This window comes from Callospermophilus lateralis, chromosome 16 (assembly GCF_048772815.1).
Source record: "Callospermophilus lateralis isolate mCalLat2 chromosome 16, mCalLat2.hap1, whole genome shotgun sequence".
In the NCBI taxonomy this organism is placed as follows: Eukaryota; Metazoa; Chordata; class Mammalia; order Rodentia; family Sciuridae; genus Callospermophilus; species Callospermophilus lateralis.
This window is the reverse complement of record NC_135320.1, coordinates 41,513,507-41,657,685: the sequence shown is the minus strand read 5'-3', so window position 1 is coordinate 41,657,685 and position 144,179 is coordinate 41,513,507.

Below are 144,179 nucleotides of genomic sequence, written 5' to 3'. Positions count from 1 at the left end.
TAAATCCCAAGTACTATAAACAGACAGACACACACACAGTTTTGATTTTTTAATTTTGTGCAAAAAATACAATTACACTGAATATTTGACCTAGCAAACTCTTTCGGTTGCCACAGACATCCTTCCAGTTCAACAGATATTTGATATTCTCATTTGTCACACCACCTACTATTCAAGCACAAAAGCTAGAAAACTGAAAAAAATATTTTGTTCTCCTTTTCTCTGCCCCTACGTTTGATTCAATCACCAGATTTTAACTACTTATTTAATCAAATCATCTATATTCTTTGTATTCAGTGTACATTTGTAGTCCACAAGAGGAGATATTTTTAAGCCAAAATAGTGGATTTCAGAAGTCCAATGAACATTATCCAGTTTCTTTTTAGGTCCTTGGGATTGAGAGAAAAAAATGAGAGAGAAAACTCTAATGTCTGTGTGTGTGTTTGTGTGTGTGTAACCAAAGTATGGGATTACAATATCCTAAATTGAAGAATAAAGATAAAGAAAGTAAGATTCAGGCAATAGTATGAACATTTTAGTTTCTAAAAGACGAGATAACTACATGACACGCAAGTAGAGATGTATGATACAGAGTGAAATACAGAAGCTTAAACATCAAAGAAAAAGAGAACTATGGTTTAGAGAAACAGTCACAAGATTTTCACTGTAATAATCAGGATTAAAAAAGTCTCCTAAGGGGGATGGGGTTGTGGCTCAGCGGTAGAGCCCTCGCCTAGCATGTGCTAGGCGCTGGGTTTGCACTGGGTTCAATCCTCAGCAACACATAAAAATAAATAAAATAAAGGTATTGTGTCCAACTACAACTAAAAACGTATTTTTAAAAAAGGCTCCTAAGATAGTGTAAGATGAAAAGAAGGCATTTTATAATGCAATTCCTATCTTTTTTCCTGCATAGGGTGCCATTACTGAAGAGATGCATAGGAGATCAGAAGGAGGAAGGAGAACTGAAGAGAAACAACTCAAAGATAGCACTAAACCATCACTCAGACTCAGAGTGTCAGCTGCCTGTGGTTGTCAGGCTTATTAACTTACAAGAGGAGGAGCTCCTGCAAAAATTCTGGAAGTGTGGTACTCTTGTATTTTATTCCCAGTTCTGCAGTTGGTGCTGCCTCAGTGTCATAAAGACACAAGGGTTATGTTACTGAAAAAGAGCTTTACATGAAGGAGATGACAACTTCAGCATTATTGGATGGTTTCCATGTGGAGACATGGAATCTTTGTTGCCTAGTCATCTCACTTTTCAAGAGAAGTTGGAAATAAAGATTTTTATGCCAAATTATTTTATACCAGGGATTGAACCAAGGGCACTTAACCACTGAGCCATTTCCCCCTTTTTCATAATTTATTCAAAGACAGAGTCTCACCGAGTTTCTCAGGGTCTTGCTGCTCTAGCCTTCTGAACTGCTGGGATTACAGGTGTGTGCCACCATGACTGGCCCCTACTTAAAAATTTTTAACAATGCTTAAGATGAAAAAATATATATCTATAGTTTAGTTTCAGTCTGGTAATAATGGGGTTTCTGTATTATTTTATAAAAGCAAGGTAGAAACATATGAGTGAAATAAAAGTAATTCCAATTATGGGCAATAATTGTCTTAATGCATTTTTGAAACTTTAAAATTCATGTAAACAGCAATGTAGCTAAAAGATGGCCAGACTGGGCTTCAGAAAACCTATGCTTTCATCCTTATTATATTACTTAATATATGAATATCTGCCATTTATCATATATTTGATGAGAATAAAATAAGAAACAGAAAATATTTAAGAATTCATAATATAATAAAATAATTATGACATTATGATTAAACTGTATTAGTAATTATGGCTTATTTGGAATTACAGACTTCAAGTAACATTGTAATTCATATTAATGCATATTTGAATTGTATATGGGCTATGTAGAAATATGCAGTAATAATTCATATCATCCTTTCCACCTTCCACCCTAACCACCACTCCAACGTGGTCCTTCTCACTCTGTTTCTCCATTTAATAAAGTCAGAAAAACATTCTGAGGAGGAAGGGTGGTTATGATCTCACAGGTAAGTTAAGTTCTTCCAAAATACATTAATTTACACTAACATGTTTAGTTCTGGTTAAGATAAATTACATATATGATTAATCACACAACTGAAGATGATTTCTAGAAGATATATAGAACCGTATTTCCTGAATTATAGTTAGTCACCTTCCAACCCAAATCCCCAAATCATAGAAGATTTCTGTATGACTTCAATGTCATATTTAGTAAGCTAGAACTTGAGGGGAAATATTCTAAAGCTTCACAAGAATTGGGGTAAAAAAGAAACTTCAAAGAGAAAATGTAATCATCTGAAAAAGTGTGATAAAGTATGCTCATTGGAATTGAAATGGTCCTTGGTTAAAAAGTTTAAGAAAGTAAATTAAAATGCCAAGCACAACGGATAACTTTAGCAATAAAGAACATTTCACTCTCATTCACACTGTAAAAGGAAAAGAGTTCAGTCCAATTAAATATTCATGAAACAAAAGATCAAGGCTTTAAGTCTTAGATCAAGTTCAGGACTGGGCATGAACTAATGATCCAATAGTTTATATGAATATTAAACATTTAGTAGAAGAATAACTCAGAACTTTGGAACAGATTCCATTTTAATTTAATTGACTGAAAGTTAATTTCACCAATTCTGAGTAAAAAACTGATTGGCAGCTATATCCAAAAACCACATACATATTGAGAATTAGTCAACTGATGTGTTGCCCTGAGTTTCAGACCTGATTGTAACCAGTTTGTAGAAGCACTGATTGTTTTTATTATATTAAGCTCAAGTGGTTCTTTCTCAAAACTTTTACCATCTCATATTTATGAATGTTAAGTATAAGTTAATAGGCTAAGATATTCATGAAAATTTAGTGACCATTCTTTATCTCAAAGGGTGTCACGGATGTATTATTTTTAGCCTGAGTTGTTGGTGAGGAAGACAATGCATATGTTCATCATTTAAAATGAAAGCTCCTTCCTGCAGCCTTCCTGGAAACGGGAGTAAGCAATTTCATTTCAAAAGATTAATAGAATAGAAATGCACCCAAACAAGCTTTGGCCAATTTGACATCCTCTCTTTAAAAATCCAGGAAAAAAGTGAGTTTAATCCAGCCACAGGCAGAATGTTTCTTGAGTATATAAACTGGTGAAATATGCAGGAAGCCTGGTAGGCTGTGGAGAGGTCCAGCGAAAATAATCATCAGCTCTTCACGCCAAGAAGTAACAAGCACTGCAGTTAAGATAAAGTTCCAGACTCCAAATCCATCCTCAGCACAGAGGCCTGTGGCCATACATCCCTGGAGAATGCGCCTTGTCCATCACTACAATCAGTTCAACCACAACAGTATATCCAGTTATTTATTTTCAAGTTGTTGATGTTTTAGAAAGCAAAGGCAGATGAAGCTGCTACTAAAAAGCCTAAGGGATCTGGTATTTCTTTCGAGGAAAATGACCTGGAATCATTTTTTTTTTTTTTTTTTTTTTTTGCAAAACTACTAATAAAAAAGCTCTGAACACCATTATGCCGGCTGAACCAAAATAAATATTTTCAAGTACATAACACAGTAATATGATAAAATGCACTTAAAATTGGAGGAAAAAAACAAATTACAGGAGGCTAAATACAATGTAATTTACTATTAGATGAGTTTAGATGAGTTTATTTTCATTTGCTTAGCAAAGTCTTTATTCACAAAATCTGGAGCTTTTACAGAATTAAAAAATGGAATTTGAAATTAGACCATAAGCTTTTACTGAAAATTCTTAGAAATGAATCACTGAGGTAACAATTCATGTATCCTCTTAAAGATTGCACGGAGCATATTTTAACATTTACTTAGCTTATTTTTCACACTACGAGCAACTGGAGTGTGAGCTTTGAATGTGATTTTTTTTTTTGTACACACCCTGCATTTTAATTAGTGCCACATAATGGGTGTTCAACAAATGTTTCTTGGTTATTTTAATAAATAACTTTTTAGATCAAGGGGTCTCAACTTTGAGTCAATATAAGACTTTCACCAAATCTATGAACCTCTAAAATTGTACATAAAATGCATGTAGTTGATGTATGAAAATTCATTCAATTCCTGAGGATAAAATGCCCATATTTCATCAGATATTTAAAGGGTACCATGACCTTACTCTCATAAATGGTTGTCTCTTTTCTTTAAAAAATATAAAGACATAATTTCTTAAGGCAGTGAGATATAATAGAAAAGCTTAATACTTGCCAAAATCCCTCAAGGACCTCATACTTTGAAGTGATTTGTTAGAAACTTTTCTCTTAAATTAAAAAAGAAGACAATGATATTGATTATGACCATTTGTTTCAAATTGTACTGAGGTCTTATTCAGTGCAATTGCATGAAGTTAAAAAAAAGCAATAATAAGAAGCATACAGATTGGAAAGAATTGTAAATAAGAGTTATTATGTCTATGTTACAGGATCGCCTATATAAAAACAGAATAATTGTAATAATTATATAGACAATTACTAGAATTTATGAGTTCAGCCAAACAAGGAAAATTTCAATGAACTGAGGTCAAAGGAGAACACATAATTTAAGAGTCTCTTCACAAATATAAATCATTATGAACCCTGGAAGAAATCAAGCACTGGAAAAAATATATATATTAATATATGAAAAAATGTAAAACTATATAAAAAGCACAAAGAACAGATATTAAATAGAGATTTTATAAAATTAGTACTAAATAAATGGGAATTTTAAAACCCATGTAGTTTCTTTTAATAAGGCACAAATCAAACTCTAATAGTAATATTTAATATAACTGTAGTGATTATATGAAATGAATGATTCATTTGACAACTGACCTCATTTTTAAAAGGCAGTGTCTAATAAAGAAGAGATATTTTCAATATATGCAACTGGTAAAATTAGAATATGTTACAAGTATTTATGAATCAATAATATTCAATAACTATGTAGGAACTCAATACATGGTGGTAGTGGAAACAGACATAGGAGGAAGAATAGAAAACCTTATAGTAATTATAAGTTTTACACCATCATTATTATGGTTATTTTGAAGATCAAGTGTGAGAGTCTTAAGAGCTATTGCTCAATCACAAAACTTGCCAAAACTAGAGCACCTGATTTTTTTTTTTTTAAAGAGAGAGTGTGAGAGAGAGAGAGAGAATTTTTTAACATTTATTTATTTATTTATTTTTAGTTTTCGGCGGACACAACATCTTTGTTTGTATGTGGTGCTGAGGATCGAACCCGGGCCACATGCATGCCAGGCGAGCACGCTACCGCTTGAGCCACATCCCCAGCCCAAGCACCTGATTTTTTAAAATTCCAAATCATTTTTGTTCTATTATTACAATACTTATTCCATTGATTCCAAATTACTACCAAAGTAAGTGCTTTTCTAAGCAATAATAATAATAAGATTTGACCACATGTGAATAAGGGAAAACACATATTTGCAGCATATTGCAAGGGGAATGAGCATAGAAAAAGACGGCTTATCAGAAATGTAGCAGAGCAAGCAGTGGCTAGTCATTATAGACAAGGTAAAGCAAACCACAAATTAAAAGTCTGGGACAATTTATCATTTTAATAAACCTTATCTGTTAATTTCATGATTGATAGCCATAAATAATAAAGATTTAAAAAATTGAGCAGTAGGCATTTTCATTGTATTTCTTAGCACTAAGATTAATGATGTATGTAACACTATAAACTCTGAAAGTATTTGGAATTTTTCAAAGTATAAATATGACATAAAAAATGCATGTTTGTTGAGATTTTGTGTCTTGAATTGAAAAATATTTTACAAGTTATTGAGTCTATGAATTAAAGACTTACTATGACTATAAGTTTTCATATATTTTTAACAATTTGGAAATTTTATCTTTTTAGATGAACCTTTTTGTGAATATTAACAATTTTTGTTTATGTCTATTTACCACATATCAATTTACTTGTAGTAGAGAACATTTATTGTTTGGGGTTTTTTTATTCAAATTTTAAAATTTCTAATATTTTTAAATATAACCATTGAAATAGTATTTAGTTGGGATTTATACTTTTATGCAGTCTATTTTTGGTTTTATATGGGATATTTATTTCTTTTTATATAATTTAATTACTTATATATGTGAGTCTATATTGAATACCTTTTTTTTCCCACTTTCCATTTATTTCTTATTTTCTAAGTTTTATTTTGATTTTTTCATCTCTACTTTCTTACTTTTTGGTTGTCTTTTTAAATAGGTAACTTATTTATGTTCTATTTCACCCTACTACATTATAATATATATTCTCTATTTTTCTCCCAGAATTACTCTGGAAATTACAACCCACACACATGACTTATTAATGTCAGAATGAATCAATACATTTATTTTCTTCTTGAACAATACATAGATCTCAATTAATACTACTCCCCCAATTGTATGTCATTGTTGTTGTTTTCCTTAATGCTCACATTATTATTTTATTTTTGTAAGGGTGATCTAAACTTACTACATATATGACCACTTTTCTAATTCGTTCCTTCCCACGATCTCTGTTTCCCTAGAGAATATCACTTCACTTCCCCCTGTGGCACATCTTTTAGATTTTCTTTTGAGGATTTTCTGATAGGAAGATTTCTTTTTTATGATTTTGTCCATTTAAAAGTGTCTTTGCTTTATCTTCATTACTGACATCTACTTTAATGTAATGTTCAATTCTGGCTTGCACTTTATTTTCACTCAGCACAGTGTGGATGTCATTTCACTGTCCGATGTTGCTGTCCTTGGTCCTGAGAAGTTGCAAATGTGACTTGCTACTGTTAATTCTGTGAACTTGTTTCTACTTTATTTCCAAAGAATCTCCAAGAATCATTTATTCCAATGCCAATTAAGCTCGCTTTTGTCTTTCTTTTCCAGAACTTCAGTGAAACATATGCTGGACTTTCTTATGATGCTATTTCATGGCTTTCTGATATCGAAGTTAAGGGTTCCTTTGCTTCCTACTTCTGTTTTGTATCCTGGATAATTTCTTCTATTCAATCTTGCACTTCACTAATGTTCTCCTTGTTTTTCATCTAACTAGCTGTTAAATACATCTATTAACTCTTTAAATTTTGTTTTTATTTGTTTTATCTTTCCTTAGGAAAAAAACACAATATCTTTCCTTTGATACTGTTTTAAATGTTTGGTCCCTGAAAATATTTTTAAGCTTGTAATCTTTGGAACATATAAGTACTGTAATTTAATAATATGTGCTTAACAGCTCCAGGATTTAGTCTCTGAAGATCATTTCTTCTTTATGGTGTTCTGTTCTTTGGTTTGGTTTCGTTTTGATTCTTATTCCTGGTAAACTGCTCTTTTGTTTTTTACATTGATTTATGGGAGTTTTTAACATATATTAACAGGGCTTCTTGCATTAAAGATTCTACCACTCAAGATTCTACCACTTTGAATGGAACTAATGTTACAAGGTATTTTGTAATGCACAGGTGATGTGACTTGCCCTAGGAATCATCAATAGCAAGCTTGTGATTGCAGTTTCTTATGGAATTCCTCCTTTTTTCACTCAGTGAAAAGATACTGTTCTCCTAGCATTGAGTATAGCTGGTTTCCCCTTGGTTAACACATGCATAGAAGTTACAGTCCTTCTTACTCCATAGATGGTTTCCAAAGCATTCTCTCTTTCAGCCAGGGAAGAGAAGTCCCCTTTGTTCATCTTCCCTTTCCTGACTAAAGGTTGAAAACTTAAACTCAGATTCTCCAAGTTTGACAAAAGCCCCTAAGGGAAAAAAAAAACAATTTATTTTCTTAGTACAATATTCTGAGTTTCCACTTTCATTTAGAATTTTATCTGATGATGCCATAGTAGCTTGTGAATTTTTCATTGTTTTAAGGATAATTGAAAGATATATAGTTATCCATAATTTTAAACAGTTTTCAGATGGGAAGTGTCAATTCCCTAAGCAACAGCATCTACTGTAACTGCTAGGTGAGGTTGCCATACTTTCAGAATTGGTCAGCAGTAGACAAGCCCAGAGATATATAGACAGTGTATTACTTACACAATTGCAGGCAGAATTAGCCTCATGTGCACATTGGTTACTCTGGTTTTACCAAGTCTCATGGAGACAATGCAGAGTTTGGCCAAGGTGAATACTATACACATGGAGATTTACTAAAGCCTAAGATTCTCAAAATTAAGAAACTTCCACTGTTTTAAAAGGACTAGTAAACCTGCCATACCTTTACCCCAAGGGGATGCATTATGTTTATAATCCTCCTCAGGAAAAAAAAAAATATCTGTCTCTACCTTCTAAGGCTGTCAGTAACTCAAGCATAATTGCAAAAAATAATTGTCAGTGCCCTTTGACCAGAAGACATAAAGACATAAAAGAATCACTTCACAAAAGAAATTAGGTTTCAGTATTTAGCCTGCCATATTAATGAGAGTAAAATCATCTTGTTGAACTGTAATTTTCTATACATAAAGAAAATATGTGATGATACATGTAAGTCTAAATACTAAACAAGAAACACTCATGTATTTACCATCAACCTACATTCTGAAGAGAATGAATATATATGTCTATATATATGATATATGTGTGTTTGTGTGTGTATGTACAGTCTGATAAAAGATAAACATTTGAATTTAAATTGATCAAGAATCATAGCAATCATTCATTAAGTCAAAAAATTTTAAGTTTCTACATTGTGCCGCAGTCTGGCTGGGCACAAAAATCACGAGCCACTCAAACAGGAACAAATTTTATTTTTGAAACTCCCGCCAATGCCCTGAAGGCTCCCGGGAAATATGCCGACCCACACACGCGGCATTCTACTAGACCCCCAAAGGAAATCCCTCCTCCGGAATTCCCTCCTACCGCACTTCCCCAACCAATGGGAACTCTCCAGGAGTCCCGTAGCAGGCTGAGGTAAACAGCAGGGGTCTAATATCCCTTTGAATGCAGATCTTAACATAATCATATCATCTCGATGGCTTGCTGGCGTCACCTTTCAACCAAAAATGCCATGCATCATTACTACTTGGCTATGGCTCTTAGCATCTCCCCCTTCTGTTTAAGCAACAAGCAATGTGGCTTAGGGACCGTGCCTGTCAGGTTGTCCAATTCAACATATGGTGCTTACCCATCATCGGATGAGCTGACCTCTAAGCGTCAGCCTCCTGTCTTAGGTTGTTACCACTGCAATTGGTTCATACCCGTCACTGACTACCGGTTCAGCATACAGCCATACTTGTGGATAGGCCTATGCACCAGTGGATGAGGTTCTTTGCCTCACCTCACCAAGCCAATTGACGGCTCCTTTGGAAAAATTGTATCACTGGTGACACCATCAGCAAAGATACGCCAGCACTACCACAATTCGCTGCACCAACAGTGAACTGCATACAAGTGATACATAGTCCAGGCAAGTTTTGCAAGTAGTTCAAAGCAGAGGAATCTATCAATATGTCTATTACCTCCCAAAGTAAATCGACTCCATGATTGAGCATTACTTGTTGAGTTATTATTCATTGATGCATCAGTTATACAGTTTGTTGTGATAACTATCGAAGAAGCTGTAGTTTGGTTTCATCTATGTCTTCACCGGCACTGGGATGAAGATAGGAATTCTGGCAATGATGGCTTAAAAAAAAAAAAATATGTAACATTCCAACAGGTACTAAGAAAACAATTTTCTGACCAATTTACATTATCCTGAACAGAATTATTAAATATAATAAAAAGGAAAGGTGAAAGTAAACAAACAGATCGGTTAACCTCCTATTTGTTCACATATTAAAACAATCCTCAACAGCTGTTTACCCAATTTAAATTAAACCATTAAAATCACGTGAATAATAAAAAAAAATTGGATCCATTTTTTCATGAGCGCTCCTCATATATGATATATGGACATACGCACATAGAGACATACAACACAAAACAGAAGTGTGCACACAAACAAACAACACATAAGACAATAGTAAAGGCCTTGTAGCTTTACAGAGGTGAAATCTCCATTGCAATGTTTAAAAACTCCAGTCAAAAAATAAAACTGATCAGAAAAACATTAACCTAGGTCTGTATAAACTCAAAAAATAAAATAGAACTTTATGATGTGGGAAAAGGCAATAATAAAATAGATATTGAAAAAAGCATCCTGGTTAATCACTGTCGCAGATGTAAGAATAGCCAAGTTGGAGCTCTGGATATCAGCTGTTATGGATTTGAGCCAAATCATCTTCTTTTTGGTCTGTAGAAATCACTTTGGTTAGTCTCTCTGGAATCCAAATCGGCTGCTGTTCTCCCTGTGGAAACACACAAACAGAACCCCAACTCCAGACAATCACTGGGTCAGGACCTTTCCATTGTCCCGTTAGAATATCCTTCCAAAGTACCTTAGGCTTATGTACATTTTTTGGATACATATGTCTTTCCGCAGCACTAAGTTCTGATGAATCCAAATTTAAAATGTTTAGAGTAAAAAGGGTTATTTTAAGTTTATCTTTGGGGGATATATACCCCTTTCCAATTCCCTCTTTTTGCTTTAATAAGTACATTTTAATAGTTTGATGAGCTCTTTCAACTATGCCTTGTCCATGTGGATTGTATGGAATTCCTGTTATGTGAGTAATGCCAAATGATGAGCAAAATTGTTTAAAAGAGTTAGAGGTATAGCCAGGACCATTATCTGTTTTTAACTGTTTTGGAACACCCACAGTGGCAAAATTTTGTAAGCAATGAGCTATAAAATCTTTAGTTTTTTCTCTGGCATGAAGGGAGCCCATCAAAAATCCGGAAGAAGTATCAACTGTAACATGCAAATATTTTAATTTTCCAAATTCTGGCAAGTGTGTGACGTCCATCTGCCAAATATGGTTAGGTATCAATCCTCTAGGATTGACTCCAAGATTAACTTGTGGTAAAAATGTCACACAATTTTGACATTGTTTTATTATATGTCTGGCTTGTTCCTTAGTTATTTTAAAATGCTTTTGTAAAGTATTAGCATTGACATGGAACCTTTTATGAAAATTTATAACTTCTTCTATTATGGAGAAAATATGTATGTCATGTGTAGATTTATCTGCTAATTCATTGCCCAAACTAAGGACTCCAGGCAATCCTGTATATGCCCTGATATGTCCTATAAAGAATGGATCTTTTCTGTCCCAGATTAGACTTTGTATAGTAGAAAACAAAGAGAAAACAGTAGAAGAAGGGGAAATCCTACCAGCATCTTCAAGGGATACTATAGCATTAACTACATACTGACTATCAGAAAATAAATTAAATACAGAATCTTTAAACATCACAAAAGCTTGTAATACTGCATTAAGCTCTACCTTTTGAGCTGATTGTTTGGGTACTAAAAATGTAAAAGTTTGATCAGGGGTAACTACTGCTGATGTACCATTATTTGACCCATCAGTTAATGTATTTGGAGCATTCATGATAGGGTTTTTTTTTTTTTTTTTTTGTCATTTTTGGAAAAACTACAGGATGCTTAGACCAAAAGGACAAGAAAGGATTAGATGGTAAGTGATTATCAAATGAAACATTAGATTTACACATGATTATTGCCCAAGTATTTAACTCATTAGCTCACTAATCAATTTGAACCATAGTATATGGAGTAATAATTTTATTGGGAGAAATCCCAAACACTCCCTTTGTTGCTCTTATTCCTTTGAGTATTAATTTTCCTACAGCCTCAGGATACCTAGTAAGAATAGTGTTAGGAGAATAAGATAAATGTATCCACAATAATGGACCTTCTTGCCAAAATACCCCTGTAGGAATATTTTTGTTGGTAGTACAATAAATAATAAAGGCAAACTTATATCAATTCTAACTGGCTGGATTACTTTGTTAACATAAATTTGACACATAGTTGGATTATTAGCCATCCCTTGAGGGAGTACTTTCCATTCATATCTCTGATCAGGACTTTCATGATTTAGTGCAGGGATAGTAAATGCAAAATGTGGACTATCCTCAGGATGAATTGGAATTGAAAAAAAACAAACTTTAATATCTATAGCTAAAACATACCAGGTTTTTGGCAAAGCAGACAATTGGGGAATCCCTGATTGAGCAGGTCCCATAATAACCATCTCATTATTAATGACTCTTAAATCTTGCAATAATCTCCATTTACCAGATTTCTTTTTAATGACAAAAATGGGAGTATTATGGGGAGATACGGAAGGTTGTCTCTCTGCTAATTGTTGTTTGACCAGGTCATGGACTACTTGTATCTTTTCTTTAGTCAGGGGCCACTGAGGAACCCATACTGGTCTTTCTGATTTCCAAGTAATTTTGATTGTCTCAGTGGCCCTTTCTGAAAACCCAATCCATGTCTATTTATTCCTTGATCTATTTGAATTGGTGCTTTTATACCTTGTTCTTGTTCTCTTAATCTTTTTTTTTTCCTAAAGCCTTGTCTAGCCCTAGTAGTGGGTGAGTTAGGATTGATGTTATTTGTTAACGTCAAACCTAATTGATCTAGGACAACATTGTGCTAAATTATATGATAAAACAATGAGAAAATAACTCACCATTAAATATGTACATAAGAAAAAAGATATTCAAATGTTCTCTTACTTACTCAAGCAGGTGAGGTTAAATAAAATAACCTGAAAAATCTTGAAAACATAAAGTCCAAATCATTTAAAGATCTATATTCAGAAAAAAATAATAGAACTTTTTTTAGATTCCAATAATTCATATTTACTTAAATAATTGAAATGCTATAGTTGTAAGTTTTAAATTTTTACCATAACCACTTTAAATCCCTAAGATGATTATGTGTTTGATACATATATGATTATAGACACCAATTACAGGCCTTTGCATACAAATTTCAGGTCTAATTCAATAAGACAATCATTTTGATTTGCTTTACTAAAGTAATAGCTCTGATCAAGATTTTTGCTCATCTGATATTCCATAAACCCTTAGTACATTACATTATTTTTAATGTCTCAAGAGCTGTAGCATGTCATGAATCAGACGAAAGGCTAGACAGAATTTGTGAACATTACCCTGAAACTGGTTTCCAGACCACACTTCCTTCTTTATAGTACAAAGAGAAAAAGAGCCAAGGAGCAGTACTATGCATTTGTCCTTTGTAAATTAATGCCCAAACTACTAGGCAGGTAAATTAAAATATGTGGAGAGCAATGTAATGTGAGTTGGAGAATTCATCTCTATGTCATAATTTCATGTCACATAGAAAGGACATATTGGAAGTTTGTTTCACTATATCACACTTCGGCTAGTTCTTTTATTTATAGTCACATTTTACACTTTGCTGTGTACTTAGAAGGCTCTGAGTGGCTCTCAAAGATATAAGTAGCACAAAATACAAAATGATTTTAAAATAGATGAAAATTTGGGGCAAGGAAAAATGTGGCAGTGCACACAAGATGAGAAAAAGATGTTTACTATGAAATTTCAGAAAGAACACTACTATACACTAAACTATATCCACAGCTCAAGTGCAACAATGACCTTCACAGAGAAGTTTCTAGTACTATCTCTCAGTATAAGATAATGGCAACTCACCAAACAACGATTCAATAACAGGCAATTGAATGAGAAGCCACTATGATCCAGGTACATACAACTCTAAAGTTTCTTGACCCATAATTATAGTATCTAGTGAAATGGGTGAATCAATTATACTAAAGAAGCATAAGTTGTCTTCAATATGATTTTTATAACTATTGAGCAACTCTCAGTTCCTGATCTTACTCCCTTGTGAGCATCTGCAATACAATGGTATTTTCTGTTGTGTACACTGCCACATATATGAACAACCTGGGAGTCTAGAGATTTCTTCAGCAAAACTGAAATTTAACAAGTGCATCCCAGTTCAACAGACAGACAGACTAGATTGCTTGCAGGAAATTTATTTTCCACCAGCACCACCAACAGAACATTCAATAATTTTAACTATTTGTACTGTGTTTGGGCTTCCACTGCTGAGAGTCCGAATGTGCCATGAATGGCATGTAGACCTTACCAAAATTCTTTTTAGGATGCTCTAGGCTTGAAATCTGATGGGGGGTTGCGGGGAGGTAAAGACAGAGTTCAATAGAGACAGAACCAATGTACTTGACTTTATTACTCTAGGCATTAGACTTTCTTTCTTTGAATGTTTTCCCTTTTATAGAAATAATATATTAAGATCTATAATTTACAGAGATAAATAAAATTAACAAATAACATAAGAATATGCTACTAAGACTGTTTTCTGGAGCGTATCTTGGATGGATAAATTTCCAAATGTAGAAACTATAAATGGAGAATCAAAATAACTTAAACTACATTTTTATCATTAAATATTAGAAAAGAATACAATCTACAATGCACTAAGCTAGGAAAATATTTACTGTCACCACAATGGTAGGTCTAGGAATTTATCTTCATACAAATATACTTGTAGCTATTGCCACAAAAATTTCTCCATAACAAACCATTCTAAAAGTCGGTTACTTGAAACAAAAAGAATTTACTTCTATTCATTTATGTTTTGGCTGAGGGAAGACCGGTCTAGGCTGAGCTTATCTGCAGCTCTGTAGATCTAAACCAGTCTTACTGATGCATCCAAGAGACTACTTTCTCATAACTAGACTGGGCTTCACTGCAGAGGTTTGGCTCTGCTCCACATATGTCACACTTCTCCTGGATGCAGAGTACTAACCTGTGCATGTTACCTTCATGGAGATTGCAAAGGTTCCAGAGAGCACGCAGAAACATGCAAGGCTTCCAAAGGCCCAGGCTTGGAATTAGAACACAGTAACTTCTGCCCCTAGGTAGAAACCGACCAAAGCAAGTCAAACTGAAAATCAAAGAGGAGAAAATTCACTGTACTTGTGAAGTAAGTAGAAGAGAGTTAATAATTTAATAGTAAACTAATCAAATATAGTGAACTATGTAAAACACTTGGAAATTTCTATTCATAATAAATACTTGAGATATCCATCAATAGGGAACATATTGGGTAAAAATGTTTTCTTATAATGAGCAAACTATATAGTCACGAGAAAAAGTGTTAACTTGTTATATTCTTATTACAAACACATGATAAAATTATCTTAAATAGAGTAAAGGGAAAGCATGAGCAGTGTTATGAAATAGTGTTATAATAACAAGTCTTTATACCCTATATCTGTGAAAGACTGTGGAAGGAACCTCCTCTAGGAAAAAAAAAAGTAAATGATCCAGTGTGATCCCCTGTATGTATACCAAATGTTCATTGTTGTTATTGTCACTTTTGTTTTTGTTTCATAGCTGACTTATTTTCTCCAGTATACTCTTAGCAGAGATACACCTGATTTTTAGAGAGTGCATAAAGTATCAAAACTGAAATTTATTAGGCCTGGCTTCTTTGAAAGTATTGCATAATCTCTAATAACTACAGGAGCATAAAATTAGGACAATAAAATACTTCTCCTAGGTGAGGCATCTATATACATCTGTTAAAGAAGAAAGGATGGAGAGTCACACTGGGTATTCGAACATCTTGCTTAACCTAAGTGCCTCAACTGTTGAATAATGACTAGGAAAGTTTGATCTTTAGTGAGATTTCTAATTTGTATACATTTGACTTAGCAATTAGATCTTTTGTATTATCTCCAGTGTGTGCAGTGTTTTATCAACTATAAAGAATTTTCAAAGAGAAGCATAAATCAAATGATGAATAGGAATGTAAAATACTAATTATAGGTAATCAGATGCTTAAAGATACTCAAATGCATTAATGAATAAATTCTAATATCAGAATTCAACTTCTACTTAATGCTTGAGCATAGCTAAAGGGCCTTTAAGAATTAGAATTAATCTTAAATAAAAAATTAAATTGATAGTTTAAAAACATATAGTCTAGCACACTGAGACTTCAAAAATAATAAATAAAATTAAAGCAGATATAATGAAGAAGAAAAAATGTAAACTAAATGGGAAAGAAGGAATCATAATGCAAATACTGATCTTTGTTTTTAATTAGATTGCACAATGAACAGCATGATGTAAAACAAAAAAAAAACTGACAGGATTTGAATTGTGTTTGTTATATTTATTCTCCCCTACTGTGATATATTGGCAAGTGCTAGTATCATAACCAAGTGTTAATTAATAAATCATAATTCTCACTGTGGGATGCATTTCTTAGCACATACACTAATTCCCAAGAAAAATATAGAAAATGTAAGACCTTTTCGAATCTGTAAGCTGAAACCTCTAATTAAGTCTTGCTAAAAGTTCCACAACTCGGAGGCCTCCACAAATCTCTGCACATAGGTTAGAGGCATGCAAATGTCTTAGTGAAAAATTCTTACCTCCACCACAGGTGGTCTGAACATTAATAAACATCCAACTGAGAATAGACATCTGTCTTTTAAACTGTCAAAACTGAATGACAAGTTCATTCCTCTCCTTACTTCTGGTAACTTGAGCACAGAGCCCTTACCCAGCACAGCAATATAACAGCATGGTCATTGTTTTCCATATTTTAAGTATTCACTGGAGAATTCAGTCCTGGGGTATATGCAATCCAGTCCCAGCCAAAAGTTCAGTGGACCATATTAGCAAACATGAATTACTACTGCATTTCTTCATCATATTCCAAGATCAATGAGAAACATTTCTTCTTCAACACTTTACAGAAAGAATGCCATTGTCTTCAGAATATTTTCTCAGATTATATTCATTGTTATTTATTGTATCGATAAAAAAGCTCATCTAATCAATTGCTTAGTCTGAGAATTCTCTATTCACATGCTTTCTGTCATGTACATCCTTTTGTTGAATACAAGATTTTTTGATCTACAGGTAAATCAATCAAGACCATATAACTTTTGTGCTTAGATCCTCTAAACTATGGAATTATGCAATTAATCAACTTACCTTGCGGGCTTATTAAATGATCCAGAGACCACCTCCTTTTTCCCCCACAGTTAGAATATACAATTTCCACTTCAAATCTTTTCCTAAATCAGTGGAAAGTCAAATATAGAAAGCATTGCTTTGTTTATATTTGAAAACAGGATGTCTTTGCTTTGAATACACAAGGAGACTATTTGGCTCAAGAGATCTGGCTCAGAAATGCATTATCTTCCTATGGTTACCAGTGGTAGCAAGAAGGATGCAGTTGAGGAAGGCCTTGAAGCCCATAACCACATTTTCCTTACTCCCTAACAATTCAGGATGAATGTAGAATTTATTTATAAAAATAATGAATATGCAAATATATCTTTAAAGCTAACTAAATTATACAAATTTAAAGAATATTTTCTTTTTTTTTTTTTTAACAGGTGAACAGAGCAGTTTAATGACTTTTCAGCTATTTTAAAACAGTTCCTGGAATCTTTGCAGTAATTTACATGGTATCAACTTTTAAACAGATATAATTGTTATTTGACTTGCCTTCTTTTTCTTTTTTTTTTTTTTTTTATTCAAAACATTACAAAGATTTCAGAATCACATCGGTTACACATCCACATTTTTACATAATACCATAATAGTAACTGTTGTATTCTGCTACCTTTCCTATCCTCTACTATCCCCCCTCCCCTCCCCTCCCATCTTCTCTCTCTACCCCATCTACTGTAATTCATTTCTCTTCTTATTATTTTCCCATTCCCCTCACAAACTCTTATATGTAATTTTGTATAACAATGAGGGTCTCCTTCCATTTCCAAGCAATTTCCCTTTTCTCTCCCTTTCCCTCCCACTTCATGACTCTGCTTAATGTTAATCTTTTCCTCCTGCTCTTCCTCCCTGCTCTGTTCTTGGTTGCTCTCATTATATCAAAGAAGACATTTGGCATTTGTTTTTTAGGGATTGGCTAGCTTCACTTAGCATAATCTGCTCTAGTGCCATCCATTTCCCTGCAAATTCCATGATTTTGTCATTTCTTAGTGCTGCGTAGTACTCCATTGTGTATAAATGCCAGATTTTTTTTATCCATTCATCTATTGAGGGACATCGGGGTTGGTTCCACAGTCTAGCTATTGTGAATTGTGCTGCTATGAACATCGATGTGGCAGTATCCCTGTAGTACGCTCTTTTGAGGTCTTCAGGGAATAGTCCGAGAAGGGCAATAGCTGGGTCAAATGGTGGTTCCATTCCCAGCTTTCCCAGGAATCTCCATACTGCTTTCCATATTGGCCTCACCATTTTGCAGTCCCACCAGCAATGTATAAGAGTACCCTTTTCCCCACATCCTCGCCAGCACTTGTTATTGTTCGACTTCATAATGGCTGCCAATCTTACTGGAGTGAGATGGTATCTTAGGGTGGTTTTGATTTGCATTTCTCTGACTGCTAGAGATGGTGAGCATTTTTTCATGTACTTGTTGATTGATTGTATGTCCTCCTCTGAGAAGTGTCTGTTCAGGTCTTTGGCCCATTTGTTGATTGGGTTATTTGTTTTCTTATTGTTTAATTTTTTGAGTTCTTTGTATACTCTGGATATTAATATTAATATTTTCTATTTCCAAATGTTGTGGTTAGGTCTGGAATATGTCCCAAAGCTCGTGTATAGAATACTTTGTCCCCAATGTAGCCATGTCCAGAGATGGGGCTTCGAAGAAGTGATTGAATCATGAGGAGAGGATTCTGACCCCATCAACAGGGTAATTCATTTGATGGATTAATAATGTGAATGAACATCTGGGAGGAGATGGAAACTGTAAACAGGTGGACCATGGGGAGAGGACATAGGTTACTAGGGGCATGTCCTTGGGGACTAGATCTGTTCTCTGTCTCTTTCCTCCCCCTTTCTCCTTCCTGGCTGCCATGAGTTGAGTAGCTTTCCTCTACCACAATCTTTCAACAAGATACTCTACCTCACCTCAGGCCGAGAGCAATGGAGCTAGACAATAACCGACTGAAATCTCTGGAACTATGAGCCCAAATAAACCTTTCCTCCTTTAAGTAGTTTTTGTCAGGTATTTTGGTCATAGCAGTGAAAAGCTGACTAACACACCAGCTGAGGTAAAGAAGCAACTCTAGCCTAGTCCCTAAGACCTCATTGACAAATTTTGAAGATGCCACTGAAGAATGGTTCCAACATCATGCTTTTTGCTAATACTTTCTATGAAACCCTATTTCATGGATCTGAAAATGCCAGGTACCATTTTTTCTGCCAATACCCATGAATTTAAGAGAGCAATAAAGTAAGTTTCTTACAAGAAAAACGTGTTGCTAGTTTTATAAAATTATAGACTTACAACTGTTTAAAAACAAGCCAGGTGCTTAGGTAAATGATGAACAGTAAGGAACATCCTATATTTTAATGCCTACCTGTGGAATCTGAAAGTCACTGCAGCCAAAGTATTTGAAATCAAATATGTTCTAAAACAAAGAAAGTACTAGAAGCAAGATAGTACAAAACAGAAGGAAAAGCTATTATTACATTTTATTTACTCATTGGTTCTTCAAAAATATTTTTACAATTTTGTCTGAATTTTATGTGCAGATTATCAGTTAGAAATTTTCAGTGAAAGAAAATACTTGAACAAACTGAGATTCTGTGCTCAGTTGATTTTGATATTCCTATATGATCAAATCTGCACAATGAAGGATTTTAACAAGTAGGTGGTAAAAAGCAGCAAGAAAAGGGGCATATGGGAAAAGGGCAAGAATAACTAATAGCAGAGCAACATGATTGGGTAAAAATATCCAACTGCAGAAATGTTTTGGATTCAAGGAAGTGATATACGACTCTATATGGTAATTTCTTATGTAATTTCCTATGTTAAAAAAACATTTTAAGGCATAGTATTTATTTTAATGATATTTTAATGATGTTATTCAGCTTTTTCTATTTTCTACAATTATATATCCAAAGGAAAAAAAATCATGTGTTTTCATTACATAAAAACATAAGAAAGGGGGCTGGGGATGGGGCTGAAGCGGTAGCGCAATCGCCTGGCATGCACCGGGCCCTGATTCGATCCTCAGCACCACATAAAAATAAAGATGTTGTGTCCACCGAAAACTAAAAAATAAATATTAAAAAATTCTCTCTCTTTAAAAAAAAAACTTAAGAAAGTATTTTCTATCAATATATTCATAGTCAGCCAAACTTGTTCTTAACTAATGATATCTGAGCATTGTTAAATTATACGCACATGCACGCGCGCGCATGCACACACACACACACACACACACACACTAAAGGGGAAAATTGCAAGAGGTATTTTTACAACTGAGAAAAACATGAAAACAAAAGAAATTCTTTATAAGACTATTGGAGAATATACCAAATTAAAACATGTCTATGACCCGGACAAAGGAATACCCAAATTCTAGTTGAAGCAAATCACTTAAGCTCAGAAAATTCCTTTTACTACCTCAAGAGAGAGGAAAAACAACCATCAAAGTCATAAATAGATTTGTATGTATTTTTTTTTTGCAAATAGCATTTAAGAAAACTTCATCAGAATCATTTTTCTGAGTTTATTATTTCAACAAGAAGAAATGCTTCCACAGGCTTTTGTTATTAAAGAATGTGCTTATAGTATGATAATTTATGTCTAGTTCATTAAGCAGGTGTTCTAGGCAAGATAATATAGGGGAAATGGCAAATATGACACACTGTTTTCCATTAACCCCTCTGGCACTGACAGTCTGAAGCTCCCCTTCTGAAGGCTAATCCATTTTGCTTAATGCTTAGCATTTTCACATTCTAGCTCTGGGTGCCTGAAAGGTTTTATGTTTGAAGTACAAGAAAAGCATGTGACAATTTTAAGCACCTAGTTAGTTATCCCTTATGAAAATCAGTTGATAAAACCCCAAGCATCAGAAGCAGAAAGAATTTGTGGAGTGTGTATGTACCAAATCAGGAAACTTTATTCTCTGTTATAATAATGATGCTTAAATACACTGTTCTTAAATTGATGGAATTACACACACACACAAGCACACACACACATAACTGTTATTATATTGTATGTATATATATATATATATGTGTGTGTGTGTGTGTGTGTGTGTGTGTGTGCGCGCGCGCAATTTCACCTGTTAAAAGTTTCCCTAAACCACCATTTATAATTAATTTAAAAGACTGTTATTTAGGAAAGGTAGGATTTTTTAAAAAGTAATAAATATGACATTTACTAATGTAAACCAAGAGTTATAAGATCACAAACTGCCTCCCTTCTCTGATCAAATTTAATTCACCTACTTGCTTTATTGACTTGGATTTGAATGGCTTTGAACATTATATATAAGTTTCAGTTGGCCACAGTTCCCACCAGTCCTGCTATAATGATTACTAATCTGTTATCCTCTTTCATTTGATACCCACAGTCATTTGATCTAGAGAATTCTGTTTAAATATCTCTCTCCCTGAATTAGGGTCCAGTTACTTTCTAATATTTAAAACTACTCTGGTATTTGGTAAAGGAGCAAAGGCAAGATAATGGCAGAAAAAAATAGTCATTTCAACAAATGGCACTGGAGCAAATGGATATCCACATCATCTACTCCTAAAAAGAGAATGAATGAATGAATGAATCTGGACATTGAACTTACATCCTTCACAAAAAGTCATGATCCATGAAAGAAAGAATTGACAGACTATACTTAATTAAAATTAAAAATTTATCCTTTGCAAATGATACCACTAGGCAATGAGAAAATAAACCACAAACTGAAAAACACTTACAAAAGACATATCTCCAAAGGATTATTCAAAAACTATTGTCCAATATATACATAGACCTCATAAAAAGAATAACCTGATCTCAAAAGGCACCAAAAAGTTTAGCAGTTGCCTCAAAAAATAAGTATAACAATGACAAGCCTAAGAAAGTCTACCTGTTAGAATAGTCAAAATCCAGAATACTGTCAAGACCCCAAGTTCAGGTGGATGCAGAGCAACAGGGATCCTCATTGTTTTAGTCAAGATTTATCAATGCTGGAACTTAAAGACCTGAAAAAGAACAATTTTATAAGAAGAAAAGTTTATTTGGGAGCTCACAGTTTCAGAGATCTCAGTCCATAGACAGTGGGCTACCTACCACGGGGCTCAAGATGAGGCAGAATAACATGGCGGAAGAGTGTGGTAGAGGAAAGTAGCTCACATCATGATCAGAAAGCAGAGGGAGAGAGAGAGAGAGACTCCGCTGGCAGGTACAAAATACATACCCTAAAGCGGCTCCCCCAATGCCACCTCCTCCAGCCACACCTCACCCACCTTCAGCATCCATACAGTTAATCCAGTCAGGGGATAAATTCACTGAATGGGGTAAGGCCTGCATAATCAGATCATTTGTCCTCTAAACCTTCTTTCATTGTCCCCATAAGTTTTTGGAGGACACCTCACATCCAAACCATAACTCTCATTCATTGTGAGTGGAACAAAATCAGACAAAATGTGTGTGTTACCTCTTGGAAAAACAGGTTGGTGAATTCTTATAAAACAAAGCCTACTCTTTCTTTATGATCAAACAATTGAACTATGTATTATTTATCTATATGAGTTTAAAACGTATGTCTACACAAAAAATATGGCACTTGAAATTTTATTGGAGTTTTACTCACAATTACTAACTCTTAGAAAAAAAAAACAAGACATCCTTCAGTGGGTAAATGGAGTGCTAAACTTTAGTATACTCAGATAATTGAATATTATTCAGTAGTAAAAAGAAATAATATATCAGGATATGAAAAGACATGAAGAAAAAAATGTATAGTTGTAATTAAAAATGCAAACCTGCACAAGCTATGTGCCATGATTTCAACTATGTGACATTATGGAAAAGATAAAATTGTAAAGATGGCAAAAAAAATCAGAAGTTAGGGAAGATGGAGGAATAAAAGTTGAAGTCCAGGGAACTTTTAGGATCTGAAAACTACTCCAAATGATACTATAATTATGGCATATGTCATCACACATATATCAAAGTCCTCAGTATATACAACAAAAAGGGTAAACCATGAGTTTTGGATGATAATTATGTGTTAACACTGGTTCGTCAATTGTGACAAATTACCACTCTGGTGAGGAATTTTTATGTACAGAGCTATAGTAACAAAATGGCATGGTATTGTCATCAAAACAGACATGAAGACTAATGGTACAGAATAGAAGACACAGATAAAAACCCACATAAATACAGTTATCTCATCCTAGACAAAGGTGCTATACACATACATTAGAGAAAAGATAGCCTCTTCAACAAATGATGCTGGGAAAACTGGAAATCCATTTGCTTTAAATAAAAAACATGAAATTAGACCCCTGTCTCTCACTCCACACACACAAAAATATCAATTCAAAGTGGCTCAAGGGTCTAGGCATTACACCAACTCTCCATCATGTCAGCTGAAGAACCTAATTCCTCTACAATATGCCTGAAGTGCAAGAAGTAAAATCAAGAATCAATAAATAGGAAGGTATCAAACTAAAAAGCTTCTTCACAGCAAAAGAAACAATCAAAAACATGAAGAGAGAGGCTACAGAAGGGGTAAAAAATCTTTGCCACCTACACAGATAGATCATTAATCTTCAGGATATATAAAGAAAGTTTAACACCAAAAAACAAATAACCCAATCAATAAATGGGCAAAGGAACTGAACAGATATTTCACAGAAGAAGAAATATGATCAGTCAACAAATACATGAAAAAATGTTCAACATCTCTAGCAATTAGAGAAATGCAAATTAAAACTACACTGAGATTTCATTTCACTCTGGTCAGAATGGCAGTTATCAAGAATACGCATGACAATAAACGTTGGTGAGGATGTGGGTGAAAAGGTACACTCATACATTACTGGTGGGACTGCACATTGGTGCAACTACTCTGGAAAGCAGTATGGAGATTCCTCAGAAAACTTGGAATGAAAGCTAAACCTGGTCTCAAAGGCCACAGAAAGACATAAGGGTTTCACCCCAGAAAATGTGCCAAATGTTACTGATAGGTCAAATGAAATGAAGTATGAAGTATGAAGACTGACCAATAAAAGACGTGGGTGGTCCATATCATATAGTAGGAAGTTTAAATATGGGGAAATGACTTACAGCTGCCTAGTGTATGTATAGTAAGTGGTAAATAAAATTGGCAATTTTTATACACAGGCTTTGTCTTTATGCTGGAATCGAAAGGTAGACTTTAGAGTGAGAGACAGAAACTGCTTGAAAATGGTGGGATAAGGTTATACATCCCGTTTCCCATAGCCCCTGATTCAGGTAGATCTATTCACTAGAAAACGGACTAGCTCACTTTCTAAATCCCACCAAAACTCGTTATGGTGATGACAGAACATTATTTCTCTGACCTTTATTCTCAAGTTCACCCATCCTTCTACTCGCTCTAAAAATTATCTATGTAAAATCATAAAACTCAGAAAACACCTGCCAAGATATTAGAAGGAAACTCTTAGTAGCCTAATACATATTTAAAGGAGCTTTCTAGGAATCGTTTCTAATCGCAGTTAAAAGTCTACACTCTGAAGTCAACCTGCCCGGATGTGAAGCCCAGGTCCATCATTTATTAAGTATGTGAAATTAACGCTCTTGTGAAATAGGAAGTAATATTAATAATAGCAGTACTTATAGTGTTGTGAGGATTAAATGAGTTCAAATGTCTAATACATGGGTATATAAATCTACTTGTTCATATAAGTGGGTAAGCTTGAAAATCATCTGCAAAGACAGGTAAAAGTACACATGTCCAAGTCCCATCTAAATATTCTATGTTACAAACAGCTGGGGAGGGGCTCTAAATACTTGTTAGCAAAACAAATGTGCTGGTGGCTAGCGTTCTCTGGGAATTGCTTATGTATTCTCCACACAGGAAGCTTATTGCAGGTGCTTAGTAAGATAGATAATACTTGCAGCAGTGTCTGTTGTAATTATAAATTTTCATTTTCCACTTAAGATTGGGTAGAAGGGAGATACAAATACATAACTGGGCTGGGATGTGGTTCAGTGTTACAGCCTTGCTAGTATGTGTGAGGCTTGGGTTCAATACACACACACACACACACACACACACACACAAACCCACAGCTACTGTAGACTATAGAAGCACTTCTGAGAAGAGTATTGGAGCACTCTTATTGGGTAGAGAATAAAATGTGTCCATGAAAACACAGAATTCACCGTATAAATAACAATAGTCTGTCAAATTGAGCCAAAGGGAAAAATAATGTAGCTTGGGAAAGAACATGATAAAAGAGTATAAAAGAAAGCACACTTGAAACACCAAGTGGAGGGAAAATTTTGAAAATAAGCAAAAATCCTCAAAAAAAAATCAAAAAGATTAAATAAAATATTGCACATCTAAAAGGAATTCTATATGACTGTTAAAATTCTACATCAGTATATTTAGATCGGCATATTAGTAAAATGAAGTCATACAAATAATCTTTTATAAGTTTATAATAGTTGATTATCACACACATAACTAATTATTATACAAAAAAGAGAATACAACGATAAATCAAAGAAAATGAATGAAGTTACTATTCCAGAGCTCAAAAATAAGCAGTTGAAGTTAAGCTACTTAATGCTTATATTCATACAAGCTTGAACATGCATGTTTCTTTTATATATGTATGCATATTCTTGCACTATCTCCTGTGCTAGTACCACGGCATCCTTATTGATAAAGATAAAGTCAGACACCTAAATACTTCTGAAAAAGCCATCAGTCCCCACGTTCTGCCCATTCTTTCCTCCTTCTTTCCTAACTACTCTAGGCAGGCTTACTCTACTTGATTAAATTCTCAAAAGAGACATGATTTTTCTTCCTTCAGGACTGGAGACTGTCCCTCCAGGGCCTTTCCCAGTTCTCTTCATTTTCCTGAATAATTCTTACTGATTTCAGGCTGTAATATTTTTAATTCAATGTTTTTCAGATTAGAAACACAGATAATAATGGGAATAGCACTTCTAATACTTAAAAAATAGACAGGATTTAAATTGTATTTTCCTAGAAACCCTAAAGAGTAGAATAGACACTTCTGTGATATTATATGATTAAAAATATCATAACTCCAAACATCAGGTAAGAAAGAGAAGATAAATATATAAGAGTACTCAATGTGTCCTATATGCTTTATAGAAAAAAATCTGGATAATTATTAAATAAATCACAGATATACATTTACCCTATTTTATAAATGAGAAAACTATGAGTCAGAAAGATAGTAAAGATTCCAGAAGTCAAAGTGAATTCCAACCTAGAGCTCATTGAAATCAAACCATGTACATTTTCCTCCACCACTTGAGCAACTCAGCAATTTACAGTCCACAAATAACTTTAACACAAGGAAGAATGTGATTGTCATACAATAAAAGCAGACCCACAGTGTGGTAGGAGTGCTTTGAAAGCAGTAGCTTTCAGTAGAATTCCATCTGGTTTTGAAAAACAATGTTAGGAACTCATGAAAGAGGATTCAAAAAGCTTTCCCAGGGGAGGTGGTATTTGAGTTGGACCCAGATCTTGTAATGATTCAGAAAGAACTTAGAAGTGAATCATCATAGCAAAAACCAGAAAGGATCGCATTAGGAACACAAGCTATGAAGGTCCCTTTTCATACTTAAATAGTTTGCACATCCTGCCCAATCCTCCTATACAACATTTCCAACTGTCACAGATGGTGGTAACTCTGGGGATATTTCAGGTGAGGCAACTGACTAAATCCTTACAGGCTGTGACATATCACATTCTTATTGAGCGCATGGGTCTAAAGGAACCTGAAGAAGTGCATTTGGGAAATGTAGTATGGAGTAACTGTCCTTCTACTGAGAACAGAAAGCAACACTTCAATGAAATAGTATCATGAATGATAATGCTGAGGTATGTGAAAGGTCAAGACCTTCTTTAACAGGATGAACTGCCACATTTTGAGACAGATTACAAAGATGAGTTAAGGAGTACACCTTTTTTATTTTGAATTAAAATTTCACCAAATCTTGTTATCCAAAATATACCAGTTACATATGCTCTTTCTAGGGTTTTTTTTTTAAAAAAGGATCACCAATAAACATTCAAAAGCTAGTGTGTGAAACAGGTAGCAAATTTAAGTAGAAGAAGAATATAAAGTATATTATCCTTCCAAAATATTTTTTCAGGCATGTTCAAAATTTTTGATTTATAAAATGATATATAAATGTAACATTTTTCAGATCCTTATTTGAATAATAAATGAAAGTCTTAAATTTCCTTGAAGTGTGTATAACTGTACACTTATTAGAAATGTGCAGATTTAAATTTTTCACATATGGTTAATTCTAACATATTGTGTACTTTTTCCACATTCACATCCTTAAGTTAAAAAAAGCATATATTTAAAATCGCTTAATTATTATATGTCTCTTTTTCACTTTGATTTGGCAGAAAGCTATTTGGATTTTAATTTTTAATTGATACATAAAAATATAAAAATTGCACATTTTTGGTGTACCATGAGGTATTTTGATACATGTATATACTGTGTAATGTTTTAATCGGGGTAAATATATCTACTCAAACATTTATCATTTTTTTGTGGTAAAAACTTTCAAGAGCCTTTCGAAGTACACAGTATGCAGTCCCCCTCCTGTGCAACAGAATGCTACAGCTTCTTGCTCCAGTTCCATTTAAACTTAGCACCCTCTGATCAGCCCATCCTCAACTCTCCCCAGCCACGTAACCACCTTTCTACTCTCAGCTTCTGTGAGATCACTTTTATTACTTACCACATACAAATGAGATCATGCAGTACTTATATTTCTATGCCTGAATTATTCCACTTAATGATTTGCAGTTCCATCCATGTTACAAATGACAGGATTTCATTGTTTTTATGGCCAAATAACATTCCATAGTGTATATGTACCACATTTTTTTCCATTATCAGTTGATGGACACTTGGGTTGCTTCCATTTCTTAGCTATTGTGAATAGTGCTGCAATTATTATATATCTTTATTAAATATTTTATTCAATTGGGTTGGACAGAAATGACAATGACTGAGTCAGCATGTCCTCTTTCACTCTTTGCTTTGCAATTTAAACCTTCAAACTTAATAGAAAAGAAGCATGGGACATCCTTTAGTTTCCATGAGCAAAACTGGAATGGCTGTCAATAAAGTAGCACTACCGTAAAATCAGTGCATCTTTCTAAAGGAGTGCCACATTGCTTCTTCTATGATACTTTGTTAAATGTAAACTGATGTTGCTCCAAGAGTGACTGAAGTTTATAGGTCTTTCTATTAAGAGATTATCTGATTCTGAGTTAGTCAATAATGTAAACTCCTAAGTTCTCTGCTTAGAGCATCTGTACTAACTACTGCTTTTTCAGAAAATGAACTTTCCCAGGATGATCACGTGGCTGGCTCCTCTTCATCATTAGTCCTTTGTTTGAAGATTTCTCCTGAGAGAAGCTTCTCCTAGCCACCACATGCAGAATACTCCCCTCAACAACAGCAAGAACAAGAACAACACCCCCGCCACACACACACACCTGCTATTCTCTACTATATTAGCATCTTTTATTAAATGAAGGTTCTCCCTATGTGATTTGAGAATGCCTGGGGAGCTAGTAGATTTCTTCAGGAGCACTATCATTCAAAATTATATTCATAATACTGAGACTTTTTGTCTTTTAAATTCTCATTGTCTCATGAGTGTACAAAGTTTGAAAATTCATATGGTTTCAGATTTCACATACCAACTAACCTTGAAGTTACGGGGTTTTTTTTAATTATAAGAAATGATTGATATAGTATGTTCAGAATATTATATTATATTATACTTGGTCTAAAACTTTTAGATGTTACATGTATACATGTATACACATGTAACACTTAAAATGTGTACACTTTGTTATTCATAATATAATCATTTGTATGTATTTATAAATACCTAGGAATTTAAAGTTCTTGGAAGTATATAGATACTACATTGTGAATTTTAAATGAATTCATATAAGAGGATGAAACATGTGAAATTGCCAATATTAGGCTCCATTTGACTTCCCCAAATTTTCAAAGTTATTATGATTAAACAGCAAGACAAAAGCTTATATTAAGTAGAAGTTCAAAGTTTACCTTTTCATATGATGAGCATGTTCATTATGATAGAAAGTATTGTTGCTTTCTTTTATTTTTTCTCCCTAAGAATTTAACCCTGCACAGGTAGTACAAACCAACATCTGCCATAAGAACCTAAAAACAATGCTGATGGTAAATCAGCAATCTTTTTTCAGTCAATGGGGACAGGTGCACCAGGAATATCAGGCAAGTTAGTTCCATCAGCTCAGAAAATGGATTGATCCCAAAGGCAATGAAAGGGAGACTTGACCATCTGCAGGTCTCAAGAAGACAAATAAATCAGATTCAGATGTCTGCAGCAACTCTGGATATGATCAGAATGTCCCCTAATCCTTTATATCATGGAACAATGGCATGTTCGATATTGCTGCCAACTGGCACAGACTGTTTCACCTGGCAGTCAGTCAACATAAATAAGATGTTTTGTTGCTAGTGTTTTTCTCCCTAAATGCCTTGATGTTTTTATTTTAGTAAAAAAATAAAATACAAGGAAAGGTTAAAGGACACAATATACACATTGCTAGAAACACTGGGAAAGTGTTACCTTTAAACCAGCATATGTTATTTTTAGATAATTTCAACAAAGTGGTAATGGGAGAAATGTCTTATTTTTAATTTTTCTTTCCATGGGGAAGAGGTTCCCAGGCTGTACCAATCCTGGTCTGTCTCATTCCCTCTCTCACTTGTCTCATACTATGAGTTTGAAAGTAGAATTCCCTTTGAGTAGAACAAATCTTTCTTCTGATCTTCCTGGAAGTGAGGTTCCTGTAAATAACATGTTGCTATCTGCTCCTCTGAGCTACAGATTTCAAAGAACCTATCTAGAGTGGGTGAGAAGAGACCTGCCCAGGTCACCCTGGTATATTCCTAAGGCTGCTATTTCTTGGGTTCACTGTTGCCCAAACTACAAACCACATGCCCCTGACGATCCATTAGAAGTTAAGGTGACATCTTGGTTTCCAGATGCCTTTTCATCTTCTGCTTAAATGGTTCAAGATGTCAGTAGAGATGAAGATTATTAGGGGCCTTCAAATGCTTCAATTTGGGGCATATTCAACTTCACTGAAAATAAATACACATTTACAAATCAATTTTTTGAGTGTTGCCATCTCCCATACCTCTACAGTTTGGGAATTAAACAAATTGCTGGAAATCAGCTCCCAGTCCAGCCCAGTACCCTGGGAAGAAGATAAGGGAATCATTGGTTTGTAAATTTAATATACTGACTTGTTTTCTCCTTTCTAATGAATAAACTAGATTTATCTTCTTCACTTGAGACTAAACAAAAACCAGAGCTTTTAACACCAGTGCAATTCTGAGGAATTCTACAAGTGAAGGTGGGAAAAGCCTGTGCCCACGTTTGCTAGGACCAGTAAACCCCAGTGTGATAATGGAGCTCAGCCAGTGAGAGCTACAGTCCAGACTGCAGTTAGAAAAACACGAACCTTCCCTCTACTTCATTTTGCTATTGTGAGAAGACAGTTATGAAAAGTAACTTTGTTCAAATTTAATAGCACTCTATTTTTACATAAGATAGATGATCATAATAGCCAATGACACTTTTTAAAGGAAATGCTGCTGGAAAAATTACCAGGCGAAGCAGGCCTAAACAGCTGCATCTGTTGGAATGGGTCTTTGCAGCTGCACAAAACACAGGATAAATGACAAGCAATTCTTCTCACTCATTCTCCTATTACTTCTTGATCTTCAGACTCATATTTCATACTTCAATGTCATATTTTTTTTCTTAATGAGCTTTGGGGGGTGGAGAAAATTTTACTAAAGATGATAAAAATAAAGTGGACTCTGTGTCATGGTTGTGAATGAGAGAGAAGAGTCACCAAGTTCCAACCCCAGGTTAAAGCAGTATTTTCAAGTATTTTACAGAGGTCCTCATGTGACCTCTGAAGGGTGAATAACAGCTCCTAGATTTCATAACCAAGAAATGAATTGAGAGGCCACAACGGACACTGTCAAATCAATAATGTCACGTTTACAAAAATAGTACCTGCTGAATTTGGAGTTCCTGATTTTCAAAAATTGAGCAATGAAACCCACTATAATCAAGAGAACCCGCCTCAAAATCCAGTGACAATCCTGCCACAACCACATAAACCCTCAGAGCTCAAGAATTATCTTGTGTAAAATCCATGAGAGTTGCTCAAATTTAAAGTTTCTTTTAACTGTAAGATTTTCTGTGTTCATTATCTGTGTTTATTGTAAGAGAAACAGATGGAGAAGAGGCACTTTTGCTGAGGGAAATGTGAACGAAAACAAAAAGTCAGTACTAATGATATCAAAACAATTTATAGAAGGAAATCTAGTTATTGTACTTTCATTCCATGCTTTTTTTTTAAGCAATTATACTATAAGTTCCTGATTCTAAAACTTTTATTTTCATTGCCCTCATTTAACTATGCCAGTTATAGAAGATGAATATTTTTAAAAAATTGTATTTGTTTCTTCCTGTATTAGACAAGCCCTACATGTTCTTTGCTTTAAATAAAATACTCACAGAAGGAAAAAATGATCTCTAGTCCTGACACCCATACCTAACCATAGTTAATATTTTCTATATAGGACTACATAAGTGAAATCTGAAATAAGCTTTCTGATATTGGCTTATTGAGTAGTACTAAAGAATCTTGAGAATGAGTCCTTGTATAGAATTGTTCATATTCGCAGTGGTCAAATTGAAATTGACCATGATAATTAAAAAAAGAAAATCACTTCTAAACAAGAAGCTGTGCTGATCCAAGAATCCATACTGGAGAAACTGGTATAGTGGGGAAAGAAGAAAATAAACTTTTATACTACAATTTTCTGAGCAGAATGGACTAAGAAATTGAGTGCCCCAATTAAGAGAGATCCACTTATTCATTACCCCTGTTAAATAGCATGCCTGCTTAATTGGAATAATCAGCAAGGCAGAGACTTAGTTGAGTGCATTTGAATGACTCCTAATAATAGTTAACTGGCATGCCCATCTCATTTAAATGGAACACCTGGTGTTCTCTCTCAGCGTTTTTCCCCAGGAGTTGGCTCTATGATATTTACTCACAGGAACATCTATGGGGCAAAGCTTTTATTGTTTTCTCACTGCTATACCATGGGGATTGCTAAAAAAATTTTATCAAGGTTTTAGTTTCCTTCCTGGCACCTTTATCAAGTAATTGACACTGAAAATCCAGACTAGTATTCTGAGGTTAACGACACACTTAGAGCTTCACTAAAAAGTATAGTCTTAAAGAGAGTACCTTCAGTTTTATGAAGTACCTATTTTGCAGTCTTACAATTATACATTTGATGTCACATTTAGCTATTATGGCAAAATTTCATTGATAAGAATGACAACAAAACACAAAATGTCAACCTCAAATGAGTTTAGTTCAAATTATCCAATTAAATTTTAACTGCTAGAAAACAAATTCTCTTCTAAGTCTACTTCTTTAGGCAAATAACCATTAAGACTACTGTTCTAGTGAGGATAAACAGTGTAGAACTTCTATACAATTCAAATCTTGCAAGGTAAAATTTTTAAAATATTTTTAATCTCAGTACCATGACCTGAAAAGATCTTTATATATTCCTGATTGAAGAATAAAATATATGAAAGCTTATTATCTCATGGCCAAATACATGCACCAGTAGCCCTCTATCAATTTTTAGTATCCTACCAATAGTTTCTTGGCAGGAGGTGAACTAATGTAGACTATTGGCCTTTCCTCCTAAATGCAACCCTACGGAAGTGACAGAATCAACAAAGAAATTGTTGGATCTAAAAAACTAATAGACAATTTTTTAGAAAAGTTATATTTATGTCCCTTTATCGAAGGGAAAAGGTAGTTCAGAAGTGGAGAGTCCGACGGAGAAGACCTACTGATGTTCTCTGTACATTGCCTTGGACTGCTCATTGCTTTGTGTGCTAACACTAATGATCCATAGACAGGCACAATGGGGTAATATCAGAGTAGTTATCAAACACATTGTCTTATATCAAACCAAAATGGCCAGGTACTTCTCCCCTGCCTCAGTCAGTTACCAGATGTGGATTTCCCTGAAAATATCATGGAGGCATACCTGTACTTTTATCTCTTTTGTTTTGTTTTGAGACAGGGTCCACCTAAGAGCATCCTCAAACTTGCAATCATCCTGCCTCAGCCTCCCAAGTCACAGGTATACGCCACCATGCCTGACTTCTCTTATTCTTTCATTAAAAGTGTTCATTTAGCCTGTGTTACACCAAGCAGTGTCATGGAGTGATCAGGTAGTGTTCATCAGGTCATGAATTAGTTACTTCCTTGTTGCTAAAAACCAATTGTCAATCTTCAGTCTTTTTTTTTCCATCCAACCAAATGGGAGTACTTGAGTTAGTTGTCGACTTTCTCATTCTTGATTCTTCATTTCACCTTTAGTTCATCACCCACTATTCCTTCTCTTTCTACTGCAGTTACTCTTTCTCAGCCTCCTTTGCATTTTCCTCTAAACTTTGCCATGCTCCAGCTCTCACACTCAGCCTTCCATTTTGTTCGTATGTATAGCACTCTGGTGACTGTTCTGTCTTATGCCTTTAAATAAAGGCTCCCTCCCATCAGTTCAGGCTCACATATCTATCTAGCCACTATCTCTCCTTGACTATTTAATATGCATTCTGACCTTCAAACATCCAAAACCAAGCTCTTGGTTTTATTCCTCTCAAACTCCACACATCTCTGTTTTTCCTCTTCTTTCCTGTCTCAGGTCTCAGTAACACCACTCACCCTAAAACTCAGGAAAGAAAATTTTGAGCGATTTTCTGTTGTCCCTAAACCATCATCAAATCTCATCAGCCAGCACAGACCAATCCATCAATAAATTTTGTGGTAATCATTTTCAAAAGAAATCCAGAAACCACCAGTTTCTCATTAATTCTTCTGCTCCCACCATTGTTCAAGCCAGCACCCATTCTCACTGGAGCTATTCCAATAATCCTTAATGACTCTCTCTTCTCCTGCCTTTGTTCAAGTCTCATATTTTATTCTCAATACAAAAAGAATTCTCCATCTGTTTTAAATGCTTTGATTTATTTAATGATTTTTTTTTTTGATACTGAGGATTGAACCCAGGGATTTGTGAATGCTAGGCAAGTTCTCTACCACTGAGCTGCATACCACACCCTCAAATGATATTTATAAATGTTTTGAATAAAATTTAGCAATCCCATGTCTCATAATTATTCACAAGCACATACATCTCCCATACACAAATGTGTGTTTACGTATGTATACATATCTGTGGGGGGTTATTATTGAAATATAAAGAAAAAATAAACAATCACATGAGTGCATATGTGTACACACACACAAATATGGTTTATCAATTGCAAATATGGGCGAGGGGGCAGGCTATAATTATTAGCACACAATGACCAAATGACTTCCCCAGTACTTCTCGCACATAGTTATCAAGGCTCCCTTGTTATGATACATTCATGTGACAGCCACATTTATCGTAAGGTAATTCCTCAAAGAATTAAAGCAAGACTTAAAAACTTAAATAAAAAATGCTAGATCTCTAGATCTAAGCATCTCTAGATCTGATGTTTAGATTTCCACCATAGAGATTTTGAATGTCTGTGACATGTACTCACTCAGTTTTGCTATGTATGGGACTTGAAATGCATGTGACAAGAACTACTACTCAATGAGGCCATAGTATTAGTGGGAGTATCTGAAATCGTATTATTCATTCACAAAGAAAACTCTTGTAAACTTCATTTGTTTATGTAAAATGTAAAATGACATGGAAATGAAAGCCCAGTATAAGAGTGGTTCTAGGAGTGAAAAGTATTTGATAAGGCCCAAAACGACAATAATCCTAAGCCAAAAAATAGTAGCACCATGAAAAAATTACATATTGTATTAGTAGTCACATATTTGGGTTTTGAGAAGCCCTCAACATGTATTCCTTCATGTCAAAATCTGTTGATGACCTGCTCATAAAGGAAGGACAGAGGATTTGAGGCATAGATTTTCAAGAATTAGATTCCTTTTTACCAATCACGAGCTGTATGAATGTTGAAATTACACAAATTTCTTCAGTATCAACTTCATTTTATTTGTAAAATAGTTAAATAGCTTATTTTTAGAATTTTATTAATATTAAAAAGGTAATATCTTTAAAGGAGATAATATCAATAATGTTATTACATCATCTATCTATTCCCCTAATCCTTTGCAAAATTGCAATCTTTTCTTGATCATACTGCAATCAAAATTTTCTTTAATGAAATTTTAAAATATGTTCAGCTCTATAAAAAAACTCTTACTTTATTTTATTATTCCAAATATCTTCCTAGATTTCAATTAATAAGTCTGATTAACATTTTCAAGATATCTTTCTGTTATTCTTTCAGTAATAAGTCTTAGAGAAAACCAGTAGAATGTTATGTAAGGAAAAAAAAAACCCTAAAATCTGCATCAAAATTCAGAAGAGCTAATATTATATTTTGAAAGCCTCAGAAATGAGGACTTTTTTGCAAAGTATTATTGAGAAAGTTAATATTTTGAAAACTCCACTAAGGTCACAAAATGTCTGAAGTTTAAATTGTTATAATTTTAGACAATGAGAGTAGTATCATATAATCCATTATAATACTTTGAAATTCACTTCCACATTGCACATGTTCCAAAGATAGAACAGTGAATCTATTTACCTTAAAGTACCACAAAAATTTATTCAGGTATATCCAAGTCTAGGTTTTGAATGTAATAAGTACAGTCTTTATAAGAAAAATAGCAAATTTCATTTTTGCAAGTTTAGTTTTGAAAAAATAAAAAATTACTTTTGCACTTATATATCAGTTTGTTTCTTCTTTAATTTGAATGTCACCTGGAGTTATTCCAAATAAATAGAAAATGTATGCTAAGTACTAAAATAATCATGGCTACCTAGATTTCTAGGCAAATGTATAAAGCTGTTTTCCAACAACAGAAGAGAGCTAAGCAGAAATAAAATTACAACCCCCTTGCAATATATGTCACTCAAATCCATTATTAATTTTGTGCTTTACCTGGTATGTAAGGGTGTAGTTAAGATTACAGCCCATTGGCTAATTTAAAATTCATAAAGTTTCCTGAGCTTCTGAGAGTAAAGGTGCTAAATAAATATTAAATAGCAATAATAATGATAATGATGAAATTATTATTCTAATCTTCATCTTGCACATGCTGTAAGTAATTCTCAGCCACTTTATCACTTGGCTATATATGCACATGCACAGCCAGGCAGGTGTTCAGAGTATGGAATTCCCTTTGAAATCAATGGGAGTTCCACAATCAATTCAACTCAGCAGGGTTCTAATGGGTGTGCAGAAGAAGAAGAAATTGCACTATCACACTGGAAAGAATCAAAGCATAGAAAGAAAAACCCCATTCGATGGTTTCGAAGTGAAAAACAGGAGGCAAGGCTGCTGTTTGTAATTAAGAGAAATTAAATTCTGAACATTATTCTATATGAAAAAAAAAATCTTAAAAGGAAGGAAAAAAGCAAATACAACCACATATCTGATTATGTGAAAAATGAAAACTCTTTACTGTTTTAAATAACACTCAAATATTCATTTAAGTTTCTTACAAATCTATAAATCTTATTCTGGATTTGAAAATATCTCTTGTGTATTATATTTTAAAAATCTTCTTTGTGTCTACTAAAATTGATTGCTGTGATAGCCCTGAAAAGATGGTAATACAGTGTATTAAAAACAACAGCTTTCTGCATTACTGAGAACTACATCAGCACCTGTGGCCAAGGAAATCATAGAAATGGATGCCTTCAGAAAATATGTTATGAAGTGTGCTTCTTTATAATTAGAAGAGTGGAAACTGCAATAAGTTCATATTTAATATGAAAACATGGTGAAAGATTCAGAAAAGGTATCCTTATGAGCTGGTATTTATATACGTTAAAAGCTCTCTCTTCCCTAAATTTATCCCCAGACCTGTACTTAGCCCAGAGATGGAAACCATATTTATAGTAACAATCTTTTTCAGATTCTTTAAGATAAGAGGGCACAAACCAACACCTACAAATTTATAGTTTACTCAGCCAGCCTGTTACCATGGAAACAGATTGACCATTTACACAGAGCTAGCCCTTGTGAATTTAACCCTGCCTTTCTGCCTTGAAAACTGCTAACAATGTAATCTGATTACTTTGTCTAAGAATGTATTAGCATTCAAACAGCCAACCAACCAATCAAAAATGTATATTAAAAAGTTCTTGCTACATTAGTGTACAAAAAGGCTTACAACATGTCTAACACAAAGTTGAACAAAATTCTTTCAACAGACTCTTCTTTCATTGGAAGATAAAGAAATGCTGTATCAAAAAGGCTGTTGATTATGTGCCATCTGCCCATATTGTTTCCTACTTATTGTATCCTACACTTTATTGTCCTTTGTATCCTCAGAAGTATAAGCTCCAAGTGTCAGACATAGGTCCTTTTTAATATTGATGGTCTATTTTATACTGCTATAACAGAATACCTGAGACTGAGAAATTTATAATGAACAGATATTTATTTCTCACGGCTCTAGAGATTAGGAAGGCTAAGATGAGTGGCTGGCATGTGGTGAGACTTCTTGAAGTGTCATCCCATGGAGGAAGGCAGAATAACAAGAGAGGGAGAGAAATTGTTGATGATAAACCCCTCATGACCTAAAAACTTCCTGAAGTTTCCACCTCCCGACTCCTCTGCATTGGGGATCACGTTTCCAAAACCTATACTTTGGGAGACACATTTAAAACAGATCATTCTGAATCACCCCCCAAAATTCATGTTCTTCTGTAAAGTCTGAATCATTTCATCATTAACTCAAAAGTCCAAAGCCTCATCTAAATCAAATATGAGTGATATTTAGGTATAGGTCATCCTAAAGCAACTCCCTCCAGTTGTAAGCCTGTGAAGTTAAAGGAATTACCTACTTCAACAATACAATGATGGGCCAGGCACAGGATAAAAATTCCCATTCCAAAGGCAGCAAAGGAATGAAGAAAAGAGAAACAGGTCCCAAGCAAGTCCAAATCTCAGTGGGCCAACGACCTTAAATGTTGAAGCTGGAGAATAATCTTCCTTGACTCCACATCCCAACTTCTGGACACATTAGGGTGGAGATTTTACCCCCAAGATCTCAGGCAGTTCTGCTCCTATGGCTTTGTTTTGACTCAACTCCTGCAGCAGTTCTCCCCAGCTGAAGTCTCATGCCTGTAGTTCTGCCATGCTGACATTGCACACTGGGAGGTCTACAGTTCTGAGTTCACTAGCAGCCTGAGCCCACAGTTCTGATGGGCATTGCCCTGGTGTTGATTCTCTTCAGTGGCTCTTATCCTGCAAGAAGTTTCCTTTAAAGTCTAGATGGAGGTTGCCTGTCTGCACAGCTTGCACACTCTTCAGATCTATAAAGGCAGCACCATGTGGACACCGCTCAAGTTTATCACCCACATCCTCTGGAGTACAGGCACAAGCATCACTTGGCCTACATGAGATAGCTTAGGTCATCAAGCCGCACTTGGAACTTGAGGAACAGAATCTTGAGGCAGCCCTGGGCAATGATTTCCATGATGCCTTTCTCAAACTCTGAGAAGAGCCTTGAAAATCTCCAAAATACAGCTGGAGTCATTCTCCCACTGTCTTGATAAATTCCACCAGGTCACCAGGTCATCTTCTATCCATGCTAATCCCTTTAGCAGAGGTCCCTTAGCCACACTTTTGTATGATTTTATTCTTTACACAGCCAGTCTATGGGATATTCTGAATTTTTACATTTTGCTTCCATTTTGAATTCCAAATCTGTTTCTCTCTTCTCTCATTTTACTGTATGCAGCTTAAAAAGAAAATCATGCAGCTTCTTTAGTATTTTGCTCAGAATTTCATCTGGTAGAAAGTTTTAATAAGACTCCTATGAATATTCAAGTACAATGTTTTTGTACAGCTGTCACTCTTTCATCCTGATTTCTGTAAATCCCTTGGGCATGGGCACAATTTAGCCAAATTCCATGTCACTTGTAAGAATGATGACCTTTACTCCAGTTTCCAGTAAGATATTCCTCATTTCTGTCTGAAACATCATGAAGAGTGGTCTTTATTGTCCCTGTTTCTCTCAACATTGTCATCATGACCACTTAAGTAATCTCTAAGTAGTTCCATTCTTTCACTACAGTTCATCTCTTCTTCTAAACCTTCACCAGAATTGCCCTAAATGCGTTATTCATAGCAATACAGGCATTTTCTAGCCTGTTCCTTCACACTTTTTCAACCTCTGCCCATTACCTAATTCCAAAGCCATTTTTGTACTTTTAAGCATTCGTTACAGCAAGACCTCTTTTCTTCACTGCGAATTTTCTTAGTACATATTATGTTCCTCTATCAGAATATCTGAGACCAGACAATTTATTTTGAACTAAAAATTTATTTCTCACAGTTCTGGAAGTTAGGAAGTCCAAGATTGAAAGACTAGCATTTAAGGAGGGCTTTCTTGCTGCATTATCATGGTACAAGATGGGATGGCAAAGAAGGATGAAAGAGAAAGCAACAGAGTACCAAAGTCTTTATAAGTTAACACACTCCAACGATAATTCATTAACTCATTACTTAACATCATTCATCAAATATCTATCTGAAGCTATTAATGAATAGCTTTGCCCTCCATATGTCTTAAAAGTCCTCTTTCAACTGCCAAGCTGGGGATTAAGTTTTAACACATGAACTTTGCAAGACACGTTTTAACAGTAATGCTTACTTCATATAATTTTCCATTTCCAAGTAAATATATAATGAACAGTAACTATTCTGTTAGTCAGCTTTCTGTTACTCTACCATATACTTGAGACAATCAACTTAGATTGAGGAAAGTTTTATTTTGAATCAGTTTTGGAAATTTAGTTCATGATCATTTGGCCCATTATTTGGGCACCTGTGGTGGCATATCATGGGCAGAGTGAATGGTAGAGCATAGCAGTTTACTTCCTGATGAGTAGGAATTTGGTAGCAAGAAAGAGAAGGTGACCAGAGTCCCATAATCCCCTCTGAGGGCACATCCCAATGATCTGAAACTTCTTGCTAGGCTCCACCTATCAAAGTTCTTTCACCTTCCAGGAACCATATAAGCTGGGGACCAATCTTTAACATTTGGGCCTTTAGGGCTCATCCCATTCCTAACTATAGCAACTATTAATAGGTCTTTGTTGAGATGGGGGAACATCATGAGTCTTTGATCTTAAATTGTAGAAATTACCTATTTTTATGTGATATTATCATAAATAATCATAATCATTACTTTTACTGCTTTGGTATATCTTACAACTTAAAACAAAATATCACATATATCATTGATATATCCCTGAAAGAAAGATCTATTCCATGCCATTTAAACAGAGGGAGCTGAAACCAATAAAATTCAAATATCTTATCCCAAGTAAACATAAATAAACAAATAAATGAAATATAAGTAAGGTTATTTTGTGTCAGAGTTAGGATTTAAAGTTTAATCCTTTGACTACAAATATAATCCTTCAGTCGATACTTAAAACTATTCAATTTCCAGGTAATATCCCAAGACTAACTAAAATTTTCTAATTAACCACACAAAAAAAATCAAAGATTCTCTGTACATCTTTCATCATATTCATGTGTTCCTTTTCCATTTATTCTTGGTGACTATAAAATTTTTATGGCATAGGATATGTAATCAAGCATCAAATATTAAGGAATTTTAGTAACAAGTACCATCAAACCAAGAATTCTTCCCTTTTGTTGTTATGAATCTTCTACTGGAATAAAATGTATGTCTTGGAAATTTCTGTCCATGCTAATGAAGGTAAAGTTAACATATTGGAAAAATTAATTCATTAGTATTTCTATAATAACATATAAGTTAAGCAATTTTATTTTTAATGTTTTAAAACCTGAAAACCATAAAAAGTAAATGAAGAATAATATACTTATTTTTAGTTTTTATTTTAGAAGATTAAAATTATATCTTCAATAGAATTACATTTTGTTTGTATTTTGCTGTTTTTAGTGAAGATGGAATTCATAAAAGAATTTATTGAGGCATTTAAATAAATACAATAAAACTTCTTTAGTATATAAATTTCTCTATGCAATGAATCAACATTTTTTATCTTGACATAGTACTTACAAAATGTATCACATTTTGCATTTCTCATCCATTTATGTGCTATTACTGAAAGGTAGAGTCCATAAGTTATTCAGTTTGTATATACAATCTCAGCTTGGGCATGGTGCTTATTTGACATTCAATGAATAAATTTCTGAACAATATAACTTGGTAATAAATCATAGTTTTTAGTCAAGGCCAAAGATGTTCAAGAGATAGGGACTACCTTGAAATCTGCAGCATATGGTATATTTATATCATGTATGTAAATATCTAATTAGTGTGAAGACAGACATCTTCTTTGACATAGCTTAAAATGAATGAATTTTTATTGGAATAACACTGCTCAGACACTTTTTGTTATAACGAAAAACATTCATGAACTATGAAGAATTTCAGAAACCTTATGGCCCAACATTGCAAGTTTCCACTCTGATTTATATTGAGCTAGTGGTAAACTGATCCCACATGTGAAATGAGTCAAAGTCTTTCAAAACATTAAGTGCATTAAAGGAAGGGAAACTTTACTAACTAGTTCATGTTGCTACACAAGATTTAATTTTTCACACTGGGAAAAATTTATTTCCTCCAAGAGAGTCACTTGTCAAGACTCACTATATTATCAGATATACAAGTTACACCTAAACCTAGAAATACTTTTTAAGAATTCAGTTTTCTAGGAACTGCACTGTATGCTTACTTTCATTTCCAGGCCCTCTTTACACAGGCATGTGTGAGTATATGTATATATACATATGTATGATATAAGATACATATATATTAGATATAAGATACATATATTAGTATAAGATATATATATTAGATATAAGACCAAATTAGATCTTTAAAATATACTAAATACTTTGAAAGATTTTTATTAGTTAAAAAGAAATTAAAATATCATGATTTTTCTTGTTTTAATATTATATTCATTGCTATATAACAAATTATCATAAATTTAGCACCTGAAGACTCATTTATTACTTCACTGTTGTATAAGTCACAAGTTTGGGTGGAATTCATTTATTCTCTGTTTAGTGCCTTTCAAATTAAAATCAATTTGCCATTTGTTCTGGATGGGCTCTTATCTGGAAATTCTGAAGAAGAATTCACTTCCAGTACCAATGAAGTTGTTGACAGAATCCATTTACATGTGGTTGTAGGTATAAGGTCCTCTTTTTTGCTTGCTTACAATCAACCAAGGGTTATTCAGCTTTTAAAGTGTATCTTTGGTCCTTGGACTTGTACCTTCATCTTCAAAGCCAAACATGAAACTTTGGTACCTTATCCATGCTTTGATTCTGGCTGTCAGGAGCAAAAACTTGCTTTTGAATGCTTTTCTGAGTTAAGTTAGGTCCAGCAGGAAATATTCCCTTTTGACATTTAAAGTAACATAATCATGGAAGTAATACCAGAAGAGTAGGGGCATGGAAGCCATTCTAAAATCCTGCTTACTTCAAATATGTATTAGAATCTTACAATTTAAAAGAGCAAATGTTAAAAATAAACAAACTTGCATTAGTGTTAGTTTTGAATTATAATGGGTTCAGTTTAAAAATAAAACCCAAATGAAAACAAAAAGCTATCTATTGATAAAAATATTGATTATTTGCAAAATGTCAGCACACAAAATTCATATAAATGACAATAGTTTTGTATTTAAAAGCATTTGGGGTATCAACCTAGATAGATAATAACCTGAACAAACAGTAAAAATTTTAAAAGTCTTGGAAAGTATCAATTATGTTGCAGAGTGATTATGCTGAGACAAATTAATATTGAGATATAATTTGCATGTAAGGAAGAAATTCTAAATAGAATATATATTGACTTTCTGTAAAACAGATCAGAATCAAAGTCTTTTTTGCCATTTCCCTTTTAGCAAATTAAAAAAATCAATAAAAATAAATAATCTTTAATGTAATTACACAATAGGTGATATCAGCAAATAAATGTGTGATTATCTACCAAATGGAAAGGAATGTGGTAAAAATCAAGTAAAACACCAGTGACAACAATTACAGCCCAAGAAATCTGACAAGGTGCATTTTTCTCACACACTAGGGCCTCTAATCGTTTCCACAGTCCTCAAAAATTCCCAAAACACTTCTTTCCCCCTGACATGGTGCAAAAGGCATTGACAGGCCAATGACAAAATCAGGGAAGATTCAAACTAGTCTACAGCAAAATTGGAGAATAAGAAGACAGCAGTCAAACATGCTGGCTTTCTCATTTTCTATGACAACCTTCAATCAACAGGAATAGCAAGGACATGAGGAGGGGAGAGAAGCCACAGTCACCACACAGCTATTGACCAGAGTCAACTCAGCAAGGATGACTAAGCAGGAAACCAATAGCATAAACTTAAGAGAAATCTCTGCCTGAGAGGCTCTTCCTCTAAGTTTTCTTGTTTTTTTTTTTTTGATTATTTGTGTCATTTAAATCTCTGCTCAATTATAATCTGCTCATAGCTGTCTTCCCTGACCAACATATTCAAAATAATACCCCTCACAAATAAAAACACATTTTCTCATCCTTCTATCCCCATAATTGCCTTTTTTATCTGCTATTAATTATCCCTAAAACCATGTTTGTCATCTTTTCTACTAGAAGATAAACTCCAATAAGGAATTCTTTCCATATTTTTACTGCTGTATACTTAGCATGTAGAATAATGCTAGATTTATTTTGTATTCCATATATATTTAACAAGAACTAAATAAATGACAAATATTAAAACTTATTTGAAAAATGTTAAAGATAACTATCAAATTTGTTACAGCAGTTCTTTCTAGGGAAAGATGAGAGAAGGAAGAAAGAAAAGAAGGAAGGAAGAAAGAAAAGAAGGAAGGAAGAAAGGAGGGGGGGAAAGTAACCAAGAGAAATTAAGAAGAAAGAAAGAAGGAAAGAATTAGGAAGAAAGACAAAAACACAGTGAGACAGAGACAGTCGATGTTCTCACAGGCTGTGAATGAGTTCTAGCTTCCTTTATGAGGACAGGTCAAAGAGGATTATAACTTTGAGCAAATAATTTATTTTCTCTGAAAATAAATGAGAAAATATTAAAAAGTATTCATTCTAAATGGGAAGCACACAAGCATTTGTAAGAGTATATATGCTGTTAGGGAATTACAAAAAATTTAAAGTGTAAAGCCCAGGAAATTTAAGTCAAGAATATTAAAAATGGATATTTTAAGGAATACCTGAGATATTAATAAAGAAAATTCATGTAAATAATAAAAACAACTGCAATAAACAAATAATAAAAAGGGACAGTATCATTTAAATGAAAATACAACATAAAAAACTTTCAGTAATGATTTATATAATATCTATTATAACATAATGTATAATACCTAATTATTATGTAATACACAACAATATTATATTACTACATAGAATAAAACATATAACGTATTACAAATGGGAGGAACCAAGTTGGAGGACTGATACTTCATCATATCAAAATTTACTACAAAGCTACAATAATCAATATAGTGTGATACTGATATAATGCTAGATATCAGATCTCTGCAACAGAGTTCAGAGCCCAGAAATAAAGTAGTATATTAGGCCCAATTGACTTTAGACGAGGATGACAAGGCAGTAAAATAGAGACAAGTTTGGTTTTTTTTTTTTTCAATAAATGGTGGATATTCAAATACATTGAATATCCAAATATGAAGAATGAACTTGGACCCCTCTCTCTTTCTGCATACAAAAATTCATTAAAATGGATCACAGGCATGAATCTAAGAACCAAAATAAGAAAATATTTCGAAAAAAATCCTTATAAATAGGATTGAGAAAAGTCTTCTAAGATACTCCAAAAGTTCATGACACACACATACGCAACAATGAACTGAAATTTATCAAAATAAAATAAATTATAGGGGAATGGGGAAAAAAAAACAAGGAGAGAAATGAATTACAGTAGATGGGGTAGAGAGAGAAGATGGGAGGGGGGGATAGTAGAGGATAGGAAAGGTAGCAGAATACAACAGTTACTAATATGGCATTATGTAAAAATGTAGATGTGTAACCGATATGATTCTGCATTTGGGGTAAAAAAGGGAGTCCATAACCCACTTGAATCTAATGTATGAAATATGATATGTCAAGAGCTTTGTAATGTTTTGAACAACCAATAAAAATAAATAAATAAAAATTTAAAAATAAATAAATAGAATAAAATAAAATAAATTATGTCACCAGCAAGAAAGTGAACTAACAACTCAGACTGGGAAAAAAACATTTTTAAATGAGAGAACTGGTAAAGGATTGTGTCAAGAATATATAAATAAGTCTTAAAACTCAACAATAAAAGACAATGCCATTCAAAAGTAGGGAAAACTTTTGAATAAACATTTCTCTGATAAAGATCACAAATGGCCAGTAACCACATGAAAGATGCCCAATATCATTTCTCAGTAGAAAAATGCAAATCAAAGCTAAACTTTGATAACATTTCACTCACACCTAAATAGCTACAATTAAAATGACACACAATGACAAGTGATGACAGAAATGGAGAGAAAAAGAGCCCTTACAGATTGCTAGTGGGAACATAGAGTAGTACAGGCACTTTGTAAAACAGTGTAGAAATTCAATGTATCTTCAACAAATTATTGCCATATTGCCCAGCAATTCCATTGCCAGATATGCTGCCAACAGAAAACAACCTTACAAAAACTTGTATATGAATGTTCATAGTAGCCTTATTAAAAATATAAAAATGGAGAAAAATCCAAATATCTATTGACTTGCAAATTAAGAATAAAATATGATCTGTTCATAGAACAGAATATTATTTGGTAAAATAGAAAACAAAGTGATAATGTATATACTATGAGATAGATGAATCTTGGAAACTTATACTACTTGAAAGGAATCAGATACAAAAGATCAAAAAGTAAATGATTTTATTTTTAAAAAATTTGCAGGGATAGATAAACCTAGGGAGACAGAAAATTAGATTAGTGCTTGCCTAAGAGTGTGAGTAATGGTGGAAATAAATGGAGAGCAATTATAAGGGATATCAAGTTTATTTGGGGGGAGGACAAAAATGCTTTAAAATTAGTTGGTGGTATTAGTTCACAACCCTATGGATATACTAAAACACCACTGAATTATATACTTCACCTGAGTGAACTTAAGAGGGTGACTTCTATGGTATCTCAATTATGCTTTATTAAAGTTGTTGTAAAAAACTATAAATGGGTTCAACCCATCTCTTTGTTGGAAAGAAAAAAATGAATGTTAGACTGGATCAAGAAACAAAATACATTTATTTTATAGTATTTAAAAGCTGCATCTGAAAGAAAATTACTCAGAAATTTTGCAAATAACAGATGTGTAACTACACATTAAAAATACACAAACAAAACACAGTTCATGATAGCAATACCATATAAAGATGTACTGAAAGGAGGAAGCATTATGAAAACAAGGAGTTTTTTCATATATATGAATTGTTTCAAGTGTGTGTCTTCATGTAGTAGAGAAGGATACACAGCTATGTGCCTTCTCCCACCCCAATTTTTGCTAATATTAATTTTATGCCATATTTGCTTCAGATATTCCTTCCTTCCTTCCTTCCTCATTGTCTTGCATGAAATACCATGTGTCCTCCCTAGCCTATTTCTTTGCCTACCTTGTTTACCTTTCTTGTTACCTTCGCCCTAGAAAAAAAAACTTGGGAAGAAGATCATATTGCAAGAGTTTTAATGGTCACATTATTCATAAAAGGAAAAAAAATCACCAAAATCCTCAATGTCTTCCATCATGAGAAAATGTAATTCAATAAGTTACAGAAGTAAAAAATTACTGAATTAAGGCTATATCTATTATTTTAAAATATAGATTTAAAGTAAGTAAAAAACATTTAGGATATTGTCTATGAAATACCCAAACCTGCAAAGTAATATTTCATAATATTTGCAGATCCATAAATAAATGATAAAGGATAAAACAAGTTAAAGATTAATGAAAATAAAGTTACAGAATATCATTTGCTATGAAGAAGTTTTAAACTTTAATATAGTCATTTCACCCATTAGTTCCTCTATGGTTTGTGGGTTTTGTTTGTTTGGTTTTGGTCTTCTTGAAATTATGCTTGTCAACCACTAGATCATAAATATGAGAATACTTTTTTCTAAAATGTTTCTGAAGTTTTTCTCTTTAAAAAGATTACAGTATTTTAAACCTCTTAGAATTGATCTTTATACATAGCATAATTAGAATCTGAATTTATTTTTTATAAGGTTAGTAATTTGTCCCAGAATAATTTATTGCCTCCTTTCTCTTCTGATGTGCAATATACCACATCTGTCACATATACTCACAGACTGTTTTGTTATAATGAGCTATTATATCTGCAACCATTACTACTCTCTGTTGATTATACTAGGTTTATAGTGAACTTATGTAATAAGGCAAGTCCCTCCAACATCATTTGCTAATATTTTGTACATTTTTACAAACACTGCTCAGTTGCATTTGCTAACATTTTCTTTAATATACTTACACTTACATTCGTAACAGATATGGGTCTCATTAGGCATGGAATATTGAATGCTTACCACATGGTATACATTGTTAGAGGTCTTAGAATATACTGTTTGACACCAAATTTCTTTGTTTTCATAGAAACTAGATATTAATTTCCCTCTTTGAACATCCACCACACATACTTCAAAGTCCTAAAGTTTTTATCAGAATATTATGGAAAATTGTTTCATCTAGGAAAATTGTTCTTTTTGTCTCCTTTAACATGGTATTAAATGTGCTTCAAAATTTATCTCAGGCTAACATTGGTTGGAAGTCTTTTGTATGTTTTTTAATGATTTTACTTCTTTTTTTAATTTTATTTTTAATTGACATGCAATAATTATATTCATTTGTAGGGTAAAGTGTTGTAATTTGATGTGTGTATTCAAGTATAGCGATCAAATTGGGTTAATTAGCATTTCTATCTCTTCAAATATTTTCATTTCTATACATTAGGAACCTTGAAGCTCTTCTAGTTCTTTTGAAATGTACAATTAGGCTGTGAAATACAGTTGCCCTATTCTGCTAGAAAACATTAGAACTTCTTTCTCCCCACAAATGTACCCTTACATGCCTACAGTCACTGTCACCTCTTCCCTTCTCCCCTCCAATCACCTCATTTTACTCTCTACTTCTATGTGATCAGCTCATTTAGGTCCCACAATGCAGTTGGAATTGATAGTATTTGTCATAACAATATTACATGTCTTCTCTCATTTATCCAGCTGTTTTTCTCTCTCTTAATTGTCACTCTCCTTTGTCTAGCTCTTTTACAAGTGCCTCTAGCTAGCATTATTATTCAAGAATATGAGTTGATGTCTTATGTTTTAAAGCAATGTGCAGATGCCTTGATTCCCATTAGGTCTCTTGTTTCAGAGCCCAAACTCTTTGTCTTGAGATGCTTGGGAGATCTAATCCACAAAGTACATGTTCTGGGGTTGACAAACAAGAATTGTATTACTGAGACAAGGAGAATATTTATTATTTTTTAAAGTTTTGTATTAAACAAAACCAACATACTTTTATGTTAATGAAACACCCTGAAAATAAAACACTAGTTACATAGACTAGATGAGTCTAATAATGCTTAGAAAATAGTATTTTTCAAGTCTGATTTAGAGCTCATGATACTGGCTATAAATGTCATATATTTTGACTTCACATAAAAATTCAAATGAATGAGACATATTGAAATGAAAAGCACATCAATAGGAAAAATATTATACTAATGTTCCTAGCATGCCATGACCCATACAGTCAACTTTTAGCAAATTATATTGGAACAAGATTTAATCACAAACTTCACTGATCTGGATCAACACTTCATTTCAATCCTTAGCACAATTCTGTTTATGTTATTTCAACAAAACATGTTCAAAATAGAGTCACCAACATGCGATTCTTTTTTTATAGACTGATTATAGGTGAGGACTGCTTTTTTCTCTTTCATGTTATTCTCACACAGTACAGTGTGGTATTTGTTCAGAGCACTTATCAGTATTGATAACTAAACTTTGTGGTGAGTGGACTTCTACACTAGTCAGTCAGTTTCATGAGTGCAAAGTAAGTATCTGCTTTTATTCACCTTTGGGTCCCCAGGCATTGCACAGTGAGAACTCAGTATCAAATAATATAAAGAATTCTCGTGGTATACTTTAAAGCAATTTTTCTGGGGGAAAATGTGACCGTAGTTGAACACTGTGCCTCTCTGTTACCTCCCAGCACAGTTAACTAAAATGAACTCCAAAATACAGCAAAAACATCATGAAGACATTTAAGGGAAAATTCCACACCCAATCTCTTTACAAAATGATAAAACAACCAAGAAATATTGGGGGAAATACATTTCTTTATCTGGTTACCCTAACAATTAATCTAATTCCCAGAAGCTAGTTTGAGTAAGCCTCTAAAATGGTTGAACCCATCAGTCATTTTGATGTGATATATTTTTCAGCCCCCAAAAGAGCCTTGAACAGAAATTCTGAATCATTGCTGTCTCTTGACTAAAATTGGTGACTTTTATTCAGAAATAAATTAAACATCTTTCTTTCTTCCCTCCCAATCCTGTTCATCCTCCTCTTCATAGCTCAATTAGAAACTTCCTCCTTCTTCCAGTCATTCAAACTGACATCCAAAAATATTCTTCTTCATACCCCACACGTAGTTAGTTACCAAGTGCTGTCAGTCACAGGTTTTCAAAGTCCCTTTCAAACACCAACTCATTCATATTCCCACTACACTAGTTCATGCCATCATCTCTCCTCACCTAGGGTACTGAACAGCTCCTATTCTAGCTACTTGTTCTTCATTCTAGTTTTAGAAAAATGTTAAAAATTCAAAACATTGGATTCTATAACTTACTATGCTATCAACGGATATAAGCTTCTGCTATTATGTATTAAATAAGTGCATTGGGTGCTCTCAAAATTCTCCCAAACTCATATTACTTTCTCCAATTTAATCCTTTCACATTTCCTCCAAGTCCATTCTCAAAACAGATCAAATGTCAATGTCTCACAAAAATCATTCCACAGCAACTCAAAATTGACAGAAAAAGTGTCCAAATTATATAGGATGGAATTCAACATTGTAAGGGAACACAACCTACTTTTTCCATTGTTTTCTTCTCATTTTTACTTCTACGCATTCATATTTCAGAAATCTCTAATTTGTGGGTTTGCAAATTTCCCTGTATTACCCTAGTTCTGAAGGTAGGAAATTTCTCAAGGCAGTATCTTACTCATCTTTAAAGAGCTGTGCCAGTCACCATCTCTTTCAGGATTCCTGATTCCTGGCTGTACATCAATACTTCTTGTCCTTTGTATGCATCGAGATTTATTTGAATTATTCAGTTTATTTCTATTTTGTTTGGTCTTTATTTTATATATTGTACCCCAAAAATACTATCTCACAAGAGATAAGATCAAATATATTATCTATTTCCTGCAAACCTTGCTTTTTAACAATAAAAATAATAATCACTTGAAAAATACTTGTCAAAGTAGATATTGCAACTTCTAGTTAATTTCCCCTCTTCTCCTTTGTCTTGACTTTTCCCCATTCACTATTACATTCAATCTTAAATTTTAAAAAATTTTAAAAGTAAAGGCCATTTTTCAAAATGAAGGTTAGTAGTGCAACTTCTCTATACACTGTCCATTCAAAATAGGTACAAAAACCCAACTACTTAAATCACCGATGACTTCTCACAAACTAAACTATGCATACAACTATCAATTACATCAAGAAATAGAATATCATCATGGAGGAAGGTACCAGTTGAGGAGAGCAGCTTAGAAGATGGCAATCAGGAAACAGAGCTATCTCACAGGGACAGAATATAAACCCCAAACCTAGGTGACCCACCTCCTCCATCCACTCCCCCCACCCCCACCCCGCACAGTATTCCATATCAGTGAACTAATGCACTGATCAGGTAAAAGCACTCAGACCCAATAATTTCACTTCTACACTTTCTTGCATTGTCTCACACATGAGCTTTTGGGAAACGCCTCATATCTAAACCATAATACACTCCCACCAGCAGTAAAGGAGACTTTTGCTTGCTTTACATGCTTGCAAGCCTGTGCAGTGTGCATCTTTTAAGCTTTACTCATTCAGTATACTGAAAAATACTATTATATATGCTTATCGGCAATGTACCATTCTTTCATCTTACTATGGGCATCAAATTGATTTTTGGAGATTCCTGATATATTTCAGACACACATTTATTGTTAGTTATAAGTGGTAAAAACTTCCTCTTACTCAATGGGTTAACAAAAATTATTTTTCATGTAATTCAGTTTCCCAGTCTTCCTTGTGGGCAATACTTTTAGTAACTTCCTTAAGAAATCTCTGCCTATTCCCAATATAATGAAGATACTCACCTATAATTAGATTTTGTTATTTTACATGTTATATTTAGATATATAGTATATCTGAAATAACTTTGGGGTATGAAAGTCAAGATTCATTTCTTTTCTAAGTAGATAAGTGACCTAAAATGTTGTCTCTACAAAAACAAGCACAATAATTTTTCTACTTATAATTTGCTGTATTACCTTAGTTCATTTCCAGATTCTCTCTTTTGTTTCATTAGTTAAAATGACCAATATCATAAAATCGTTACTACTGTAGCTTCACAAAATATTATTATCTTGATCATATTCAAATTTTCTTTCTTTCTTTCTTTCTCTCTCTCTCTCTCTCTCTCTCTCTCTCTCTCTCTCTCTCTCTCTTTGTGTCTGTGTGTGTGTGTGTGTGTGTGTGTGTGTGAGAGAGAGAGAGAGAGAGAGAGAGAGAGAGACTGGGGATTAAACCCAGGGGCACTTAACCACTGAGCCACATCATCAGCCAATTTTGTATTTTCTTTAGAGGCAGGATCTCACTGAGCTGCTTAGGTCTTCACTAATTTGCTAAGGCTGGCTTTAAACATGAGATTACACGCATGCCACCATACTACCCAAATTTTCTTGATTATACTTAGTCCAAGAATTCTTTCTCCATATAAAATTTTTAAATGGCTTTCAATTTTCACTCACACATGCACAAAACATGATCCTACATTGATTGATATTGCTTTGCCTGGAGATTTATCAAGGATAATGGACATCTTTACAATATTGTATCTCTATACAACTAAGTACCAAAATTAAATCTCCATATTAAAGGTAATGTGATAAGTTAGCAGAGCAAAAAGAAACAACAAGGAAGGATTAATTTGAGATAAGAGCAAAAATTAAAAAAACAGTGTTGAGAATGTTGAGACCAAAAAGTTATTATCAAAAGAAGTTGTCTTCTGTGTATGGCCCATATGTCATCTGATATAATCTCTGCTTAGCTAATTTAGCTAATTCAACAAGGAGGTGGTTCTTCATTATCATAAAGAGATAAGCTAAATAGAAGAAATCAGAAATCCAGAGATGAAAAACTATTCAAGGGCAACAAAAAAATAAGTACATTACAGTGTAACAATGAATTTAATAGGATACTTATTTGAAGGACAAAACACATAAAATGGTCACATATTGAAATGTGTTAGGGATTTAGAGAGAATTTGTTTCAAGGTAGGTAACTGGTTGGTTAACAAGATAATTTAAAATGGAGTAAATAAGTAAAATATGTATTTTTATAAATTGATGATAATATAAATGATAATTGTTCTCCATCTTCTCAAACAAAATGGAAGACATCCAATATCTAAATCAGCTAAAATTTAAAAGATTTAATGCAACAAGGATTTTATGCATATAACCTTTCCTCCCTATTCATATTTTTCTGCTTTTTTCCCTCACGTAAATCTTTCCAATTGGAACAATTGTGATAAAAGTTAGAAATTAATGATATCTGTAATAGCTCCATTCATACTGAAGCATATGGCATAATTAAAATGTATCTCAACCCCAAACTCAAAGAAGCAAATTGTCTCATTAAGGAAATGGCCTAAGTAGTCCAAGAAGAGAACAAAAAATTCCATCAGAACATGAATAAGTATAAAATAAATATTACTGAGGATCTACTTTCTCCTAATGAAGTAGCTGCTTTTTGATATCTTCCATATATCAAGGAAGATGACTTCTTGGTTTCAATAGATAATCAGTCAGAATATTTTGCAGATATTCCTATGTTAGAGGGAGTAATATTTATCAAATTGATAAAGCTAAGTGTTCCATAACTGAGAAGAAAGCTATATTTTTTCACCTATACACATATATACTTTTAAGCAAATATACTGCACGAATAAATAAAAATAAGTATGGTAATACAACACAGAAATCTACATCATTCTTTATTAGAAGGATGCTTTTAAAAAATTCTTATGAAACTCCTAAAAATTGTGATAAAATTTCCACACGGGAACTGGAGGAAAGAAAAAAATATCCCCAATCTGAATCTGAATGCTTACTCAATACAAATAAATCTAGTATTTTTCAGACTTTTTGTTTGATTAACTGCTTTATCAGAAAATGGGCTTATGTTGAAGTTTTGTTAAATATTACAAGATGCACAATATACATGTCATGCACATATTCAGTAGTACCTAGGTATAAAAGTTCTAATGCAAAAATAGTTTGATGGGGCATGTACACACATACATAAAAGTATCTTCTTATAAAGTGCAAACTATACATAAATACAAAATAAAATAGAGGTATGCATACAAACTTAAGACAAACATACACATTAAAAAAAAAGTAGTTAAGGCCAGATGCATTGGCACACACCTGTAATCCCAGCAATTTGGGAGCCTGAGACAGGAGGACTGAGAATTCAAAGCCAGCCTCAGCAATGGCAAGGCACTAAGCAACTCAGTGAGACCCTATCTCTAAATAAAATACAAAATAGGGTTGGGGATGTGGCTCAGTGGTTGAGTGCCCCTGAGTTCAATCCCAGGTATACCGCCCCCACCCCCTGCAAAAAAAGAAATAGTTAAGTAACAGGATAATAATTCAAATTCATTCTCTCTTTATACCAGATGTATGCCCCAGGAAGGAAAGGAAGGGACTGAGTCTTATTTTAGAATGTAAAAGAGTAAATTCTTAGAATGTAAAAATTGTACACTATTTGTAAGAGTAGGAAGAGCATAGTTCCAACTCTAACTAAAAATAAAATAAAGGTAAAAGTAAAAACAAATAAAACAAACAAACAGCAAATTCATGATTTCTTTTTAAGCCCATTGGAAAACTAAGGTTCAGGGAAATGAACTGGTCCAAAACTCACAGGAATGACCAGAAACTTGAGGAAGACGAGAGTCTTGGGAACCTTTCTATGTGAAGAAGATGCAGTTAGGCACTGATAATGGTGAAGTGCCGCTGGAAGAACTGACAAACTGGCGAAGGTCAAGTGTGTGATAACAGAGACTGTAGCAAAGCCAGGGAAGTCCAAGGACCCCTGTATACTCATACCCCAGAACCACCCTTGGCACTCACTTGAGAGAAGAGAGGGATGGTTAAGGAAGTGAATATTGTGACATGGGTCTGGGGACAGAAACAGCAGCTGGTGTGGCAGTGGGTTTGGAGAGGGCTCAGTGGGTGCCACTTGCCTGGATCCTTTTCTCCTATGTCCACTAGGCCAAAGACCTCTCAATCTGTAGTCAAGTGAGGACAGTCAAAAACAGTCATCTTTAAGGAATTGATGAAAATTCACTGCCACTGAGAACAGGGCAATAGGATGGGAAAAAAGAGAAAAGCATAAAGCCTGCCCCAGATGGGGAGTTTCTACAGACAATGCCCAGAACTCCAGCCAGGGAAGAGTAGAACATCCAGAAGGTTGTGCCTGCCTAGATGTAAGGCTTAATCTGAACAACAAAGAATACTCCCACCTACCACCTGCAGCACCAAGCTGGCAAGCCTTGAGCAAGACTTAGTGATGGAAATTTGTGGTAGAGGAACAGCAGAGGAAGCAGTCATGCAAAGCTTTCCTCTTGAGGTATACAATGAAAAGAAAAATAATAACAACATTAAAGGTCAAACACACATTGCTCCAGCTTAATCACAAGGTCTTTCTATACCAGTCTCTTCTAGAGGCTAAATAGTAAGAGAAAATTCATGCAAGAGAAGTCAAAAGTGACAAGAAATCTTAAGTAAAATAACTATGATTAATATGTTAAGGATGTACAAATATACTAGAAAGAAGAATATAACATTCAAGACTGCATAGAACATTTCAGCCAAGAGATATAACTTTAAGAAGATGAAACTGAAATTTTAGAAATGAGATCACAGTGACAGAGATAATGCCTCAACCTAACAGTATACACTAAACAACACTGAGGAAAAAAATAGAAACATTGAACACAGACTAAAAGAAGTTATTCCAACTAAAAATAGAAGTAAAGGAAAATGAAAAAAAGCCAGAAATAAGAATCCAGGAGCTGAATAACAATATCAGATGATCCTTCATTCATGTAATTGGAAACCCAGATGAAGAGAAGTAGAATGAGCAGAAGTACTGGGGGGAAAAATGGCCTAGAACTTTCAAAATTCAATAATTGACACTAACACCCAGAAATTCAAACATCAGCAACTGGAAAAATTTCAAAAATACCTACCAGCATTGGCTTATCATATTCAAGCTTCCATTAAATGGAAATCAAAATCTTGCCATAAGAGAGGAAAAAAACAGAAACAACATATACAGAGGGGGGGAAATAAGAATCATACCAGATTTCTTATCAGAAGACATGATGAAACTGGAGTGATATCTGGAGTGTTGGAAGGAGTTCTGCCAACTAGACAACAATACCCATTAAAAAAGTTCTTTCCAAATAAAAGAAACTTAGAAAACGCAAAACTTGGTCAGAACCAGAGAACTAAATGAATAAATTTATTAGTAGAAAACCTACTTACACAATTGTTCAGTTCATAAAAGCACTTCTGTTTCATTTCATCTCTATTTCCCCATTTTCAAACTTCCATCATCTCACTAGCCACCTGTTTAGTTTTCCTTTACGATGAAAATCTCTCTTGGCCTCACTTTCTTAGCTACAGGCTTTCTGTTCCATTTCATACTTTCTTGAAAGGTTTATTGTTTGTGTTCCTTTTTATGACATCACACACCCTTAACTATTTTCTCAGGGATATGTATGAGATGCCTTATTGATATAATATTTGATTAATAAATAAACACCTATGAATTTTTCTTATCAGCAATTATGGAGCAAAAGTTAATACCCTAGGACACCATCTCTTCTTTGCACAGCTGGAGGGCAGTTAAGAAAACATTTTGACAGGATATTGAACAATAGGGCATTAAGGAGAGGACTTTTAAAATTCATTCGAGAAATGTTTATACTTAACCTGAAAATCTGATTTCACAATTATAAGAATGGGTCTGAAGAAATACATATAATTTTTGTTAAAATTAGGTACTATGATGAATGTGAAAATTCAGTTTCTAATGATTTTATGTATATAGATAGAAATATATATAGAAAGAGAGAAAATTTATTGTTTTCTGAAAAAAAATGGATATTTCTCCTCACTGAACTCACTGGTTCATCTCATCAGTGTATATAATACCTACTACAGATCCCTCAGTACCTTATTGATTGTCCTACACACTCTTTGGATCTTGTCTCTAGGATGCTTCCTCTCATTTCATATTCTCCTGACCCTTCATGAGCCTCATTTTCTAATTTTGTACCCAACATGTGCACAAAAGCTGATCTCCTTTCCTCAACATTCACACACCAATGCAGGTCAATTTGTATCTTATCACCATCCTCCAGTGAAAATATCTTGCTCAAGCCATCGAGCACTTTGATGACACAAAATTGTGTGTGCCATGTTACAACCTTTAATGTATTAGACCACCAAAGAACGCTGAAAAGAATTTGCTATTCTTATATTAGTTTGCATATTATCACAGGTTCCTGACTTTTAGTTTTCTGACCATATCTTCTTTGTCAGATTGACTGTCAATTCTTTTTATCACTGACTTCTACATATTGGATTCCTTAGGTGTAGATTCTTGGTCCTTGTATGATTCCTATCCACTGTCTACTCAGAGGATGATTTCATCCAATGTATTACTAAAATGTTAAATACCACCTTTCTCTCAATAACTGTGGCTTATGACTTGAGCTAGGTGTCTTTTCTGCATCCACATTTAGATTGTCCTTTTGACCTCTTCACTGACATCACACAGTCACAGAGGCTAGTCAAAATCAATAATACTTCATGGTGAAAACTGTTAATCATGTGTCCCTACCTGAATATTAATACCTCACTCAGTTCTTCTAATTTTAATAAAAAATTCCAAGCCAGAAATTTTCAGTCTTCCATGAATTTCCTTTTCCTTTTACCTACCACACTTAGTCCATTGCTAGGTCCTGGTGATTTAACTCTCAAATATGGCTTCAGTTGCTTCATCGTTATCGACATCCTAGCTTAAATCACTCAAACTTCTAGTTGACCTTTGAGTAAAGACCAAAATCTGTGTTACTGCTTTAGTAAATATTTTCTCAGGATCAACTCCTGTCCTTCTCAGAAATTTCACTTCATTATAAAAACACTAACAACTTTCCAGCCACTCAACTCACGAACTATGTTCTTGTCTCTGTTTATTTGCACTCACTTTTTCTTTACTAAGATATAATTCTTATATGTATTCCCTCCAGCTAAGTTCTACCTATTTCCTGGCTGCAGAAAAATATCGTTAAATATAATTTATTCAAAATAATATCCTTATTCCCAAGTCTAGATCCCAATTAGATCATCCAATTGGTCTCTTAAAATTTCCTTATTTTAAAAATCTTAATACGTTTGTAATATATACTAATGTATCTATTTTGCATATTATTTTTCCCAACAGGCAAGCAAAAGAATGTTTAAGAAAAGGCAACTAAAATTTCCAAGAGATGAAGAAAATAGAAAAGATTAGAGTTTTCATTTGGAATGATAACCATTGAGAGAAATGGAAGGCAATAAAATTGGGACTGGTAGGAAAAAATGAACAAAGATTTCTATGCAAAATTCAACTAGAGTGTGTTGATTTGTTTCTACACCGCCATATGCCCAAATAGTTCACTTAGAGAATCAAAACTACTCTCAAAGAGAAAACCAAAAAATGTTTTAAAAAGGAACTTCATGGGTAATTTAGGAATATTTTGACTTACTAGCATCAAAATGTTCTGTCCTTTTCACAAGACTCCAAGTGCCTCCCTTGGAGATAAGATATGGGATTAAATCAATACAGAAATAACAGTGTTCTTGTCCTCTTTGCTTATAGTAGTAAAATTCTAGCAGAACATTGTTCTTTTTGCTTTCATGTATTTACTGCATATTTTACTTACCTGATATTTAGAGCTCATGTAGTAATAAAAATAGAATACTCCTGATTTGCACAATATGAGTAGACTAAAACTTAAAAACAATCTAAAAATTATACGTGTTATGATATTTGTTTTCTTGAAATACAGAGAAACAAAAGAGAAAAATATTCTATTGAACCACAAATATCTAACACATTTTAAATACAAAGGCATGAGATAGAAAACCAAAAGACATTTAAGTCCTGCTATGATGAATCAAGATGTTTTATATGCATATATTTTAGGAAAAATTCCCCAGTGTCTTCAACGTTAGATGCTAAAATAATTATATGATCTTTTAAATAGATAAGAAATTGTTATGAGGAAGAAATGGTTTATAGAAATCTATTCCATTTTTTTTTTTTAATGTACATGTAGCATGTCCTATAAACTTCATCTAGGCTTTAGCTAAACTTTCTTCAACCAATTTTAATAGCTTTTATGGGTTTAGAATTTTGATTTTCAGAAACACAAAGTCATGAATAAAACAAGAATTAGATAAGAAATTAAGATATAAACATAAAAGAATAAAAACATTCTGACATCAGTCTAATTTCAAGTCTTAGATTATAATTAAAATCAATGTTTTGATATTCTTGCAAGACCGAGTATTGTGGTTCAATGCTTTGTTATATAACTTCATAAGAATTAATGTAACAGTAAAGATGATTGCAGAACAGAAATGTCATATTGACACACAGATACCATGTATCAATAAAAACATTTAGGATTAAGGAAGTAATTCTCACAGAATGACCAATTTAGTATTTTGGCTAAACAAAATATTAGAGATTTTCACCAACTGTATAAACTACGAAATTATGAAAAGGTAACACAATTAACTTGGATAGATACCTAAAATCCAAAAGAGTGTCATTGTTTTGTCATGTTTCCCATAGTGACCTATAGTTGAAGTGATATTCTTATGGAGAGCTTGAAATGCCTTTGCCCTCTATTGACAGAAAGCACCTCTGCCTTACTAGATGGGTGCTCTGAAAATCAACATCAGCAAAATCATATTTGTGCTTTAATTCTTTCAAACCATTGCTGTGGCTAACATTCTCCTATATACCTATTTGAGAATAACTGAGTGATTTAAAAAATCATAGAAGGAATTGCATATTTCAGAATAATTATTTACCATTCCTGATTTTATATTTGAAATTTAGAAGTTAAAGTACCATTCATATTACTACCATGTAAATTCTTCCAGGGAAAAGTAATTACTTCAGGGCTGGGGTTGTGGCTCAGCGGTAGAGCACTCACCTCGAATGTGCGGGACCCTGGGTTCAATCCTCAGCACCACATAAAAATAAATAAATGAAACAAAGGTATTGTGTCCAACTACAACTAAAAAATAAATATTAAAAAAGTAATTACTTCAATCATTATTCATATGTACCTTCATGCAAATATAAATCAACTAACTGGCTTTTTAACAAGTAGCAAGGAAAAAAATAAAAGTTACATATTTATAGGGACAGTTTATAAAAGAGAGGTCTCTAAAGGGTTAGAAGGTATTGAAGTTCAAGTTTAGCCATTTCACAACTTTTGGCTGAATCCATAGTCAAATATTCAGCAAAGAAAGCCAGAGGGGCCAAAATTTCAATTCTTCATTTAATGTTTTATCTTTTGTTTTTATTTGCAGTGGGGTTGGTTGAGAGATATTTTCATGATAGACCAGAAAGTCTGCCTGTTCTCTTCAGGTAGCTGAAAGATCAAAGAAACTTCAAAGCTGAGAGGAAAAAAACGAAGGGGCTGTTGAGAATCTCACAGCAACCTTAGAATAGGAGGTACTGTTTCCAGGGATATATGGCACCTAAGGCCATCCTGTGCAGAGCCAAGATTAAGAATTCGTCACAATTCAAGATTCAATTTTCAAGGAACTGAGATTGAAAAAGACCTGTGACTTCACATTCTGCAATGTGATCAGTCATTTCCAGCAACATGGCCAGTGCTCAGAAACTAATCAAATCAAAGTAGGTATAAAAACGGAGTTCAATAAGTTAACACAAAGTCCCACAGTTTTCTTTCTTCTTTTTTTCCCCCTATGTATGGCTAAAATAGTCACTGGAGAATTTTTACATCATAAAATTCATCTGCTTTATCCCTAAACTACAAATTTAGATCATTTCTATTCAAAAATGTGTTGAATACACCAGGAGCTCCAGCATCACTTGGAGCTTGTTAGAAATACAGGATGCCGGGTTCCTCTCCAGACCTCCTAATATGAAAGGTGAGTTTTGATATTAAGGTGCGTTAGATTTGTATAAAAAATTGAGATCTAGTGACCTAGAAATATGCTACTTTCACAAGTAAGTCTATAAGCACTTGCCTTGGAGAACACAGGTCCAGGTTTGAGCACGGTGCACTGAAAGAATTGAACATTATTTTCATAACAAGTCTAACAAGTCTTCAGAATTGTATTTCTGTTGGTTTACAATCCAGGGGAAAGGATCAAAAGAAATCCCACATTCTTCTAGGGTGAGTGTGAATGATAACTCTCCTTTCCTTGTTGTTTCTCTTTGCTAAAACTTAAACCCTCAAATCCAATCCAACTTTACCAACATATAAAATATTTTCTGATTATACATAGCATTATAAAAGGTATAGCTAATGTCACTGATATTTAGAATATTCAGATACATATGAACTGGAATTTTGAACATGAGACATCTTAATTTAAATATGTGCAGCCAGCTTGTATCCCACATTAAATCCACCCACAACACAAATTAAACATAACCAAAGCTAAAAGTAAACAAAGAAAACTTTTCTTTACAAGAAAAATTCCATTTTCATCCATAGTCTTGTTCTTAAAAAAATGGCATTCCCATCCTCCCATTCAGAATAATTAAGTCACTTGTTATTCTTTATGTTATCCCCATCTAATCTGTAAATTCTGATATTGAAAACTCAGTCCTTATTCCTAATGCCAATCCCATGATGAGGACAAGGTTGTGACAAAAAGGGAAAAGTTCTGCTTTGCTACCAAAGGAGAAAGGCAACAAACCCAGGTCACAGAGACTGTGTTTAACTGCTAGAAGAAACAGAGGGTTTCCAAAAGGGGCCAATCCAAAATTGTTTTCCAAGCATCTTAGCAGTAGATGTAACAAATGTTTAACTTATATCTGAAAGAGCTGTTGTTTCAGTTTCCAGATCTGGAGTTTCTTTACTCTCACAGATGGTGAGGACAGGGCAAATATTCAGTTTAGGACAATTTAAGACTGTTAAATCTTACTTTCCACAATTGGGGAAGGGAAGACAGAGAAAAGGTTTTATATCCAAAGCATAAAGTGGACTGCTGTTAATACAAGGCACGGCTGTTATATGGAAGGCACCCCTGTTATAGCTCTCCTTAAAAACTGGACATCAAGCTCCTCCTTCCCATTTTCACCCTCCCATACCTACTTCAGATCCAAATCACATCTCATCTGAACCATAGTGATAGCCTTCTACCTGGATCTTTATACCTTTAATCTCTACCTTCTCTCAACTCGACATTAGTAAACATTGTTAAACCAAAAACATAAGTTAGATCTCACTATTTGCATCCTCGAATTGCTTTTAGCATATTCCATTATTTACAGAACAAAATATCAATTCCTTACATGACATTAAGTCTCTTTGCTACTACATGGTCAGACACCTCTCTTGTGATAGTTTCCACGTACTGTCTTCCAGTCACTTTAAACTTCTCGACATTTTTCAATTTTCAAATATACTTTTCCCTCCTGTGCCTCTGTAAGTTTATTCTGTTCCTTCACACTGGACTTTCCTCTCATCCTTTACATAATCTGTTCATTAATAGTTGCCCATTCTTCATGGCAAAATTTCATGAAGATATTTTAGCTCAGTGGTAGAGCACCCATGGATTCAACCCCCAGTACTGAAAAAAAATTCCAAGTATGATTTATTTGGAAAAATAATATTGATATATCTCATTTAGAGATTTTCAGATACATTATAATTTATTTTCCTGATACTCATAAGCTCAGTAACCATATATCAGCATTAATAGGCAATTACCATTAGAATTTGTTTTCTAATATATTCCACACTCCTGTTTAGTGCTTGTCATAAACATGTTATGTAAATGAAAAACTGAAGATTAGAGGCTGTTTTATCATATTTGGATTATTGAATCAGGAAGAATAAAATAAAACTTCAAAATCTAAGTTAACATACTCATAAAATAATGTAGGTGTGCACATGTGTGTGTGTGTGTGTGTGTGTGTGTGTGTAAAACTAAAGGAAAATGACAGAATCAAAGGAAGAAAGGTTTGTATTGGTCTTCCTTCTGATATGCTTATATATTGCTTACTTATATGAATTCACAACAGGAAACTGATTCCTACTTAAGATACATTTTCCTAGCCTTAAGGGATCAGAGAATTAATTTGGAGATCCCACAGATAGTATGTGATTCCTTAATTCTTCAACAATTGTTAGTAATAGTGCCAGTACAAATTCACAAAGAATAGCCATGAAGGTCAAACAGTCCTCAACAACTCTCCATGAATATATCCACATTAAGTAAAAATTTGTGAACAACAACAACAAATAATTAAAAGAAATCATAGTTTCTGTTAAGTCTTTCAAATATAACACTAAATCAAGGTAGTAAGTCAATCAATGCATCTTTTTCTTTATTGTTTCCCTTTAGTTTGCTTTCTTGCATGTATTAACATAGAATGATGGGGCTGCTTTTCTGGTGCCATAAAGGGTGATAGTATTTTTCTTTCCATAAATAAAACAAAAGGAAGTTGAATGGGATAGGTTATAAATTCACACTGCATCATACTTGTATATAAGGAATCTTCTGATTCTTATATACCTACTCTATTTAATTGGTATGCATTACATCCTACCAATAATAAATAATGGAAAAAGAGCGGTACCATAGTTCACATGGGCTCATGCTTAGTGCTTCAAGTAACACCCCATTTTAACTTCACTAACTCTCACTTAATATAGGTTAACTATTGTCCAAGATTAAAGAATTGCCCAGGGCAGCAAATGGCCCAGCTAGATGTCAGACCTCAAAGTTGTGTTCATCACTGTGGCTTTTACACATATTTTCATTTTTTTGATTACTCTATTGCCTAAAGAAACATAGATAATTGTCTATAAATAATGAAAATATTGCCTCTCTTTTATAAGATTTCTACTTGTTAATATGTTCTAAATGAACTGGCCAGCTAATCATGGACTGAGAGTCTGAGATATATATTGCATATGATTTTATTGGGTCAGGCAAAAATTCTAGTCTCCTCTTTTGAGACAGAGCTGATCGTTACATGAAATCAAATTTCACATGGAGATAGTTAAATGAATTTCCATTTAGATCTGTGAATATGAAGGATCTGATTAATAGATTTCTTAGTATTGATCCTTTCTTGCATTCATGTAGCAAACCCCATTGCCCTGATGGATTAAGTCTTTTAAATACAGCTGGATATCATTTGCTGATAATTTACTCACTATTTCTGCATCTGCATTCATAATCGAGATTGATATTTTCTTTTTATACTTTCTTTGTTAGGTTTTGTCAAAGCATTGCTGGGTAGCTTTTCTTCTTCCTCTATGTCCTGGAAACATTTAAATAGCCTGAAAATTACCTACTCCTTGGAGATTTTTGAAAAATGGTCTTATAAAGAACCTGGATTTCCTTTCCTGGGGATAAGACAATGTTCAAATTTACTTCAGCATTCTCAGTTTTTCTATAATGACTCTGGTCAACGTTAATAATTGCTTAATGATTCATTTATTTCACAAAAACCTTGAAATTAATATGCTTTTTACAAAATACATTTTCATATTTTTTATATATACTTTCTGCCTTTTGTGACTGCCTAAAATATTTTCAATATCTTTCCCACAGTGTAATAGTCTCCACAAATGAATCTTGCCTTCCAAAACCTAACAAGCAAATTCATACAACAACTGCATTTCTTTGCATCTGTATCACCATACTTGATATGGATCTTAGATATTAGATTTGAGCTCCACCAAAGTGCCAATAGGATTCATGAGTTTAAAAATTATAGCCCAGCTTGTGTTTAGTGGCATAATAACCCTGGTCAAACACAGAAACCTCATGTCAATACAGAAATCAGAAGGAGAGTAGAAGAAGTACGGCATAATGATCAAGAGCCAGCAGTAGCTGCAAGTAGCTTCTACAACATTGGGATGAAGCAACTGACTTCATTGGGACAACTCTGTGTTTGGTTGCATTGTTGTAACCCTCCCCAAGATCCTATTAGAAAGGCATATTCCTGATAAATCCCTTTATACCTAAACAAGCTGAGGATCTTGTGCTTTATGCAAGTGATAACCTTACCTATATACCCTTCCACTTTTAACTTGTTTATTTATTTTCATTTCTAATATTTACATTTATTCATGTCACAATTAATTGCATATGTTAGCTTCAAAGAAGCGATACATGGAATAATAATATAGCATATTGTTATGGTAAACCCCTTGAAGATCCTGTTCTCTGTAATAGAAAAATGTTAAAGAGTATGATAAAAGAAACTTAAGTTTATGAATAGAATTAATATTCCTTATCAGTGGACTTTAAAATAGAGAAATGATACTGGATTATCTGGGTAAATGCAATGTAATCAGAAAGGTTATTATAGAAGCCCAGAGAGGGAGAACATCAGAGCAATGTGAGACAAAGTTAGCTGCCTATTGCTACTTTTAAAGATGGAGGTAGGTGGGCAATGTGCTGAGGAATGCATCTGCGGCTAGAAGAAAGACTGAAGAGGCAGAAAGTGAACTGGTCACGAAGGTCCTGAAAAAATTATGCACACTTATTTAAGAAATTTTATTTCTCAAAGATCTTGAGTCCTCATTTATAAAACAATACAACAGAAATTGCTCTGGAGGACAGTTCTGAGGGACAATTACCATGATCTATGATATGTAGATGTAAAATATCTCACAAATAATATTGATTGAAAAAAAAATTACAAGGTTTCCCCACTTATTTATTTTATAATCATGGTTTTCCTTGCACATCTTTCTCATTCTGTTTCTCTAGCTTTAACTAGTTTTATTTCTAAGTTGTTCTATTCTCAGTTCTTCTTATTATTATTATTTTCTAATCAATGAAAACTGGGGATTCTCTTTTTTTACTAGTTTGTAATCACTATGATTTATATTTCGACTCAAAACAACTTTGGGAAAGTTTTGTATTATTTTTAATTTACTAAAATAATGGTTTTAATTTTCTGTGATTATTGATGATGTTTGAATATTATAATCATGTTCAAAATGTGCCTGGCATAATTGGCTTTTCATATTTATAGAATTTACTCGAGATATTGTTGAATGGATACACAATCTTTTCCATTTTGTCAATAATTAAAATTTGCAGTATATTATTTATAATTCTGCAAAACTGTGTAAATTATTTCTGCTTATTCTGATAAAGGCTGGAACTACCATTATATTAAAAATGTCTTCATGTTCATTTTTCCTCATACTCCTAAAAAGCTACTTCTGTATTTTCACACTTGCTACTTAGTATATAAAACATGTTGTCTCATCACTTAAAAAAAATTCTTTTTCTATTTAAAATTCATTTTTTTCTTTTCCAGAATATTTACTTAAACAACAATTTTACCTTAGATAAGCATTAATTTTGTTCCTGTGCATTTGCTGTTTCACTGTTTGCCCATTAGGGTACATCTGCTGTTGTTATTTTGTTTCATGCATATCTTTTATAAGTATCATATATTAAATCATATATTAAGATTTTTTATTTTCTTCTCAATATAGTCTATAAATTATTTATATTTTAACATTTTTTTTGGTACCAGGGATTGAACTTAGGGGCATTCAACCACTGAGCCACATCCCAGACTTAATTTGTATTTTATTTAGAGACAGAGTCCCACTGAGTTGTTTAGCACATTGCTTTTGCTGAGGCTGTTTTTGAACTTGTGATCCTCCTGCCTCAGCCTCCTGAACTGCTGGGATTACAGATGTGCACCACTGCCCCTGGCAAGATTTTTTAAATATTTCAACATATAATTTTGTCATATATATGCACACACATATATATACAAATATTCATCCTGCCATAATCATTTATTCCATATTAAAGTGTTAATAACTTTAGTATGACTTTTCTTTGAAGTTTTGAAAATATCATTTCATTTCTCTAGTTAATTAGAAGAGACCCCATGTATCAATGTGACTTAGACAAGCCTGTAGACCACGTACACCAATATGATTTTGTGACTTATTCCCCCTCAAAAAATGATGCATGAGAGTCAAAACTAACATTAACTGTATCAGGAAATTCTGAGTGATTAATTTACCAGTGATATAATCTGCTCAGCAGGACAAACATCATGTTTATTAGTCAAGACTTGGACCAACTTTTCAGAGTAATCAGTCAGTCAATCTTTTGTACATTTGAATGCTTGCTTTGAGAAATTTTATTTGGATAAAAATTATCTCAAGTTTTCATAAACATAGTCCTGTTGCTACTGGCAGTTAATGTGACAAAGAATTTGAAGTCAGAATATTTCTCTTCTAGATGTTTTTTTTTTCCTTCTCTTCCTTTGATCTGTATCATAGAGAACTTTTTTTTCTGAAATAGAAGTTTTTCTTTTAAAATGCTTTACATAGGGAGATGGTAAACGTTCCCCTGGAGGCTGTTTCATCTGTACATGTTGGTAATTTTTTTTCTCTCTCTTATGTTGAAGCACTTATAATTCCATCCTTGTGATTCCCTTTATTTTTTTTTCCCTTTGCTACATAGGAAACGTGTCTTTTATATAGTGGAATCAATTTTCTCCTTTTGAAATTCTGTCCTTTAATTTCACTCTTGAAGCTTTTATTCAGACACTGGGTATTTTATTTCCTTGGCCTACTTTATCTCACCCTTTTCCTTTTTAATCTTATCCTGTTCAAACTTGATAGTTTTTTGTATCAAGGAGGCCTAAGAGTTTTCTGAAGTAATTGTACCATTTTCCTAATAATAAACTCATTTTCAGAAACATTGTCTTCTTCTGAGTCTTCCTTGTGACAGATCATTCCCTTTGATCTGCAGGGTTTTCCTCTGATCATCATTAACTTTTGTAAGAATCTAAAGTTGGTGCTGACCCAAGAGTTCTGGTGTTAGTTTGTTTTAATGCTGTTTTATGCTGGGATGCTGGTCTACACCCTGTTTTGAAGTCAGAGCTGTAGAGCAGATTGATGTGCAAAATTCCTCATCTATTTTCCAGGTTCTAGTAAATATTCCGCTTAGAGCAGATTTTCTTCAGTTGTATGCCATGGAAAGATGTACAGTATGATGAATCATGAGGAAATCCTTAAGAAAATAAGATTCCCAGAAAACAAATCATATTGAAACACAGAAATGTACTTTAAAAATGAGATGCATATTATATATAAATATAAGTGCTTCACTATTAACCCATTAGTCATTAAATATAAATATCTACTAAGAATTCTCAAAACTATCAGATATTCAAAGTATCCCTCAGCATAAATGATATTTTAAGGCAATTAAAGACATTGAAATATAATGTAAAAATATTGACTTCTGTCAGAGAGAAGTGAAAGGTTATAATAATATAACTGTGGCTTACTTCCTACCTTCACACTGGTGGGGAATGTTATATTTAATTTGAGATTAAGGTACACAATTTTTCATGTTCATAGGCATCTCTGAATTCAGGCCTTGGGTCAGGACAGATCTTACTTTGGGCTTAAGTGACAAAATCATATATGTTCTTGCCTAGCATTTTTAAAACTCTAATATATTCTAGAAATAAGTTTGAGACATAGAAATACAGTTTTCGAGATTGCTCTGCTTTTGCCCTTACCACCCCCATGGCCTCCTTGCAGGGATCTGGGGCTCTAGAAGTTATAACAGGAAGATTGTACACTGTTTTATTCAAAAAGTCACACTTCAAAGCAGAGAGTTGCTCAATTCGTGTCCAAGAATATTTAGAAGAGTCACACTTCAAAGCAGAGAGTTGCTCAATTTGTGTCCAAGAAGAGTTAGAAGATAATGATAGGAAAACATATTGATATTACTCATCAGATATATAAGTTGCTGCTGCTGATACGGTATTTCTTTATGTTTTATTTAGATTGTCTATCAAAGGTGTATTATCAGAAAATCCCACTGTCTGTTCTCTTATTCCTTTATCTGTATAACAATCTTGATATTTTTTTTTAGAGAGAGAGATGAGAGAGAGAGAGAGAGAGAGAGAGAGAGAAAGAGAGAGAGAGAGAGTTTTTTAATATTTATTTATTTTAGTTCTCGGCGGACACAACATCTTTGTATGTGGTGCTGAGGATCGAACCCGGGCCGCACGCATGCCAGGTGAGCGCGCTACCACTTGAGCCACATCCCCAGCCCCAATCTTGATAATTTTGAACTACATTTTAGGACTGCTATCCATCTGTCATTTTAAACCAAACCACATCAAACTTTTAATTTTACACAAAGGCCATATACACAACTGATATATAATTTTTGAAGTATAGCTTAGCTTTTGAACACCATTCCAAAGCTGTACCTTACTTTTACTCCATAAGAAAAATCAAGAGCTGTCCTTGATTCACAGAATTCTAGAAATATCCTTGGTTGAAAAGGGTTTGATCTTATCATTTTGTTTTTCTTGGACCAAAATTAAATACTAAACATTAACAAACTGTCATTTTCTTTCAATAATAAGCACACACATAAACTCATAAATTAAAATATTTTACTTAAATAATTCCACACTTTTGGAAAAATCCAATATTTTGAATGAGTACATTCTTTTAGTAATGCATACTGGGTGAGTCGATGGAGAGATAGATAATCTATTTGTTTTTCTTATTTTTGTTCCTATGTCACTATTAAGCAAGCAGTTATTCTTGTGGGGAAAAAATCCCAAGCTATTAATTCATTTACAATTGTCACCTTAAAGTTTTGTGCATCCTAAACTGTTGCACAGCCATCCAATAAAGCATTATTCTCAGTTTCTGCCTCATTAAGATGCCTCTCTAGGCTTGTTGATCTCTGGGCCAGCTTAGTACAGAACCACAGAGAGAGCAGGACTGGTAACAAGTAACCATGGAAACCAAACTCCATACGTGTTTGCACAGAATGGAGGAGGACATATCACTGTGGAATTTCATTTAAATGAAATTTTATGATTGTTTTATGAATTCTGTTTCTCTGGGAAAGCAAAGCATGACTCAAGTCAATAGGTTATCCATCAAATTCAGGAACTGTGCTCTCTATCAGGAAAAAATGATGGAATTCCCTAAGACAATGCTTTGAACATTTTACAAAGGAGAAATAGGGCAGGCTAACCAATTGAAAATACTGTTTGTCAAGGAGCAATGAAAGGGCTCTTTACCAGGACAGCCATCCTAGAATGAAGGAACCTTTAAACTCTTTATCAGATTGAATCATTACTATGTATTTACTGCTCCTTTTCAAAAGGAACTGGTGACAAGGAAAACCCACTGAGAAAATCTTTTGAGTATAGAATTTAGAAATAAAATAACATCTTTCTCTTTGTGTACATGATAAATATATAAAACTTTATCTGCTCAACTAAACCAAATAGACCACAGCTGAGTATAACTAAAAACAGTTTGGGTGGGCAAAATGTTTCCTCCAAATTTTTTTTTAGAATTATGAAAGGCAGCCAATGCCAAAACGGGCATATATAGGAGTTAGATAATTTGTAGCTTCTCAAATATCTCTGTATCTAAATCTTTTCAGTTAATTTTTTTTAACCTTAGGAAGAAGAAAATGCAAAGGTGCTCTGTCTCTGAATTGTGACTCCTTTTGAATCTTTGGGGCACATTTAGCCTAACCATAAATAGTCCTCAAACACTTGATGTTTTGATTGGTGTGCTCAGAAGATGCTCTATAAAAATGCTTCTCAGTCTCCACACTGCAAAAATCTTAGGTTAAAAGTTTGAAATGTATTTTCAATCATAGAATGACTACCAGAAGTGGAAATAAACAGGTTCACATAGGTCTCTATGAGACTGTGATGCCCTAACTATGACACCAGGGACCAGCCACGTCCAAGCTCTTCAACTTATATACCACCACAGAAATTCCCATAGAAGTTGCTCAGACTGGTTTGCCTGTGAGATCTGGCTAATCTGGCACTCACTATTCCCTTTGATCCACCAGGGACATTCTGAAGGCCACACAGCAGTAACTCAAGCACCAGAGCTTCTAGTTTCTGAAAAATAATTGAGACTCACCCAACAATAAGTTTGAAACATTTGCTTTATATCTGACACTGTGCTGAAAGAACTTGGAAGAATAAAATCCCAATCCTTGAGGAACTTAAAGTGTAGTTAATTTCCCCACCCCACCCCCATACAAAAATGAAGAAGAATGCATGTGGACTAAAGAAATCACACAGTAGGAATTCAGAGCAGCATGAATAAGGGACAAAATCAGCACAGTATAGGAGAGACAGAAAACGCTCAATGAAGAAGGTAGGATTCAAAATATGTTTTCATGGAGGGAGAAGATTTCAAAAAGCAAATCATAGTTCTTTGAATCCTCAAATTATCATACAGTTTTCAAAAAGTGGTTATTAAAGACTGATGTACTTAAACAGCATATAAATGAACAGCCTGTGATACTTTACAGATGATTTGGGAAACTTGGGATCTCATTGATAAAGAAACAGATGTTAAGACAATTATTTCTGTGAAGTTGGATGTTTTTAAGATGCTTTCCTAACAGTTGAACACTTTAATATTTGGTGCCCAGATTTGTTTTCAAAAGCAAGACAATAAGAACAAGAATGTAAACATGCTGAAAAAACTGCAATTATACATTGCACTTTTTGCTGATGCTATTTTTACGAATTAGAAGGCTAGTTACATTTTTAATGCATCTTTTACTTTTAATATATCAAAGTGCAGAGCCATTAATTTAAACATTCTTTGTACCTTACTTTTTTTTTTTGGAATAAATCAAAGAAGCCTAAACTAGAAACCACTGTCTTGGGGAAAATAGCATGGTAGCAGGGGATTTCACATTTTTCACTTAATGAATTTCTGAATATTTTATCCAATGTTCGCTAATTATTAAAAAGACTTTTGGAAATAAATCATTTCATTTAGTATACTTATGTTTCCTGAAATATTCTGCAATAAAAAAATAAATTAAAAATTAGTAATATATTTTACACTGTGCTTTAAATTTAGCCAGCATTATTTCTTTTTCATTCTTACAATTATAACACCTGTTTGTCTAAATAAATAGTTTTCATCATAAATGCATCAGCTACAGGAATCAACACAGTATTGGCTTCCGGGAAGAACTGGTTCAATTGTTTCAATACCTCAGGATTTTTACATTATGGATTTAGATAAAAATATAGATTTAGATCTGAATGTAGATACAGATTCAGATTGACGTGGGTTTCATCTGCAGGTTATATTTCTGAGTTCAGTTTCAAGCAATGTATTTCCCATATCTTTCCACTATTTTCTTTTTTTCATCTTCTATCTTATACCATTGCAAGAACAGGTGGAAAAGCTCTGATGGGAAGCTTCCTGGCAGAAATAATATATCTCCTGCTCCTTACGTTCCCCCATAGTACTCTCTTAGAGTCCCAGATCTCCTTTGCTTTTGTTTAGGTGAGGAAGAACTTTAAATTTACTGTTTATTAATTCTAAATCCTCGTTTCTATCCATCACATACATTACAATGGTGCTTTGTGTACCTCCCTACTAAGTGTTGAAAGAGTAGCACAAAAACCACCAGCTAACCTGTGTGCTTTGAACTTTTTGTTATATATAAATATATATGTACACATTTATACTGAGTCACTAAATAATGAATCCATTTTTAAATTAAATACTGCAGCTGATCCAGAAGTTTTTAAAAAAATCATTTGAAGGTCTAAAATTACATTAGCCTCAGATATGCTGATGTATACTTCTCCCAATTGGAAAAGTTTCAAATGCTTGTGATTCTCAAATAGCTTTTTTTTGAAATGCTCCTATTCAGAACTTTGATATTCATTAACTAGCTGCCCTTGATGTTTAACTTAATCTGAATTCACTATCTATATCTATGTTGATTGATGACTCATCTCAATTTTGGGAGGACAAATTTTAATAACCACAAATTCCAAGATTGTGGTAATTTCTAAATAAAATAATCTGAAGGAAACACAAAAATATTTTCAAACATAATCTATTAACTATCAGTCAAAAATTATTTTATTCAGGACAATAACAGTAAGATAAGGAAAAAATAAAATCCTATTTACTATTCATGCATCTTTTTTTACAGTAGTAGGGGGAAACCTTTTTACAGAGAAGTTACAAAGAAAGAAAAGGCAAACAAGTTTGCACAAGAAAAAAAGGAAATTATGTGTTTTTTTATTGGTTGTTCAAAACATTACAAAGCTCATGACATATCATCTTTCATACATTTGATTCAAGTGGGTTATGAACTCCCATTTTTACCCCAAATACAAGTTGTAGAATCACATCGATTACACATCCACATTTTTACATAATGCCATATTAGTGACTGTTGTATTCTGCTACCTTTCCTATCCCCTAATGTCTTCTTTGATATAAGGAGAGCAACTAAGAACAGAGCAGGGAGGAAGAGCATGAGGAAAAGACTAACATTAAACAGAGAAGAGTGGTGGGAGGGAAAGGGAGAGAGAAGGGAAACTGTATAGAAACGGAAGGAGACCCTCATTATTACACAAAATTACATATAAGAGTTTGTGAGGGGAAAGGGAAAAAAACAAACAAGGGAAATTATGTTAGTTATAAAAACTTTTAAAGTTAAAACATTATTACTATTTTAGCCATGATAGCCTGCCTTGAGTACTGGATCTGCCTTCAGGCAAGAAACAATGTGGTGAGAAGGTGTGAAACAATTCTTCTCTGGGTGTTGGAAAAATGCAAGACTGTTATTTCCCCGAGAATAAAACAAAGGAACAAAACATTTAAATCACCCAATCTTTTTATAGACAGGCATTTACCAAGCTCAGCACAAGGAGAGGGGCCTGAGCCAAGCTCATGATTTCTGAATTTTGAAGGTTCAACTTAACAATTTTTTAACTTGATTATGGTAGGAGAGCAATTCTCACATAGTAGAAATCATACTTTGAATTTCAAATTTTGATCTTCCCTTGGGCTAATGACATGCAGTGCATCATCTCACCATGTTGGACAGTGGCCCTCATACAAACAACTATGCGTGGAACACAATGTACTGTGTGCTGTGTGTGATGTTGGATAGGTTAGGTGTATTTTTTATTTATGCTATTTTCAAATTTAAGATGGAAGTATTGGGAACATGATTTGATTATAAGTCGAGGGGCATTTGTAGATCAGTCTTGCGGACTGTGGATAACATGATAGTAGTTCTGGGGGATTGAAGTGGCTGAACTTTAGCTACTTGTCCTGAGAAGTTTGAAATCAAGAGACACCTCAAACAAAAGCTGTGGCATGCTTGGTTTTCACTTCTCTGCCTCAAAACAAGCTTGGTATGTTTATTATACAGGTGTAAACAACAAAAGGATTTATTGTGAGAAAGTTTTTTCAAAGTAAGCAGAACCAAGGTCATGAATATGAGCAGCCCAATTATGATTATCAGCTTGGGCTCATAACTTTCTACCCTGGAGCAGCTGGAGTCTGAACCTCAAGGTCAAGAACTGGTTGTGGCTCAGTGGTAAGAGTGCTCTCCTAGCACACGTGAGGCGCTGGGTTCAATCCTCAGCACCACATTTAAAAAAAAAAAAAAAGAATGAAATAAAGATATTGTATCCACCTACAACCCAAAAAAATATGTATATATAAAATTTAAAAAGAAGAAGAAGAACTGAACAGCTCCGTGGCTGGCATAGAACCTCCTATTGAAGATGGTGTTACCATAGCAACTGGGCAGTATCAAATTGAAGTCTTTGCATGGAGAGTTCCCAAGAGAGACATTGCCTCTATCATAGGACAGTTCAAGATCCATAATTCAGTTGCCGCTCCTGACATTCAATAGAGATTTAGCACAAACCTTAAGTATAATTTTAAACGTTTTAGTAGATATATTTCAAAGAGAAAATAAAAATTTAAAATTAGCTACTTTTTTTTTTTTTTTTTGGTACTGAGGATTGAACCCAGGAGCACTTTACCACTGAGCTACATCCCAAGTCATTTTTGAGACACGGATTCACTAAGTTGCTAAGGCTGGCCTTGAACTTGCTATTCTCCTGCCTAAGCCTCCTAAGTCACTAGCATTATAAGTGTGCACCACAGAGCCTGCCACTAGTTAAAATTAGTTTTAATAATATATCTTATTTAACCCATTTTATCCAAAATATTATTATTCTGACATGTAATCAATGTAAAAATTATTGATGAAATGCTTTTGATGATATATGTTTCATGCTATGCTATAAGAATTATAGTTTACAGAATTCAGTAATTATGATGAAATGTAGTCTACCCAAAATATAAAGATTTATTATAGAAAAAGAAGTATTTATGGTGTGAGGGGGAAGGGAAGGGGAAAAAGAGAGATAAATGTCACAGTAGTATGGGTAGAAAATAGGGATGGGAGGGGAGGGGAGGCGGGAGAGGGAGGACAGCAGAATACAACTAACACTAGGATTGCTGTATGTATACACATGGATCTGTACACGTGGAAAATGACAGTTCATACCCTATTTGAATCAAATGTATGATATGTCAAGATCATTGTATTGTCATGAACAATTAATAAAAAAAAAGAAAAGAAAAATAAGTATTTATAGTGATTCAGCTTTTATATTTAAATTTATAAAGATAAAATAAAAAATTAAGTTTGCTCATCTGTACCTCCCACATTTTAATTTCTCAAAAGTGTCATGTGATTAGTACTTGCTAAGCAGACAAATGATGAAACTTAGTTATTTTCAGTGATTAGTCACTTATTTTGCAGACATTTTTAAGAGAATAAATAAACTGAGACAAATGATTATGAGTTGTTGTTGAACTTATAATCAATTCATTCTCTTGTCATTTTACTCACAAAAGCGACTTACAAAAACTTTGAGTCTAAAATCATATTTTCTTATTTAAAAGTATTCATCTTCCAAACACTTTGTTCTCTTACTCTTCCTGTATGAGTTGTTGAACTTCATGAAGACACTAGAACATTGACCATTTCATGTACTCTGAGTCACTGACCTCCTACTGACTCTGCTATCTCTCTTTGGAAACAGACACTAGTCCATGATTTTCAAGTACTCTCCAGTCACAATTCATGAACACTTTGTTTTCTTGTCCTTCTACTACACTAGGTCTGTAAATTACCATCAGGAGATCACTCCAAACATTTGCTTTCTTTGCTTTTATATAACAGACCATTAATTACTAAATGGAAAAAAATCACACCACTGTCTTAAATAAGTATCCTTGGACCAAGTTTAAACAACACTCCCTTCTGTTTCTTCCCACCCATCAACTTCAATAGCAGAGAGTTGCAAAGTCTCCAACTCTTCCACATGGTATTCCAAGTCTCCTTTCCATCCCCACCTTCATGTCTTCCTTGATAAGGAAAAGGCATCTTCATAAATTACAGCAAATGTAGGAACCAAGGAGCAAAAACTCCCTCAACTTCCTACCTCCATTCACAAATGAATTTGTCTTTTTATACCCCCTTACCTCCTTTTCCATCCCAGCGAGAGGTACTTAAGTATCAATGAAACTCCAAACCTCCCAGACACCTCTTCCCCTCTAGTATCTATATCCCTTTCACTTGTTCCCCTTACCTTCAGTGTATAATCATTTCTCTGTGCTAAAAATAAAACACAAAACAAAGAATCTCTCAACATTTATTTCCCTCTATAGATTATGCTATCTTTCTTCTGCACAATTGGCCTTTAAAGAAAAAAAAAAAAAGAAGTCTCCCATATCATGTGCCTTTGTGTCACCTTGATTCCTAATTGGGTTTCCCATCAGACTTCCATCCCTACTGCTTCACTAAATCTGCCCAGTGAGGTCACAGAATATAGTCTGAAGTGTCAGATGCAAAAACTCTTCTAAGTACAATCTTCCCTAGGTGTCCATGGGAGATGGACTCAAACACCCCCCTGCAGATCCCAAAATCAACAGGTGCTCAAGTGCCTTATATAAAATGGCATCGTGTTGGCACACACTTTAAATCACTTCTAGTAACTTATAGTACCCCATACAATGTAAAGGACATTTAAATAGCTGTTATTCAGCATTGTTCGGGGAATAATGACAAGAAAAAAAGCCTATACATGTTCCAATGCAGACAAAATTATTTTCCTACATATTTTTTTTTATCTGTGGTTGGGTAAATCCGCAGATGAGGAACCACAGATTGGGAAAGCTACCTGTATTTATTTTACCTGACCTTTGTGAGCATCTGAACACTCTCTCTCCTTCCAGTGGCTTCATAAGAATATTCTCAAAGACTCTGGTCACTCTTTTTCAGGCTTTGTTATTAGAACTTTTTCTCTGATTTCAGGTTAAGAAGTTAACGATTTTAGTAATATATATTTCTGAATTATGTTCCCTTAATATTATAATATGGAAAGTGAACTGGATGGCTTTCTTCTGAAATCATTCAGCCTGTTGACATGATGAAAATACAATTCACCAAGCCAGGTGAATAGATTTGCTTTGCACAAAAGCTTATACTCTGGGAAATAAAGCCTCTATTCTTCAAATGTGTCCTTAGAGAAAGTTATGTAAAATCTTAATAGAGATATAATCAGACTATTACCACACAATCACACCATAAAGAATACCAGTCATGGATATAATCATAGAAAATTGCCAGGCAATTCCAACATTAAAATGCATCAATCATAGATACAATCACACGAATGACTACAATCACTAGTAAAATTTAAAGCAATTACAACTTTTTAAGGAATTATTATGTGGGGAAATTATTTAAATAGCAATTCCATGTTTCCAACTTTTAAATACATTTAACAGAATATCTCTGATATATGAGCACCTCACCAATGGGAGGGCACTTTTGTAATAATCTCCAATTTCTATGTTCTGACCACTTAACGATCAATGCATCTGAATGTCAAATATCAATTTCAAAGAAAAGTCAGATCCCAAAATGTAACAAATAGTGTGCATACTAATATGAAAATCATATCAGCATCCTATATAAAAATGGTTTGTGAATTCTACCAGGAGACAGCCTCAAAAATCTAAGCCTCTAAGCCAATTAAATACTATCATCAGCTTTTAAAAGTGACTACATGCCTATTACAGATATATGAAAGAATGGTAACACTGTGCATGGAAAGCAAAAATGTGAATTAAGTGAAAAATTAAATGGCCAGAAGCTTACAAAGAAAAACATGCAAATCATCCTGTCTACCCACATTTGAGATGATGTTTCGCTTTCAATTTTTTTCTTGCTTTTTTGCCTTTTATCTTCATTCCTTTTGACATAGGTCAATAACAAACTTGAATATGTTTAATTCAAACCTCCCTATATTTGAATAAAATGTAAATTCTGTTCTGTTGCAATTACTTAGTGCAAAATTGCCACAGGCACTTCTGAGCTAGTCCCTTGCACTTAGAGACCTTTGCCTTCCTTTCACTCCCAAACCCACTCCAGTGCTTTCACCATGCAACCATCCCAACATTCATTTATGCTTCCATTTTTCCTCATTCTGAATTCTTCATGAATACTGTGCCTAAATGCCCAAACAATACTTCCTTTTTCAAAAATGGAAAACATTAGGAAGATACAAATATCAGTATCAGCTTAGAGACAGTAGACTTCACAGAATGTATTAAGTGGGACAAAAGTTGTCAAAAATTCTGTTACTCACAAAGTCTGGAAAATAGCCCATTAGATGCTTATTTTAATGTGCACATATATTATTTGTTAAAGTTGAATATCTATAGAACACTGAAAGAAATTCATCTTGATTCATCAAGAGATCTAGTATCTAAAGGCCCTACTGATGCCCTAAAAATACCTGACTTCTGCACCCAAGAAGAAAGGAGAGTTGTGGGTGAGTATAGAAAAACAGAAATAGCTATAACAAAACTGCTGCATGTTACAAACTTAAGTCAACTGAAACAGAATATCAACAGGAAGTGAAATAAATAACCAGAAAGTTGTGGAAGGTTGTCAAACATAGAGGAAATTTAAGTCACTATACTTTGCTGGGTTCCATGGTGCACACCTGTATTCCCAGCAGCTTGGGAGGCTGAGGTAGGAGGATCTCCAGTTCAAAACAGCCTCAGAAAAATTGAGGCACTAAACAACTCAGTGAGACCCTGTCTCTGAATAAAATACAAAATAGGGCTGGGGGCTCAGTGGTCAAGTGCCCCTGAGTCCAATCTCTGGTACTACTATTGCTACTAATAATTATTATTATTATTCATGGTACCAATCCAACTTCCAACAATAAACTAAAAACGTGTTTTTTTTACTTTCTCATGTCTCCTGCTCCAACTGAAACCCTATTCCCAGAGCTCAAATTCAACTTATTATTCTTATTGCTGATTGAGCTGCACTAGTTGCCAAGTAGGCTACTTGATTAACCTTGAGAAAGTACTACTAACAAAGTAAACAAGCATACAAGTAAGGTATACCATGTAAGTAAATATGCAATTAGGTTTTAATGATCAGGTTTTCACCAAACTCTTGTTTTAAATTCAACACTATGAAAAAAAATTTCTCTAACTTTGATTCCATGCTTTTTATTTCAAAAGGAAATATATTAAAGACATAAACTGTTATTTTGAGATATTTTGTTTTGGAAAATTAAATATAAAACCTTACACACTGAAAGAAATGAGACATTAAAAAGACCTAAACCTGGAAATTTGCAAACATAAAGAGATTACAGGCTTTCAAATGAAAGAGGCAATTTTATTCTCCTTCACTTTTTCCTGAATACTGGTATTATCATTTATTTAACGACACTGAACATGCTTGTAAGTCTTTTTAATGTTAGTTTCCATGGGGAAATATAATAATGTGTCCAACCTTTAATGGAATTTTGTTTATATGCCAGGAACTTTACCAAATATTTTGCATATATTACTTCATTTAATCCTTAAAATTAAAGGTAAAATACCAAAATAAAATAAATATGAATAGAGAATTTATAGAAATAGACATAAGAAACAAACATATAATCTTTAAACATACACAAAGATATGTAACTTCACTTATGATTTTCAAAAGGAATATGAATCATATGTATTCTAATCCTATGTATCATTTACTAGATTAAAAAGAATTTAAAGTTTGAAAAGATGCTTGCTCTGAAGACTGTGGGAAGCAGGCATTCTATTATACTATAGGTCTGAAGGAAAGTAGATCTGATTCTGTGGGAAGAATTTGGAGTATCTAATATAAGTTAATGTTGTGTTTACACTTTGACCTGATGATTCCACTTTTGGAGTTTACACTTAATATGCTTAAAAAAGAAAACTTAAAAACATGATCCATATATATAGGAGATTGAACAAATGAATAAAAAGTCCATTCATCATAAAATCAACTTCTTTGTAGCTTTCAAATATGAAGAAAATTTCTATGAATTTAAATGTAGTAATTTACAGAAAATATTTTTATCAATTTTTTTTTATTTTTTAATTTTTATTAGTTGTTCAAAACATTACAAAGCTCTTGACATATCATATTTCATACATTTGATTCAAACAGATTATGAACTCCTATTTTTACCCCGTAAACATATTAGAGATTCACATCGTTACACATCCACTTTTTTACATACTGCCATACTAGTGTCTGTTGTATTCGGCTGCCTTTCCTATCTTCTACTATCCCCCCCCTCCCCTCCCCTCCCATCTTCTGTCTCTAACCCATCTACTGTAATTCATTTCTCTTTTTTTCCCCCTTTCCCCTCACTTCCTCTTATATGTAATTTTTCTGTAACAATGAGGATCTCCTTCCTTTACCATGCAATTTCCCTTCTCTCTCTCTTTCCCTCCCCCCTCACGTCCCTGTTTAATGGTGATCATCTTCTCATGCTTTTCCTCCCTATTCTGTTTTTAGTTGCTCTCCTTATATCAAAGATGACATTTGGCATTTGTTTTTTAGGGATTGGCTAGCTTCACTTAACATAATCTGCTCTAGTGCCATCCATTTCCCTGCAAATTCCATGATTTTGTCATTTTTTTATTGCAGAGTAATACTCCATTGTGTATAAATGCCACATTTTTTTTATCCATTCGTCTATTGAAGGGCATCTGGGTTGGTTCCACAGTCTAGCTATTGTGAATTGTGCTGCTATGAACATCGTTGTAGCAGTATCCCTACAATACGCTCTTTTAAGGTCTTTAGGGAATAGTCCAAGAAGGGGAACAGCCGAGTCAAATGGTGGTTCCATTCCCAGCTTTCCAAGGAATCTCCATACTGCTTTCCAAATTGGCCGCACCAATTTGCAGCCCCACCAGCAATGTACAAGTGTACCCTTTTCCCCACATCCTCGCCAGCACTTGTTGTTGTTTGACTTCATAATGGCTGCCAATCTTACTGGAGTGAGATGGTATCTTAGGGTGGTTTTGATTTGCATTTCTCTGACTGCTAGAGATGGTGAGCATTTTTTCATGTATTTGTTGATTGATTGTATGTCCTCCTCTGAGAAGTGTCTGTTCAGGTCCTTGGCCCATTTGTTGATTGGGTTATTTGTTATCTTATTGTTTAATTTTTTGAGTTCTTTGTATACTCTGGATATTAGGGCTCTATCTGAAGTGTGAGGAGTAAAAATTTGTTCCCAGGATGTAGGCTCCCTATTTACCTCTCTTATTGTTTCTCTTTCTGAGAAAAAAACTTTTTAGTTTAAGTAAGTCCCATTTGTTGATTCTTGTTGTTAACTCTTGTGCTATGGGTGTCCTATTAAGGAATTTGGAGCCTGACCCCACAATATGTAGATCAGAGCCAACTTTTTCTTCTATCAAACGCAGAGTCTCTGATTTGATATCAAGCTCCTTGATCCATTTTGAGTTAACTTTTATGCATGGCGAGAGAAGGGGATTCAGTTTCATTTTGTTGTATATGGATTTCCAGTTTTCCCAGCACCATTTGTTGAAGATGCTATCCTTCTCCATTGCATGCTTTTAGCCCCTTCATCAAATATAAGATAGTTGTAACTTTGTGGATTAGTCTCTGTGTCCTCTATTCTGTACCATTGGTCCACCCACCTGTTTTGGTACTAGTACCATGCTGTTTTCGTTACTATTGCTCTGTAGTATAGTTTGAAATCTGGTATCGCTATACCGCCTGATTCACACTTCCTGCTTAGAGTTTCTTTTGCTATTTTGGGTCTTTTATTTTTCCATATGAATTTCATAATTGCTTTATTTATTTCTACAAGAAATGCCATTGGGATTTTGATTGGCATTGCATTAAACCTATAGAGTACTTTTGGTAATATCGCCATTTTGATGATGTTAGTTCTGCCTATCCATAAACAGGGTATATTTTTCCATCTTCTAAGATATTCTTCTATTTCTCTCTTTAGGGTTCTGTAGTTTTCATTGTATAAATCTTTCACCTCTTTTGTTAGGTTGATTCCCAAGTATTTTATTTTTTTTGAGGATATTGTGAATGGAGTGTTTTTCCTCATTTCCATTTCAGAAGTTTTGTCACTGATATACAGGAATGCCTTTGATTTATGCGTGTTGAATTTATATCCTGCCACGTTGCTGAATTCATTTATTAGTTCTAGTAGTTTCTTTGTAGACCCTTTTGGGTCTTCTAGGTATAGAATCATACCATCCATAAATAGTGATAATTTAAGTTCTTCTTTTCCTGTTTTTATGCCTTTAATTTCTTTCATCTGTCTAATTGCTCTTCCCAGTATTTCGAGAACTATATTGAATAGAAGTGGTGATAGAGGGCATCCCTGTCTTGTTCCAAATTTTAGAGGGAATGCCTTCAATTTTTCTCCATTCAGAATGATGCTAGCCTGAGTCTTAGCATAGATAGCTTTTACAATGTTAAGGTAAGTTCCTGTTATCCCTAGTTTTTCTAGTGCTTTGAACATAAAAGTATGCTGTACTTTGTCGGCTTTTTCTGCATCTATCGAGATGATCATATGGTTCTTATCTTTAAGTCTATTGATGTGGTGAATAACATTTATTGATTTCCATATATTGGACCAGTCTTGCATCCCAGGAATGAATCCTACTTGATCATGGTACACAATTTTTTTGATGTGTTTTTGTATCTGATTCGCCAGAATTTTATTGAGGATTTTTGCATCTAGGTTCATTAGAGATATTGGTCTGTAGTTTTTTTTCTTTGTAGCGTCTTTGTCTGGTTTCGGAATCAGGGTGATGTTGGCCTCATGGAATGAATTTGGAAGAGCTCCCTCTTTTTCTATTTCCTGAAATAACTTGAAAAGTATTGGTGTTAATTCTTCTTTGAAGGTTTTGTAAAACTCCGCTGTATACCCATTCGGTCCTTTTGCTTTTCTTGGTTGGTAGTCTTTTGATTGCTTCTTCTATTTCATCCATTGATATTGGTCTGTTCAAATTGTGTGTATCCTCCTGACTCAGTCTGGGCAAATCATATGACTTAAGAAATTTATCGATGTCTTCACTATCTTCTATTTTATTGGAATATAGTGTTTCAAAATACTTTCTAATTGTCTTCTGTATTTCTGTAGCATCTGTTGTGATATCGCCTTTTTCATTCCATATGTTAATAATTTGAGTTCTCTCTCTTCTCTTCGTTAGCATGGCAAAGGGTCTGTCGATCTTATTTATTTTTTCGAAGAACCAACTTTTAGTTTTGTCAATTTTTTCAATAGTTTCTTGTGTTTCAATTTCATTGATTTCCACTCTGATTTCAATTATTTCTTGCCTTCTGCTACATTTGCTGTTGTTTTGCTCTTCGTTTTCTAGGACTTTGAGATGAAGTGTGAGCTCATTTATTTGTTGTTTTTTTCTTTTTTTGAGGAATGACCTCCAGGCAATGAATTTCCCTCTTAAAACTGCTTTCATTGTATCCCATAGATTCCGATATGTTTTGTCTGTATTTTCATTTATCTCTAAGAATTTTTTGATTTCCTCCTTTATGTCTTCTGTAACTCATTGATCATACAGTAACATATTGTTTATTTTTCATGTGATGCCGGATTTTTCCTTCCTTCTTTTATCATTGATTTCCAGTTTCATTTCATTATGATCAGATAAAATGCATGGTATTATCTCCACCCCTTTATATTTACTGAGGGTTGCCCGATGGCATAATATATGGTCTATTTTTGAGAAGGATCCATGTGCTGCTGAGAAAAAAGTATATCCACTTGATTATGGTTGATATATTCTATATATGTCAGTTAAGTCTAGGTTATTGATTGTGTTATTGAGTTCTATAGTTTATTTATTCAACTTTTGTTTGGAGGATCTGTCCAATGGTGAGAGAGGTGTGTTGAAGTCACCCATAATTATTGTGTTGTAGTCTATTTGATTCTTGAACTTGAGGAGAGTTTCTTTTATGAACGTCGCAGCACCATTATTTGGTGCATAAATATTGATAATTGTTATGTCTTGTTGGTGAATGGTTCCTTTTAACAGTATATAATCTCCTTCCTTATCCCTATTGATTTTATCGATTTTATTTGATATAAGGATGGCTACCCCTGCTTGCTTACGAGGACCGTGTGCGTGGTATGTTTTTTCCTAACCTTTCACCTTCAGCCTGTGTATGTCTTTTCCAATCAGATGTGTCTCCTGGAGGAAGCATATTGTTGGATTTGTCTTTTTAATCCTTGTTACCAACCTATGTCACTTTATTGGAGAGTTTAAGCCATTAACATTTATAGAATTACTATTGATATATGGTTTGTACTTCCAGCCATGTTTGATTTTTTTTTTTTAATTTGGTTTGTTTCTCCATGATTAACTTTCTCCCCGCCCTCTCGCTTTACTGAGGTACTTCCCACTGTTGGTTTTGGTTATTGTTTTTCATTTCTTCCTCATGTAGTGTTTTGCTCAAGATTCTTTGCAATGCTGGTTTTCTGGTTGCAAATTCTTTTAACTTTTGTTTATCGTGAAAGATTTTTATTTCGTTGTCATACATGAAGCTTAATTTTGCTGGATACAAAATTCTTGGTTGGCATCCATTGTCTTTCAGTGTTTGAAATACATTGTTCCAGGATCTTCTCGCTTTCAGTGTCTCTGATGAAAAATCCTATGTTAACCTTATTGGTTTACCCCTGAATGTAATCTGCCTCCTTTCTCTTGAAGCTTTTAATATTTTCTCTTTGTTCTGTATATTGGATATCTTCATAACAATGTGTCTTGGTGTTGGTCTACTATGATTTTGTATGCTCGATGTCCTGTATGCATCTAGAATTTGAACATCCTTTCCTTTTTTATATCTGGAAAGTTTTCTATAATTATTTCATTCCACAGGTTACTCATTCCCTTGGTTTGAACCTCTATACCTTCCTCTATCCCGATGACTCTTAAGTTTGTTTTTTTTTGTTATCCCATATCTCTTGGATGTTTTTCTCGTGATTTTTTACCAACCTTTCTGAGTTGGCTAGACTCTTATCAAGATGATATATTTTGTCTTCATTATCTGACGTTCTGGCTTCTACTTGCTCCACTCTGTTAGTGATACTCTCATTTGAGTTTTTAATTTGGTTTATAGTTTCCTACATTTCTAGAATTGATTTTTTTAATAATCTCTATCTCCTGATAAAGATGCTTATTTGCTTCTTTTATCTGTTTATGTAATTCATTTTCAATGTGTTCTTTCATTGTTCAAATTTGCTGTCTCATGTCCTCTTTAAGATTCCATTACATCTGTCTAAGGTATTCCTTGAGTTCTTTATTTGACCATTTTTCTGATGCCTCTAGGTCCTCCTGTATATTTAGGCTGTCCTGCATTGTTTGTACTCCTTTTCTTCCTTGCTTTTTCATGCTGCTCATGTTACTTTTTGTTCTGTTTGACTGCTGAGTTACTGTTTACTCTTATAAATTTATTTGGTTTTGTGTGTCTCTGGAGTCTCTCTTTTGTGATGGGAGACTATGACTAGCGATGATGAGTTTTGTTGCACTTTAATGCAGATTCACTCGTTTCCTAAACTGTGTACAGATTCTGATGGCATATAGCGGTCTGCAATTTGGTCTTGGGACTTATGTTTAGGTCGAATGATGTGATGGTATTGAGGTTGGTATCTCTTGGCAACCTTGGAAGGTTACTCTACTGACGAGGGATATTAACAGGAGAATGGTCTGGAGTATTTGGGAGTAGCTAGGGACTTGGTAGCACTATATAATGCCTCAGAACATTTAGGTATACATATTTAGTAAATTACACATAAACAGTGTCGTGATGCTTGGGAGGAAAGGTATTAGAAGGGAAGGGAAGAAGTCACTAAAGAGAATGAGAGTAAATAGGTAGAATTCAAGGAAAGGGGAATAAGGAAATTGAAAAGAAATGAAAAGACAAAAGAAAAAAATAGAAAATAAAAAAAGAAAAAAATTTTAAAAATAATAAAAAAAAATAATAAAAATAATAAAATAAAAAATAAAAATAAAAATAAAAAACAATTAAAAAAAACCCAAATTATAAAAAAAAAATTTTTTTTAATGCAGTCTTAGAGTTCAATTAACTTCTCTTCCAGTAGGTGGAGCTGTGCCCACAGGGCCAAGCTTCTCCTCTCAATATGCGGGAACCAATCACTGTGCAGCAGCTCCTCCTCCCCGACTGGGCGGGTCTCCAATCCTGAGTGCCTAGGGCCCTTTCTTGTGTCTGGACACTTCCCCACTTTTCCTCCAGCCAGGCCCTGGTCATCGGTGACGCTCACCACAATACTGGCTACATGCCAGGTCTGCTGCTCCCGGGAGCCCTATTTTCTTGAACGACTGGGCACACTCTCCCTGTTTGCCAGTCCCTCAGACCCTAAGGTTGTGGAGCTTGGGGCTGAGAACCCTTAGCGTATTTTGCTTGCCCTTTGGTAACCACACCCCCGGTAGCTGGTGCAAGATACCTCAGTTGTCAGCGCTGGTGGGAGTGGTAGCCGGGGTTCCGCCCTGCAGGTCCCACGCCACTGTTCCCTCGGTTTGACTATGGCACTCACGGGAGAGCTGGGAGGAGCCCTTGAGGTTTCCCCGCTGTGTGTAGGGGGGGACTAGGGGGTTACACACCTGCCGCTGCTGGTTTCAGTGAAGTTATCTCCTCCACCACATTCTGGTGACGGTGACGTCAGTTCTCTGCCATGGTGATATCCCATGCGAATGGCGACAGTTCGTTCCCTTTGCCGGGTGACCAATGCAACGGGTGGGTCCTGACCGGCTCTCGCAAGCCCTGTCTCAATCCTGTGGCCACTGCCTATGGAGCCTCCGTTGGTATTAACCTCCGCAGGATCAGGAAAAGCTGACAAGTTGTCTCAGCGGTATCCGGATCGATTAGTGCCGAGTCACAGCAGTTTGTCTGCAAGACGCAGGCGAATGGGAGCCTGAATTCAGCCGCTCCAGGCTTGGTGTGTGTTCTGAGAGGCGCAGATTGTTCACCCCAGATCCACGTCAGCTCAGCATTGCCTAGTGCTCCTGAGCAAGCAGCATTTCGACAGATTAAGACTCCCTATGCCCGTGCACCTGAAGAGGTCAGAGACTTGATCTCTCCGCGCCCGCTGCAATGTTCTGGAGACCCCCCCCCATGAATCTTACACGATTTACAGAAAATATTGTTAAATGAAAAAACAAAATAAGTTCAAGAAACTTAATACCCTTTTGGGGGCAAGAAAGAATGAGCATATGTATTTCACATGTATATGTGTGTATATATACACATATATATTGAGATTATATATAAACTTAATTGTGAAAAATAAATATATAGGAAATAAAAACCTGAAGCCAATGAAATTGACTAGCTACATTCCTTGGAGAAATGCTGAGTCCAGGCCTAAGCCTGGGAAAGTTTTAATAGAAAGTCTCCCTGTGTCAGAGAATAAGGTATTTAGTTTTTAAATGGTGTTGACATGTTGAGAGGATCCAGGAGCCACCTTAAATGGACTCTAGCTGACAAATTGGGGCATTTTGAACAATAATATGAGTAAGAACTTTTTTGAAAAAACAACTGAATGCAATGTCAATATTGCTATTAACCAATAATAATAAAGGAATAAAGAAAAATCTTTTCTATAAGAAATATCAACTAACAAAGCTGAGAAAAAAATTAGGAACTTTAATTTTATTTTGCATTATCATAGATAATAACAAAATAATCAATAATTGCTAAAAATTGATGTGGATTAATGCTGAACAGAATATTCATATCCTCATTAAGACTCTAATTAAATAAAGTAATATATTCTTTAATAAACACATGAGTAAAATTTACAAGCTAATAAGATTTTTTTTAACTAAATTTATGAAATGGATAAATAATAGAGAACACTTTTGCATATGATTGAACCACACATCATCAATAATGGGCCCAATTGACATCTTCTTTAAGGAAGACATGAAAATTGTTTTGCAGTTTTCCTGCTGAAAATGTTTAACCTCAGTCAAATCAGGAGGAAGAAAATTTAGAGGGCCCATATTGAAGTCTTTTGCCCAGCTGGAGACCACCTGAGTGGAAATGATGAATTCTGAGATATGTTCTTTTCTCCTTTAGCTAATTGTAATAGATTCAGCTGTGCTTTATTAACAACTAAGAAGTCTTTGTTACAAGAGACTTACAAATAATTACTTTAAATGTAATATTATTAATATGGTCCACATTTTGAAAACCTATTAAGGTTTTTATCAGGACAGTCAGGAAATGTGATCATGGACTATATGTTAGATAACTATGTTTGTCAATGTTACATTTCCTGAGTGTGATAATTTTATTACAAATGTAGAAGAGTGTCCTTGTTTTTTGAAGGTACATGGTGAACTGTTTGAGAAAGAAAAATCAAGTGTGACAAGTGTCATCCCTTGGTGAATGTGCTATTCTTTTAACTTTAAATAGCTTTGAATTTTTCAGAATGAAAAGTAGAAAAAATAATTCAGAAAACTAGACAGTAATATGAAGAGAAGTACTTTAACAGGTTAGATTTTTTAAATTTTCTTAAAAAATGAGAGTATTTCTACCATTTTGGTTCCTTCTTCTACTGTCCTTTGGTTTTAAATTTTGATTTCTACATTTATAAGTAAACATAAATGTATATATTACTTTTTTAAAAGTCATTTTAAAACTGGCACCTCAACTCAAAAGTAATTTTTAAGTAAGTCTTGGGAAAAGCCCTATAGTTATTTTTTAGTTTTTTTTTTTTTTAAAAAATCATGTTAAAAAAGATTGAGATTTTGTTACCTCACTAACAATTGAACCAAAATACTTCCAGCTTAGCATATGTTAAAACATTTATGAGAAATAGTCTTTGATCAAAATGTAAAAATATCACGTTTGAGCATCAGCAAATCTCTCTCGTTTGCTTGCCTTACATGACTCACTTAATGGATAAATTGCTCCTGCCCTCTGTTTCCTGCTGATTAGAAGTTGCTAGTAGCAAGATGCACATAAGAAAAATCACAAATGTTTCACAGAACCCACAGAGCAGTGTTTTTCCAACTTTGCAGAACATTGCCAAAAATATCTATCTGAACCACAGGCACCTGGAATGGATATCAGAGCACATTGAAAAGTTTAATTTAAAGTCATTTCATTTTTTTTACTTCATTATGAAAAATTGCCCACTTCTAAGGTGGTCAGTTGAGGAGCCTAGCAACCCAGAGCATCTAGGAGAAAGAACATCCATTTAGACTTAGGGAACTTTGTGCTCTATTTCTTCTGACTACTTCAGAATTGATTGTTGTTGTTTTTTTTTTTTGACCTATTATCTGAATATAAATAAACCCAAAGGATTAACAAATATATGCATTTAGTTTACCAAAATATTGTATAAATTTAGTTTTAATCTCCTATCTGTGTGATTCACTATATTTTCTCTGTCATGAAAATATCTTTTTCTAAGTTGTGTCAACTTTTTTAACAGTCTGGCCATAAATCTGATCTAAAAAATTTTCTCCAATGTCTACATTGCCCACCCAAGTAATTATACATTATATCAAGTATTCTTCTTTCTCTCTTTTCTGAAATTACTGATCTAATTGTCTATTGAGCCCAACACTTCCTTGAGTAAAGGGGTTGTATTAGAATTAAATTCTTAGTACAGCCTCAATAAATGTTGCCTGAATGAGTAAGTGAATATATGCACAGGCAAATACCTCTCTACATTCAACATCTTTGGGTGCCATAGGGACCCCTGCTGCTAATGCATCTGGTTAGCACCAAAGGGTATAACATGTATCAGAGATTGCTTTTTTGTGGTCAGAATTCTCTTCACAAGGGTGAAGCATTACTCTCCCTAGACTTTCATCATGTTATCTAACTCTAACCCTAACCCTAGAATAATGCTTATTTATGTTACAAAAGCATGACAGATATTTTAATGAAGTAGCTATTTCTGATATTTTATTATAATTTTTACTTCTCTGTACTGTGGTACAAATATCTAAGAAGTGGAGAAAAATTAAAAGATAGTAGGACCTAAGGTTAACATTATTGATAGAAATCCAAAATTATCACTCTTCTTTAACCCCACTCTTTGGTTCTCACATTATTTTTCTTAATCTTAGGATAAGCATTTACTCAAAAGGCTTCTTGGATCTCATGAAAAGACTTTCAAAATTCTCCTACCAGAATGGTCTTATTGGCTATTGCTGTTACCATCACAGTTAGCAAGATAAGATTTTCATTTATATGTCTCCTTTTATGATAAAAGAATCTTTGAAAAGCAAGTTAGAATGATTTCATTAATAGATAAAATGATATTTTATAAAGCTTTAAATGACTTTCATCCATTCATTCAGCCAAGGAATATTGACCATAAACATTTTATCAGATACTATACTAAACCTTGGTAGGTTTTTAGGAAAGACTCACACTTTGATCAACACAGTGACTCAGATGGTGGAGCCAGATACTGACCAACAAATGGTGCATTCTCCAGACACTAAGCAGAAGTCTCCTGAAGTGTGAAGTAACTAAGGTTCCCTGCCTTGGTTCTAAGAAATCAACAAGTTTCTTCTGTGACTGTACCTCTATTCTCTCAGTGTGGATGTTGCCTCTAGTCCAGACAGAGTTAGGTGAAAACAGTTTTGTTTTTTTTCCTGAAGTAGATTCAAATTTAGCAAAAAATTCTTATGGTATCAGAGAAGTAACGTAGCTATTTTTGTTCTTCAAACAGGATATACTTGTAATATATAATAATCATCTATTTCATCTTGTAATGTATAATAATCATGCAAATTAAACATAAATCCTTTCTCCAAATGAAATATTATCTACATAGCCCAGATTTCAGTTGGGCTCTCAGCCTGTTGATTCAGTACTTCTAACCCTTAAAATTCTGCAACCAGTGAAAAGCAGACTCTCTCTATTGGATTTGTATAATTATCAGTGATGACAGTTTGTTTTTTTTTTAATTTGATTCTTGTATCTCCTTGGTGCCCTTTCCCAAAGAAATTGCCTGTAACGATGTCAAACATCTTATCTGCCCTCTTATGTAAGTTATAAAGAACATTCTGAATCAATAAAGCCTACTTATTACATAGGAGAAAATCAAGGATAGCCATACATTGTAAAAATACCACAACTTCCAATCAAGGAACAAGCTTCACTATTGGGTTGTCTCACCACAGGGAAGCTTTATACACCCATCCTCTCCAACTCCACTTCTCTTCTTCTCCTTCCTTTTCATATTCTCACCCATCCTTAGCAGATCACTCTCGGGAACAAAAATATTTTGTTCTTTGTTCTATGACAAACATATCCTTCTCTTCATTGCTGAATGTGCTGTGTTTATCCGCTTTTTGTCACTGACCAAAATGACTGACAAGAATAATTTAGAGAAGGAAAATTTTATTTTGCTCCCAGTTTAAGAGGAGTCAGTCCATGGTTAGCCAGTTTCATTGCTTTGGAGCTGAGGCAAGGCAGAACATCATGCTGGGAGGACATGGTAGAAAAAAGCTCTGCAGCTAATGACAGTTAGGAAGAAGAAAGAGAGGAAGGATCTGGAGAGAAACCTTCCAGGGGACACCCTTACTGACTTACTTCTTCCAAATAGGTCCCATCTTCCAGTAGTCCATTCAACCATCAGTGGATTAACTCACTGATGTAGTCTGAGCCCTCACAATTCAGTCTTCTCTAAAAACCTTACTTCTATACACATGAGACTTGGGGAGACATTTCAGATCAAAACCATGATAGTGGCTAAAAAAAAATCATCTATTACTTAGGCAATTGCCAGCTCTATGCTACCTAAAAAGTGGTCATAGTATAAAATATCAATTATCACAGAAAGAAAAATGTTGTCAATAGAACAGACCCCAAAATTGGCCTTTCCAGTCACCTCTTTATCCAGAGCATGGTCTTTTCCTTTGTACACTACTTTCCTCAGGTAATCAGTAGAAAATTTATTTAGTAAATTAAACCAAGTATTAGTTATAACTCAAAGCCTTTATGTTTCTTTGTGAGCATAAAGATTCAATATCCTAATTACCTAATTACCTAGACTACTGGTTAACACTTCCAAATCTCAGCATCAGCTTAAGTATTTTCTTCTCAGGGTTTTGTTTTTGTTTTTGTTTTTTTTTTATGCTTAAGACTAACCTTTATGTTCTTGTTAATTCAGCCATGAATTTTATTTAGATGTTTGCACATTTTATTTTATATACATTGCAAGTTGTATTTCCTTTATTATTCTGTTTCCTTAGTAAGGCTTTCAGGTAATCTAGTTTATTATATTGCTAGAAATAGAAATTTCTTTGTTGTGGTTTGAATGTGCCCCCACTAAAATTCAAGTGTTGCCAAGGGAATAGTATTGAGGTATGGCCTTTAAACGGTGATAAGGTCAAGAGGGTTCCTTCCTTGTTAATGAGATTAAAGCCCATATGAAAGAGGCTTCACATAGCTGTTGGACCACTACCTTTCCACTCTCTGCAATATGAGGATGCAGCAAGAAAAACCTCATCAGAACTAATGTTGGTAACCAGGTACTTCCTGGCTCTCAGAACTGTGAGCAATAATGTTCTGTTCTTTATAAATAAACCATTCTGAAGTATTCTGTTATAGCAAAGCAAAATGAACTAAGATATATTTAAACATCCAAACCTTACTTTTTATCAATATCATTAAATATTTTCTTTAAAAAAATCTATCTCGGTCATTATAAACAAACCAGGTTATTGTAGCTATCATTTGTGTCATATCCCTTCTAATAAGTATAAGTACCATGATGTTCAGGAAAAAAATAATGTTGAATCTGTACTTTTATACATAATCATTTTTTAATTCCAAAATGCCAAAAACTTCTATCTTCTAAGGTATTTCAAAGTGAACAGGTAACAAGTTTTAAATGCCCACAGAATGGTATCCTAGCTCATGTCTGTCTGTCTGTCTGTCTGTCTCTCTCTCTCTCTCTCTCTCTCTCTCTCACACACACACACACACACACACACCAACCATAAAAAGACAGTCCAGTTATAAGCACATTTTTACCTATGATATCTATCATCAAACTACTCTACTGTGCTTCCAACACAATTATATACTCAAGGTGCAAAACATGTGTGAAATAAACAATGCAGCTGAGAACATGTAAGTGTACCCAAGCAAAGGAATCCAGCTACATGCATGATCAAAAAAAAAAAAAAATCCCCCAAAGATTTCATTTGTAATGTTCTTTGACGATTTACTATAAGCAAATTCTAACTTGTAAAATGGTGCATATGGTCCCAGTGATAGAAACACTGCCTTTCCTGTCTATCCACTTTTCTCTGATACAAAGATGAAGAGCACTTCAGAGAAAGGTCTTCATGTTCATAATCTCAGATCAAGAGCAGACCCATTACCAGAAAAATCTATTTCATGATGAAACATACAGCATGAATGGATGAGTCTTGAATTTGCATTAAGCAAATTGGGATTTAAAAGATGCATTGGTTGCTGGGAGAGGTAATAAGTAGTTTTATGAAGGAAACAAAACCCGTGCTGACCCTACTAGGAAAATCATGAATTCAGATGATTGGGAAGGCACTATAGATAGAAACACCATGTGAAGAACTCTCTGAAACTAGAAATATGAATCTGCAATGCTCTTTTTGCTTTGTTCCTGATAGTAGTGATAAATTTCAAACTCCCCAGAATGCCTGCTTTGCTGGCAGTAACAAATGTTTCCAGGCATCCTGGAAGGCAATGAGGTCATTCTAGGTGAATGTGTGAGATACATAGATGAGTTCATAACTTCAAAAGCCTTCTATTTACATCAGAGATAAAAATATATATATCACAACTATGAAGAATTACAAGTTATTTATCAACCTATTCAATGTTCAAAAGAATTCCATTATGATAAAAGTCTAAGGATATCAAAGATAAATTTGGGCCAGGAGCAATGGTGCACACCTAGAATCCCAGCAGCTCTGGAAGCTGAGACAGGAGGATCAAAGAGTTCAAAGCCAGGCTCAGCAAAAAAAAACAAGTAAGCAACTCAGTGAGACCCTGTCACTAAATAAAATACAAATTAGAGCTGGGGATGTGACTCAGTGGTCGAGTGCCCCTGAGTTCAATCCCTGGTACCAAATAAATAAATAAACAAACAAATGAATAAATCTGAGGGAGACAAAATAGACTAAATACTTAATATAATATAAAAATGATAAGTATATTTATGAACAACAGATGAATAACGGATCAAATAACTCAAAACAGGAAGAAAAAAAAAGAAGCTAAATAATAGGTTGAGATCACAGAGACAATTCGTGAGCACTGCGGGACGGACTTATAATAGATTTAAATGGGAAGCACTTATTCATTTTATTGTAAAGCATTTTTGCTATCACAAAAAACATCAAAATACATTGAGGACAAGTGAGGTGGAATGAGGGATGTTAAGTAAAACAAAGGTATACATAGAAATCAAACCGAAGAAAGTTATAAGCCAGATTTTTTTTAATAAGAATGTATTTAGTTGAAATACATTTAACATTGAAAAAAATCTTTCTCTAAATCGCTGAGATGGAATTGAATTCAGCTAATTAAAATGTTTCACCAAAAATATTAAAATTGAATCTTCCATAATAAATAATGGATCTGATGGGTAATGTAGATCAAGAGAAGAAAAAGCAAGATCAAAATGGACTAGTATAAATCAAGAATTTCTCTGGGAGAGAATGAGATTAGAAATAGATTTGGTAGAGTTCCACATCCTGGGTTGATAGATAAAGGTAGGTAGAATGTTGTAATCATATGAAAAGCAAAATCCCAAACTAGAACATTGTTTAAAGAAAAGAACACTCAAGTAATAGTTGCCAAAATTTTCACTTGACTAAGTTAAAAAGGGAATGTTGGAGAGTGTAGTGGAGGAGAAGGTAAAGTCCTTGGGTCCATTAATGCTAACCTTGTAAGTGACAAATTATATGAAGAGCAGGGAGAATAAAAAAGATGTCAAAACTTCAAACAGAAGGGTAAAACTGTATGAAGAAAATTAGGAGAAGAATGTGTCATGAAACTATGATACTAATTTTAATTACATAATGAGAAATATGTATTGCAGGGACATGGGTTGTATAGAGAAATAAGTGTTTACCATTATGGGTTGAGTCAACTATCCATTTTACATTGTTTTCAAAACAGTATGCATCAAAACTAAGTCAAATTAATAGGGAGAAAAAAACCCACAAAGAATTGCATGCCACCAAGTTAACTAGAAAAAAAAATGTTAATGTAAAACTCAACTTTTCTGTGAACTTGACTTTCATTTTGTTGGCCTCAGGCATCCTCAATCTGTAAAGAGAACAGGATTTCTTCCAGGAGAAAGAAAAAGAATATATTAAATTTCAATTTCTTAGAGGCAGAAATATTTTACAAGATTCTGATAGTTTTACTAGCCAGCCTATTGTGTTAAGATCCCTCCACCTCCAATATCCTTGTGGCCTCCTTGCCTTCTCTAGCATATGAAAGCCCAAGGCCAGAGTTTTCAGCTCTTGGTGTCAAGAGATCTTCTTTAGAATTGGCACTTCTTATTTCTGTCACCTAGAATGCATAGGACTTATTCGTTATTTCATAGGAATATGGAGAATACAAAGAAACTAAAAGACAATGCTCTGTGGTTTCTATGTGTGCCCCTAATTACCTTCTTCATGCTTTGGCCCTAAGAGTCACTATCCACCAGGCAGACAGTGGACATGGCCATCTATGAAAGGACACTATAGGACAATACATGGATCCCAGGATTGAATGTTCTCTCTGATGTCACACATCCTGTAAGTCACCCCTCTTGACCTGAATGCTACCTTAGAAAACACAGGGGAAACAAACAGAAGACTTGATCATTGCATGAAGGACTAATTAGAACATTGCACTCTAAAAAGTTTAAGTGGATTAGAATACTTATTTTTGTTTCCTACCATCAAGAAATCCAAATTATCTTAAACACAAAATAAATAAATCCTATTTTCTTTAGCACATTTGAATATAGTGTAAACTAAATTTTATGATTTGGTTTCAATTATAATTAAAACTAAGAAAGATCATCACGTCCAAGATGTATGATTGAAAAATACACCTGAGAATATAATTTCTCAAATTAATAACTTTATAAAGATCATCTTAATGCAAGACACTTGATTATATAACAATATTAGTGATTATCTTATCATGATTATATTTACACTGTTCTCTTATCCCGAGATCTTCAAAGTATTTATATAATAGAAAAAAAGAATATACTGACATCTAATTAGGCAGGAAAATAATTTATTTTAACTATCAGCTGGTAGTTTAAAATATGGAAAAAAATTCTTCTCATTTGCTAGGTAATGTTTAATATTTTTATCAAGTCTAATTTTTCTTTTTTATTCTTTAACATTTTTTATAACTAATTTGCAACTGAGAGGATTCAATTAAGTATAAAATATTTAGTTTGAACAGCATTTCACAGATGCCTATTAAAGAACACAAACTCGACTAAATTTTTTTTCCATGTTGATGATTTCTATTGTTTTCTTTCCAAATGAATTTGAAAAAAGAAATTAATTTACAAACCTCAGTGTACAGTCTTTGTCAAGATGATTTTCATTGATCATCTCATTTGAAAGGTTCTCTTGGCCTTTTAAAGTAAATATATGTATAAATCATATAGTTTGCATATCTATATATAAATCATATAGTTTGCATAAATTTTAATGCCTCCATTCTGTTTAACCCTCATTTCTATTTATAACAATTGGAACTCACTTATTCAGTTTCCCAGCTGAATCGAGAGCACTTTTTCATTCACTTCTTAGGAAGGTCTCTGTTCACTTGAGAATGTAACACATGCTGCGTGAGTGAGAGTTGGAGAGTGTTTTGTCCTCTTGCTGTGGTTTACGGATTGAAATAATGAAGGAATCAGTTAACTAGGCCAAATTATAATTACTTTGTAATTTCAATATTTGATTTGAGTGATGGTAGAAAGTATTAGCTGGTTTTTACCTAGTCTTTTCTCTCAACTAGTTATTTGAAGTTTAATTACTTGAAGAGATAATATATGTCTGCACAGGGAAATTGTTTATAAACCACACACAGAGTCTTCTTTAAAGTTCTTTTTATGTGTGTACTTGAACTATTTCAAGACTTCAGTGAAAACACCAATGCTTTTGTTCTAGTCCAAGCCCTGTCACTATACTGGGTACATGTACAGAGAAAAGTTCAGTCTGTGCCAACTGAGGCGCTGATGAACGTAACCAACCAACTTGTTCTGTGAGGCACGTGCAAGTATAACACTGGTTTATGGTGTACCAGATTCATTGCCCAATAACTGCAGCCTCATTTCAGTTTTTCCCTGAATTCCTGGCTACCAAGCATGAACACAGCTTTTCAACCTTTCCCTAGGGATGAAAAATGGCTTAGAAAGAGAAATAATCCCCTCAATTTAAGCAGAGTAAAACAATCTGGTCCATGAATACAAAATATTATCAACATTCAGAAAGGGCAGAAGGCTTCACCATTTTGGAGCTTTTATTTATGAAGTTGCACCACAGCTATTCAGCTTCAGAGACAAGGAGAGATTTTCTGATCTGATTTTCCCATAATGCAACTGTGACATGTCACTTTGGGTCTTGGGATTTCTCTGCCAGACTCAAAGCTGAACATGGGGGAAAACTTTCATATTCACCTTTAATCCTTACTCGCAGGTTTAGCACTAGCTCCTCTCATTTAAAAATGTTTTATGAATAAATTATCTTATATTTTCAGCTCTCTTCATTCTTTGGAGGTCACAGTCAAGATAAGAATTTGCTGTGTTTCCCCATAAAAGTCATCAATATATATTCAGTCTTCTCTTTAGTTATTTGTGTCTATCATAACTTGTAGTAAGTAAGATGATCGGATGAGCATGCTGACCTGATATAACAATCATCCTCTTTGTAGTTTCTCAATGGGAACAAAATAGCTTAAGAAATTAGGCTGTAACAAAATAGCCTCCTAGAAATTTACAAGATAGAAAATACTGATTTGTCAGAAGCGCTTCATGACTTTTATTTAAACTTTAAAAATAAATAGCTTCCTGCAATGATAAAGACATAAAATAGTATTTGTATAAATAAAGATAAAAACCAATATCAAAAAACATAACATCACTTAGGTCCATAATATTTTATTGAGTGTGAATTATGTTGTAAGTTGTTTGAAGGTAAATGTAATATGAACTTTTAAAAATATTAACCTTTCAGGTTTACAATTAAAAGGAAACTGTATGGCACCTCCCTTCAAGTCAGAATATCTAGAGGCTTTCTTAACATTTTTCAAGAGGAGGAGAGAAGGGGAGAAATTACTAAATAGGGGGAAAAAAGAATCACACTTTCCAGTAGGTTAACTTATTAACTTAATAAGCTTATCACTGGTAATAGTTTTAATATATAAACTTAAATATATTTCTTTTTTCATATTTAATTACTAATATTAAATTAATTATGATATAATTTACTAACTTATTAATATTTAATCATTGACAAATGTTATCATCTCTATCTACATTTCACACTTCAGTTTTAAATTACACATATTTTACACTTTAGGCATCTTATTAAGGAATTCAATTCCTGGGCCAGTATGTCAGCATGTTGGGCCTACATTTCCTTCAAGCAGTTGCAAAGTTTCTGGCATGATTCCTAGGTCTTTGACCCACTTCGAGTCAACTTTTGTGCACGGTGAGAGACAAGGGTCTAGTTTCATTCTTCTATATATGAATATTCAGTTTTCTCAGCATGATTGGTTTAAAGCACTATATATTTCCTTCAACATGTGTTTTTGGCATCTTTTCTAGTATCAGAATCTGTATTGAAGTGGGTTTGTCTTTGTGTCTTCTATTCTATTCCATTGTTTTTCATGTACATCAAGGTGCCAGTACCATGCTGTTTTTGTTACTATAACTCTAGTATAATTGAGGTCTGGTATTGTACTACCTCCAGCAAATCTCATTTTACTCAGGATTGTTTTGGCTATTCTGGGTCTTCCAAATAAATTGTAGAATTGCTATTTCTATTTCTGTAAAGAATGTTATTGCTGTTTTGATGGGTATTGCATTGAATCTATATAAAGTTTTTGGCATACAGCCATTTTTACAATATTAATTCTGCCTATCCAAGAAGATGGGAGGTTGATCCATCTTCTAAGGTCTTCTTCAACTTCTTTCTTCAGTGGTCTATGATTTTCATTGTAAAAATTCTTCACCTCCTTCATTAAATTTATTCACAGTATTTTTTTTAGATAATTGTGAATGGGATAGCTTTCCTAATTTCTTTTTCAGATTTATTATTGAAGTATAGGAAATGAATAATTTACATATGTTAATTTTGTATCCTGCTACATGACTAAAATTGCTTATCAGCTCTAGAAGTCTTCTGGTAGAATTTTTTATAAATATAAGATCATGTCATCAGCGCACAGGTAATTTGACTTTTCTTTTCCTATTTGTACCTGTTTCATTTCCTTTACATGGTCTGGTTGGTCTGACTAGTTTCAAGGACTATATTGAATAGAAGTGGTGAGAGTGGGCACCCTTGTCTCATTACTGATTTTAAAGAAAATGCTTTTTTTTTTTTTTTTTGGTCTGTTCAGTAAGATGTTGGCCTTGGTTTTGTCAATATTAAAAATTAATAAGAGAGACAGCATCAAATTAAACAACTTCTACCATGCAAAGGAAATTAAGAGCATGAAGACAGTCTACAGAATGGGAGATCTTTGCCGCCTGCTCCTCAGAGTATTAATGCCCAGAATATATAAAGAACTCAAAAAACTTAACACCAAATGACAAAAAAAAACAATTAATAAGTGGGTAAAATAATTAAGCAGATACTTCTCAAAAGAAGAAATACAAATGGAAAACAAATACAAGAAAAACATTTAAAATCTCTAGGAGTCATAGAAATGCAAATCAAAACCACATTGAGATATCGTCTCACTCCAATCAAAATGGCAATTATTACGAATACAAATAGTAATAAGTGTTAATGAAGATATGGCGGGGGGAAGACACTCATACATGTTGGTGAAACTCCTAGTTAGTGTAACCACTTTGGAAAGCAATATGGAGATTCCTCAAAAAATTAGCAATGGAGCCACAATATGCATCATCTATCACACTCCTTGGTATATTTCTAAAAGATCTAAAATCAGCATACTGCAGTCATAGAACTACATAAAAGTTTATAGCAGCACAATATATAATAGCTAAGCTATGGAACCAATCAAGGTGTTCTTCAGCAGATGAACGGATAAAGAAAATGTGTTATGTCTAAACAATGGAGTATTACTCAGACAGAAAGAACATTTTCTGGTAAATACGTGGAATTAGAGACTCATGCTAAGTGAAATAAGCCAGAACCAGAAAGTCAAAAGGTGAATGTTTTCTCTGGGGAAGCTAATCCAAAATAAGGAGGAATAGAGAAAAATAAAAGAGTGGGGAATTCCAATGAAATAGGATAAAAATAGTGGAGTAGAGGAAGGGACTAGGGAAAGGAGAGACGACTGAAATAAGAGAAGAATGGTGAAATGAATCTGACCTAAATTTCTTATATACATATATGAATATAACACAGTAAGTCTCACCATTATGTATATCCACAAGGCACTAATTTAAAAAAAACTATAAGTAAACAGCAGAAAGATCAATTGAGTATAGGGAAAGGAATGGGTTGGGAGAAACAATGAGGGCTGAATTATAGCAAATTATATTCCATGCCTTTATAATCATATCAAAATGAATCCTAGTGTTATTATATTACTAAGGAGAACCAATAGGAAACTACACATACCTTCAAAATTATATCACATGCTTCAGAATTTGAACACAGCAATATTTGTAAGAAAATTATGAATAAGATAGGTTAGATTAAAAGAAATAATGAAAATTAAGAGACCTAGTTTATCAAATAATTAAAACTTATTATATTAATAGTTTGCTGTATTTTATGATACATGTAGTAAATGGATATTAGAACTAGAATATGTAAAAGAAATAATAAAAATGTGTTTTGTTATGATATTTAGAAAACCATATGGAATCTCCAGAGTTGAAACCAGAGTTGACAGTATTGATTTTGGTATGGGTTCATTATTTTAAAATTTATTTACCCAATGCTTCTGCACACATCATAACTAGTCTTTATATTTCTAATCACAGTAGCAGGTTTTTTCACTAGGCCTTAAAAATCACTTGAAAACAGAAACATTGTGTACCTTGTTCAGTGTTCAGTGCCAGTTCTTAGAGTAGAGACAATGCCTGAATATAATAGATGCTCAACAAACAAGAAAAGACTACTCAGGACTATTAGTTTTTGTGGAAAGTAATGCAAAATGACTTCTCTGGATACAGTAATAGTCATAAACTAAAAATCAAGTGTTATAGTCATCTGACCTAAAGGATTTTTAAACATTAAATAAGAATATTGAAATAAGAATTTTGAAATAAGATTACCATGAATTTCATCATCATCATCATTGTTGTTCACAATAATAATTACTATGGGAAGCATTTATAGAGTTTTCTATGTATTTCACCCATTTTAATTATTTTTAAAAACTTATTTTAACCTTGCAAAAAATGGATGATGTTTCTTTTATGTAAGAAAAAGTTGTAAATATGAGAGGTAAGTAAATTTACTTAAGGTCACTGGTAGGTAAACAGAAAACAAGTAATGATATCCTGATATATTTCAAAAGTTTTGTTCTTTCTTTTTTACCATTTTATTTCTCCATTTTGTTATATATGTTGTCAACATTTACATGATTGCACAGTAAATATTGATGGAAGAATATGTAATTATAACATTGTTGAAGAGGTTTTTTTGCTTTACTTTCAATATAAAAATGTCTGAGCATATAAAAATATAAATAACAAGTTTCAGCACTAACCATTATTTTTGTATTATGATTTCACTTATACTACCCATTTTTCTTTTTTGTCTGTGATATGTTTTAAAACAAACTCTACATACCATATCTTTATTTCCTAAATATTTTAGTAAATATTTAAAAATAAGCTAAGATCCTTTTTTATAAAACTGCAATGGCATTTTTATAACAAACAAAATTCAAAATAATCCATCATTAACATTTAATGCTGACCCATTTTCAAATTTCTCTTCTTAAAAATATAGGTCACTAGACAGTTGGATTACTTAAGTCAGAATCTAAACAAAATCTGCTCAATGTATATAACTCAATATAATAGTTCTCAAGTCTGTATTATTGTTATTATTATTAATATTATTATTATTATGGTCGTACTAAGTATTAAACCCAGGGACTCTTTAATGTAGAGTTATACCCTCACTTGTTTTTAGTTTTTATTTTGAGATAAGATCTTGCTAAATCTCTAAGATGCTAAGTCTGGCCCCAAAATTGTGATATTCCTGCCTCAGTCTCCCAAGAGATTACAAGTATGTGTCTCTGTGCCTGGCTCTCAAGTCCTTTTAATTAAAACAGACACCTGCTTTTCTTCCTTTTTAATACTTTGTCAAGCAATAGACTTTTTAAGAGACTGAACCAGATGTATTGGCAAATGTCCTATGTTTTGAATTATTTTTGACCTCACATATTGTATTGATGAGAAGTTAGATATGAAAGACTTATACAGATCCAAGTTCCATTTGTTTGTGGAAGAGAGAGAGAATACTTCATGGCTGGTGCAGTGTAATTCATATCACATTAGTCTACTGGCACATAAAGTCTGTTTCTCAGGGATGATAAGATTGGCTGGAGGGGCTGATCAGAATGTGAAATAGAAAAATGAAACAAAAAATTTCTATCCAGTATTTGTTTAAAAGGTACCATTTACTAATTAAAACTGGTTATTAAAAAGAAATGTGAATTATATTTTAGAACACTCAAATAATGTAATGGATGAGGAAGAAATACTCTACAAAACCACTAAGAAAGATTGACTAGTGACAAATAGCAGGATAGTAGCAGGGAATTTTTTTAAGCATGAATTACATCATCAATGTTTTTACAAATTTAAAATTTAAATAAATTTAAAATTTAAATTTAAAATTGATGGCTTGATTCTTAAGCCATCAAGCTTAAGAATTACCATACTTTCTCTCACATTGTATGGCTCTTTCTAAAATTAACTTGAAATTCAGAAAAACATAAAGATGTTCAATATAAAACATGTAATTCTACAATTTTTATATCACTTCTAAAGTTGCATACTAGATGAATATTTTTACATATTCAGCTGCATATACATATGTATCCATATTTGAATAATCATCATGTCAGCTTATAAAGCATATAAATTGGATCTCATTTACTTTTTATAATTATAGCAACAAATATCATTGTCTTAAAGCAACATACCTAAAAAGGGTATCGCGTTTACATACAAAAGATGCTACAATTTGATATTTATTTTATGACAATTACTCCTTAATTTCAATCTTCCATTTCCTGTCCGAAATCAGATATAATATGATGTTTTCCACTGAAAACACAAATGTTACTTGTTGTGTGTGATTCCATTATTGTATCCAATAAGATATCTAAAATTAGACAACAATGATATCCATTGGTAAGAGATTAAACTCAAATAAAAACAATTGTTAATAAATATATATGTAGCCTAAATATCTGGGACAAAATATTCAGGTCTCTCAGCCTAATTCAATTATATATAAAATACTCTTTCCAGGAATATATACCAACAATTTTTGTCCTGCACAATCTCATAAAGAGCAGACCTATTATCAATGTCCCTGTACAAAAAAAAAAAAAAAAACAGCAGCTATAGATTATATCTAAGTGTCACCAGAAAGAGTAACATCTAGACTTTAATAGAGTTTATTTAGATATATAAGAAATACTTGAAGTCTGCAATTTCAAAGTTTATTAGCTTTCTCTGTATGCAGAAATATCATGATCTCCCTAATGCAAATGGTTTCTAACTCATCATGGATCTCTAGGGATTGGCACAAAAGGCAGATGCAATATAGATTTATTGAATAAATGCATTTTTAAGTTAGAAGAATTTCTGACTTGTCTACAAAGGTTGAAATTAAATATTTAACTATGCTTGCCTTTAGGAGACAACTACTTAAGCCAATGTTCATTTGATTTAGTCATTTTACAAGGCCAGCCTAGCCACCAAAGAAGAGCTTTAAATCTGACACAGTTGTCTTGTTCTTACAAGACAGTTTTCAAAAAAATTAAATATGGTAGGCCTATATCTGGAAGAGTGTTCCCATACTAAAAGTTTTATGTAGATCAGATGTTCAAACATATCCTTGCTTTACTTTGCCAACATTGAATAAAATATGTTGCTATTCTTTTTAAAAAGTTGTGTGTTCTTTTACTATTTATTGTTGCTCTATTAAATAAGGATTATTATTATTCAGTGGCGTAGATCTGATGGCATTATCTCCCCTGGCATTCTTTTTTTCTTAAATTTATTTATTTAATTTGTTATACATGACAACAAAGTGCATTTCAGTTCATAGTACACATAGAGAGCACAATTTTGCATGTTTCTGGTTGTACACAAAGTAGAGTCACATCATTAGTGTCTTCAAACATGTACTTAGGGTAATGATGTCCATCTCATCCCACCATATTTATTATCCCCATCGCCCTTTCCTTCCTCTCCTTTCCCTTTCCCCTTTCCCCTATCTAGAGTTCATCCAATCCTCCCATACCCTGCCCCAACCACATTATAAATCAGCATCCTTAAATGAGAGAAAACATTCAGCATTTGGTGTTTTGGGACTGGCTAAGTTCACTTAGCATAATATTCTCTAACTCCATCCATTTACCTGCAAATGCCATGATTTTCTTTTAATGCTGAATAATATTCCACTGTGTATATATACCACATTTTTTTTTATCCATTCATCTACTGAAGGACATTTAGGTTGGTTCCACAACTTAGCTTTTGTAGATTGTGCTGTTATAAACATTGATGTGGCGGTGTCCCTGTAGTATGCTCTTTTTTAAGTCCTTTGGGTATAGACCAAGGAGAGGGATAGCTGGGTCAAATGATAGTTCCATTCCCAGTTTTCCAAAAATTCTCCATACTGTTTTCCAGATTGGCTGAACCAATTTGCAGTCCCACCAGCAATGTATGAGTGTGCCTTTTCCCCCCACATCCTCGCCAACACTTGATGTTGTTTGTATTCTTAATAGCTGTCATTCTGACTGGAGTGAGATGAAATCTTAGAGTAGTTTTGATTTTCATTTCTCTAATTGCTAGAGATATTGAATATTTTTTCATATATTTGTTGATTGATTATATTCAAAAATTCTACCAGAAAATTTCTAGAATAAATGAATTCAACAAAGTAGCAGTATATAAAATCAACAACCATAAATCAAAGGTATTTCTTTAGTAACAAATCCTCTGAAAGATAAAATAGGAAAACTACCCCATTTACAATAGCCTCAAAAAAAAATTGGGAATAAACTTAACAAAAGAGGTAAAAGACCTCTACAATGAAAACTACAGAACACTAAAGAAAGAAACTAAAGAAGAATATAAAAGGTGAAAAGAACCCCCTTGTTCTTAGATAGGCAGAATTAATATTGTCAAAATAACTGCACTACCAAAAGCACTATACAGATTTAATGCAATTCTAATCAAAATCCCAATGACAATTCTCATAGAAACAGAAAAAGCAGTCATGAAATTCATCTGTAAAACTAAGAGACACAGAAGAGCAAAAGCAATCCTTAGCAAGAAGAGTGAAGCAGGTGGCATCACTATACCAGATCTTTAACTATGCTACAGAGCAATAGAGACAAAAAACGGCATGTTATTGGCATCAAAATAAACATATATTGGAGAAAAGACAGTTTTCAACAAATGGTGCTGGGAGAACTGGAAATCCATATGCAGCAAAATGAAATTAAGCCTTTAGCTCTCACCATGCACAAAAACTCAACTGAAAGTGAATCAAGGACCTAGGAATTAAACCAGAGTCCCTGCACCTAATAGAAGAAAAAGTAGGCCCAAATCTTCATTATGTTGGATTAGGCCCCAACTTCCTTAACAAGACTCCTATAGTGCAAGAAATAAAATCAAGAATCAATAAATAGGATAGATTCAAACTGAAAGCTTCTTCTCAGCAAATGGAACAGTCAGTGAGGTGAATAGAGAGCCTACAGCTTGGGAGCAAATTTTTACCACACACACATCAGATAGAGCACTAATCTCCAATATATATAAAGAACTCAAAAAACTTAACACAAAAAAAAACCAAATAACCCAATCAATAAATGGGCCAAGGAACTGAACAGACACTTCTTAGAATATGATATACAATCAATCCCCTGGCATCCTTACATAAGAAATTATTATGATTTTCTCATTTGATTTATACCTATTCTTAATCATGATCATTTTAGAATTATAATTTCTTAATTATGGAAATTCATTTACATGTTATTAATAGTGAAAAAATAATCTGTAATTAGAGAGAAAAATGCAAGTATCAAAAATAATTACAGGCTAGGTGTAGTAGCTCACGTCTATAATCCCAGCGGCTTGGCTTGGGAAGCTGAGGCAGGAGGATTGCAAGTTCAAAGCCAGCCTCAGCAATAGCCAGGTACTAAGCAACTCAGTGAGACCCTGTCTCTAAATAAAATACAAAATAGGGTTGGAGATGTGTCTCTGTGGTCTGGTGCCCCTGAGTTCAATTCCTAGTGCTCAAAATAATAATAATTAGAAAATCCAGACAACAAATTATAACAATGCATGCAATTTTTCTTTCATCTATTTTCTTCTGATAAACCTCATTCTAATAGAATAATTATATATTATTCAGTTTAAAGAAGATTTAGGAAGAGGTCCAAGAAATGTATTAAAAGATTTTGGAGTTGGTTTGTGTAATTTGAATTTGGTATGCTTTTGAATCACAAGAGGATAAATATCAAATAAGCAACTACATATACTGTAAAATGTAGCTGATGAAAAATCATCAGAAATGAAGTTTCATCTCTCATTAACCCTAACATACAATCCAGACTCTAAAAACAGTGTCCTTTAACATATCTCATTAGTATTTTATTATAGGTGTTCTTCCTTCTGGAACATCCTTTCTCCATTTTCTTCACCTGGATACCAGCTTCACATCTTTAAGGCTTGCTGAGATGACAATGCTGTTTAATAAATAGGCTAGTCAATGGATAAATATTTGTATTTTAATTCTTCCTAGTTCCTCATTTATGTTGAGGTTAAATGTGTCCATGTAACTAAATAATAGTCAATAAACTATGTCCTATTTCAAGGCCTGTCCCATGGTAGAACCCTTCACTCCCTCTGGCTTCCAGCTGCCTGTCTGATGCACTAGATGATCCAGTGGTGGACGCTGAAGACCCAGGAGATGCCAGAGCCATACTATGAGTGCATTTGACAGAGGGTCCACAAAATATAATAAACTGAAAGGCATGAGCAAGAAAACATTCTGCAATGTTAAACTACTGATATTTTAGAACTCTTGCAGCAATTGTAAATATCTTACTAATATTTTCCATAACTATGTTAAGTGTCCCTCTGTTTACAAAGCTCCCTGGCATATTTGTATCATTATTCTTTCCATTAAGGATTCATATTGGTCTCTGTGCCTGTGTCTCATAAACTACATATGCTTTCCATGAAGCAAAAATACATGTCTCTGTGCTCTCTTTATTTCTGTATCCTAAGAATATTCTTAGAATTATGAGTCAGTATTTGATGAAAAATTTTAGAATAATAAAATGAATGGATGATTCATTTCACTCATCCAAACTTTTCATGTTGTTTCCCCAAGACGAAATTGACATTGATGACATAACACAACTAATGCATTTGTATTATGAGATCTTTAATCCCTTAATCATTTATTAAGTCCTTATTTGTATTTGTCTTTTATCACTCATCTCCCAAATTCTATGATCCTCTAGAGTTTTTGAAAAAAAAAAATTAGTTCTCTTCCAATATATAGTTACTAAATAAACTTTAATATGTTACAATTTACCTTGAGGGCTATAACATTTCTTTGTGAAATATTTTCATTTCCATGCTGCCATTTTATTCTTTCCACAATAATATGTGTCCTTTCTATTCCAGCAAAAATAATAAGCCTTTAATTTATTCTCCTAAATTTATCCACTGCTTTCAGATTTCTAAAACTAATTCATATTTTAAAAAATGAACAACAAATACTTTGGCCCTAAGTATTGAAAACAAAAAGTACATTTTATTTTTCCTTATCCCTCTTTGTCTTGAAGTTTTCTAAAAGCATTTTGGCATCTTAAAGTGCCATGAAATAATTAGAGAGATCACAGAAGGCTACCTCTCTCCTTGGCTAGGAAACAAAATATGTCAGTTCACCATATGCTACCCCTTCACTTCAATGCAACATTCTGAAAACTCATAAATTTCCAACTTCAGTGTTTCTAAGCAACCGCTCTAATATTTTCAGCTACAACTTGGACCAGGGCCCCAGTGAAAGCATACAAAGAAGCAGACTTCATGAAAGATCCCTAGAAAATGCAGTGATGAGCTCAGAAGAAAAGGAAGGGAAAACACACCTCCTCCAAGGATATCTGTCAGGTGGGTCTGGTCTTCACAATCAATAACACAATATTGTAGTGAGTCTTGTAACATAAAATGTTCTGAATGTCAATCATTTAAAAAATAAGGCTTATTGCCAAAAGGTTCTCATATCTTTTTGAGATATTGTTATTTTCATAGACTTTAAGATTGTAAATGACTTAAATATTTGGCTATAAAAGAAAAACTTGGCCCCTAGATCTGACTAGTATTTTTTACAGATGCAATGTTACAAACATTTAATGTTTGTTTTCTCACTTTCATATTTACTCATACAAGACAGTATGGTGTAAAGGTGTTGGATTCCATGAATCAGAAAATTACAATAAGAGAGAAGATATGCAATTTCAACTTTCAATGTTACCATCAAGATTTATACAACATATAGTCACAGATTCTTCTTAAGTATTATTGGTAACAAATAAAATTTTTCACATTTAGAAACACTGAGGACTACTGGAAATCAAGAATGCAAGCAAAGAACATGAGAATTAGAATCATCTAGCTCTGAATTCTAATCCACCACCTATCAGCTTTACATTCTAGTAACATGTTTAAATGTCCAACTCTAAAATGAAGACTGTAATACCTACTTGGATCCTTGTAATAAAAATATAAAAATATACATGAAGTTCTAAGCAATGATCAATTAATTGCTATCATAATTAATGTACTTTTAGCTTATACCATGCCTCTTCATTTCCTAATTGTTCTCTGGAGAAAATGGTATGAAAATATCCCCTTCCTCGGGGAAATGAACATCTCTGCCATCCTGAAAATATTGATGTGAAATTCTTCAAACAGCAGAATTATATTTACACTTACTTTCCCATATCCCTCTATTTCTACTTCTTATACTCTAATATAGCAGAGGTTTGAGCCTCTACTTTTTTCTCCCAGAGACTCTCAGATCACAGTTGTAATCAAACCTCTCATGCGGATGAGTAATGACCAGAACTGTCACAGATGAAGCAGAAGTCTATGCTAAAGGCACCGCCTCCCCCTTATCCTCTGCCAAAATCCTGCTCCACTCTGGACTGAGTGTTCTCAGAGCAACACAGCAATGTCATTGGCCCTGAGTGCTTTGCCACTGGCTCCTATTTTCATGCTTGCAATTGTTTTATCAGAAGTGTTCTCCAATGAATGTTGACTTTTCTATTTATTTTCACCCTGAAGCCAAGACTTTATCCATTCAGAAATAACAATACTTTTCTGGGCTCTAATACAGTTTATATTCTGTTTTCAGCTTTTCTCTGAGAATTTTATGACTCAACTGAGTATATTCTGGTAGTGACTAACACCTAAGACTTGTATAATATTTTTTACTTTTCAGCATCATTTGCGTAAGTTTCATTTGATCCTCAGAAGCATCCTGCAAATTAGACTGGAAAAGGTACTACCATGCCACCAGAGAATGTGGTCAAGACTTAAATTATTTTCCCAAGGCTATAAAGTGTGTAAGTCTAACTTGGAACTCCTTTACTGGTTTACTGTCCTTTCTAAAATATTTTCCTAAATGTTCTCAATATCATAGTATCTGATCAATAATGGACAGAGATATTTCATAACCTCCCTATAGTGCATGGTACATTAACTTTTGTTCTGTACAGTGTTTCTAGTGGTTTGAATTTTATAATTTCAGATTGGGTACAAAGATAGTTATCAAATAGATGACTTATAGCAGGCAAATGCTGATCTCATTTGTCTTATAAAACTATATATTGTTGAAAAACAATTATGATGAATAACATAATCTTTTTAAAAATTTTTTTTCAGTTGGAGATAGACACATTTATTTATTTTTTTAATGTGGTACTGAGGATGGAAGCCAATGCCCCACACATACTAGGCAAGCACTTCACCAGTAAGGTCAAACAGTAGCCCCAAACATACTCTTATAAATATACATTTTAATAGTTTTGATAAACCTTTCAACCATTATGGTGTCATTAGAAAAATAACAACAATATTATGAAGGAGGCAGAATTAATATTACTGTCTATGTTAAGAAAATAACTGAATGAGTAAACTCTTATACTGTTTTTGCTGAGAACACTGACCTGTTATGTGCTTGATCTTTTTTTTTCTCAAAGTTAGTTCTTCTAACATGATATTTTAGAAGATCCTGGCCACTACCTAATGCTCCATTTTAGCTGAAACATTGACATCACCTAAATCAAACATTCAACGTTGACTTTATTTTATGACTCTGTGCAATCTACTGCACAAAGAAAGAGACATATCTGAATTCTGTAACCTTGGAACTTATATTTTAACTAGGATACCTACCAGCGGCATGCATATGAGTGAAACATGCACCCCCAACACACAGAAGAATAAAAAATATTTAAAACAATGAAATTCTGAAACATATAGATGTGCCAAGTGGTTCAATTCAGGGCTAGATATAAATATTTTCATGTTGAATACTGAAGATTAGAAGACTGATGCCCTATGAATCTCCAACAATAGATAACAGAGAAAGTTTAATTCAGAACTTGCAGGAATAAATGCATATCTCTAAGAAATTCGGGAAGAGTTTGAAAAGAATACTAGAGTGCGAGTAGAAAATCTTACAGGGAAAAAAACAGAGAAAACCAAAGTAAGAATAAGCTGCTATGGTACTTCTGAAAAAATGGAGAAAAGATCTTGGCAGACCCTGACTCCAAAAAAATAACAATTCAACAGATAGCAATTATAAAAAATAATCCCATAAGGCTAGACCTGGTCCCAGGGCACAAAGAAAAATGCATATACATTATTTCAAGAAACCAAGTAAATACAGATAAAAACAGGCAAAGTGTGGAACTTGACACATTATAAAACCTATGCCCAGTGAATATGTTGTTGTACCTGGAAAAATTATTTGCAAGTGTGATTATAATAAAATATCTTCGGATAAAAATATTATCCTGGATTATCCAAACAAGGTCAATCTAATCATATAAGTCCTGAAATGAAGAATCCCTTAAGTTGAAATCATTTAAAGGCCACTCAAGGGCAATGATAAGATGGAAGAAAAGTCAGAGAGACATGCTATAGAAAGGAGGAGGTCTGTCAAGGATGGCTTCATCCATGCAGGAGGGAAACCATGAGCAAATTTAGACATCCTCTAGAAGCCAGGAGAGGCTTATTCTCCTCGATCCTTTAGGAAGGAAGGCCTTGATCTTGACCCAGGGAGACTTCATCCCCAACTTTTATTCTACAGTGCTGCAAAATAAACATTTGCTTTGTTTTAAGCCACAAAGTCTGTGGTTAAAATTTACAGCAGTAATACATAACTATAAGATGTAAAGAGATCAAACTAGTAATTTTAACACTACCCACAGAGAAAATCCTATTGGATTGGCTTCACTGGTGAAGTATATCAAACATTCAAAGAATTCATACTAATTTCTCTCAAACTCTTCCCAAAATGGAATAAAGAGAACACTTTTCAATTCATTCTACAGAGCCCGTTTTACCCTTATGTTAAAGTCAGACAAAGGTATCAAAAGAAAAGGTAACTATACACCAATATTTTTTATGGGTACAAATGGCGACATCCTCAACAATAATCCAGCAAATAAAATCTGGCACATGATCCATATAAAAAAATGATATTATACTCTGTGTCACAGTGAGACTTCTTAGTAATTCAGGGGCTGCTCAACACAGAAACTCATTAATGTAAATGTTAATGGAACATAATTTTAAAAAGTGTGATCATCTTGATTGAGGCAAGAAAATTTTGACAAAATTGAATGTCTTAGAAAATAAAAGATGCACAACAAATTAAAATGAAAATGTTAAACCTTAAAGGGCATCTATATGAAACTCACAGCTCTTATCATACCTAATGGCAAAAGGCTGAACATGATTTCCCCCAAATCAGAAACAAAGCAAAGATGCCTCCTCCTATCACTTCTATTTCATATTGTTCTGTAACTTATAGCAAGTTGTGAATAGTGAAAAACACTACGCATTTGCAGGGGCAGATAATATATGGGAAATTTGCACCTTCCACTCAATTTAGCTATGAACTTAAACTGCCTTGAAAAATTATTTTAAAAGTTCATGATAAAAAATTTTCTGAAATGCTGAACTTGAAAGTTAACCATTTACCTCATGCTACCCAGAAGATCATTTAAATAAGTCACCAGTTATCATCTAGTACATTTATTTCCCTGTGACCGACCCAATTCGCTCTTGATCCATTCTTTTGGGGAATAAAAATTTGGCCGTTTTGAAAGTTCAGATATTTTACTTTTCTCAAGTGCAAAAAGTTTTATTAACCATAGTATAGTTTTCTCTCTTCCAGTATCAGGATCTATTATTTGTTTTTTTATTAACAGGAATACCAGCAAAAAGTAATAAACTAAAACAAACAAAACCCAAAGGGTCTAAAATGTAAAGTCAAGTCTTTTTACTCACTCCACTTGAACTACCTTGAGGAAACTGTTTTTAATAACAATTTTGGAAGATTTTAAAGATATGGTTCTATCTAAAAATGCCATAAAAATGGCTCATTATTTCTCACCCTGAAAACTATGTGCATATTTCATTATTTCATGATTCTCCTTCCCCACAAGATTCTCAGCTCTATTCCCTAGTAGTAATCAGAGCTCTTGTGCCCATTCCCACATGGACATAAATATATAAATATGTCATTTTTATATTCTACACAATTCAAATTATTTATTTACTTTGAAACTGGAGCCTTCTATATCAGGGTTTTTCCCAGATTTACTACATTTCATTTTTGTTTTTTCTTATTAAATTTTTATTCACATTTATTCACATTAAGGAATAAAAATAAAATTAATATTTATGTACTCTCTTCTCAGCTTTAAAATATTTACAAATACCCACATATTGAAATTCTCTGTGTACTACTCTTGGATGGCATAGCCTACATTCACCCCAGAAGTAAATATTATCTTGATTTTTTTATTTTTCTCATTCTTTTATATATGTTTTACTAGATAATATTTATATTTTATTAGCAGTTGCTTTTGTTTTTATTGAAATTGAATAATACTGTTTGTTTACTTTGGGCATTTCTACTTTCCATATGTTTGTGAAATTCATCCTTGTGATTGTATGGAACTAGCTTATTTATTCTGTTTTGCAGTATTCTGCCTTACATAATACAATTTATTCAATTTACTTTGGACATTTTGGTTGTGTGTAGTTTTCTGCTACTATGGAAAATGCCACTTTTAATATGTCTATGCATGTATTTGGGTGCACATTATGAATTTCCCTGAATGTATCAAAGGAGTGGAAGCGCTGTTTTAGAGGTAATTGCTTAACAATGCAAGCTAATGGCGCAGCAAGTGCAGGAATCCACAGTGGTTCACATCTTGTACAATACTAGGAATCAGCAGACTTCCAAAATTTTCTGAACTGATGAATTTAAAATCTTATTAATTTTACTTACTGTTTCTCTGTTTACAAATTACATTGGTGATCTTTTCTCATGTTTATCAACCATTTTCACCTCTTTGAGAAAGACATTGGAATGAATCTGAAATAATTTTCCTATAAACTTATATGAATACACCATACTGAATACCACCATCATGTACATTCATAACTTGTACAATTATATCAAAAGAATTCTACTGCCATATATGTCACATATAGCTGAACCTAAGTAAACTAAACATGTATCTTATTATACTAGGAAAACTCTCCTTTATTTTTATCCTGATAGCAGTTTTAGCATTGATTGTTAAATTTTACAAAACTTTTTTTTTTTTTACTTATGAGTTTCTCCTTTATTCACTTAATTTACTGAATTACTTAATAACTTTTTTTATTCAGGTCTGAATCTGAATCTGTTGATTATTTTTGCTTCCTTCTCCTCATAGAAAAGTTTCTTCTTTCATTTCTGTGATATTCTTATTGTGAATTTATTTTCTCTGAAATTTATCCAATGTGTGATTCTTACATAAAGCTACCACATTCTAGAAGGATCTTTATCTGCCACTACAAAGAGCCCAAATGAACTAAAAAACCAGGACTACTTTAAATTCTCAAGTTTGGGGGTTTTAGCCATACATATTTTTGAAATCAAGTTCCATTCCACATGGGAGGACAGTTAACATTTAAATTAACTCAGAGGAAAATATTTACTCATCTACCTATAATCAAAAACCATACACAGCATGTTTTGCTAACAGGATGGAATTTTTGTCATTATTTACTTTTGTATGTATGCTTTTTTAGTTTAACCTTTTCAATGAATTGACTTTAACTAGAGGCTGCCAATCTTTAGTTTACTAGTACTGAAACGAAGCTTTGTGCAAACAGATGTCCAACAGAATTCTGTGCTCACTTACTAATTGACATTGTTGTGTTCTTACATTAGTCTTAGAGGATTGTCCACACCTTCTTGCCTTTTCCTCCAACACACTTGAAAAAAAAAATACTTGTCATATGTATCCATTACTTTTCCTTACCTCCAATGTATTTATTCTGTAAAGAGTATTTCCATTTATTTTCAACTTTATATAAATGGAATCATACAATCTAAACCCTAGTATAAAGCTTCCTTTGCTCAATACTATAGTATTAAGATTTTTTTGTGTGTGTGTGTTAAGGTATAGTTCAAGGATTTTCATTAATAACAGTCCATATTATGACTATATGAATATTTCTCATATTGCAGATGAACATTTTGGATGTGGAAAGTCATAGGTTATTTTAAAAATGTGTTACTATGAAAAAATATGTTCATTTATCCTCTCAATATACAAGTATTTCCTCAAAGTATATTCAAAGGAGTTGAATTGCTAGTCTTGGGATATGTATACATAAATATTATGTTGGGAAACTCCTTACCAACATATATATATTTTATACTGCTTACCAACATTTTTATATATATATTTTCCCACAAGCAATATGAGAGTTGTTATTGCTCCACATTTTTGCCAGAATTTTATTTTGCCATACCTTTTTCTTTATGTATTTATTTTTATGTGGTCCTGAAAATCAAACCCAGTGCCTCGCAGCTTTTAGGCAAGTACTCTGCCACTGAGCCGTAGTCCCAGTCCCTATTTTTCCATGCATTTTTCATGTTGCTAATTTAGTTGTGTGTAGTAATATCTAATTATGTCTTATTTGACTTTCCTTAACTGGCTGAAAATATTTTCTTTTTTTCTACTCTGTTTTTTTTTTTTTTTCATTAATTGCATGCTTTAGTGTCTTATGCATTTCTCCACTGGACTATCTGTTTGTTCAAAGGTTATTATTATTATTATTATTAGTAGTAGTAGTAGTAGTAGTATGGTTTCTTAACCTATTAATGCTTGCCAGGAAGGGGCCCAAACAGTACTGGGTTGGGAAAGTTTCCTTCTCTCTAGATTTTGACATTTCTAGGAAATGTGCAAATGAATGAAATACAGAGGCGTATGAGGAGCACCAACAGGTAAGGTCCTTTGGAAAAATAAAGCACTAAATATATAAAGAATAGATGTGTAGAAGTTTCACCTCATATCTGAAAGCTCACATTGAAAGAAAACAGGAGAGAAAGAAACCATGATTATGACTCTCCCAGAATGCTGGCGGAGGGTGGGAGGCAGGGGAGGCGGGGGAAGAAACTGAAAGAAGCAAATTACCTATATAGGAGCACAAATTGACTTTGGCTACAAGGTTATGATGCTCAAAGTTTTAAAATGTATAAAGTCGTAAAAGAAAGTGTATTTGAACCTAAAGTTCATGCTGAACTTCACTCACATGCAAAAACAAGAGGATATTTCAAACAAAATCCAGTATTTTTTAAAAAAATGTTTTTGAGAAAAAAAAAAAACAACTCAAAAGAGTCCAGAAAGAAACAGCATATAATATCCACCACAATTATACATTTAAATTAAATTTCAGACATAAATAGTAAGTAACAAAACAAAAATACAAACCTTTGAGGGATATATATACTAACTCACATGACCTGGCGTTAAAACATGAGAGTAGTTTCAATGACAGAGGTAGACATAGGTATAGGAGTGGAATGGGGAATGAAGAGGAAAAAATACATAAAAATAAATAAAACAAGACCTGTAGCAGTATTTTATTATGCAAGCATCCAACTGTTGATGTTGGTATATCACAATTTTCTTAATCTGTAGTCTTCCCTCCTACACCCCCAAAAAATGAAAGAAATTTTTGCAATAGAGATACAAAAACAAATTATAATGAGTCTTTGAATCATATAATTACAACTAGAGAATTTATTGTATCACTTTCAGAAATAGATAAGGCTGAATACAAAATGCTCAAAGATAGAAAAGATTTAAATAACTAGATTAATAATCGTGTCTGTTATGGTTTGGTTGTGAGGTGTCCCCCAAAAGCTCACTTGTGAGACACTGCAAGGTTCAGGGGAGACATGATTAGGTTGTGAGAGCCTTAATCCAATCAGTGAATTAATCCCCTGGTAGGGATTAACTGAGTGGTAAGAGGTAACTGAAGTGGTAGGGTGTGGCTGGAGGAGGTGAAAATTGGAAGGTGTGGCTTAGGGGGCAAATAGAGTCTCTCTCTCTCTCTCTCTCTGCCCACCCCCATCACCATGCTTCCCTCTGCCACACTCTCCTGCCATAATGTTCAGCCTCACCTGAGCCCTGAGGAATGAATCCAGCCTTCTCTGGATTAAGACCTCTGAAACTGTGAACCCTCAAATCAACTTTTTCTCCTATACAATTTTTTTCTGGTTGGGTCCTTTTAGTAACAGCAGCAAAAAAGCTGACTAAAACAGTGACCTAATAGGTATATAAAATCTGTATATATTCACCTCACTGATTGATTCTTTTGCTGAGAAGCAGCTTTTTAGTTTGAATCCATCCCATTGATTGATTCTTGATTTAATTTTTGCACTATAGGAGTCTTATTAAGGAAATTGGGGCCTAATAGGACATGATGAAGATTTGGAGCTACTTTTTCTTCTAATAGATGCAGTGTCTCTTGTTTAATTCCTACGTCCTTCATCCACTTTGAGTTGAATTTTGTGCATGGTGAGAGACATGGGTTCAATTTCATTTTGTTGCATATGGATTTCCAATTTTCCCTGCACCATTTGTTGAAGAGGCTACCTTTTCTCAAATGTACATTTTTGGCGCCTTTGTCAAGTATAAGATAACTGTAATTATGTGGGTTAGTCTCTGTGTCCCCTATTCTGTACCATAGGTCTACAAGTACATTTGGTGCCAATATCATGCTGTTTTTGTTACTATTGCTCTGTAGTATAGTTTAAGTTCTGATAAAGTGAAGCAGGTGGCATCACTAATCTTGATAACAATTGCTTTAGCTATTCTGGATTGTGATAGTACAATAATTAATATCAAGAACCTATAAATGGTATGGATTCAAACTAAAAAGCTTCTTCTTAGCAAAAGAAACAATCAGTGAGATCAATAGATTGGGAACAAATTCTTACCACACACATGTCAGAACTCTAATCTTGAGAATATATATAAAAAAAAAAAACTCAAAAATGTTAACATCAAAAAAAAAAAAAAAAAACAAATAACCCAATCAAAAAATGGGCCAAGGAACTGAACAGACACTTCTCAGAAGAGGATATGCAATCAATCAATAAATATAAGGAAAAAAAAGTTCAACATCTCTAGCAATTAGAGACATGCCAATCAAAACTATTAAGATTTCATCTCACTCCAGTCAGAATGACAGCTATTAAGAATACAAACAACAATAGTGTTGGTGAGAATATGGGGGGGAAAGCACAATCATACATTGCTGGTGGGACTGCAAATTGGTGCAGCCAATATGGAAAGCAGTATGGAGAATGCTTGGAAACTGAGAATGGAACCACCATTTGACCCAGCTATCCCATTCCTCAGTCTATACCCAAAGGACTTAAAACATCATACTTCAGGGATACAGCCACATCAATGTTATAGCAGCACAATTCACAATAGCTAAACTATGGAGCCATCCTAGATTCCCTTCAGTAGATGAATGGATAAAGAAAATGTGGTATATTTACACAATGGAATATGACTCAGCAATAAAAGAGAATAAAATCATGGCATTTGCAAGTAAATGAATGGAGTTGGAGAATATAATCTAAGTGAAGTTAGCCAATCCCCCCCCAAAAAACGCCAAATGATTTCTCTGATTTAAGGATGCTGATCCATAATATGCTGGGGGTGGGGGGCATGGAAGGATTAAATGAACTTTTTAGATAGGGCAAAGGGGAAAAGGGAAGGGAGGAGAAGAGACGAGGCATAGGGATAGGAAAGATGGTGGAATGTGATGGTCATCATTACCCTAAGTACATGTAAGAAGACACAAATGATGTGACTCTACATTGTGTACAACCAGAGAAATGAAAAACTGTGCTCTATATGTGCAATATGAATTGTAATACTTTCTTTTGTCATATATAACAAATTAAAATTTAAAAAAGAAATAAGACACCCTCATAAAAAAATTCTGTATATAGGCAATGTATCATTTTCAAGCATTCACAACGATCACAGTAATTTTACTGCACTAAAATTAACATTTTAGTTTAATAAAGAACATCATATACAAAGCAGATATTGCCAGATGGAACATGATATTTGCAATTCTAACTATTAAGTAATTAATATCAAGAGCATAAAAGCTCCTACTTACACAACAAACAAAATTTAGGAGAAAAATGAGCAAGAACTATATATAGTCCACATACAAAAGGGAAATTCTTTGTGACCATCTTCACAAGTAATCAGAGAATAATTAAAATATTCTACTTTTCAGTCTATAAGTTTGGCAAACATATAATAGGTAATGTCAAGAATTCTCATGCATGTGAAAAATATAATTTTTCATTCATTAATCAGAGCCCAAGCTGGTAAGTCATTCTGAAGAGCATTATGCAATTTTTAGGGGAAATAAATAATGTAGGCATGTACCTCCCCTGTGACTTGGTAATCTCTCCTTTGAGTATAGGAGTTAAAGAAACTATAATTAAAAATCCAGTAGGGTACATATATGCTGTGCATGTCTGTGCTATTTAAGGAAAGTGTAGGTTAAAACAATTAAGATGAACTTCACTTGGGATATGAAAAAAGTCAAAGATAGTAGAAAATTATGCAGGAGCAAATTTTCATATTTGTGTTTTACATATGCAAAACACTATAATGTGCACGCACACACAAACATACACACACTTTGCTGCATGCTCATATCATTATTAATAGAACTTTAAATACAGTACCTTACCTTGCTCTTACTTGTTCTATATCCCTCAATCCCCTCCTCTCAGCATTCCTAGATGATCAGACTAGACTTTTAGTCTTGGTTGATATAGATTTTTTCATTTGTTTGTTTGTTTTTAGAGTGGAGTTAATTATGATAAAATTTTCTAACTTTCCACTCATTTTTATTTTTCATATTTCTTTTGAATCTTTTGGCAAAAAAGAAGCTGAATAGATCAAGGTTACAAATTAAAAGGGCTTGAACTAAGAAAGTCAAAGTGTTAGCATTGGCACCCCTTTCTAAGCCTGGCAGTGTGGTATATACTATATTCCCTGCTCCTTAGGAGGCTGAAGCAGGAGGATCACAAGTTTGAGGCTAGCCTGGGCAACTTAGCAAGATCCTGGGCAATTTATAGAAACCTATTCTTAAAATAAAAATAAGTAAATAAAAAGAAGTGGGGCTGTAACTCAGAGGTGAAGTGCCCCCAGGGTTTAATCCCCAATACACTCCCCCCACACACACAAGAAAAAGAAAGTTCCCCATTTTATCCCTATAATTGAAGAGTTCTGTTTCATACCAGAATTAACATATTTTTTTAAAAAAAGGAAGAAAAAAAATTCACATGTTCTGAAGCTGTGACACCACCAGATTTCCACCCGCAGACACAGAAGCAGTGCTCTCAAAAACACTAATTTTGTGGCTCATTTGGAACCATATAACTTGTCCAGTGTCACACTTCTCACATGGCATAATTAATGTACATGCCCAATGCGTTCAGACATTTTCCATTATCACCAGATAGGCATATGGGCCCAGCATCTCATTCTCCACTTTTCTAAGGTATGCACTAGATTCCATCATTCCCTAAAACCACTGTGGAAGCAACTTGCCTGAGGGAAAAAAATGATAATTTCCTTCTCCATCAAAATCTAAATCCAAACTCTACATTGATCAAGTCTTAAAAGCAATCAGCAAATTACTTTTGATTTGTCCCAACTGACAGCACTATGCTTTTGTTTTATTATTGATTTCCTGAATTATTTTGATAATATATATGGATATATATTTGTAATTTATATATATCACACACATATAAAAATTAGAAAAATGCATGTCTATATAATGAAGGAATGTAATTATGAACACATTTACATACTTGAAACTATAAAAATATTTCAAATTTTTTAATTCAGCTCTGCTTATATGGCATGTTTATAAACTTCCTCTCATGTTTCTAGCAGGAGGTCATTAAATCTCTTCTTAAAGACCCTAAAGATGTAGAATTGATTTTCATTTTAAATTTTGTCAGCTGTAACTATACAGAGTTCATTTCCATAATAAACTTTGCCCCTTCCATATGTGACATTTGTTCATTGTTTCTCATTTTCATCTTCAAAACTACACACAATATATTTGGTCCAAAATATGATCACCAACATATGGCTTTTCAAGGGAACTTTATCATGTTCTGCATTTTTGTTTCCAAACAAAGGACAAATTTGGAGACAAAATATTTGAGTAAAAACTGACCAGCCACTAAGCCCAAGTTATTTCTTCTATAGTCATCTAACCAATAATCATATGAGAATAAGTTTGTAAAAACCATGTGACAGCACCAATAGGATTTTGATAGTATCAGAAAAAGGCAGCAAGAAGCCAATGAACAAAACCAGAAAAAACATGCCAACAGTTTTCTGGAAAATGTCTGAAAAAAATTTATCTAATAAAACAAATCCTTAAGAAGAAGAAAACTTGAAAATGGAAGACACCAATGGTGGAAATAACATACAAAGACATGCGACTTTTCAGTTTTTCTTCAGAGGAGCATTTAAAAGTTACACAATTTCTTGAAAACAAAAGTTCTGAGAAATAGCTCCATTAGAAGGTGACAGATCTCACATAAACATTTGTGTCTGTATTCAAACACTTATGGCTTGATTTCTTAGTAGTTCTTCCTAAAAACTCATTTACTGTGTTCTGAAATGGAAATAGTCAAGATTCCTAAGTAAGTTGTTGGAATAGAATACAAGATGGTATTTGAGCACATCCCTAGGTTGTAAGAAGTAATAAAGAGCATTTATTATATTTTGGCCATTATGAAACAGAGTTCTTTAAATAAAGTTTCTGATATCACTTTATCTTAGAAATCACATATTTTATCTGCTTCTTCATATTGTTCATCTAAACTAAGTAGGAAATGAATTATCAACAATATCAAAAACAGTCCAGAATTCTTTATCTCAAAATCTATTTAAATTTTTATCTAGCTCCCTGTAACATTGTAGCCTAAAACTTACCCGCTACCTCTACATTAACCATTGCTTGAGCTTGATCCCTTAAATAATAGGAGGTGTTGGAGGGTTTTAAGTACACAGATGGAGAAGGAGACATGATTCAGTTTGCATTTTGAAAAATCAGACTGATGGACAAAAGGAAGAGGGTTGAAGTGGTGATTCTTGAAGCAATATGAGGTTGAATAATGGTTAAAACATAGGTTTTAAAATCAAACCAATACAGGTTTTGAATCACAATCAAATCCTGACATTGCCACTTATTACCTTTGTTACTTAGACTTCAGAGCTTGACTGCAGCTATCTTAAGCCTCCTTTAGATCCGTACTATTTCAATGACCTCTAGGAGGCTCTTAACCTCTTCAGTACACATGGTTTTCGTGTTAAATATGTTAATATAGTCAAGTTCCCTAGGACAGTGACTAATACATGGTAAGGAGCTTCTGCTCCACATATTTTGCTGAAAATTTATTCATGACAGACACATAGTTCTCAAAATAATTTGTAGCTATAATAAGTTAAAGATGCAGTGATATCAGATTGAGTACCAAGGAATGATTAAGATAGTAGACAAGGAGGATATGAAAGGTGAGGTGTATCCATTTGGCATAGTTGGAACGGCCAGCAAAAAGGATTTCCTTCAGAAACAGGAGACTGTCAAGTTCCAATACTGTGTCCTGGATCAAAATGCACAGATGGTAGCCTATAACATCACACTTCTGTACAGGGTCACAGCAGAGTGTGTGAAAGATCAGTTTGGCTTCATTAACTGTGAAGTAGGACACAGCAAGAGGCTCTTTTTCCATGTGAAAGGCATTTAGGATGGCATTGATCTACAGGCAGGAGAGAAGGTGGAGTTCTCACTGATTCCTGCACAGCTTACTGGCAAGTGCAATGCCTATAATGTTTGATGAGTCTGCAAGTGTCCCAAGGGTGTTGCAGCTCCTCAAGGGGATTGGTTGGTCAATTGCTTGAAAAACATCACACTGGATTATGTTAGTGCTCCTCACCAAATGGTTCTTCAACAGCCAAGGGGACCAGATAACTCAATGGGATTTGGTGCAGAAAGAAAGATTCATTAAGCAGGTGTCATTGACTAACCACAACCATAAAGCACATCATTAACCTACTATCATCAAATTGGGGGGATTATGGTGAAGGGTTCCAAATATCATCTACCTCTTCATTCTCTCAAAATCTGAACTACTTTTTTTTTTGAGCTATTACACTGATTTTAACACCTTCCTCATATGTTATATTTTTTAAAATAGATAAATCTAATAAAACATTTTAAAATTGAAGAAAAAAGATTGAGTGGTATGTTTATAGAGAATTCAAGATACCACTGAGTAGTAAAAAAGAAAAGGGAAAGTAAAATTAGTTTCAATGCCTAAAAGGAACTCTGCTTTACTTATTATAAAAAGGTGTGGTAGCAAAGATATTTTTTAGAGATTTTTTTTTTCTTTTTTCCATTTTATCAACAAAAAGTTCTGAAGAATGACAAGAGGATATTGGAGTGATTACATAATGGAAGATTATCTCTAGATAAGCCAGTAAGAGCAATAACAAGTAGACACTAGAATGTACTTACCACATATGGATCACTACTAGTGCATTATAACTTCCAAATTTGTTTTAAATTTAACAAATTCTTCAGTACTGTATTGTTTACTTCAGGTTATTTAATGTCTCTTAGATCAATTAAGTTACCAAAAAAATAGACATTATCCTATTTAAAGAGGTTTGCTGTGAAAAACCAGCCTCTACCTCAGAGCAAAGCCTGTCCAAGGAAGGGACATGACCTTTGTCATTGGAAAGACCCACAGAGCATTCCTAGGCACATTCCCACCCTGCTAAGTTGTTTATCTACAAATAACAGGAGAGATCTGCTGTGCCAGGTGTCCCTGACTCAGTCAGGCTAGGTGGGGATCCATAGTAACCCCCTAGCAGCCACCAATCAGCATGAGACACGGAAATAGCTGGGATGCCAGATGACCCTCCCAGTAGTCTATGGTGGTTGATAAGGTTGATAACATGTTGGGAAACCATGTAGTTCAGCACGTACACCACTCTTGGCTTAAACCAATCAGTTCAAATGAATACCTCTTTTGTACTGACCAATCACCCCTACCCAACTTTTTCCCACCAGTAAATGTGCTAATCGTGTTTTAGAGTTGTTATTTGATTTTCCCGCGGTGTGTGATGATTTGCTAAAAGAGGCTATGATGTATGTGAAGTCCCTGCCCTCTCCAAAGAATGTATAAAACTGCTGCAAACCCTGGGCTCGGGCCTCTCAGCGTCACCAGTTGCTGTGTGCGCGTGCGGAGGACGGAGCTAGCTCACAATAAACACCTCTTTGCTGCTTACATCGATCTTGGGTCTCTGGTGGTCTTTTGGGGGTCCCGAATTTGAGCATAACAGCTGGAGAAATAATCAATTGAACAAGAATATATATATATATATATATATATATATATATATATATATATATATATATATTGGACACTATTGGCGTACCTCACTACCTCCCTCAGGGCAGCTACAGCTTTAGCAATAGCTGTGGTGGACAGTCTTGCACATGCAAAATACTTCCTTCCTCAACTTCCATGGTTCCTTTCTCTGAGGCATAGTCCATAAGAATAGATTAACATCTGCAGAAGCAGTTTTGGTCAATGAGAAATGGGTGTCAGATTCACTCTCTCTGGTGAAACAATTCTGATGTTCATTCTGCAGTTTCCCAAGAGGATTCCCAGCAGTGACACTACCAGTTATTGGAGATGAGTTCTGCTTCCTCTCATGTTGAAGTTTGAAATTAAAGAAGCACGCTGAGATAAGCATATAAAGCAGGATTTATATTTAAAAAGGGTAACATAGACTTCTCCCATGAGGGAGAAGGGTGCCATAGCTGTATCCTGCTCTCCCAAGAAGCGAGGTGTTCTGTCCTTTTTATAGATCCTAGGCTTCCTTGGTCCTCCTGCTCTCTTCCCCCTTATTTTTCTCCCTCCTGCATAAGTGACTAGGCCCAGGAATGCTGGGTGGGATGGCAAAAAGGTGGGAAACAGGTGGGCTGAAGGAGGGAAGGGCAGGATGGTGCAACCCAGGACACATTAACAACCTTATAGCTCCCAATAGGGATGGGCTATTCCTAGGACCCATTACCTTGGCTACCCAGGTTCTTGATAAGGGTAGAGGAAGCGCTGTGAAGGAATTAACATTTCAATCCCTGAGGGGACAGTCTCCAACTTCCAGGACTCACTCAAAATTGACCTCTTTGACCTGACCCGACTCGATTTACCTGTCAGTACCGACTGCCTGTCTAATTCTGGCTTCAGCAGGACTGACCCAGGAGTGTAGAATAACAATGAGCTCAATAATTCACTTTCAATTGGTTTTATATCCCCTCCTGTGACATTCTCCCCACTTCTTTGCTCTAGTATTCTGGCATCATCTCCCAAATAAATTATTCCTGAATTATAATTTAAGGATGTGCTTTAGGAGAACTCAAAATATAAGAAGAATCATATTACATAAAACTTAAAACCTAAAAATCTTTGTAAAAATTCCAAATAATTTTTAGTAAACTAAGTAGGTAATTTCTGTGGTTTTTTTAAATTTATTTTTTAGTTATAGTTGGATACAATATCTTTATTTATCTATTTTTATGTGGTGTTGGGGATCGAACCCAGGGCCTTGCCCGTGCTAGGCAAGCACTCTACTGCTGAGCCACAACCCCAGCCCATAAGTAGGTAATTTTATCAGCTTGATTCCACCAGTTACCCCAAGTCCTTGCTTCCCTGAATGCTGAAGTATAACACCAGAGAAGCTTGCTGAGGGAAATGTACAGTAAAAGGCCTTGTTAAAGGATAGCAGACACTCCCCACCCCACTCCCCACACACCCCCAGGAAGAAGAGGATCCAAAGGCAAATCTGTGGGATTGGGGAGGTCTTATCTCTTTTATATCTAAGGTCTTCTTTTGTCTTCCTACATTTCTGTCCTTTATCTTGCTCATTTCCCTCTGTCTTGGTGTGGTGGGGGATACAGGTAGGAAGGCCAAAAGGTAGAAAACAGGTGGGCTGATGGGGGTGGGCAGCGTGATCCCACTGCAAGGGCCTAGGGGGATTTGATAGTGCCTCCCTATTTGCTGGGAGCTGCTTCATTAACAGTTCTTTAGAATGCCCCTCGCCCCCTTGAGGATATTAACATTTTAGTCTCCCAGGTGTAGTTCTGATTTCCAGGCCTCAGATCAGACTCCATTTTCTTTATTAGACTTGATATCAGACCCTATTTACCTATCTACACTAACTACCTATTTTTAAATCTGGCTTCAAGTTTTCCTCTCTATATGTTAATAATCCTGTTTTCAGACCTATGACTATCTCTTCTTTTAACCAGAACCATGCTGCTAATGAGAAAATAATTATATATATATACATATCTTATAATTTCTAGCACCATATCTGATTCTTTTAATCATTAAAGAATATTTTATATAACATCTATTCTAATAGCCTATTGTAGAAAAGAGTTTAATATTAATCATACTTTAATAATTTTCAAATTTTAACAGAAATATATCTCAATAACAGCACAATTTATTGCCACAAACATGGGCTTCTCATATTTCAGTGGTCCTTATTCCCAACTGATGAAGCTCACATAATATTTTGCTCAAGATTTATTCAACAAAATAGATATTTCTTGAAAGATATTGTTCACTTTCTTTCCCTGTCAGACTGACTGTTGACACACTAGTGAATTGTTTATAATATGAATGCTGTATCTTCCTTTCAGCTGACAGGTCTCTGTGGTTTGCTGTTTATTAGTTTTGTTTGTTGTGACTTAAAATGCAGGATCTATTTTTCCCCAGTGTTGTTGTATTTTCCTTATTTTTTTCTTAGTGAGCTGGAAGAAGATAAACAAAACATTCTCATTTACAAGTAACAACTAAGATGTCCTTCAAACCCACTCTGAATTTCCATGAAGATCTTCCTGCACTCCTTAAATCTTAGGAATGTTGAAGCATCTAATGCACAACTTAAGACATTTTTTTTCACTCTTTTATAAAATATAGAAATTTATTTCCAGGGTCAGAGAAGTCATGTCATTGAAATCTCTTTAAACTGTTAGCATTGAGATAAGAACAAGAGTAATGGTATATTTAAAGCATTTTTTTTAAAGAGGCAAACTTTTTGTCATGCATCTCTTCATCTATCCATCTATCTATTCATCAAACTTTTATTAAGTGTCTGATTTACCAGGCACTGACCTAGATTCCAGAAATAGCAGAGATGAATAGTTCAATCCCTGCCTTCAATAACCTCAATCTAGTTGGATAAACAAACATGTAAAAAAAAAAAAATGATGACAGGTGTTTTAACAGAGGTATTTTCCAGAGGCTGAGGGAATATAGAGCAGAAGGAAGAACACAATTCTCTGGGGAAAATGTATAGAAGAGGTCACATTGGGGATGATCCTGGGGGAAGGTAAGTCAGGCAGGTCCTGCAGACGTGTTGCAAAAACAACAACGAATAGCATGCAATTTTTGTTGTTGTTTTGTGTTGTTTTGCTTAATTTTTCTGGAGAATATAAAATGTGCTGACCTTCTGTAGTATAGAAAAGTAAACAAAGAAACCATACAGTCATAGAAGGCAACTGTCCTTGATTACCTTCAAGGAATTTGAAATTGTCATCGCTGACAATTCGAGTCATTGAATAAACTCATTTTCCCAGTGTTCCTGGCTCAGGACCTTTGCCTGGAAGAGAAGGATCTGAATGGGTGAAGAGCAACAGTGAAGAGCAGAGGGTCTGTTAGAATTCTGTTGGTTCCTGTTTATCTTCCCATTATCACCAGCTCAAATGTTGCCATCTGAGGGTCCGACTTCTCTCTAAAGTAGCCCGTGACACAATGGCTCATCAAAGGCTCCCAATGGTGAAATATAATAAGGAGTGAAGGTAGTAGACTTGAAAAAGGATGCCAGAATGGTATGAAATAAATAGTATGTTTAAGAAGTATTATCATGGAGCTGGGGATGCGGCTCAAGCAGTAGCATGCTCGCCTGGAATGCGCCGGGCGCTGGGTTCGATTCTCAGCACCACATAAAAATAAAATAAAGGTGTTGTGTCCACTGAAAACTGAAAAAAAAAAAAAAATTAAAAAATTCTCTCTCTCTTTTAAAAAAAAAGAAGTATTATCAGTGCAAAATCAATGTGACTTTGTGATAATTGTTTTTTTTTTTTTTTTTTTTTTTTTAAAGAGAGAGGTGAGAGAGAGAGACAGAGACAATTTTTTTTTTTTTAGTATTTATTTTTTAGCGGACACAACATCTTTGTTTGTATGTGGTGCTGAGGATCGAACCCGGGCCGCACACATGCCAGGCGAGCCCACTACCGCTTGAGCCACATCCCCAGCCCCCATGTGATAATTGTTTTTAAAAAATTATAAAAATAAAAATATATAAGCACATTTCTTCATAAAAAGTCCTCCACTTTGAACATAAAAGAACAATTATACTGAGACTACATTAAGCAATGAAATGTGTTACTGATAAAGAAAATATAAATCTGTGTACAGATAAAAGAAGAAGAATGTTTGTGGTAGCTTTGAAAATTTTAATAAAATAAAATTAACATTAAATTGAAAAAACATAAAATAAAAACAAGTGGGAAATTGAAAATACCAGTTGGGAAACTGGCTTATCCCACTAAGTCTCAAGTTTTAAATTCTGGAAATATTTTAATGAAATTGACACAGGTGTATCAAAATAGACTGGAAATTATAAGCTAGAGCTTATTATATAATTTATTATCATTAATAATATTAAGGAATATTATCATTAATCATTCATCTATTATTTTTCTCAAAAGAATAGAATTCTAAAGACAAAAATACTTATTTCAAAGTTATAAGTGGTATATTTCTTGCTCAATTTAAATTTTTTAGGAATTTCATAAAAGGAATAATGAGACCTAATGGGTTACTGATATTTCTATTCTGACAGAAGTATCAGATTTAAGGACTGTTATTGAGTGTGGTGTGTATGTTGGAAGGGATAAATATGGAGTGATTTTGCACAGAGAGGGCTAGAAGTAAGCTTGGTTTTTTGATGTAAGTTTTAGACATCCCTCAGGATATTGAGGAAGACATGTCCAATAAAACAGCAAAGAATGAGTGTGTGTATGTTTCTTCTCCATAAAGGAAGCTCTGAAATTAGAATTACTGAGTGACAAAGTAGAAGTTCAGCCTGTGATTATGTTGGGGTCTGAGGTATAGGAGTCTCTGCACACCTGCCTCAAAGAAAAACAAGTTCCTGTGTCTCACCTGTGGGCTTTGTTTGAGCCTGTACAAGTCAGAATAATTGTACTGAAAGCTCAGAACACATGCCACATGCTCTTATGTGATAGGTCTAGATAACAGATCTCATAAGGGTATACAGTCCTAGCAGTTATTAGTAGTTATTAGTGTCTGGTAGTGCCCACTGAATGATTTTAGTAAATGAGTATAGAGTACAAAAGATAATCAGAGAACAAAAGACATGTAGCAACACAAATGATGTTTTAAATTAGATAAAACATCGAAATTTGTTCCAAAAAAAGCTTTCTAAAGAAAATGTTGACAAACATGACCAATACAAAAAAGATCCCAAGAAATAAGAAAAAGATGTAAGATTTTCAATGCAAAACATAATGTTTTACTTATGACAATTGATAAATTATATAATGATATTCATGTTTCACAGATGAAAACTAACATATCTGAAAGTCAGGAACATTAACCTCAAAATGTTTTCAGTGCCACTGATGGATGTGGTAATTTGTCATAAAATATCCAAAGCCTCATAAGATGAGATGATAACCTAATGTGTTCTGAAGAGAGAAGGCAAAATTCAAAGATGAATGGGTGACTGCTCACATACCTAGTATCATAGTTTCTATGTGGTGTCCCCCAAAAGCTCACATGTAAGACAAAGCAAGAAGATTCAGTGGAGAAATGATTGGATTGTGAGAGTTTCAACCCATTCAGTGAATTAATCCCTGATAGGCATTAACTGAGTGGTAACTGAAGTGGTAGGGTGTGGCGGAAGGAGGTGGGAATTGAGGGTGTGGCTTTGGGTATATATTTGTATCTAGCCAGTGGAGTTTCTTTCTCTGCTTCCTGATCACCATGTGAGCTGCTTTCTTCTGCCACCTTCTCCCATTATTATATTCTGCCTCATCTCCAGACCTGAAAGGAGCCGGCCTTCTATGGACTAAGACCTCTGAAATTGTGAACTTCATATAATCCACCTTCTCTAGAATCTTGCTGGTTGGCTCATTGGGTCAGAGCAGTGAAAAGACTGACTAAAATATCTACATATTCTCTTTTTTTTCTAAACAGAATACATTTGGTTTGTATTTCTAATTTTTAAATTATGGTAATACATATATATTACATATATATATATATATATATATATACTATATATAATAAATACACATATATACACACACACATATATACATATATACACATACACACACACACACACAGTATCAGAATTATCTCCTAGCACTCAATAATAAGTGAACTAAGACTTAAAAGTAGCGAGGTCCTCCTTTTCTCAAAGATAATAATTATTCAGCACCTCATTAACTGGAATGAATTCTGTTTGAATGAAGAAGCAAGTATTCAGGTTTACAGAGAATAATGAGACCATTTACCTAAGTTTTTATATGTGTGTGTGTGCATGTGTATATGTGTGTGTATATATGTATGTATATGTATAACATATGGACTGTATGTATATATAAAAATGTAACATATACTAGAATATATTAGAAACTATAGACATGCTAAAATTACATAAATTATGTATGCTTAAAGTTATTTTTATGTTTCAGATATATTCAGCAATGTTTCCTTTCAAAAATTATAAAGAAATAAATTTATTTGCTCATACAAAAGAAACATGGAACCTTAGAATGTCTGATTCAAACAATAATATCTGTTTATAAGACATTTTACTATACATGGGTATTATGAAAATTGAAAATATTTCCCAAAGGAGAATCTTTTCCCCATTAAAATAAAACATACATATTACATGCAACAACTATTTTTAATTATATTTATAGAAAAACATTTTTCTCATTAAAACATTGTATTTCATTGCCCATGACATAATAGGTTTCAATCAACATCAGATAATGATAATGTTTATACCCACAAATATAAAACAAATTGCCCATATTACTTTGTCATGCAGTCATTTCTCAATGTTTTGCTGTTACCTAAGAAAAATAGTTATTACTGAACATTAAGTACTTAACATGGGATATACTTTATGCTAAATATGAATCATATGCTATCTCAGTTGTCAGTTTTAGCAGTTGTACTCCTGAGACAACTGTGGCTAAGCATTCAGCTAAAGAGAGTATAGTTAACAGGCCTCTGTAAGGTCAAAGTGTGTGTTTGAAATCACTATGCCATGATCGACAATCTCTAAACATACATAACTAACTAATCCATCTATGTGTTTAAAAAACAAAAGTCAGTCTCACTCCAACATACACAAGTGGGAAGTACATTTTCCTTTATTGTCCCCATTCCCACCAACTACTCCTAAAAATATTTTGAAGCACAACATAAATAATGTCCTACTAGAGAAAAGAATGAGAAGTATATAAGAGAATGAAAGAGATTTCTTTTTTCTTTTTTTTTTTTTTTTTCAGAGTACTGGGAGTATGGCTCAGTGCTCAGGGCTTGCTTATCCTACTCAAGACCCTGGGTAAGAATCCCAGCCTTTGATTCTGACTTTTAGCTTGTCTTATCCTACCCTCCAAATACTTCACATATGAAGTTGTATGTGAGCAGATGGACAGATGAAATGGGGAGGGGCAGCTGAAGACCAGAAGATGCCACAAAAATGTTGTAAGATAGGTGTCAATGTATTGCCTGGAATATAACTTGACGAGGACTTGGACCCAAAGTTCTGTGGTAGAACAAAAAGCCAAAGTGAGAAATAAGACTGAAAACAGAAAAAAGTATTTAAAATATTTACATGAAATATAAAGGTTACCAGTCACAAACCTAATTTCTCTTCCAGAACTATTACACAGATGGGCAGACTTTCTCCTAAGTTCACCACTTGACAGTGTGCTCCAAAGAAATGAAATCAACTGCTTGGGAAAAGCCAAAACATGCCTCTAAAGTAAGCACCTTCAAATATCCTTATGCTTTTATTTGTGTGACCTGTAATTTATCAGACAGCTCTCTATCTATTCTCCTCAACATCCATCAGAAAATATGCCCAGTTAGTACCATATTTTGCCCCAAGTTCTCAATCTCTATAGGGAGCAGACCTGCACGTCATCAAAGGAGACTCACCCATCCTTGTTAGTAATAGTGTCCAAAATATGAACAGGTGACTAAAAAATCACTATATATACTACCAGAAGCATAAATGTTAAAATTTAAAATAAATGTAGTAAAAATGACCACTGGCGAGAACAAATTATTCAAAGAACAGAAAGCAATCTGTTAAAATCTTTACAACCAGTGATTTCAAAAATATATTATGTCATAAAACAATAACAATTTGTTTGAAATAAATAAGAAAAAGTCTTTTTAAAAGAATACATTTCTCCTAAAGACAATGAAATAAGACATGAAATACAGTAGAAGAAATTTTCTAAAATATAGAAGAAAAAGGCAGAATGACTGAAAATATGCAATCTAGCATGTGACCATTTGAAGGGAACAGAGAAAGGAGGTGGAGTGGATGTGATTGGCAGGTCCAAATTTGACCCCTAAAATGGTGACTTTGATAGCAAACCATGAGATATCACCTATTATCAGTGTGATACAGCATTTTGCACATGTAATTAAGGTTGAAAAATTGGTTGACTTTTAATTAATCAAAAGGGATATTATCTAGGTGGGCTCAATCTAAGGATCAGAGCCTTGTAAAAGCATAGGATTTTCTTTGGCTGGTAACTGAAGAGGAAGTGAGAGATTTGAAGCCCTGAGGGGCACTTTTCTTGTAATTGTTGCCTTTTAGGCTGAAGTGGGGTCATATATAAAGGGACAGAGGCAGCTTTTAGGACCTGAGATTAGCCCCTGGGTGACTGGGCACTCAGCTTTGTAGTTACAAGACATTGAAATCTACCAACAACCCGAAGGAGGGCTGCAAGGAATTGTCCCCTGGACTCTCCAGAAAGGATGGCAGCCCTCAATTTCAGCCTACTGAGAGGTGAATCAAAGAACCACCTGTACCTACTGAAATGAAGCAGAACTATGAGCTAATAAGTAAGCACTGCTTTAAGTCACATAGTTTGTGGTGATTTGTTACAAAGCAATAGGAAAAGAATACATGGAAAATTGATGATCACGATGATGATCATGACACAGGATACCACCGATCTGCAGAGGCCACAAGTTTTCACCTTGAAATGGCCTTCTCCATGCTCAACAAAACAGGCCTGTATCTGAAGAAAACACTGAGAAACTTTGGTTGTAGAGAGAACATGCTAAAATGTTCCAAGTGGAAGGGGAAAGAATAAAAGCTACTAGCAGGACTGGGGCTATAGCTCAGCGGTAGTGTGCTTGCCCCTCACGTGTGAGGCACTGCATTTGATCCTCAGCATTACATAAAAATAAATAAATAAAGATATTGTGTTCATTTACAACTAAATTTTTTTTAAAGCTACTAGTAACAAAATTAAAAATGAATCAGTATCTGTAGCAGTAGACCAACCACAAATGATGAAGTATGTCCGTTTTTTTTGTACACCAGTCATTCTCATTTAAATCCTGATATGGGCACTTGCCAGCTTTGTGATCTTGGATATGTTACTTAACTTCTCAATGCCCAAGTTTTTTTATTTATAAAATGGCTATAACAATATTACCTCATACAGATGTTACAAGAATATGATATAAATGAGGATATAAACACTGATATTAATATGAGTGACTTATGACACAATAAAGCACTCAATATCTTTTAGGTATTATATTCAAATATTTCATCATCACCACATCAAAGTTAAGGAGTTAATGATCTCAAATTTCACAAGGGAAAATACTTCAAATTTAGAATTTTAAACATAAACTATTTAGAAAATATGAAAGCAAGACTTTCAGACATGAAGATACAATATACCTGAAATAGACATTTTAGTGAATATCTACTGCAACAAAATAAGAAAGATAATTTTAGATCGATCCAGGTGGTGGACCAAACCCAGAAGATAATAAAGTAAAACACCTGCTTGTTTTTTTCCTAAAAATAGCTACTTATCCAAATTGGTGCCAAGGCCAATATTAGCTGCAAAAATGCACACTATTTATATTGTTTTGAATTTTTAACTTCAACCATGTCCACTGCAAAAAAGCCTTAGTAATGGCTTCAGGACAAAATATAAAAATTTCAGCTTAGAAAATCATTATTCAGAGTTCAAAGGGCAACTAAATCGAAGAAATGTGATAAAAATAAGTAATGATGAAGGAGCAGAAGGGATGTAAGTGAACTACCCTCACACCCTCTTATTTATCTCCTAGATGTTTTCAATAAACCACTGTGCTGAGGATACCTCTTCCCATTCTGTGCCAGGTCTGAACCTCTCTTCTACATGGGGAACTTACTCTGAGTTTCCCCTTCTTATTCCCACACAAGCCTTTAACAACTTTCCTAGATCTTTCCCATTTAACTTTCCTAGTCCTAACAAAACATAGGGTACGAAGACACTTTCTTGGCCACACATCTAAATCCGATTATATTCCCAATTTTTGAAGTTCTCTTTTACAGCAAAATTAAGAATTGGGTAGATTCATCATCTATGACTCTTTTATCCCCATTCTTCTTCGACCAAACTATAATCTTTAACTGACCTCTACTTTTAAACTTTCAGAAAAATACCTAAAAAAATAACAAGTACAATAAAAACGATATTTCATATTAAGCAATCAAAAGATAATTTTTTGATATGGGAAGACTGGACATCTTTTCAAGATGAGTAATAAAAAATAATCTAGCACAGGATCTAAGTCAGAGAAACTACCAAACTTAGAAAAAATGAAACAAATAAAAAGGCAAAGAGGAAAGTTTATTTCCAGAGCAGATGAACACTGAGAAAGGATTTCCACTGTGACTCAAAAAGCAGATATGTTAAGCGTCACATGTTTAAAACAGAGCTCATATGGTAGGACTCTTTGGAATTTTTAAGGAACCTCAATACTGTTTTCTGTAATGGTTGTGCCATTTTATACCTTCACCAATAGTGTGCAAAGGTTCCCCTTCATTCTTAACCAACACTTGTTGACTTGGGTTGTCAGTTGTCTTCCTGTTTAGTTGTGTAAATTTCTTATAATCTTGAATAATAAGTTATTGATCAGATACATGACTTGCAGATATTTTCTTCCAACCTGAATGCAGCTTTGTCATGTTGTTGGTATTTTTCTTTGCTTTGCAGCTTTTTAGTTTGATGTAATCCCATATCAAACTAAACACTATTTTTGCTTTTGTTGCCTGGGTCTTTGATGCAATATCCAAAAAATCATTGCCAATACCAACATCAAGCAATTTTCTTTTTTGTTTTTTTAAGACTTTTATGATTGCAGTTCCTATGTTTGTTTAGGTCTTTAATTAATTTTGAGTTGATGTTAGGCAGAGTATAAGACAAGGGTCAAGTTTCCCCAATCCCATTTAGTGAAAAGACTATTCTTTGCCCATTGAGTCTTGGTGCCCTTGTTGAAAATTGATTGTCTATGCTTCACTTTATTTCTGAGCACTTTTGTTGTCTCCTTGGTCTGTGTGTTAAGTTTTCATGCCAGGAATGTGATTTTAGTAGCTTTGTAATACAAATTTAATATCAGGAAATATGATGCGTTGAACTTTGTCTTTCTCAAGACTTTTTTTTTTTGTCTTGTAGTTCTACATAAATTTTAGAATTGTTTTTTCTATTTCTGTGAAAAATAATAATTGAATTTTAATATTGTGTTGAATACGTGTATCACTTGAATAGTATGGCCATTTTCTCAATTTAATCTTCAATCTATGAATCTTATATATTTTTCTACGTCCCTCTGCTGAACATACACCCAAGGAAATGAAATCAGCATCATGTAGAAATATATACACTCTCATATTTACTGCAAAGTTGTTCACAGTAGCCAAAAAATGAAAATAACAGAAATATCTGTAAGCAGCTGAGTGAATAAAGAAATTGTGATATGTACACACAGTGAAATATTTTTCAGTATTTAAAACTAGGGCATTTGCAGATAAATGGATGCAGTTGGAGAAGATAATGCTAAGTGAAGTTAGCCAATCCCCCCAAAAAAACAAATGGCGAATGTTTTCTCTGATATAAGGTGAATGACTCATAGTGGGGTAGGGAGGGGGAGCATGGGAGGAATAGAGGAACTCTAGATAGGGCAGAGGGGTGGGAGGGAAATGGAGGGGAAAGGGGGTTAGCAATGATGGTGGAATGTGATGGACATCATTATCCAAAGTACATGTATGAAGACATGAATTGGTGTGAACATACTTTTTATACAGAGATATGAAAATTGTGTTTCATATGTGTAATAAGAATGGGGATACGTTCCACTGTCATGTATTTAAAAAATAAAAGCAATTTTTTTAAAAAGTAGATATTGAACAAGCTGTGGCGGCACACACTTGTAATCCCAGTAACTTAGGAAGCTAATGCAGGAAGATTTCAATACCTGCCTGAGTACTTTAGTGAGACTCAGTTTTAAAATAAAAAGTTCTAGGGATGAAGCTCAGTGGTAGAGCGCCCTTGGGTTCAATTCACAATACCTAAGAACTAGAGATTGTGTCATCTGCAATAATATGGATAAATTGATAAAACATTATGCTAAATGACATATGCCAAATGCAAAAAGAAATATACTGCATGGCCTCGTGTGTAGACTCTTAAAAAAAAAAAAAGACTCAAATACATAGAACAGTGGAACAGTGACTACAGGACAGGTAGGGGGGATGTGCTTTACTTCCTCATTTTACTTGGTATAAAAGATATAAGAAATAAAATCAAAGTTCTCATTTTGTAATCATATTGCAAAAAAAAGGTTGAGCCAGCACTTTACACAGCCTGTATTTTTCCTGTCTGCAAAACTGCTTATGAGACCATTTCTACCTTGCAGACAGCCTTAGATGATATGATGATCACCACTGGGTGATATCAACCTTGACTCCAATTTGGGAGACAAGAATCCATGAGGAAATAAGCTCAACTTCCAATTCCCATTCCAACCAATTATTTTAGTTCTGAGGTTTGTAAAAACAATGCAGTGTGTGCTCCTGAAATAAATGGGACAAGGAACAGAAGCTAAAGAGATACAATGCCCTTGAGGCTTTCCTTTCATTTACTGGTTTTCTCTTGCTATCTGCTCCAGTGCTCACTGTGAGTGCATTGGGCCCACAAGTTGTTCTAGACGTCAAGAGGAAAAGCAGAAGGCCCTATTCCTACATCCTATGGTCTACAAGGAGAGAAGAAATAAGCATTCACCCATTTACCTTCACCCACTGCCTCCTGTCCATCCTTACTCAAACAGAGTTGAACTTGATCAGTAGCAGTTAAGTTTCTGATGTATATAGTGTTTCTAAACCCAAGTGGAAATAAAAAACGAAATGCCATAATCTCCTTCTTCTAAAGAAACAGTGCTAATATAAAAGCATGAATATTGATAGGAAAGAACTGTTAAATGTAAATACATCATCCTAAATATGTAAAGGAAGAGAATCCCAAATCAGACACCAGTTTTAAGCAACTCTGTGGAAATTGCCTCTTTCCATAGAAATACCTCTTAACCTTCCCCAAACTTTATCATCCCCAAATACTAAAAAGCATTCACATGGGAATCTGATTCCTCAATTATTTTTGGTATCAAACTAGCGACCTGACACCAGAATTCCAGTTTTCCCATAATGTTCCCACCCTCCTATTTCCCTGTTTTGGTCAGAAAATATATTCTGGCCTTCTTAGGGTAAAGAATTATAGAACTAATAGCAAAGGGTAGGAAATTATTTAAATTGTTTAGTAATAGCTAAAAAAGGAAGGATATAAAAAAGAAGTCATAAATCAAGAGACATAAATTGCTTTAGAAATAAGTCCATACTGATACCAGTAAGAATACTAGGTGTGTTTTTTTTCTTTGACATTCTTTATTAATGCCAAACAATAAAGAAATGACAATTTTTTTAAAAAATGAGAAATTAAAAGACTTTTCAAAATTCAAAAAATGGTATATTAAGGAGGTTTAAGTGTATAAGGATGCATGTTACAGATATTAATCCAATGTAATATGTTGTAATATGCATATCCAGAGAGTGTTACCTAGATGTTAGCCTAGATTTATTCCATGAATATTCACAATAGACCAGTTCTGAATACAGCAAAATTAGGTAGTATAAAAATGTACAATGGAAATAAAAGTCTATGATTTTCTGTATACGTGTTTTCATTCTATATTTTTGTTCTGTGTATTTCTGAGATTTATATAAATTGTGAAAAAAAAAGCTTAGTTTTATCCATGAAAGATAGGCAACTGGTCACTCCCTGAGAGGCAGAGGAATATTACACAGTCTACTCAGGCCTCAAGCCCAACAACTGATTATTTAGTCATGATTTTGAAAACCAAGATAAGAATCCATTATTCATGCTCCTTCTGGGGAAAAAAATCTGATAATCATTAGACAAGAAATGTTAATTTTTGTGCCCTGAGCATATAACCAGTGCAGAAGCATATGGCCTATTTGATATTTGAATATCATTTTAAATGTTCCTTTGTACCTGAAATTTCTGCTCAAAATTTAAACAATGTTGAATGATAAAGTAGCATGAAATAACTATTTCATGATCTAAGAACTAGTGTCTTAAAAATGAGATCCTGAAATATTTTGGTATATGAAAATTTTGGACATAGGATTGTCTTGAGGGAAAACTAAAAAGAAAAACTGGAGTTAAATGTTTAAAAGACTATTGAGTCAATGGTTTATTTGATATTAAATTGTCTGTTTAATACCATGTAACATAGCAGATCAATGGTAGAAGTCAGATAAATTGCTTACTTTTTTTTTGATATCTGCTACACCTCTATCTTTTGTCTACAAGTTTCAATACTAAACATACATCCCAATGTGAGATGAATGACTCAAAATGATGTATGACTATAAAATGAAGTAGACCAAATTTGTCCCTATCCCTTTACTTTTGGAAAAATTCATTCCCTGAAAACCTATAAGTACCAGTATGAAGTCAAAACGTTCCTTCTTCCAGAGGAATACTCATTTTCCAATACTCTCTACCTAAGGATAATGAACTTAATGAACACTCATGGAAATCATGCTAATGCAAACAGCATAGGTTTTGGAGTAAAACACAGTATGGTTTTGCCTTTAGTTTCCAAGTAAACATACACAAGGAACCTAACTCCTCTGACCCATAATTTCTTGGTATGAAGCATTCTCTTAAGATCACAAAAAGATTACCTTGGGAAAAAAGCACTTAACACAGGCCCTAGCACATTGTGACTAACAGCTGACAATGGAAGTTAATGGCAGAGCCTTAGAGACTGAGTGGTTGTGATGTGAAATTGTCAGCTTGACTGGACCATGCATGTCCAAATAAACATTGTTTCTGGCGGTTGCTGTGAGGGTTTTCCCGAGTTGGTGGCCTGAGCAAAGCCAGTAGCCCTCCCTAGTGTAGATGCACATGATTCAATCCATTATGGGCCTTAACAGAATAAAATCAGGAAAAGGAGAAATTTCTTTTTTCTTTTTTTTTCCCTGGCTCAGTGCTTGAGTATTCATCTCATCTCTTCTTTGCCTATCCTCAGAGACTTACACCCTGGCTCCCCTGATTCTCTAGCTTTCAGGCCCAGACTGAATTACACCACCAGGTTTCCTAGGTCTCCCGCATGGGAACAGTAGATAATAGGTCTTCCCATTCTCCAGATATTTTTCCCATGTATGTCTAACCCCAATACCTGTGTTTTTCACCATGATAAGTGGACACTGAGGGAACATTACTACAGGAAACCAAGAAAAGAGAAAGGATTGAGGTAAGGGGAGGAATAAGTGAGATGCTTCCCTATCCTAAACTGCATCACCTAGTCACTAACTGGGAAGCTATTTTATATTAAATGTTTATGATCCGGACAAAAGGAATGGTCCTGTTGACGGAGCAAAAACTGGACAGGTACACTTTGGGCAATAGTCGTTCTGTGTAATTACTTCCCAAATGCATTTTTCTTTTCCTTTATTTGCTTAGCAGGCAGCTTGGGCCTCAGCTTCAATATTCTGCAAATCACCGATACACAGATCTGGATCTCGAGGAGGGTTCCATGTAGTGTCTCTTGATAGTTTTCAGATGGGAAGAAAGCAATCCCTCCACCCCATCTCTACCCCTGCACTTTGAGGAAGGGGGTGAACGTAAAGTACACCCACTGTGAAGAGATCTAACCTCACCTGCCCAAGTTATTCCCTTTATTGCTTTAGATGGGTGTGGTAATAAGTTTCCAACTCCAGTTTTTGGCTCTCTCCTGGGTCTGGGTCCTTTGTTAAGTGTGGGAGTGAATAGAATCTGTCTTCTTGGGGGACTGACTAAACTTGAGATCACAAGAGTTCCATGTTCACACGTGTTGCTCCCCTCACAAAGAATAGAAACTTTGAACTCTTTCATTCAACAACAAATCCGTAGTCTTCTCTGTACCCTCTTCATAAATGTCACTTTTTCGTTGCTAGTTATACAACAGTGGATGTGTGATGAGGGTAATGACTTCCATTGTAAAGCTATGCAAATGAATTCAAGTGTGCTGTCAGATGATGAAAGGAAAAATGATGAGGATTTTATTCTACTTGTTCTAGAGTAAACATTGGTAAACTAATTACACGATACACCTCCAATGAATGCCTCTGAATGGAGGGAGAGCTTCTGATTACTGGTTTTGTCTTTATTTCTGTTTGATAAATTACATGTAATTATGGTGTAATTAGGTAACACCTTTAGCATTAAAGAAAAATAAGCCACGTAATAAGGTATAATTTCTGAGAACAGCATAAATTCTAATGATTGTAAATAAAGCGACCACATGATAACTCTGTGAATTCATTAAAACAGTTTGGTGAATATTTTTTGAAAGATTACTTTGCATAATAGAGAACTTTATTCAACGTGTCAATTCTAAAATTCTTTATGAAAAAGAAACGAAAGAAACCAGTCTCACTTGTAAGTATATCTTATAATAGGTAAAATCTACCCACTAAATAGAGCCTTGGAAATTATAAAAATTGTTTACCAAATTCTCAGTAATTAGCCACAACTCATTAAATTTTGTACATAACGAGTTAATCACAAGGAAACAATAAACTTCAAAGGCTTTGCCATTTGACATTTAGCCATAAATTGTCTATGTCTCCCTCTTCTGTCCTGTCACAACACCCAACTACCTTCCTTCATTCCACATTCAAGGGTGAGATATCTGGAAACCACTTTCAGCAAAGTTTATTTGTTCAAGTATATTTTAATATGCCTTTTTGATCAAAATGTAAAAAAAAATAACAACAGTGACTGCTATTCATAACTCACTATCACACTCTCTTTTGCAAAATGCCAACAAAGGGATGCCTTCCATCCCTTTTATTTCCTAATCGATAAATGAAGAAAACATTTGCCTCGTGCCAAGGTAACATTTGGAGATTAGTGATAAAACTTCCCAAACGCACCAGAGATTACAATATCTTCAACAAATCTTGGCATGAAAATTCCAAGATTATTCTCTCTTATCGTCTTCTATCTTCTACCTATAAATTCCCCTTGTTTTCTACTCCTAAAAAAAAAAAAAAAAAAAAAAAACCCATCTATACTGAAATTTCTCCCTTTTTCTATTATACTATGATGATTAGAGAGTCTTTACTGAAAATGGAATTTAAAATCCACTTGCACTGCCATTTGGCATGCTTTCCTTCATAACTGAAGTCTTTGGACCCTGGCTGCTACCACCATTCCAACTTTTGCGCTGGCCTTAGGCGATTCCAAGTTATGTTGGTAATAAATAAGACACCAGTCTGCATTACTACTGTGGGGCATCCAAGTTCTCCACTTCATCTCATCTAACAACTCCTTCTGGCATACTATGGACATGGTCTTATATCAAAACTCCTCAGCTTTGGAATACTAAATTCAGACATCACCTCCTTGACCACATCTACCCATACTTACATTTCACTTCTTCAAACACTTCTACAACTTCATTTTCTGACCTCATTAGGACTTTTAATTCATCCCTCTGTCTTCTTTCTACATATAAGCTTTCCCTTTTAATATTATTCTTCCTAGGAAGAGATGATATGATATAGTGGTAGTGCTTGCTTAAACAAGCATGCACTTGTTTAAACACATAACTACTTCTAGCTACTGAGGAAAGTAAGAAAAAGAATCATAAGAATAAAGACCAAAACAAAAACTTAGCTGATTTGTGTTGACACCTTCACCAAGAAGTTATCTGGGGGGAAAATGGAAGCAATACCCCATGAGTTGAACAGAAAGACTCATGAAATGAATTTTGAACTTTAATCAAGTATTTGCCGCCAAATTTGACTATTTAAAAAAAAAAAGCATAAGATTGAGTTATCTCAAGTTGGCAAGTTTTTCCACCCTGAGAAAATGGGTGGTAAACTTCAAGGGAGATCAACATTTTAAAATTCAGGTACATTTTTTCAGTTTGAATTCACCATTTGTTATTCAAGTCTATCAAGCGGCTTCTGTGGTTCACTAGTTTAGTCATTCTTTTCCTAATAGGCTAAATATAATTTCCAAACTATAATGTAATTTTCAAACTATAAGACATGGCCCATCATGAATCAATGTGTCATGAAATCAATGTGAGGAATCTATAGTCAGAACATTTTTTAATATGATAGAATGGAATGATATGGCATGACATGGAATGGAATGGAATAACAGTAGGCCCGTAGAACATGTAGTTAAGTCTTAATACTATTCCATAAAATTGTGTGTGTGTGTGTGTACTTGTGTATGTATTAGTGATGAAAGAACACAATCTTTTGTACAGTTCATCTTAACCAAAAATAAGTTTGAAAGCACAAATTTGAAAACCTCTAAGTAATGATCATCTTTCACAATACCAGCATTTGTGTTTTAGTAAACCAAACATTCAGATTGCTTCTGAATATCTACCTCAGAAAAAGTTGTCTTACAGAAATAAGATGCAGGAAATAAGCAAAAGCTTAAATTCCATCAAATAATTATCAAAACATAACCTATTTTTAAAAATAATATTTTATCCTGAGTTCATCTATTTCTCTAGATAGGGCAGAGGGGTAGGAGGGAAAGAGAGGGGGCATGGGGTTAGAAATGATGGTGGAATGTGATGGACATCATTATCCAAAATACATGTATGAAGACACAATTGGTGTGAATACATTTTGTATACAATCAGAGAAAAGTTTATGCTCTATGTGTGTAATATGAATTGTAATATATTCTGTAATATATGAATAAAAAATAAATAAATTAAAAAAATAATATCCTAAAATTGGGTGTGTACCATTGATGGTTTCTTTCTTCAGCATCTCCCATGAAACTAGGAAATGAGAAATTTACTAATGAATCTTTTGCTATAGGTGCTGCTGCCTCTGCCAGTTTTGTATTCAGCAATCACTATAAACAAGAGACTTCCAAAGTAGACATGACTGAGTTCCAATCCTTTCTCCACTAGCTATCAGTTCAAGATTTTTTGCAAGTTATATAACTCCTTAAATTTTTTCTTTCTCATCCTTATGTTGGTGGTAACATTCCTGAGTTATATGTATTAAATGGTATAACATATGCTTTATATATCATATAATCTTGATCCCTTCATCTTCTCTATTCCGTTTCCTTCATGAATCTATATATATTTTTT